Source organism: Emys orbicularis, chromosome 14 (assembly GCF_028017835.1).
Source record: "Emys orbicularis isolate rEmyOrb1 chromosome 14, rEmyOrb1.hap1, whole genome shotgun sequence".
Lineage (NCBI taxonomy): Eukaryota > Metazoa > Chordata > Testudines > Emydidae > Emys > Emys orbicularis.
Window position 1 is genome coordinate 40,950,435 of NC_088696.1, and position 113,582 is coordinate 41,064,016.

The 113,582-nt window shown below is 54.1% G+C and overlaps 2 protein-coding genes across 2 annotated transcripts; both read right to left on the reverse strand.

Annotated features, from left to right (window-relative positions):
* Window positions 1-24,993: 24,993 nt before the first annotated feature.
* Window positions 24,994-55,023, reverse strand: NRN1L (neuritin 1 like). Its single transcript, XM_065416316.1, has 3 exons — window positions 54,963-55,023; window positions 28,115-28,277; window positions 24,994-25,282 (listed from the first exon to the last, which is right to left on the reverse strand). Exons 1-3 carry the CDS (start codon window positions 55,021-55,023, stop codon window positions 24,994-24,996), a joined length of 513 nt encoding a protein of 170 aa, XP_065272388.1.
* A 4,180-nt stretch (window positions 55,024-59,203) lies between these two features.
* On the reverse strand, window positions 59,204-113,098 carry EDC4 (enhancer of mRNA decapping 4). Its single transcript, XM_065416362.1, has 29 exons — window positions 112,989-113,098; window positions 107,080-107,236; window positions 105,738-105,849; window positions 104,792-104,891; window positions 103,475-103,664; window positions 101,990-102,137; window positions 96,395-96,499; window positions 87,718-87,827; window positions 86,988-87,071; window positions 86,315-86,410; window positions 85,189-85,291; window positions 83,000-83,180; window positions 82,415-82,487; window positions 81,702-81,793; window positions 80,863-81,059; window positions 78,031-78,119; window positions 76,824-76,977; window positions 75,227-75,690; window positions 73,475-73,576; window positions 72,520-72,672; window positions 70,030-70,032; window positions 69,551-69,762; window positions 67,902-68,057; window positions 66,590-66,705; window positions 64,946-65,111; window positions 63,762-63,948; window positions 62,608-62,827; window positions 61,668-61,831; window positions 59,204-60,162 (listed from the first exon to the last, which is right to left on the reverse strand). Exons 1-29 carry the CDS (start codon window positions 113,062-113,064, stop codon window positions 59,970-59,972), a joined length of 4,203 nt encoding a protein of 1,400 aa, XP_065272434.1. The 5' UTR covers window positions 113,065-113,098; the 3' UTR covers window positions 59,204-59,969.
* Window positions 113,099-113,582: the final 484 nt, after the last annotated feature.

Genomic DNA, 113,582 nt, shown 5'->3' on the forward strand with positions numbered 1-113,582 from the left:
AACCGGGAGGAAAATGTCCTGGTTGATGTGGAACTGCGATACCACCTTCGGGAGGAAGGCCGGATGGGGTCTGACCTGAACCTTGTCCTTATAAAATACGGTGTAGGGTGGCTCTGAAGTTAGGGCCCTGAGCTCAGACACCCTCTGGGCTGAGGTTATTGCCACCAGGAACGCGACCTTGTAAGAGAGGTAGAGCAGGGAGCATGTTGCTAAAGGCTCAAAGGGATGCCCCATGAGCCTAGAGAGGACCAAGTTGAGGTCCCAGGCAGGAACCAGTTGGCGGACGTGCGGGTACAACCTGTCGAGTCCCTTCAGGAAGCGGCTGACCAGAGGGTTAGCGAAAACCAAGCGGCCCTGTACCCCTGGATGGAAAGCTGAGATGCAGCCAAGTGCACTCTTATAGAAGGAAATGAGAGACCCTCCTGCTTCAGGTGTAGAAGATAGTCCAAAATGTGGGGCACTGAGGCTAGCATCGGGGGCGAGTCGCACTGTGCCGACCAGATTGAAAATCTCTTCCACTTGGCAAGGTACGTGGCCCTCGTCGAGGGTTTTCTACTGCCGAGAAGGACCTGTCTGACCTGGTCTGAACAGGAAAGCTCAGACGGATTCAACCATGGAGCTTCCATGCTGTGAGATGGAGCAACTGCAGGTTTGGGTGTTGGAGACGTCCGTGGTCCTGTGTTAGAAGGTCCGTGGAGAGTGGTAAGGTAATCAGGGCTCCCACGGACATGTCTAGGAGAGACGTGTCTAGGAGAGATGGCTGACAGGGCCAGGCCGGTGCTATGAGAATGACCCGAGCATGGTCTCTGCGGATCTTGAGCAGGACCTTGTGAACAAGCGATATCGGTGGGAAGGCGTATTGAAGAGCCCCCCCCCCACCCTCCCAAATGGAGGAGAAATGTGTCCGCTGTGGAACCCGGTCTGTGATTCTGGATGGAGCAGAACTGCTGACACTTCCTGTTGCGTCGTGTGGCGAAGAAGTTGATCAGGGGACATCCCCACCTCTGGAAGACCGAACATGCAACGTCCGGGCAAAGGGACCACTCATGACTGCAGAATGACCTGCTGAAGTGGTCCGCCAACTCGTTCTGGACCCCGGGGCGGTTCGACGCCTGTAGGTTGACTGAGTGTTCTACACAAAAGTCCCATAACTTGAGGGCTTCCTGGCACAGGGGAGAGGAGCGTGCACCCCCCTGTTTGTTGATATAGAACATCGCAGTCGTATTGTCCATCATGACCAATACACATTGTCCAGTTAGATAGTGGCGGAATATCTGACACACTAGGCGCACCACTCTGAGCACCGTGCGAAGTACCAATCGGTCCGAAGTGATATGGGCCCATGCACGATAGAAGGGGGATAGACGGGAGGAAAAGGTAAGGCAGGGTAGATCCAGTCTCTGGTCTGGAACACTGTCCTTGATCGCACCTTCAAAAGGCTGGTTTAGGGCCAGAAGGTGGTTTGGGCTGGCCAGAGCCTTGACTAGTGGAAGGGTGTTGCCTCCTCCTGCTGCTCCTGTTCCTCCTCCGAGAACCGTCCTGGTGGTTCTGTTGCTGGAACCTTTGAGGAGGTTGCGGGCAGAAGTGTTTCCGCTGCGTGGCAGGGGTGTGCAGGCTCAAGGATCTGAGGGTGGCTCAGGAATCTTTTAGGCTGTGGAGCCATTTGTCTGTCTTCGCTGAAAACAGTCTCACCCTCAAACGGGAGGTCCTGAATCATTTGCTGGACCTCGTAGGGTAACCCCAAGACTTGGAGCCAAGCGCCACGCCTCAAAGACACCCCTGTCACCATCACTCTAGTGGTGGCGTCTGCAGCGTCTAATGCTGCCTGCAAGGAGGCCCGGGAGACTAGCTTCCCTTCCTCCACCAAGGCTGTGAACTCTGACCGGAAATCCGAAGGGACGAGCTCCATGAACTTCGCCATTGCTGCACCGGTGTTGTACGAGTACCTGCTCACGATGGCCTGTTGGTTAGCGATACGGAGCTGCAAACCACCAGTCGAGTAAACCTTCCTACCCACAAGGTCTAGGCATTTAGCGTCCCTATTCTTTGGGGAGGGACGTTGGAAGCCCAGTCTCTCCCGCTGGTTAGCTGCATCGACCACCAGCGAGTCCAGTGGCGGGTGGGAGTACAGATGCTCGAACTCTCTGGAGGGCACGAAATACCGCTGTTCGTTGCGTTTGACAGTAGGTGGCAAGGATGCCAGCGTCTGCCACAGGGTCTTAGTGGTGTCCACAACCGTCTTTATACGGGGCAAGGCTATGCGTGAAGGTCCCAAGGGTGCGAGGATGTCCACCATGGGATCTGCCTCCTCTACCACCTCCTCAGCCTTGATGCCCAGACCCTGGGTGGCCCTGTGGAGCAACTGCTGCAGGTCTATGTTGTCCTCTAACACAGGGGCTATGGCCGTCCCCGCCAACCCTTCGTCCGGCAACGAGGAAGAGGAAGCGTGTGCCGGTAGTGGAAGCTCCCTACCATCTGCCCCCGAGGGGTCACGTGACTCCCAGGGCAGCGTTGGAGGAGGTGGTGCTGCTGACGGTGCCGGGGCCATTGGCATCGGAACAGGCGTCGGCATTGGCATCAGTCACACCTGAGGGAGCTGTGTCGGCACGCTCACAGGAGCTGCTGAGGTTGGGGGCCCGGTGCCGACATCGGTACCAGGGCCATAGGTGCCTGCATCGAGGTCAGAGCCGAGCACAGTGCCAGAGTTGACGACGGAGCCAGAAGCAAAGGTGTCGGGACCTTAGGTGCCGAGGGCAGATGTGCAGCAGAAGGTGGCACGAAAGTGGCGGAGGCCACAGAAGATGCTGCTGAGCGTGGACCATGGGTTCCTCCCTGGCCCTGGTGAAAAGCCCAGAGGGTTCAGAAGGGCCACTGAGGCGGATTCTGCCACTGCGGAGGTCATGCCTGGGGCTCTCTTCTGTCTCTACCAGACCTTGATCTACGGCTTCTGCTCCTACCACAGCGATAGGAGTCGGACTCTGACTCCAAGGTCTCAGACACTGAAGACCATGGAGGAGCCAATCCTCAATGCCTCGAACGTCGAGAGCTTGGGGACCGGGAAGGCTCTCTGTCAGAGCGGGTAGGCGCCGGTGGACAAGGTGAGGGGAAGCGTCTCGACATCATAGCCGGCTTCCCTTACAGTGCACGGGAGGACACAGCTCCGTCGGTGCTGAAGGTTTCTCCCTGGCAGGCGAGAACGGTGCCGTCAGGTGGAGGAGGTCCCGAGCAGCCTGGTACGCTTCTGGCGTGGATGGGAGCTGTAGCTGCTGCATAGGTGTCAGTGATCGAGGTGGGGCCAGACTCAACTGCCGCACCTGGGCAGGAGTCGACATGGCCCTGGAAGGAGATCCAGAGGTGTGGCCTGCCTGAGGAGCTGTGATGGTGCCGAGCGTCCCTGGAAGAGTCCTTCCTCGGCACTGAACTTGCCGATGGTGCTGGGCACTCCGCATCGAGGATGACGCATTGGGGTCGGGTCTCTCGAGCCCGGGTCAGAGTGGGGGTGTAGAGCTGCCTCCATGAGGATCACCTTGAGCCGCTGTTCCCTTTCTTTAAGAGTTCTCGGATGGAACTCGTGGCAGATCTTACAGTGATCTTCCTGATGTGTCTCCCCTCGGCACTGTAGACACGACGAGTGCGGGTCACTCTTCGGCATGCGTTTGGCGCAGGCCACACAGTTCTTGAAACCCGGGGACCGCGGCATGCCACAGCACCAGGAACCAGAGTAGGGGGGAAAACCCCCAACAAACACTATACTAAACTCTAGTAACTCTAACAACGCTAAGAACTAACTATATACAACGGAATAGACAGGAAACTTACTGAGCAAGAGCCAAGGAAGTTCCAGCCCCCGTCACTGGCGGTAAGAAGGAACTGAGAGGGTGGCGAGTCGGCAGGGCTCTATATTAGGCACGATGAGGGCGCGACTCCAGGGGGCGCCCAGGACGACCCGACGGATGCTGCTAAGGGAAAAATCTTCCGGCCAACGTGCACGTGCGCGCGCACACACCTGATTGGAAGGGACATGAACAAGCACTCGAAGAAGAACCCCAGCTACCAGCCACCCCGATCCTTCCTGTATCTGCTAGGGATCTGAGCCACAGGCAAGGAAAATGGCTTCACATTTGGAACCTTAACCCAGGTTTCACCTCCTTTCAGCATTCAATGGGGTTTTACCACACAGGCTTTGACAAGGGTTCTCTCTGTCCCAGAATCTCTCCACCCCATGAATGTCTTCCCATTAACGACTCCCTCCCCCTCCTACTGGGGATCAGAGGAGTCTGAGCCCAGGAGAGCACAACAAGACATGTATACTGGAGCCTGGAGCGGGAGCCAGTCTGCCAGCATACTGTGCCCCAGAGGAACTGGCTGTGTGTCTGCTTTCCCTCAGAAGTTCACACTCTGAGCCGGAGCTACAGGTTGCTTTCTTTGTTGGACAGAGGGTGGCTAGCTCTTCTGTCCCAGGTAACCCGCATTTCATCAGCCATTAGGCATTTTGCCCAGTTATGCCTAATTGCACCTCAGGTCTTTGGGATCTCTTGCATGTTATATACCCTTGGATTGGGTTTACTCAAATCCCACTGCTGGGTTCCCCTTGTGACCACCTGGGGTTTATGCAGGAGCCAACCCTGTGCCCTGCCCACCTGTAACCAACCCACTCGCAGCATCCACTGTCACCTGAGTGCAGAGGCTGGGGCTCCCTGATGGACAAACAAGGGGCATGCGATGGAATTAATTGTAGCACCAGTTTATGGACACTGCTTCGAGGGACTGAGTCAAATGCAGGGCCAGGATTTTGAATAGGGATGGGAATGTTCTGACCATTACGGACACTTGTAGGTATCTGGGCTAAGGTGAATCAGAGCTCCTGGGGCAAGAAAACCTCTTTCACTCACATCCAGCACTTCACAGCTGGCCAGTTATGAAGTGAGAGGCTTCTGCTTGTCTTTGAAGCACCAGGCTGGGGGAAGGACACAGAACTAGCTGGACCAATGATCTGATCCAGTCTGGCAAATCCCGTGGTTCGTGTGTGTGTGACATACCAGGGTCCAACTCAGATCGGGGGGCGGGGGCTGTGTCACCCCTGCCCTGCAATCTTGGGTGCCTTACAATGCCTTGCTGCAGTAGCTCCCACCTGGGCAGCTCTCAAACAGGCTTCCAGCATGCAGGTCACACCCTGTGTCTGCCAGTCTCCCCGCTACACCCTGGCTCTCACCAGCCTGGGTTATTCTGCAAGGTGACCCCAACACACCCCTAGTCCCACTTCTTCCCCCAGAAATGCATGTCCTACTCTACCCAGCCCTCTCCTGGACAGTACAAATATATTCAATCCATTATCCCTTTAGGGGAATAATATGCCAGTTTATTACCTTAAATAGTTACCCAGACACTTCAATTTAAACACACTAGATTAGATAAACCAGTAAAACAAGTTTGTTTACTACAAAGTAATTTTAAGTGAGTACAAACAATGAGGCATAAAAGTCAGAAATGGCTACAAGAAAAATAAAGACAAAACACTAGTAGCTACTTAAGACTCTATCTTAGTTGCAAAGCAAATTTTCTCACCACATGCTTCCAGCAAGGTTACTGACCAAACTCTTCAAGTCAGAGCCCCTCCCCCAGAGTCCAACAGCTGTTTCTTTTTGTCTTCTCAGGTGCAGGGAACGGGGAGGGGAAGGGGTGCCTTGAAGTGTTTGTCCCTCCTTTTTATAGTTGTTGTCCCTCTCTTGAAAAACATTTCCAGCTGAGACCCAGGAAACAAAGAGTCTATGTGGAAGGATGTTCCCTGCTGTTTTTTTCAGCTGTTTGAACTTCTTTTGTTTTCTCTTCCTCGTTGATGACTCTGCTTAAATGCCAATTAAGGCAAGCACACATTCCTTCCTTTGTTTAGGACAGACCTGACTTCTGCCTGGTCAGGGCTGTGGGTTTTGGAACAATACTTTTGTACAAAGATTATTACAATAGTGTGCACGGTGTGAATACGGGGGTGTATTCCGTCACACCAATGAAGATCTATTAGTGCTGTGTCAATGGGCTGCTTGAGGGGGCTGTCAATCACAAGTCTGATTTCCTCTCGGGTGGAAAGCACTGGTGGTAATCGCTTAGCGCCGTGCTGATCAGATCTGTGCATCACACTGAGGTTACACATATTAAAGTGTCTCTGGTACAAATAAGCAGCGTGACTTGCTAGCATTCCATATTACGTCAAAGCAGTTTACACCTCGCCTCCCTGAAAGGTTTAAGGAATTATCAGACCCCAGTTCTCCTGCGGCCCCTGTTCTGTTCCTGTACTTGGAGCAGGAATGAGGAGGAGATGGCTTTAAGCCCTGTTTGTGCCCCTTGTGCCATAAGACCATCTAGGCCCTGCCCTGCCCCAGTGTAAATTAGAGCAGCCCCAGCTAGTTCATGCTCTGGTTGCAGTGGCCCCCTAGTGGTTGAACACTAGCTGCAATACAGCACACTGCTGCCACTCCCCCTGCATCCGAGGCTGCGAGGAGGGCTGGCATAGCCAGGGTGCAGTCCCCTTATACTGGAGGTAGTCCCTGGGAGCCCCTTCACTCTGCTGACACAGTATAGGGGCACTAGAGGTGGAAGAGAAAATGGAGCCCACGGTGTGTAGTCAGATGAATCTAGATGTACACCTGTAAGGGAATCTGGGCTGACTCGAAGGGACTGTTTGGGTAGCACTTGAACCAACCTCAGGGGAATTCTGCCCTGCTCGATCCCACTTCCTGCCACTGAGACGCCCACTGCTGCGCTGCAACGCAGTGCCGGCCGGGTGCATCAGCCGGTAGGAAATGTGGGAAACAGCCCTGTAATGAGCAAGCTCAAGGTCACCGCCTGCACAACAGGGTGGCGGCCAAGAGGGATGGATTCATGTTCAATTAAATCTGCTTAAAAAAAAGCAATCCCACTTTACACACGCCCGAGTGGGGAAATAGTCCAGGAGCCGAGCTTAGAACAGTGTCGCTGGGTGCCAGCGTGGGGGCCTGCGCCGGAGGTGAGGCTGGATCAGCTGTTCCCTGCCCATGTTTAGAGCCGTGGGGATTTAGGCACAGCGGAGATCCCTGAGCAGTCGCAGAACAGGGCCAGCTCCGGCCTGCTGGAGTTTTCCAGGGCTACTTCCGCGCCATGACACTTCGTCATCAAGACGCAATCTGCAAGGGTCGCCTGCGTCTCTCCATAGGCTGGAGGACCAGTGAGATTCCTGCCTGAATGTGCTGGTATCCACCATGCCATGGGCATAGCAGCCCCATTCCCTGCACCCAAGGCCATGTGAGCCAGTGCACTGAGTTAGCACAGTAGCATCACAGCTGTGCAGAAAACACACTGGTGGGAGTTCTGCCTTTTTGCGATGGCTCTTCTAGGGGTGGGTTGCCTGGTAGACAAAAGCAAAGCCCTTGGTGGCGCAGGCAATTAGCAAGAGGCTCCGGAGCCATTCATCTCCCGGTCAGGGACCCCAGTCCTTGCCAGGTTGACAATGACCTCGCCGCTTTGCCTCCCGATGGTCGGACGTGGGGTTACTGTCCTGCCCTTTGCAGCTTGCCGTGGAATCATTTGGGGGCGGTTGTGACGCCTCATTGCCTTGCAGCGTGATGGTCTTCGCACACAATGGCATGCCGGGGCATTGTGGTGAGCCAGCTTAGCGGCCTGGAGAGGAGTCTGTCCCTAGACTATTGCAGCTTCTCGTCACGGTGACATTAGCAGGGCCCCTGACAAGGACCAGTCAGGCCATGAAGACTGGACTCCCCGCCCCGCCTGGAGGTCCCTCCGTGCAGAGGCAAAGCACATGGCGGGGGCCATGTAAGGGAAACCTGCCCTGCCCCTGCCTAGGCTGGACCTGTCATGAGGCTGACGCGTGGGCTTCATCCCCTAGAGCAGGGGGGGTTGGGAGCCCTCAGAGGGTCGCAAGGTTATTACATGGGGGGTCGCGAGCTGTCAGCCTCCACCCCAAACCCCACTTTGCCTCCAGTATTTATAATGGGGTTAAATATATAAACAAGTGTTTTTTAATGTATAAGGGGGGTGGCACTCAGAGACTTGCTATGTGAAAAGAGTCACCCACCAGTACAAACATTTGAGAGCCACTGCCCTAGAGCTCCCAGCCCAGCCGCAGGAAATCCTGGGCAAATAGAAGAAGGATTAAAAATTTGACAACCTAAGATGGGGAGGGCGGCGGTGGCTGTGACGGCTCGGGCCTCACGTCCCTGCTCCACGTGTGGCCGCCTCTGTCACACAGCTGCCTAGAATAGTCTCACCATCTGCTTCCCAGCGTCCCAACAATGGACTAGCCCCCGATTTCCCGCTGCGATTACAAAAAGTGACTTTATGCATCAGCTCCTTTTAACTCTCCCGTCTTTCCCCTCTGTGTGTACATATATAAAATTCAGGTTTGGCCCTTAGAAAAGAGAGAGAGAGATAATGTCTGCAAAGCATTTAATCTTCTGCCCGAAGAACAGCAGAGAGCAAATTAGGATCAACTCCAATTAATTTGCCTTGATGGGCAAAATCTGGAGAGCAGCCATTTCTAGGCATTAAGAACAAAAGCAGAGCGCGTAAAGTAGGTCGCAAAAGTTTCATAACCAGTGAGAGGGGCTTTCGCCACACGCCTAGCATACCAGAGCTGCCCAATGCCCAGGAGGGGTGAACCCACAGCTGGTTTCACATGCAGCACCATGGCCCCCACCACCAGCCTGGGGCTCTGAGCCAGCAGGGCTCTGCACTGGTGTTCGAGGCAGGGAGGACACGTACCAGCCTTGATCTGGGGAGGAAGCCAGGCTGTATTTCAGTCAGGGGCAGATTTAAGGGGAAAGGCTGGTGGGCAGATGCCCTGTGTGGGGCCTGACAGCATCATCCAGTGTGGGGACAGGGCTGGGGGAGGAGGAAACATAGTTCCATTTTTGCCCTGCACTGGTGTTTGCTTTTCTCCTTCATCCCATTGTCGCCTTGCAACTTGTCCTGGTTCGTCTCTTCCCCCACGTGCCCCTACCTAGCTCCCAGTCACCCCAGCCCCATGCTGAGACTGTCAGCCTCCTCACCTTCTTGGGCTCTGAGCGCCTCATACACAGACTCCACCCAGCCTCCCCTGGGTCAGGTGTCTTGGCTGCCTCAGCCCCTTGCACTACGGTATTCCTTCCCCCCATGGGCACTGCCACTGGGTTCCCAGCCCCACCTGTGGTCCCTCAGCCCCCTCCTTCTCCTGCCCAGCAGCCTGGGGGTGGGAGCAGGGGAGGAGCAGTTAGCAGCTGAGCTGGTGGGAAAATACCAATTTTTTTTTTAGATAAATTTTGGGGCATTTTTATTTAATTTCCCACCATTCTTGTTTTGTTTCAGAGTTTGTTTGTTTGTTTTGGGGGATTTTTTTATTTTTTCAAATCACATGTTCAGGAGAAATGTTTCAGTTTTGAAACCCCAGCCCAGAATTGTTCTGGTGTCATCTTGGTAAAACAGAAAAGTCCATCCAAAATGAACAGTTACCAAAAAAAAAATTATAACTAGCCTCCCCTAGAGATGGACAAAGGGAGAGGCAGGGCCAGGAGGAGACCCACTGACCCCCAGCCAGCTCCTACAGATCAGTGGGCTTCAGCCCTTTCTGTACATTACCAGGGACGAGGCCCATAGGGCATTTGCTGATCTGCAGCCCATGATTTCTGAACCCATTTGATGGGGCTCCGAGGGGGTCAATTAGCAAAGCAATTCAGCCTTTAGCAGCTGCTGGAGACTGATCCCCTGCCATGGGATAGGGTATTAACCTGTTTGAACCCACATCCTCATCAGGGAACTAGGGCCAGGATATAGGAATTAGTAGTAGCCCTGCATGTCACCCCTCTCTGATACAACTCCCACTGCTGCCAACCCAGCTCATCCCCAACCCAGCCTCTCCCGCTTGGAGCCCCCAGCCGGGGGAATCTAGAATCATTGGAATGGCTGTAATCAGGCGCAGACTCACCCCTGCGGCACCTCCTGCTGGTCATCTCAGGAATTAGCTCACCCACATCCAGAGCACCCTCTGCAGGCCAGGTGTCCCGCCTGTCGTTGGCCCCGTGTCCCTCCCGGACCCCGGTGCCCTTGACTTGGGTGCTGCCCCCCCTGGCAGTACCCCACTCTCTCTCTGGGTCTCCCCACCCAGGGAACCCCCACCCCCTATCCCAATATCGCCTCAGTCGTGGCTACTGCCAGTCACCATCTAGCCCCCGCGCCCTGGGACAGACTGCAGTCTATCAGCCAATCATCACAGGCAACAAGGGGTTTGGATTGGCTGCCTTTACCCACCCTCAGGCTGCCCCTCTGCAACCCCAATACCTATGTGGGCCTAGGACCAGGCCCTGCAGCCTGGGGAGTTGCTGGCCTAGGGCTTCCCAGCCCCCAAGGCCTTTCCCCAGCCCTGCCTCACTCTAGGTCCCCGGTGAGCTCCCTGCAGCCAGGCCTGTCTGTCTCTGCAGTCAGAGGGAGACTCCTCAGGTTCTGGCTGCCCTGGCCTTCTTATAAGGCTGAGTTGCTCAGCCACTTCCCCAGTCAGCCGGGGTTTTGCCCCTTTACATAGCCCCAGCCCTCTGCAGGGCTTTTCCAACCCCTTCAGGGCTGGAGCGGGCGTTCACCCCGCTACAATGGCCTCTATTGATTGCACACTGCTATTCCACCCTGATACGCAAGGGCCAGTGTTAGCATATAAGCCTGTCTCTTAGCCTGGGAGATAATTTGGGGTGTGATTTTTGATACTTTTATGTCCTGACTAATATGCGTGAAGAAAGAACAAAGACGCTGTGTGTTGCTTCTACCTAACTAGATGGGGTTTACAGCACCATGAGAAGAGATAAGGAAGAGAGTTAAGGTATTGCTGGGTATGGTGGGAGTTTAATATATGCGTGTGCACTTGAAGACGGCCTCGACTCCTATCTCAAGGCAAGGTCAAGCAACCCGTCAGGAGGGACAAGTGGGGATGGGTGGGAGGCATAAGAAACACTAACAAGCCAGAGAAAAGGGGACCCTGGGCGAAACATAACCTCACTCCTTACCCCTCCCAGGGGGTACAAAAGAGGTGGTACCGAAGCCCCCAGACTTACAAACCTCCAAATGGAACATGACCATCAATTGTAAGGGGTGGGACCAGGGTGTGCACTACAGGTATCACTATGCCTGCTGGGAAAGAGGAAGGGGAACAGGGAAAACTGCAGTGTACAGACCTGTGGCTATGCTTGCTTGAGTAACCCAGTAAACATCGCATTGCCTGCACTTCGGACTATGGTCTTCTGCTTCCGGTCTGTGTGACAAGAACCAAGGGAGGGGCAAGGGAAAAGCCCTACCAGCCAACACAAAGCTAGACTGTGCTCCCTGCCCCACAACTTGGTTAGCTCCGAGTTAAGACTGAAGTACCCCGTTCCCTTCCAGAACGCGAAGGGCACCTAGCTTACAACAGTGAAAACTGCCTACAGCCCCACCCCACAGCTTTAACTCTGCCCCCTGCAGCTGGCAAGTGACTATGCTTCAGCCAGGGCTGCCCTGTAACAAACCGACAGGAGGAAGGAGAGAGCTGTTGGGCAGAGTGCTGCCTGGAAAGAGAATTGGAACTCTGAGCAAAGAAACCACCTCCTGCTGTTTGATTCCTACTGTGTTCAGGGAAACGGGACTTTGTAAATAAACAGGATTGTATCAGAAGAATACCTGACTCCATCCCCAATTTCTTCCCCAATAGGAAAAACCCACAAGACCCCAAATTTTGGATAACTGCTCTGGTCAAAAGATGTAACAATGTCCTTTGACAAATATAAAAAGAGCCTTATGACTAAAATTGGTCCAATGTCTGACACTGTTTTTGGACCACTTATTTAAATAAACTACAGCATTTTGAGGGATAAAATGGATAGTGTGAATCTTTGGCTTGTGTAGATTGGATGAATTATTGTAGACAGCTTAAATTTGTTTTCTGAGTTTATTTTTTGTGATAAATAGATGTCACTGTTTTGATTGCGACCAGAATCATGTTTACCTTATGTCAGTCATTAGAACAGGGCTCTCTAGTATGGGCACATTTCCTGGTGCTCAGTAACCCCTTTGATCATGCTGACATTGGTGAGAGTCAAACCTACTTGCTTTTCTTTGATCACACACAGTCCCACTGTTGAGGAGAGGAACACACATCATGAGTCCATAACCCTAATAATGTTGCTTAGGGTAGTCTTTTGCCTTTCCCTTATTTAATGCTATTTTCCTTAACACTTCTAAAGCAAAATCTGAGCCTGCAAGTGAATTTTAGAGCTCTTTGACATGTCAACTCTTAGACCAGAAACTTTGCTCAGAGCAAAACTCCCAGGTGGAGCCGCTGCAGGCAGAGAGCAATTAAGTGCACAACTCACTGCCTCTGAAAGCTGCCAAGTACAGGGTTTGAATTCACAGTATCCAGGTCATTCCTAGGGCTATAATTTGTCACCTTGAGCCCCCAACTTCCTCTAACCGCAGCTTGTCTGCAAACACTCTGGCTTGCAACACAGCCCCTACCCAACTGCACAGTGCAAATTATTTTCTCCGGCCTGTTAACTTAGCTCAAGCCACATTGTCAAGCTAGTTTTCAAACAGGGCTTTCTCAAAGGGACAATGGGTGTCAGTTGCTCGCAGAGCTCAAACCTGAGCAGGTGGTCTCAGTATGGCAAGATCAGAGCCACAGTTTGACCCCCACATGTCTATACAAAAACCCTTGTAAGAACCATCACATTTTTGTCATGTGATTTTAAAGTGGGGGGAGGCTATATCTCAGGAAATTCTTGCTCAAATAACCTCAAATTTGGGCCACTAACCCTACCCCAGTCCCCAGGAGGCTCAGCAAAGTTAAAGAAAATCCAAGTAAACATGTGGATTTGAGAGTACTTAGAAAAACTGACTGTTGAACAGTAAGATGGTTTCAACCGCATCTAGTGGTGCTCCATCATAATCCTCACCTTCTTTTCACCTGGCAGGAGGGCTGAGGCAGCACTGGGACTTATACAACAGTGTCCCCAGATCAAATCCCTTTGAAACCCACTGGCTTGAAGAAAGACGGGGCAAACTAATTGTTCTGTGCTTCCTCCAGGCCTCTGGGGCCCTGGCTTTTCCCACACGTGCCAGCTTGGGTATGTTGTTTAAATGCTGCACACAGCACAGGAAGCCAGGATTGCTATAAATAATCACTGATGTTAGAGCGCCCACTAAAATGTGCCGGTTACTGTGCAGACACAGGAAGACATTCTCATTGCCCTGAAGAATTTACAATTTAAAATCCAGGAGGCTCCGTTTCTAGCTGTGGGCAAGTCACTGCTCAGTGCTCGAATTTGCCCACTAGTCAAATGGTCAGGCCACAAACGAGACGAGGGAAGAGACAGCCCCCCAGTTTTCACTCCGGCCATCACTGCACGTCCGCTACGGAGACAGCAGTTTGCACTCACTACATGCCCTCTTATGTATATTATTTAATCAAGTGCTATCAGTGGGCAGTTCTCATTATGTCTTTCCAACTACAGCCGCTCTCAGTAACAGTTCCCGGTAACTCCTACACATGGATCACCGACCATTCCACTCAAACGAATCAAAACCTGCCGATGCTTAGGTGCGTCCCGATCCGTAACAAGCAAAGCCCGGTGTGCAGAGTGGAGCGTGCGACCGAGTGGGTACACGTTACACGCCTGATTCTGAAAGCAGCAGAGCTAGCTAGCCAACCCAAAGAGGAACTGCTTTGTCTGGACAATTAGTCCCCCAGTGCCGGGGCCCCGTTAGCAAGCCTGGCTCTTGTAAGATTCACATCCTGCACAGGAGCCGTTTTTCAACTTTTACAATGGAGTCAGAGGAGTTCAGGTCTCCTATTACATAGATCCAGCCACAGCCCCTTCAGTTCCAACTCGCTCGGATTCCCGTGTTGAATCCCAGGTGCAGTATACCCTGCATCACTGTTCAGGCTTCTTACATCATTCGCTTTGGGACAGCGAGATGCTGAGGGGTGTTGCCCAGCTGCTAGGAGCGTAAGGAGCTCTGTGCTACAGAGAGTGCGTGGGCTGCTCACCGACATTACCGCCACTGCCTACCCCAACCGGTCAGAGACCAGGGGTGGGGCCCCAAAAATCATCACCTTGGCTCAAAAATCCAGAGGTTTTTAAAAATCCTAACTTTTTGGTTCTGGTCCTTTGTCTTCTGGTTTCAGAGCCTTTCGGTCACAGTCTGGGCCTGTTTTCAGGGATTTCCCCCCCGCAATCACAAGGGCAAGACATTTCCTTCTTTTTTCCAATGCAAGTGGACAGTGTCCACTAATCCGCTGACTCCAGGCCGTTACCGTCAAACACAACTACTGTGGTGCTCGTGATAAAATGGTGGCTCTCTGCTGACGGTGTGGGGGTGGGCTCAGCCAGAGCGGAAGGGTGGCCCAATGGTTAGGGAGCTGCTGTAGGAGTTCCCACCTCTGCTGCCACAGACTGCCGGTGTGACCTTGGGAAAGCCACATGGGCCCATGTGAGACAAGGTGCGGGAGGTAATATCTTTTATTGGACCAACTTCTGTGGCTGGTTTGCGGAGGTGATCAGCTAGTATGGTGATAGGGGCAGACGTGTGTCTTAGCCAGCCAGCTAGGTCTTCCCATTTACAGTCCTGTCTGGTTTTGCAGAGGTGATGCCAATTTGCTGCTTGGCTTGTATGGAGCGTGCTCACACGGACTGAGCATGCTCAGTAACACTGCTGAATCCGGCTGTCCTCACTCTGCCCCTATCAGCAGGTGCGGGTCATCTGTGGCCGTCAGGGACAATACCACGCAGCATTGCTATTGCGATGGATGCTATTTCCAGACCGCCAAAGATTGAGTTCACTCTTAGAGAGGAGTGAAACTCAGACCTTCCATCCTGCAGGAAATTCTAACTCTTCAACGTTTGTTTTCATCCCGAATGGAGAGGAAAAATATCAAATTTTTCATGGAACCAAAAATTCTAAAAAGTTTCCCCTCGGAAATGTCAGAAAGTTGCACGTCGGCATTTCTGATTGAAGCACAACGTCTCCCGGTGGCCTCCTGGTTCCCAGCCCAGTGCACCTTCACCTAAGCTAAAAGGCAATTTGAGGGGGGAAAGCATGAAAATGATAATGAGGCTCCATCTCATCTGGACCCTGCCTGGAGCAGTTATGTGCGGCACGCCGAAGCGAGCAGTCTAAATATGGAGCTCTTCCTAGAACAGTGCTAATCAGAACTGCCCACTGAAGGGTATTGCACTGGTGCTGTCTATGGCAGGAGACAAGGCTAGTGTCTGACCTGGGCTGGCAGCTCCCAGTAATGCTCTTCTTTTCAGAGCCTGTCTTTGGGTCTCTCTTGATTTGGCCCTAGTTTTCAGACCCTGCAGAGCGGCCAGGTAGAGGGGCTGCCAGGCAGCTGAGCCAGGGATTCTGGAGCCTGAGGGTCCAGGCCCCATTTCAGTGCAGCCCCCTGCACCCACCCTGACAGCCTCAGGACAGTGGGACCCTCCTCCTTGGCAGGTGGGTGACAAAGCCCATCTCACCCATCCCAGTTTGGCTGTGTGTGAACCTGCTTCAGAGCCCTGCTGTGCTGCTGGAAGAGGGGAGTCAGCAAAACCCCTCCCGGGGCTCCCCTCCAACGCTCCCCCGAATCCACCACAGCTGGGGAGCTCCGTGCTGTTAGGGGGAGGGGGCTGCACACTCCCACATTGCTCCATCTCATTAGCATAACTCCACCTGTGCCACCTTGACAGCAGCTCATTAGCATAGACATGCCCAGCCTGATCCCTCTCTGAAGGAGCATTTCTCTAGGGCATGGAGTGGAAACTTTCAGTCTCTTCACCTTCCCGCAGAGCCTCAAGCATGGAGCCTGTGTGAAGAGCAGAGACTCATTCAAGAGAGGAGGTGGGGGCTACCAGTTAGAGGAAGGGCCTGGGAGTCAGGACTCCTGGGTTCTAGTCCTGACACTGGATAAGTCAATTCACTGCTCTGTGCCTCAGTTTCCCCATCTGTAACTTGGGGGCAATGATCCTGATACACACACACCCCAGTCATCAGTGTTTGTAAAGGTCCTCAAGCAGGTGGTGCCAGAGGAGGACAGGGCGTGTTGCCATCATGGGGATCTGTCCCAGACCTTGTCTGCCTTCCTTTGTGGGGCATGAGACCTGGCCAGTGTGGCTCCTTGGGCTCGCCCTCTGAGCCCCCTGCCACACTTGCTCCAGCCTCGCTGGGGCCCAGATAAACAACCACCCGCGGCTGGGAACAGCCCGTGCAGCCGGCAGCTGATCCTCTTAGCCCAATCCTGCAGGGATCCAGCACTAATTCACCCTTAAATACAGGATTGTCGGACATGGTAAATGAACGAAGCGGCAGCTTATCCGCCCCGTCGGCTTCCAGAACGACAGTGAGCGCGCAGGGGCCTGCTGGAGCGGGAGGGGGCTCACCCCAGCTGGGCAGCCCAGCCCTCAAGGGGCGCCGGGGGAGCGGTGAGCAGAGCGGATGCGTGGAACACCCTTCCCACCCAACTGGCCAGGTGCCAGCCTGTGGGTCAGGCAGCAGGTGGCTGGGCAGAGCAGGGAGCTTCGCCCCTCCCAACTCCTTCCCTGCCCCAAGCAGAGTCAAAGGAGAGGGAGAGTCGCCGCTGGCCAGGGAATCCTGCCCGTCCCTGGCTGGGCGCTACCCAACCCTGCAGGGGATCAGGGTATTAGGATAAAGGAGTGGGACTGGCCCAAGGCGAGCCCCATCTGCAGGGGCTTCCCAGCCCTGGGTCTCGCTGGCTTCTGGCTGTGCTGGGAACAAGTGACCCTGCCTCACACCCGGCTCCCCTGCCCCCAGGGGCCAGCAGCATTTAGTTCAGTGGGTCTGGGCCGCCTGCCCAAGAGCAGCTGTAATGACAGGGCAGCCAGGGGAGGGGATGGATCCATTAAGGGGTCTAGAGAGCCGCGGAGGCCAGTCAGAGCAGGGGATACCAGGGGGAAACCAGGGAGAGCAGACACGGGGCAGCAGAGGAGGGAAGGGCAGGACATCGGTGGGTCTGGTACTGCATGAGCCAAGGGGCAGGGGGCTGCAAGTCCCTGCAGGATAGTTAGAAGGTGCATGTGTTTGGCAAGGATCTGAGTGGGGTGCAGGGGAGACTCACTGTAACATACCAGTGTGAACAGCCCTGTCTTGCTGAGACCCTACAAAAACAAACCGGTGTGAATAGCCCGGCCTTCCTGAGACACCCTATAATAACAAACCGGTGCGCATAGCCCGGTCTCCCTGATACCCTACCAGAACAAACCGGTGTGAACAGCCCAGCCTTTCTGAGAGAGCGCCTACACTAACAAACCACCGTGTACAGTCCTACCCTGCCCAGTGACCCTACAATAACAAAGCTGTATGGGGCAGGTAGGGTGTGTGGGGGTGTGTGTGTGTGTCTCTTCCCTCAGTGAAACCCATTGACACTAACTCCATGACTCCTGTCCTGATTGTTGCCTGGGTCAGTCGCTGTATGGGCATCAGCATGTGTCGCTAAGGGAGGCTGGCTAATGCCTGTCCAGCCAGGAGCTCTCTCTCCGGCCGGTGGCTGGGCCCCATGCTGCGCTCGCTGGCACGGTGCATTAGCTGGCCCTGGAGCTGTCGCCTTTCCCCAGGGCACAGTCCCGACACAGCTGGCTGCTAAATTGAGCTGTGACCAGCTTGGTGCGTCCCCAGGGCAGGTTACGAGATGGAAACAGAGGCCTCTGGGCTCCAGCTCCAGGGAGACCCAGCTCTTGTTTGTGCTGTTCAGCAGGGGAAATGCTGAGCTCATGGCACAGGCTCTAAGCTGCACCCCCCGGACCCAGGCGCAGCCTCGGCCCTGCATTCAGGAGCCCGCCCACAGGCACAGAGTGCCCAAGACCAGGTGACACCATCCAGCCGGTGCCTGAGCACCCTCACCTCAGCTTGGGCCAGGGAGAGGAAGGCTGGCCCAGCGCTGGGCTCAAGGCTCAGTATGCCTTAGGGTGAGGCCCTTAGCCCTCTGAGCCTCAGTTTCCCCATCTGTACAACGGGGAGACCAGCCCTGCCCTGCCTCACGGGCCGTCGTGCAGCTAAAGATACGAATGGCTGGGACGTGCTCAGACAGTACTGTAACGGGGGGGGGGGAGGGGCGGGGGGGCGCAAAGACATACCTGAGCTCCAAAGTCAGGCCAGGCCCAGCCCCGCAGCCGCTAACGCTGCAGTGGCATGGGGGGCACAGCTGGGCTTCGGCCCTTGGCAGCAGTGTTACTTGGGCCATTGCTCTGTGCTCTCACCCACGGCCAGTGCACCCCCCCCAGCACAGCCCACAGGCTGCTCCCCAGAATGTGCCCAGGGCGCCAAAGCCCAGGCCCAGCAAGGGCAGATGGCGCGCTGCCCAGGGCTGGTAGCAGAACCCCCCGTTCATCTCCTCCCTCCTGAGAGCACAATGGGGTGGGGGGGTCTTTGTGGCTCCCAGCTGCAGCTTGTGAGTCATCATCGCTGGGCTCAGCTTGATCATTTGCTAATTAACCCAACCCAGCGTGCCAGGGGCCAGGTGTCCGACATGAAACTGCCTTAACCATCCATCAGAGCTTGGCACAGGTGTCCCAGCCACCCCCGTCTGGGTCTAGCCCTGTAGCAGCCTTCCTGGCCAAACAGCGCAGCCTTAGCCTGAAAATGCAAAGGGCCCTTCTGCTCTTCTGTGCTGCAGCAAGGTGCAAAGCTCGGCAGGCCAGGCTGCACTACTTCTGCAGTGCTTGTTTGTTTCAACCCTCTGCTCTAGGAATTATTTTCGGGACGTTCGCTGGCCTGTGTCATCCAGGAAGGGTCAGCCTAGAACGAAATAGTTCCATCTGGCCTCGGAATCTATGAAACTCCCAGCGCTTTACCCACTGCATACAAATCAACGCTTCACCCCCTGCTAAAATGCAGCCAGCTCTGGGGTGGAGCGCAGTTGTCATGCTGAGTCAGCCGCACTGCTGTGCATGGCACTGCTTGTAGGAGGTGAAGCAAGGCAACTGCTCAAGCTGGGGAGGGGGCCAATTGCAGACAAGCCGTAAGGGCCAAGCTGGCATTTAGTCAGGACACTGGGCTCACACCCTGCCCCTTGGGAACGGCTCTGCTACTGGAGAGCGGGTTGTTGCAGTGCCAGGGGCCCCACTCACCAGCCAGCAAATGATGGCAGGGGGGGCAGGGCCCTGCGGGCGGGCACAGCAATGGCTGGTGTGTGGCATCGGCAGTGCCAGGAGCACTCGGCTGGGAGCAGGGGCGCAGGCGAGCTTGTCTCCCCAGGCAGCTGGTGGGAGACCCTGGCACAGGAACCGGGAGCCCCGGACTCACACAGCCGGGCCCTGGTTGTGCTGGGGTCTGGGGAACGCCAGCAGCTCTCACTGGGCACCCTCTGCTCGGGGGAAGACGGCAGCATGGGCCTCATGTGCTTTGCTCCCCGGCGATGGGCGCAGGGCTAGAGAGGCCCTGAGGAGCAGAGGCCCAGGACTGACTTAGTGCCCAGCTGCCCAGGGGGGTAGGGATGAGGGGAGCAGTGGGGAGCTGCCTTGTTGCTGCCAGGGCAGGGCCTGCCCCATAGGCGATGTTGCTGTGAAATCAGAGCAGGCCACCCCCTGCTTCATTCCCCACCCCCAGACCCATGGGGAAGGGCTCCCTGTGACTGGGAAGCAGGAACTCACCTCAGCTGTTAACAGGAGGGGTGGCACTGAGGGGCAGGCACCCGAGGTCGGGCTCACACCTGCCCAGGAGAGGCCTGCCCAGAGCACGCAGGGCACCAAGCCACCCCAGTGCTAAGCTCTGTGACCGCAGGGTCAGGCAGGGGGAGCACGGCCCTCCCGTCCACAGCTCCCCCGTCCACAGCCAGCGCTCTCCGGCCCCACTGCAGCGGCATAAGAATGGCCATAGTGGGTCAGACCAAAGGTCCATCAAGCCCAGTATCCTGTCCTCTGACAGTGGCCAATGGCAGGTGCCCCAAAGGGAATGAACAGACAGGTTATCATCAAGTGATCCATCCCCTGTCACCCAATCCCAGCTTCTGGCAAACAGAGGTTAGGGACACCATTCCTGCCCATCCTGGCTAATAACCATTGATGGACCCACCCTCCATGAATCTATCTAGCGCCCTTTTGAACCCCGTTATAGTACTGGCCTTCACAACACCCTCTGGCAAGGAGTTCCACAGGTTGACAGTGCATTGCATGAAAAAATACTTCCTTGTGTTTGTTTTAAACCTGCTACCTACTAATTTCATTTGGTGGCCCCTTGTTCTTGTGTTATGAGGAGGAGTAAATAAAACGTCCTTATTTACTTTCTCTACACCAGTCATGATTTTATAGACCTCTAGCATATCCCTGCTTAGTCGCCTCTTTTCCAAGCTGAAAAGTCCCAGTCTTATTAATCTCTCCTCATACGGAAGCCGTTCTATACCCCTCATCATTTTGTTGCCCTTTTCTGAACCTTTTCCAATTCCAATATATCTTTTTTGAGATGGGGCAATCACATCTGCACGCAGTGTTCAAGATGTGGACGTACCATGGGTTTATATAGAGGCAATATGATCTTTTCTGTCTTATTATCTATCCCTTTCTTAATGATTCCCAACATTCTGTTCACTTTTTAGATTGAGTGGATGTTTTCAGAGAACTATCCCCAGTAACTCCAAGATCTGTTTCTTGAGTGGTCACGGCCAATTTAGACCCCATCATTTTGTATGTATAGTTGGGATTCTGTTTTCCAATGTGCATCACTTTGCATTTATCAACATTGAATTTCATCTGCTGTTTTGTTGGCAGAGAAGAGGGCCCTTGCCGAGCTCACAGGGCTCCCAGGTGTTGGGGGAGCCTCTCCCTGGCTCACAAGACTCAGGGAAATCAGCAGTGGAGTTCTGTGCCCACCTGGGGATTGGCTGCACCCAGCTCCCCATCAGGCTCAGCTTGTCCCCCGACTCCCCCCGTGCAGCAGGTGTCTGCCTGGCTCCCGAGGGGCTGGGTGTGGCACTGCAGATGGCACTGCCATGGTGGGTATCGGGCACTGGGCAAGCTGGGGCAGCCCTGGCGCCAGGGTCTAATTGGGGGCTGGGTTGAGGGCTCAGGCTCATGTAAGCAAGAAGGCAGATTAATTACATTATGGGCAAGCAGCGCTGGCAAAGCCGAGCCGAAATCCAGGCAAAGCCCTTAATACCCTTTAAGGGGAAATCACGCTGCAGCGCAAATCCCTGACTGCCCATGGTATGCCCAGGCCGTGCTCCTGCCTGGGGAGAGGGGAAGGGGCCTGACCGGCTTTCCCTGCCACCTGGCCACGCTCCAGCGCCATCACTGGGACCTGGCTCCTGCACCGCCCCCAGGGCCCGCTCCAGGGTTTTGGCTGCCCCAAGCAGCCAAACAATTCGGCGGGAGGTCCTTCGCTCCGAGCAGGAGTGAGGGACCGTCCGCTGAATTGCCGCCGAACAGCTGGACGTGCCGCCCCTCTCCGAAGTGGCTGCCCCAAGCACCGGCTTGGTAAGCTGGTGCCTGGAGCCGGCCCTGACCGCCCCAGGGCGATGGACTTCACGCCCTCATGGGGCCCAGCTCGAACTGGGAGCCAGGCTGCAGTCCCAGCTCCTGGCAGCCCTGCCCGGGTGGATGGGGGGGAAATAGGGTGCCTGCCGTTTGCAGGGTCAGGGAATTCAGACTCCACAACCAGCCTTAACTCGGTCCTGGCACCTGCCCAACCCGGAGCCATGTGACCCCAGAGTGGACAACCAACCCCAGTTACCCCTTGTGCTGAGCTGTGAGCCACTTCCCCACTATCCCCTCCAACCTGCTTCTAGCTGGCCCCACCACAGACTGACTAGGGGCCAGAGATTACTCCCCAGCTCCCAGCTCCCAACAGCCTGCTCCAGGCAGGCAGAAACTCCAGCTCCCCTCTACATACGGACTAGAATGCCCACTCTGTGCCCCGCTCCTCTCGGCCCCCATGGACCAGAGCCTGCCAGGCAGGGCCAGGGGCACCAGCAAGTCTACGTCAGCTGGAGAGATGGGGCTGGAGCGGAGACCCTCCGCTGGGGTTAGCAGGGGTTCTCATTCTGCAGGCCCACGTGGGAGAGGCAGGCCAGGCACCGACCCACCCTCCTCCCCAAATACCCAGTCTCAGCCGAGCTCCAGGGGGCAGCCAGGGCCCTGCGCCCAGCACCGGACTGCCAGGGGTTAACACCCATCAAGAGCTGCAGCCTGGCACCAGTGCAGGGGAGGGCCCATGTGGCAGAGAGAGCCTGGCCACCGACACCTGGCGCAGCAGCACATCCAAGTTTTCCTGCGAGAGGGTCGCTGGCTCCTGTTGAGTGGGGGCGTGTGCTGCGGCAGGGGGCTCGCCGCCCCCAACAGGGCCTCAGACTTGGTGCCTTTCCTTTCGGCAGGGGAAATAATCGTAGCAGGGCCCAGCTCCTCCCAGAATGCCTTCATTGCTTCCCACCAGGACCCCAGCCACTGCCAGCTCGGGGCATCCCCAGCACATGGTGCGTGGGGGGGGGGCAGGAAGGGGGCGTTGGACTTCTGGCTTCATGGACCCACCTGCAATGAGCAGCCCTCTCCCGGTCGAGGATCACGGCTCCAGGAGCTGCCCTGCCACCTCCCAGAGTCAGATGGATGGGCCAGTGCAGGCCCTTTGCACCTGGCATTACAGCAAGTGCTGCTGAGGGAAGTGAGGTGACAGCAGGGCACACGCAGCTCCAGCATGCCAGTGCTGGGGGCAGGAGGCAGACGCCAGGGGCAGCCACGCTCTGGGATGTGCTTCCCTGGGGCATAGAAAGCTGCTGGGACCTGATTAATTAGCTTCTCTCCACCTGGCTTAGAGATGTCATGGGAGCTGGGCCACCCCACAGCTGCTTTCTCCGGGAGCCGCAGGGCAGGTACCACCCCGTCCCTGCTCCCACCCCGGGAAGGGAGAAGGCAGGACCCATTCTCCAGGGACCGTGGCCTGTCCTCCCTGTGCTACGAACTTCCCCCAGCCCTGCAACACCCCCAAGCCAGCTTCCTCTCCAGGCCCCAGTGCCCCAAACAGGCTGAGCCACCACCACCGCTAGTATCAGCTTTAGCCGTCCAAAGCTAGGCCTACTCCCCCTTTGCCAAGCCTGGCGCTTCGCCCCACTTCCAGCTAACCAGCAGGGGTCCCCTGCTCCTTCCACCTTCTAAGTTGGGTCACCTCTCCAGCAGGTCAAGCCCAGCCCTGCACGAGGGAGCAGAGCTCCTGCCACCAGCCCCGGGCACCGCTCCCACGCAGACTCTTCCTAGGGTGGGACTGTCTCATGCACTGGCCACCTTCCCTGGACGCAGCCTCCCCAGGACCCGAGGGCCAGGCTGCCAAAGGTATTTAGGCCCCTAAAGGTTTTCAAAAGTTGCACTAGGAGTTCAGAGTAGCGACCGCTCCGCCCAGGGCCAGGGAATCCGAGGCAAGTGGCAGCCACACACGTCACTGCAGGAGAGACAGGGAGCGAAATGTAAAAGTGTCTTTTAATATAAATATAGATACATCTGAGTGGGTCCAGGACAGAGACTATACGCACGGCCTCCAGAGACAGGCAGCCCCGACACTCACATGGGCTTGGTCACTCTTTGCACGTTTAAGTCAACTAAAGAATATTTGTGTGGCAGTAAAACCCTCCCCCCTCCTCCCGGCCCAGTGGTGTTAATTAAAGGGAGGGGGGGTCTCTGTGCCCTTGGTGCCCCAGGGCACACAGCTGGCCTCTAGGCAGCCAGAGCCTGATCTGATGCACTCCCAAGAACAGCCTGACGCTAAGTGACACTATCTCCTGGGGACATTCCAGAGGCTCTGCAGGGCCCATTCCAATGGTTTAGGCCCTCTTGCGCCCAGCCTGGGCAGGGAGTTGTACCCGGATGCTGATCTCGCAGCAGTGGGAGCAGGCCTAGCATGGCATGCTGCCAGCAAGACAGCCAGCTTCCCCCAGGACCGGCCCTGCAGGTGCCAACCAATGCGGGACACCCAGACAGCCGGCCTGGGGGCCTCCTGGGAAACAGCGAGCAGAACTCCCCCTCCAGCTGTCAATGGGAGGGGCTGGCGTTGAGCAGTGCTGAAAGCCCAGGCGCACGCGACGGGCATAGATGGTGAGTGCAGGTCCCCTGCCGGGCTATGCCCACGGCCAGGGCAGCCCCAACGCCCACCTGCAAGTGCCAACAGCTGAGCCGAGCTGGGCAGGAGTCGGCTCTGCGGGGGTGCCCTGCCCCCTCACTGCCCATCGGCGTGGCCTGACCGGGGGCGCAGCACTGCAGGGGAGGCTGCCGTGGCCGTTACCGAGCAGGCTGCAATGGCAGCAGGCCAGGCCAGGCCTTCGGCGAAGCACAGCGAGGAGGGGAGCAGAGCACGCGGCAGAGGGCTGGGCCACAGCCAAGGGGAAGGAGCTGAGGCGCGTCTCCCCTGGAGGCAGCAGCAGCTCCAGGGGGAAGGTTCCCAGGCTCGGCTTCCCCCACATCACCACGTTCTGGCTTCTCGCAGGGACGGGGAGGCAGAGGAGCCCGCAGAGCTGTAGGGGTGGGATCGGGGCAGCTGGCCTGAGGAGTCATGGGCCGAACCTTTTTCCACAGATCCAGCTTGGGCACTGAGACAGGCCCAGGTGGAAAGCAACTCCCTGGGGTGGGCGTGGGGGACACAGGAGAGCTGCCGGTGCAGGCCAGGCCAAGGGAAGAGAGGCTGGGATCAGGCCGGTCTCTGCAGGGAGAGCTGTGCGCACAGGGCGATGGGAGAGGGGGAGCTCAGTCACTGTGGTCCAGATCTCCCTGGAATCGCAGGACCCCGGGGGCTCCAGCCTCATTCGCCCCATGGGACACGATGCCCCTGGCCCCAGGCTGTGCCAGGGGAACCCGGCCTCTGGCTGCCCCATAGCCCCGGGCTGGCTTGAAAGAGGCTGGAAACACCCCGTGGGCAGCAGGCTCTGGTGCCCACAGCTCCTAGCGCACGGGATTTACAGAGTAACCCTGATCTCTCTCGCAGTGCGGGTGCCTGGCCCTGCGAGAGTCTGTGCCGGGTGCCGGCAGGGGGTGCCTGGCCGCGGCTCCCTGGCTAGACGAAGGGCACCAGGAGTGATGTGAGCACCAGGAGCGGCAGGGCGGCCAGCAGGCTCGGCCGGGGGAGCCAGGATGAGCCCCGCAGGGTCTCCTTGTTAGTCTCGTCCGCGGCCGAGCCCCGCACGCTGCCGGGCGGCCTGGCCCGTGCGCTGCACAGGTCGTGCAGGTTCCCTTGGAACTGGATCTTCCTGGACTCCTGGCGCAGCGACTCCCAGATGGCAGCAGCTTCATCGGGGCAGCGGGACAAGACCCTGTTGGCGCAGGTGTGAAAGTCGTCCCAGGACCTGGGCCGAGGAGAGGGAAGAGTCAGAGACAAAGGCCAGGAGGGTCCATGGCGATCAGGCCTTGTGATCTGTGTGTTACACCGACTGACAGGCCCCCATGCCTATAGCCAGCCCAGGCCTGCTCCGCCCCACTCCAGCCCCGCCCCTAGCCAGCCTGGCCCTGCCCCACCCCTAGCCAACCCTGCTTCACTCCACCTCACCCCTCGCCAGCCTGGCCCCACCCCTGGCCATCCCTGCCCTGCCCCTAGCCAGCCCAGCTCCACCCATAGCCAACCCAGCCTTGACCCACTCTACCCATAGCCAACCTGGTCTTGCCCCACCCATAACCATTTTGGCCCCGCCCCATCCGGCCCCACCCGTAGCCAGCCCTGCCCTACTCATAGCCAACATAGTTGCCCCGCCCCACCCCTAGCCAGCTTGGCCCTGCCCCACCCCGCACCCCGCCAACCTGCCCTACCCCTAGCCAGCCTGGCCCCACTGTTCGTGATGGTTCTAGAGCATTTAGGCCTGTATATTTGCCTGGAGATAGAATTTTGGGTTTGATTTTTAACATTCTTATACCCTTACTAACACGTAAACAAGGAACAAAGACACCGTGTGTTGCTTCTGCCCAGCCAGATGGGTTGTTAGTACAATGAGAAAAGATAAGAAATAAAGCTAAAGTGTTGCTGGGTTTGGTGGGAATTTAATATACGACTGCGTCGACTCCCATCTCAAGACAAGGGCAAGCAGCCAGTTGAGACGGATAAGGGGGATGGATGGAGGAATAAGAAACACTAAAAAACCAGAGGAAAGGTGACCTCGACCAGTATACAACCTCCTTCCCTACCCATCCCAGGGGGTACAAAAGAGGTGGTGCCGAAGCCCCCAGACTCACAACCCTCCAAACCGGAACATGGCCATAGATTGTAAGGGGTGGGACCGGGGTGAGCACTACAGGTATAATTAAGCCTGGTAAGAAGGGGGTGGGGGGGGAGGGGGAGATACGAAAAACCTCTACCAGCGTGCTCGCTTGTTAACCCTGATAAACATCGCATTGCCTGCGCGTCCCACTCCGGCCTCCTGCTTCCATCTGCGTGACAAGAACCAAGGGAGGGCAGGGAAGCCCTGACACCCACCTCGTCCCTAGCCAGCCTGGCCCCCACCCTGCCCTGCCCCTAGCCAGCCTGATCCCCACCACCACCCTGCCCATAGCCAGTCCCTCCCTGCCCCGCCCCTAGCCAGCCTGGCCCCTCCCGGTCCATAACCAGCCTGGCCCCCGCCCCTAGCCAGCCTGATCCCCACCCACCCTGCCCATAGCCAGTCCCTCCCTGCCCCTAGCCAGCCTGGCCCTGCCCTGCCCATAGCCAGCCTGGCCCTGCCCTGCCCCACCCCTAGCCAGCCTGATCCCCCACCCACCCTGCCCATAGCCAGTCCCTCCCTGCCCATAGCCAGCCTGGCCCTGCCCTGCCCCACCCCTAGCCAGCCTGGCCCTACCTGGCCCAGCCCCTAGCCAGCCTGATCCCCCACCCACCCTGCCCCTAGCCAGTCCCTCCCTGCCCCTAGTCAACCTGGCCTCACCCGGCCCTGCCCTGCCCTGCCCCTAACCAGTCCCTCCCTGCCCCTAGTCAACCTGGCCCCACCCGGCCCCTAACCAGCCTGGCCCTGCCCTGCCCCACCCCTAGCCAGCCTGATCCCCCACCCACCCTGCCCATAGCCAGTCCCTCCCTGCCCATAGCCAGCCTGGCCCTGCCCTGCCCCACCCCTAGCCAGCCTGGCCCTACCTGGCCCAGCCCCTAGCCAGCCTGATCCCCCACCCACCCTGCCCCTAGCCAGTCCCTCCCTGCCCCTAGTCAACCTGGCCTCACCCGGCCCTGCCCTGCCCTGCCCCTAACCAGTCCCTCCCTGCCCCTAGTCAACCTGGCCCCACCCGGCCCCTAACCAGCCTGGCCCTGCCCTGCCCCACCCCTAGCCAGCCTGGCCCCCACCCTGCCCTGCCCCTAGCCATCCTGATCCTCACCACCATCCTGCCCATAGCCAGCCTGGCTCCTCCCTGCCCCTAGCCAGCCTGGCCCCCACCCCGCCCCATCCCTAGCCAGCCTGATCCCCCACCCACCCTGCCCCTAACCAGTCCCTCCCTGCCCCTAGTCAACCTGGCCTCACCCGGCCTGGCCCTGCCCTGCCCGGCCCCTAGCCAGCCCCTCCCTGCCCCCAGCCAGCCTGGCCCCCCCCGCCCTGCCCCTAACCAGTCCCTCCCTGCCCCTAGTCAACCTGGCCTCACCCGGCCCTGCCCTGCCCAGCCCCTAGCCAGCCCCTCCCTGCCCCTAGCCAGCCTGGCCCCCCCTGCCCTGCCCCTAACCAGTCCCTCCCTGCCCCTAGTCAACCTGGCCCCACCCGGCCCCTAACCAGCCTGGCCCTGCCCTGCCCCACCCCTAGCCAGCCTGGCAAGGTTGCTTGGGCTAGCGCAGATCTTCTAAAAAGAGCTGTCCAGCCTCCCTGTGCGGAAAGCCCCATGCCCATGGCTAGTCCCCATCCCTGGCCGAGGAGCAGGAGGAGACGTGGCCCTGTGCAGATCAGCCCTCCCGGACTCCACCTCCATGCACGGGCCAGCTGACTCCTCCCGGCACCGGATTCCCGCACAGCGAGACCCTGCCGTCCCCTGCCCCCACTGCTGACAGGACACACCCCAGGAGCCAGGCTGGGAACCTGCCCCCTTTCCCCTGGGCCCCTCGACCTGAGGTCCAAAGCGTTCTGCCGAGAGCGCCAGTGCTGTCCCCTTTGCCCCCCGGCCACAGCCTAAACCCCACTGGCTGGGGGGCAGCTGCTGGGAGACTGGGGCGCTGCTACTCTCACCTGCAGATGGTGTCCAGCTCCTGCCCGTCCTGCCCACTGTCCTCCTGCTGCTTCTGGACACTCTGGGCCATGCTGTCCCCCAGGCTGATGAGGCATTCGGCAAAGCCCTTGTAGATGGTGTCACATCTCCTCCCAGCCGTGCTCACCGGATCCTCGGCCACAGCTGCACAGGGGACAAGAGTCACTGATTAGCCCCCTGCCCCAGCTCTCAGCCCTCACCGGGCAGGTCTGCAGCCCGGCCCCAGCTCCCCCAGGCCCCACACAGGGGCTTCTCTCTGCCCGCCCCCCCTCCCGGGACGCTCACTGTTCCTGCCTGTCAGAGTCCCATTCCCACGCCTGCATGTACAGGGACTATCCAGCCACATGGGGGGCAGGGCAGAGCTATTGCCCCCACAGGGCAGAGCAGGGGGAAGAGCTGACCCACCCCTGTTGAATCCTGGGCTTGTAGAAGGGACACTGCACTCAATGCAACGCCCTCCTCATGCCTGAGGCCCGCACACCTCTCCCAGGCTGGGGCCCACTCCGGACCCTCCTGTCCCATAAGCCCGTGGGATGTTGCAGTGACTTCCACCCCAGAGAAGGCTGCATGGCAGCGGTGGGAGAGCCCGCCACTGATCCCGAAGCAAAGCACTTTGGGCTGTGAGCTACAAGGGGATCTCACTGAACTGGGCGACAAAACAACAGAGGAAATTCAATACGGATAAGTGCAGAATCATGCACATTGGAAAACACAATCCCAACTGTTCATACAGAATGACGGGGTCTAAATTAGCTGTTACCCCTCAAGGAACATCTTGGAGTCATTGTGGATAGTTCTCTGAAAACATCCGCTCAATGTGCAGCGGCAGTCAAAAAAGCAAACAGAACGTTGGAAACCATTAGGAAAAGGACAGATCAGATAGAAAATACCTTAATACCATGATACGCCCACACCTTGAATACTGTGTGCAGATGTGGTCACCCCATCTCAAAATAGATAGATTAGAATTGGAAAAGGTACAGAAAAGGGCAACAAAAATGATTAGGGGAATGGAACAGGTTCCGTACGAGGAGAGATTAATAAGACGGACTTTTCAGCTTGGAAAAGAGATGACTAAGAGGGGATATGAGAGAGATCTATAAAATCATGACTGATGTGGGCAGATTGCATAGGGAAGTGTTATTTACCCCTTCACACAAGACAAGAATCAGGGGTCACCCAATTAAATTAATAGGCAGCCGGTTTAAAACAAACAAAAGGAAGGACTTCTTCATACAACGCACAGTCAACCTGTGGAACTCATTGCCAGGGGATGTTGTGAAAGCCAGAGGTATAACTGGGTTCAAAAAAGAATTAGCCAAGTTCATGGAAGACAGGTCCATCAATGGCTATTAGCCAAGATGGTCAGGGACACAACCCTGTGCTGTGGGTGCCCCTAGGCCTCTGACTGCCGGATGCTGGGAGGAGAAAGGGAGGCACCAAGACGCCCTGGAGACTGGTACTCCTGTGTAGCCTCCATGCCCCAAGCAGGGGGCAATTTGCTGGGCAGGGGGCGCTGGCTCTGCTGACCACCTCCGTCCGCGTCACGCTCCAGCCCTGGCATCCGCGGGAGCAGCTGGAGCTGCAGACAACACCCCACCCACGCGTAGCTGTCTGTGTCTGGGGTTTGCATTCGCTCCCCAAGCCTCCTTCCCGGGCAACGAGCGGAGCCCAAAGCTGCCGAGCTCAGGGACGTCTCCCCATTCAGCTTCCCATGGCAAGGGGGCTCCTGGCACGGGCGAGGCGCCCGCGGCAGGTGGCTGGAAAATTCCCCTCAGGGCCCCCATTGCTCTGGGCAACCTGGAGAGGGAGGCATGGCAGTTAGTTGCCTTTATCCTGCGTGGTCCCTCCCAGCCCTACGCTGGGGCTGGGGCGCTGGCAGCAGCTGCAGTGGGCAAAGCGGTGCTCCAAAGGGGTTGCAAGAAGCCAGGAGTGGGCTCCCCATGGGCCTGACCCATGTCCCACGCGCTGGAGCCTGGTCCTGCAGGGAAAGTCCAGGCACAGCATCCCTCAGGCTAGAGAAGGGGCTGGGACCGGCTGGGACGAACGAGATGGGGAATGCTTTACTGCTGGGCACAGACCGACCCCGTGGCTCTGTCCCAGGCTGCCTCGTGTTGGCCTGAAGTGCTGGCTGGTTGTGGCGACAGTGCAGCCACCACAGGCTGCTGAGTGTACAGCCCGGAGGCCTGGCCTGATCGGATCCTGGTGCCTCATGCAAATCCAGTGCATTGTGGGAGTCCTGCAGCGTCCCTCCTGTGCACCCAGCTGGGAGCAGGAATGCCAGCCGCGAGGTGCTGCATCGCGCCATGACGCGAGGGCCAACGGAGCTGCGCCACAGGGAGGAGGCCGGCCCCCGCATCCCTGTTGTGAGCAGCTCCTGGGAAGTGCCTGGCAGGCTGCTACGCGAGTCTGCGAAGCTCTGCCCAGGCACCGGCAGAAGCAGCACCTTGACAGGGCTGTCCCTCCCACAGGGAGGGGAGCGGGACAATCTCAGAATTCTTTATTAAAGCAACAAAGTTGGGTTAATGACAGACCAGCCAGGGGCAGGGGGCAACCCCCCCAGGACTCCCAGTGCCCGGCCCCACAGAACCTTCCAGGATGCCTTATGGGATCTTGCAGGATAAGGCGGATTTAACCTTCGCCATCAGCCAGAGGGCAGAGCCTGGCACAGCATCGCTCTGCCGATGCTGGAGGGGGGGGCATCTGACCACCTGGGGCCCTCTCCTAGTTGTCTGGGATGTGGCACCTTCCCTAACCCCCTGTGTGCCCACTCCCGGCCCGGCTCACTGGCCCAGCAAATGCCACACAGTGCCATGCCAAGGCAGATGCCCACGGGCCACTCTCCAGCGCAGGTATAGGGGACACATGGGCCCGAGGCTGTGATAACTGCCTTGGCTGGTGCGGGCACTGCCATGGTCTGTGGCAAATCTCCCCACCTTTGGTACCAGCTGAGCAAGACGCTGTACTGTCAGCATGAGGTCACTGCTCCCAGTCTTGGCACACCTGCAACGGGGCTAATCGAGGGGTGCGGTCTGAGCGATCCCAGGCCTCACACACTCACTAGTGCCAAGGGACACTGGCAGTGCCACTCCCTGGGGCAGGGCAGTACCCCACCCCCTCCATTCCCAGGACCCCTGAGGCTCAGCAAATGGTTGAGATCAACTCAGGAGGCGAAAGCAACAGAACTAAATCGGCGGCACTTGGTTAACCAGTGATGGAGGGCGGGGTGAGAACAGCCTAGGAACACCTGGGGGGGGCACCACACGGGGGAGAGGGATTTGTTGGGGGGCTATGGGAGCGGGGCTGAAACGAGCAAAGGAAAACGTAGGCTGTCAGGGAGCAGTCCTTGGCAGAAGCACTGCTGGGCTGGGAGACAGTCTCCCCAGAACAGGGGACACCCTGGAGACACCATGCTGCAAGGAGCTGCCTGAGGGGTGGCGCAGGCATCTGCTCTCGCTCTTTCCTGCTTGAGTTTCTAGCATTTTATATGTAAAGGCCATTTCTGTCCAAAGCTGAGATCACGTGACTCCAGCTGCTGCTACCCTAGGGCACAGCCCTGCGTGGGACTACGTTTTAAATCCTGCTCCCATCCTGCCCCGCAACACCCACCCGCTCTGCGTTGGTTCTTGCATTTTTATCCCACTCCCACCGGCAAAAACTGCAGCTCCCCCAAATCCCCCGAGAGAGCCAGATTCTCCCATGCTACTAAAAACACAATAGTCAGTTAATAGATTACACTGGTCTACAATTTTTGAGAAGTCGTCTGCTTCAGAGATAAAATGTGCTATTTATTATGTATTTTGATGTGCTGAATTCAAATATGACAATTAAAACAACTGATTGGCTACTGTTTCTAAGATATTTAAGTTTTTACATTTTATGTCTATGTATATTGTGTAGATAGTAGAGTTTTAATCATAAATTGTAAACCTAGGTCTTTTCATGTGTTTATGGTTGCTTTACATGATAATATTTCACCTGTCCTGTTTATGTAACACTTTAAAAATCAGCAAAAGGGTTATATAAATAAAATTTATTATGAAACAAAAGGCAAAAAACGATTCTGTACATAGTTTAGTCCTATTCAGTGTCTACTCGGCGCTTCTTGGCTTGTCTCTTGTATTCATTAAATGGAGCATCTCTTGTCACTGTCCAGCAATAGTCTGCAAGCATTGATGGGCTCCATTTGCCCTGATAGTGTTTCTCCATTGTTGCAATGTCCTGGTGAAATCGCTCACCGTGCTCGTCGCTCACTGCTCCGCAGTTCAGTGGAAAAAAATCTAGATGAGAGTGCAAAAAATGTATCTTTAGTGACATGTTGCAACCAAGACTTTTGTATGCCTTGAGGAGGTTTTCCACCAACAACCTGTAGTTGTCTGCCTTGTTGTTTCTGAGAAAATTTATTGCCACTAACTGGAAGGCTTTCCATGCCGTCTTTTCCTTGCCACGCAGTGCATGGTCAAATGCATCATCTCGCAAAAGTTCACGAATCTGAGGACTAACAAAGACACCTTCCTTTATCTTAGCTTCACTTAACCTTGGAAATTTTCCACGGAGGTACTTGAAAGCTGCTTGTGTTTTGTCAATGGCCTTCATCAGACCCAGCTTGATGTGTAAGGGTGGTAACAAAATCTTCCTTGATTCAACAAGTGGTGGATGCTGAACACTTTTCCTCCCAGGCTCCAATGACTGTCGGAGTGGCCAATCTTTCTTGATGTAGTGGGAATCTCTTGCACGACTATCCCATTCGCAGAGAAAACAGCAGTACTTTGTGTATCCAGTCTGCAGACCAAGCAAGAGAGCAACAACCTTCAAATCGCCACAAAGCTGCCACTGATGTTGGTCATAGTTTATGCACCTCAAAAGTTGTTTCATGTTGTCATAGGTTTCCTTCATATGGACTGCATGACCAACTGGAATTGATGGCAAAACATTACTCATCTGGATCCTGAACGATGTTGAGGGCTGCCATCACACCATCGATGTTGTTGCAGGCTACAAGATCACCTTCCATGAAGAAGAATGGGACAAGATCCTTTTGACGGTCACGGAACATGGAAACCCTAACATCACCTGCCAAGAGATTCCACTGCTGTAGTCTGGAGCACAACAGCTCTGCCTTACTCTTGGGTAGTTCCAAATCCCTGACAAGGTCATTCAGTTCACCTTGTGTTATGAGGTGTGGTTCAGAGGAGGAGGATGGGAGAAAATGTGGGTCCTGTGACATTGATGGTTCAGGACCAGAAGTTTCATCCTCTTCCTCGTCTGACTCAAGTGAGAATGATTCTGGTGCATCAGGAACCAGCAGTCCTTCTCCGTGGGGTACTGGGCGTATAGCTGATGGAATGTTTGGATGATGCACAGTCCACTTTTTCTTCTTTGACACACCTTTCCCAACTGGAGGCACCATGCAGAAGTAACAATTGCTGGTATGATCTGTTGGCTCTCTCCAAATCATTGGCATTTCTGGATTAAATTGAGATCCCTTCCCTTTATAACTCACTTATCCTCCGCCATTCCCAAGTCAAGGGTCGTATATACTGACCCAATAGCATATCTTGAAAACTAGAGCCAATCAACAATTTTAAGCATCATTTTCGTTCTCAGTGACCCAGAATTAGTAAAGTTTGACTACATTTATTTCAGAAGCATTTTGGCTGTAGAGCAGTGTTATCGATATAAACGGAATTCAGACAATTTTTACCACTAAAAGAATAAACAAATTTTGCCTAAACCATGTACAAAAATACTTTAACTCCTGTTATAATAGACATCAAAGCTCTTTCTATCCCTCACTTAAATTTAAGTATTAAAACCTTTATTTAAAAATTAAAACACAAAACAAAAAAACTTGCTTTGCGTTGCTGAAGTTCGATCTATGACAGACTGCTGTGGTGTGTATATCCCACGGAACGTCAAAACAAACTGCACTACAATTTTGCCTTAAAAAGTGCAGATTTTTGTTAATGGTTATAAAAATTAAGTTATTTAAAAAAAAAAACTGGGAATTTTTAAACTGCTGTGACATTCCCCAGGCTACAGTCTGGGCTGATGGACAGTTGTGACCCCTGAATTCCCCAACCTGGGGTCTTTTACCCTGCTTTGCTGAGAGCAATCACTCCTGGTCTCCAGCATGTCAATCACTCCCAGCTATACTGTCTGAGTGCTGTGGCCAACCCACTCCTGAATTATATGGCAGGGCAACACCAGCAAACTCCCAGTCCCAGACTTTCCCCCAGCAATGTGCATCTTGTACTGCCCAGCACCCTCCTGGACAATACAAGCTCATAGAAAGGCTGTCATTTCATTAATAGAAAATTATATGCATAAACCTTGTTATCTCAAATGGAGTTTCACAAACACTTCAATCCAAACACACACTGGTTTAGATAAAACACAGATAGATGTTAAGCGGTTACAAGTAGAGGCATAAAAATCAGGATTGGTTATAAGAAAATAAAAAGATAAAACATATCTAATACCTAACTTAACAAGCTAAATGAATTCAAAGCAAAGGTTTCTCTCACCACATGCTCTAGTAGTCTTACTGGGTGGAAACCTTTCAGCCAAGACCCCTCCCCCAGTTCAGTGTTAATTTTCTTGTCCTTCAGGTGTTATTGATGCCATGAGCAGAGAGAAAGGGAGGAGCATTTTGGGGCATCTGTTCCCTTTTTACAGCTCTCTCTTTGAGAATCTCTCCAGCTGAGGTTCAGGAGACAGAAGGTCTGAGGGGATGGGAACCTCCAGCTTTTTCTTTGCCAAAATGTACATTTCTCACTCACACCCTTTTTCCTGCCAAAGAACGGCCACTTAACCAGACAATACTCCATTTTTGATTTTGTGGACACCTGGCTGAGGTGTCAGTTTGCCTTTGAGGCACTGGTTTATGCCTGCTTTTCTAAACTTGGAACATGTCTCAGTAATATCATACAGTAGAATCTTACAACTTTATGTTGCCACACATTTTACCAGGACAATAATAATCAGCAAATTATGAGTTTTCAAATGATACCTCACTTTGGACTTTGTACAAAATCCATTATAGTTTTGTAAAAAGGGTGAGCATAGGAACACAAACAGTCACAACCGCTTAAGCACCGTTTCTAGAACTTTGACATATTCCATTCAAGTTATTTATGTCAGGATTATTATTGCTTTTTGACAAACATTTAACAGGAAAACTGATCACTGAACTAGGTTTTTGATAGAAATAAATTTTAAAAAGAGGCTCAAACTAAGCGATCGATAATAAGGTCAACTTAAAGAGCAGATGTACTTGCACTTGCATTTTGTTTTCCCACAAAATATCACAGTCTGTGGGGTGTTTTGTCCACTCGATCCTGCCTGCAACAAAGTACATTTTACCCGCTCCTGCTATTATGGCAGTGGGTCCTGCGGGCTCCCAGTCCCGCTGCAGGACTCTACCCTAGGACAAGGGCCAGACTGCTCTCTGCTTGTGGTCCCTGGGAGAGATGCGCTTCACCCCCATAGGACAGATCATCACTGCCCCATTCCCATGCAAACCCGCCAGGGCCAGCAAGAGCCCTGAATTCAACAACAGCTTCCGAGCAAGCTGCTGCCACATACCCGCAGGACCCGAGCCCCAACTGCGGAGCAAGCAGCCCAAATTACAAGGAAGTTGTATTAAATGTCCTAGACACAAGGAGATTAACCACTGGTTGGGGAGGGGGAAGCTGTTTTCCTGATCGTGGTGATATCAGTCAGGGGGTGGGGCTCCCACAGTGGCACCTAGGCCGTGCCCACTTCCAGGTAGCAGCGTGGAGAGGGGGACAGGGATTCCCAGAGCCTGAGGGCTAGCCTCTCCCACACCGGCTCTCTACACAGTAACCCCAGCGGTGTCCCTTTAACAGCAGGCAGAGCCCCCCCCATCACGGCCAGATGCAGCGCGGGAGAATCAGGGTGGGATGTGGTGGCTGGCAGGCAGCCTCCCCATGGTGAAGGCGGCAGGAGGCGCTCAGTGGGGAGTCGCTCTCTGCACATCCCCCTGCAGCAAGCAAGGCAGGAGAGCGAGCAGGCAGCCCCAGGGTAAGGCTCGCCGGCCCTGCGCTTGCTTTGGAGCTCTGCGCCGACGAGAAGGAAGCTGATGAATATTTTAAGGATGCTGGCCTGATTGAGCCTGATCAAACACATCAATAGCCACCCCCGCAGCCCAGCTCCTCCACACGGGCAGGGCTGCCGAGAGCAGCCGGGCTGGAGTCCCCAGAGCCCGCTGGGAAGCGAGCACAGGGGAACTGGCCAGAGAAGAGGGCAGAAAGCAGTTCATTAGCTGGGGGATGCGGCCAGCCCCTGCTTTGGGAACAGGCTGCATGTTCCTCTGGGGCAGTCTGCCAGGGAGGCACTAGGGGTCAGGCTGGCAGCTTGCCAGCGGGCCACCCATGTAAAATCAGATCCACGTCCCCACAACCTTAATATTTGCTTAGGCTCCTCTGCTGGCGCTAGCCGGCTGGTGGCCGGGGCTGCCTGTCAGTCATTCAGCTCTGCCCATGCACCTGTGACTAGCCAGAGCAGACTGGGGAGGCCAGGGTCCATATGTCCCCCCCCATAGGGCTGCACTGCAGCTTGCCCCGCAGCCCGGGGTCACCAATGAGCTCAGACACTCCTATGGGGCTGGGCACCGGGCCAGCCCATCAGGGTGATCACCCTGGCTGCCAGCTTGGGCTGGGCTCTTTTGCGTTCGACCACTTGGGGACAGCAAATATTTTCCAGCAAAACGCCAGGGGCCGGCCCTGCTGGCCACCCAGGACACCCCCCAAGCCTCCCCACGAACTCATCTGACACGGGTCACGAACAGACTCCAGGTCTCCCGACTCCCACTCCGGTGCTGTAACCATTTGCCCACGCTCCCTTTCCAGCCTGGCTGCCTGCAGCCCACGTGCCTAGCGTCTGAGCCAGGCAGGACCCCTGGGACCATCCAGCCCGGCCCCCTGGGTAACGCCTGCTAACTAGAGCAGAACTTTCCGAAAGAGATCCGGCCCTGATTCCATAACGGCCACTGACGCCAATGCACCACTGCTCAAAGTCAGCCCGACTTCCAGTGTCCGTGTTACACCCTGGTCTGCTCCCCACACTGAGCTCCAGCTCCCAGCGCCCCTGCAGGTGCCCCCCGCCCCTCCCCAAGAGGGCACACAGGCCCTTCCAGGAAGCGGCTGGGCTGGCAGCTCTCACAGATGCACTTCCTCAGTTCCTCAGCCAAGCCAGCGCCTTGCGTCAAACCCTCCTGGGGCTCAGGGCAGCATGTAAACAGGGCCTTGCATCAGCGGCCTCTGGGGGGCCGGCAATGACACAGCATGTGCTCTGCTCGGGCATCTAGGGCCATGCTCCCCTCCGCCATTCTTTGCATCGGTCACGGCTGAGGATGTGAGGAAGATTCTCAAACCTGAGCCATTCTTTCTGGCTGACAAATCTAAGGAACCGTCCCAGATTGAGGGGTCATTAGAGGAGGTTTTGGAACAAATTGATGAACTAAACCAGGGATCGGCAACCTTTCAGAAGTGGTGTGCCGAGTCTTCATTTATTCACTCTAATTTAAGGTGTCACGTGCCAGTAATACATTTTAACCTTTTTAGAAGGTCTCTTTCTATAAGTCTATAATATAGAACTAAACTGTTGTTGTATGTAAAGTAAATATGGTTTTTAAAATGTTTAAGAATCTTCATTTAAAATTAAATTAAAATGCAGAGTCCCCCCCCCCCCCGGACCGGTGGCCAGGACCCAGGCAGTGTGAGTGCCACTGAAAATCAGCTCGCATGCCGCCTTTGGCATGTGTGCCATAGGTTGCCTACCCCTGAACTAAACAGTGATAAGTCACCAGGACCAGATGGTATTCACTCAAGAGTTCTGAAGGAACCCAAACGTGAAACTGCAGAACTACTAACTGTAGTCTGTAACCTGTCACTTAAATCAGCTTCTGTACCAGAGGACTGGAGAATAGCTAACGTGACACCAACTTTTACAAAAGGCTCCAGAGGTGATCCCAGCAATTACAGGCTGGTAAACCGAATTTCAGTACCAGGGAAATTGGTTGAAACTATAGTAAAGAAAGAATTATCAGACACACAGATGAACACGATTTGCTGGAGAAGAGTCAACATGTTTTTTTGCAAAGGGAAATCATGCCTCACCAATCTACTAGAATTCTTTGAGGGGATCAAACTTGTGGACGAGGGGGATCCAATGGATATCATGTACATAGATTTTCAAAAAGCCTTTGATAAGGTCCCTCACCCTCTTAAGCAAAGTAAGCTGTCATGGGATAAGAGGGAAGATCCTTGCATGGATCATTAACTGGTTAAAAAATGATAGGAAACAAAGGGTAGGAATAAATGGTCTGTTTTCAGAATGGAGAGAGGTAAATAGTGGTGTCCCCCGGGGGTCTGTACTGGGACCAGTCCTATTCAACATATTCATCAATGATCTGGAAAAAGGGGTGAACAGTGAGGCAAAGTTTGCAGATGATACAAAACTACTCAAGATAACATAAGTCGAAAGCTGACTGCAAAGAGTTACAAAGGGATCTCACAAGACTAGCTGACTGGGCAACAAAATGGCAGATGAAATTCAATGTTGATAAATGCAAAGTAATGCACATTGGAAAACATAATCCCAACTATACATATAAAATGATGGGATCTAAATTAGCTGTTACCACTCAAGAAAGATCTTGGAGTCATCATGGATAGTTCTCTGAAAACATCCACTCAATGTGCAGCGGCAGCCAAAAAAGCAAACAGAATGTTAGGAACCATTAGGAAAAGGATAGATAATAAGACAGAAAATATCATAATGCCACTGTATAAATCCACAGTATGCCCACACCTTGAATACTGCGTGCAGATGTGGTCGCCCCATCTCAAAAAAAGATACATTGGAATTGGAATTGGTATAGAAAAGGGCAACAAAAATGATTAGGGGTATGGAACTGCTTCCACATGAGGAGAGATTAATAAGACTGGGACTTTTAAGCTTGGAAAAGACTAAGGGGGGATATGATAGAGGTCTATAAAATCATGACTGGTGTGGAGAAAGTAAATAAGGAAGTGTTATTTACTCCTTCTCATAACACAACACAAGAACTAGAGGTCACCAAATGAAATTAATAGCTAGCAGGCTTAAAAGAAACAAAGGGAAGTATTTCTTCGCACAGTGCACAGTCAACCTGTGGAACTCATTGCCAGGGGATGGTGTGAAGGCCAAGACTATAACAGGGTTCAAAAAAGAACAGATAAAGGCAGATAAATTCATGGAGGATAGGTCCATCAATGGCTATTAGCCAGAATGGGCAAGGATGGTGTCCCCAGCCTCTGTTTGCCAGAAGCTGGGAATGGGCAACAGGGGATGGATCACTTGTTGATTCCCTGTTCTGTTCATTCCCTCGGGGCACCTGGCACCGGCCGCTGTCAGAAGACAGGATACTGGGCTAGATGGACCTTTGGTCTGACCCAGTGTGGCCGTTCTTATGTTCACTCTCACCCCACAGCAGCTGGGAGTGGAGGGCCTGGCTTAGGGGAAGCAAGGCAGAGACCCTTGAGCAGCTCAGCCAAACAGCAGTAAGGGGCAGTAAGCACGGCTGTGAAAGGTGCTAGTGCCACAGAGGGACAGGCCTGGTGCCAGGGCACAGGGCTAGGAGCCAGGGCAGGCTAGGGAAGGTCCAGAGCCAATAGCAGCGGCTATTTCCCAGCTGGGAGAGAGAAACACCACGGTTTTGGCACTGCCTCACGGGAGGGGTAGGAGCCGCGCCACACTCCAGAAGAGGAACAATCCTACACTAGCCCCTGGGAAAGGCTTGATGGGACCCAACGAGCCCGTCCACTCCAAGTTCTCGCTTGGCCTGGGCATCAGCCCTGGAGGTGCCCGCTGCATGGGGCTAGGAGCCCTGGGAGGCAGGAATCCAGGCTAAGGGCAGCTGGCAGCCCAGGCTTGGCTCTGGGGAGGTTTCCAGGGGGCACAACGGGAGCTGCCCTCTGTCTAGCACCCTTTGATATCCCAGCCATTGGACGCGGCTGACCCTGCCCACGCTGGCAGACCAGCGGATCCCAGCAGCGCTTGGAGTAGGGGTGGGGGCAGCTGTGCTCCCCCCCCCCCCCCTCAGGCAAAGGCAGCCCAGGGGGTTCGTGGCAGAAACAGCGTCAGCCGGGGAAATGATTCACCCACCAGCTCAGCCAGCAGGGGCGAATCCTTCAGGGAACCGACAGGCTGATGCGCCCAGGGCCGAAACCCGCCCGGCCCACAGCACCTGTGCAAGGGGAGGGGGCAGGTGAGCTACAGCTGGCACCTTGCGCGGCAGAGTCAATGCAGAGCCCCCTGCCGGGCGCACCCACCCTGGGAGTGTGGCTGGGGGTGGGCATCCGCTAGATGAGACAGCGTGCTGAGAGTAACGCCCCTGCGCCCCGCCCGGCCGGGCAGCACACCCCCCCACTCACGGGCCTCGCCCGGCAGCGCCCAAGTGCCACTTTTAAATGTCACACGTGCATGGCTTGGCGGCAGGTCAATTAGCCAGAATATTTCCACGGCCCCTTGGCTCGGAAGAGCTTGGAACATCTCTGGGGTGCCAGCAGCAGCCGTGCTCCATGGTGGCTGTACAGCCCAGGGCCCCTGCCAGAGGGGACCTCACCCCATCACGGAGCCAGCTGGAGCCCCCTGCAGCGTGAGGGAGAGTTCCTTAGCTAGCCAGGACACTCACGTGGCTGCGTTTTCAGGCCTCAGGTGCTGGGCGCCCTGGGTCCCCTCTCCGCCCCACTCGGAAAACCTGCACCAGAGGCAGATCAGAGGCCCACTCAGCTGTGCTCTGCTGTCCCCACCCACACCGTCCCCCGATTCCCTGCTCAGCGGGGCCCTGGGATCCCTTCCCAGCCAGCAGCATTCAACACGGTCAATACCCCAGCTGTGAACCCACCTGGGAAGTACGTTAACCTGAAAGTGGCGGGGAGGGGCTGCAGTTTTATGAAACTTAAAGTGACTTTTCCAAACAGCACAGACTGGCCCCTGCAGGTTTAGCAGTAAGCAGAGTCAGCTCCCGATTCGTCCTCCTGAGAGGAAAGGACTCGGGGTCTCCCGTTGCAGGGCTTCCTCCCACCGCTGTTGGAACGGAAAGCAAAGTCTCGGGGCCTTCCTCCACAAAGCACTTGGCAGAGCGGGAATCGCCCGCCACTGCTAGCCACCTCGGGGCAGAGCAGACAAAGCCGGCCCCGCAGTTTCAGGCAGGAAAGGAGGAGGAATGTAGGGAGGCAGAATGGAATCAATCCAACTGGACCGTGGCCAGGATACTGGATTAACACCTGGACTCTTAAGTGCCTGCGGATTTATAACAATCTCACAGCTCCTCCAAGACCCCCTCCCACTGTAGAACAGCGCCTCCTAGAGCTGCAATGGGGCACAAAGGGCAGCACTGAATCAGCTACACCAGTGCCTGCCGCTGTCCTTCGCTCTCCAAGCCGAGGACTGACCTCTGAGCGATGCAAAGACCAAAGGGGGTGAACAGAGAACCCAAAGGGCCTAGCGGGTGCCTACAGAGAGTTGTGGAATGTTTTCTCCAGCGTGGCACTGTCCCGGTCTGGGACACAGAGTTCCCAGAGGCCAGGCACAAACGTTCCACAGCCACCAGCGGCTCACACCTGCTGTACCACCGGGATCACGTTCCTGGCCTGCCATTACCCGCAGTGCGTATGGAGGCACCCAGATCTGGCTGAGCCCACCCCAGTGGCAGTGGGATGCCGGAGCGTCCCCTTTCATCGGCGGCCAGGGAAGGGATGGGGGTGGGGATCTGGTTCGAGAAGAGGGGAAAAGCTGCCATGAAGTACCATCAGGGTAACTAACGAGAGGACAGCAGGGGCCTGTCACATGGCACTGCCCCGGGAGGGCTGAGAGCTGCGGACGATGCTGTCACTTCCATCGCATGCCCCCGGACCCTCCTGGGGAGAGTGAACAGACACCCAGCAAAAGGGCACTCGTGCAGGAACAGGGTCCCAGGTCACCTGCAAGTGGATGGCAGGTGGCACGGAAATCCACACCGGGATTTCACTGCCAGATGGAGCGCGCCCTCTGCACACTCCTGGGGGAAGGAGAGGAGTTGAAGGCAGCTCCTCCAGCCCGGCAGAGATCCTGGAGAAGCACCCAGCTCTGAGGCGACAGCACGCCTACGTTCTGCCCTGCGGCTGTGCTGAATGAACGGCTGGGCTCGGCTACCAGAAGCAGACACTCAAAGCACAGGCAGGGGCTGTTAAAGGAGCTGGGGAAGTAGGGGAGCGTCTGTAACCTACAGGGCAGGTCCGAGGTGGGAAGCCCTAGAGAACTGGATCCTTGATCACCACACCCCTCCTCTGCTTTCCCCATCCTGTCTGGGCTGGGCTGAGAGGGGCAGTGACCTCCCAGCCCCGCAGCCCCCCTCCCTGGGGCCGTCCTGAGCACCCAGCGGGAACGTTCCCTGCAGCGGGGCCTGGAGCACTGACTGCTGAGCAGGTCCAGCCCTGCCAGATGCCAGCCTAAGCCAGAGGAGACAGGGCCCTGCAAAGCCGGAGCGAAGCCCCTCCCCTGGCCTTGCCGTTAATTAGGCAAATGGGAGCCAAATATCACTCCAAGGACTCACCACTCGACCAGCCTTGGGATGAGCCTGCCCAGCTGTCACGAGAGCCCCCGAGCCAGGCCTGCGCCCCCTGCTCCCAGCCGGGACCCCAGACACGCGCCCAGTTCCAAGTGGGACTACTGCCCATGGACACGTGGGAGGAATCTGCTGTGCGGGGGAAGGGGGAGCTAGCAGCGGATGAACCCCAGCCTAGGCCACGCTCAGACGTGGCTCGGAGAGGTTCATCTCCCAGGTGCGCTCCGTGGCACAGCTCTGCCCCACTCCTCTCCCGGGGCTGGCGGGGGAGGCCAGAGGGTGACTGGGCCACAGGAAATTCCCAGACAGACGCACAGATGGTGGCAGGACGGAGAGTCCTCATCGGGGACGCATGGCACAACCTCACTTACCCTCACCCGGGCCCTGGCAAACCCGCCATGCCGAGCGAAGCTTCTGACCTTCAAAGCGGCCAACCGGGCTACGGGCTGGAGATGCCCAGGCAGACACGCAAACCGCCTTACCCGTGTCCTCGTGCGACACCAGAGGGGCCCAGAATGAAAACAGCTGCCGCTGATTCTTCGAGACTTTTTCCAGGTTCTCACGGTGTGAGCAGCCCTCCAGAGTATTGCCTCGACTAGACCTGGCATCTGAAAGGCTGAACACTAGGGACGGGGCGTATTTCATTTGGTGAATGGAAATGAACTATCGGAAGAGTTCAAAGGGAAGTGATGAGAAAAGCCAGGGGCTCGAGGTGCCTCCTGGTAAGAAGTGAATTACAGAACTGCTGGGAAGCCTAGAGGGGAAGGGGCGGGCGGAGCCATTGGAGGGAGAGGCAAGTGCAGGGAATCACCTGGCTGTTGGAAAGTGGGGGGCAGTGGGGGGCAGAGAGTGGAGTTGTGAACCACAAGAGGGGTTTGGTTTGTTAGGGTCTGGAAGGTGGCCAGGAATCTGACAGTGCCGTTCTACACAAACCTGGCTGGACAGTCACTCGCTGGCCTTCGGCACCAAGTTCACCAGGGAGCTATTTCATCCGAACCGCAGTCAGTGTGAATGCTGCGATCAAACAGCCAATCAGCATCTAGTGATTACCAAGAATGTATCAGCCTCAGCCTGGCTGAAGTCGAAGGGAGTGGTAGGAAACAGAGGACGAAATAGACCGAGCCAGTGAGAGCAGCTCATTCCTAGAAGGCAAAATGTGGTCACCTCCAGGAGTCACCATGGAGCAGGAGTGAAAGGATCCACGCTCACCCCAGTCTGCTAAAATTAGGCTTTTTGGCTCCTCCAAGATCAAATGTGCCTTGGACTGAATCTTTGCTACTGAAGTGAAAACAGAATATGGATGAGTTTGATGACCCTGCAAGTGAGATTTTCAAGGCCGTCATCAAAACGTGTCCCTGAGACGTTGGCATTTGCTCCAAGCCTTCAAGTAGCTCTCCAGCATCAGTGTATTTCAGGAGGTCTGTGCGCTTTTCACCCCCAAAATGGCAGAGATCAATTGGCGGCTGCGCGGGCAAAAGTGAAAACAAAGATTTGAACTGGATGACACAGTTGGGGCCTTTTATTCTAAAAGCAACTTTAAAGCAGCACCCAAAGAGCGAGACAGAGAAACGCCTCAAGCACTCTGTCCTGAACATCCTCCTCCGGCACCTCTGCACTCACTACTCAATGCTGTGAGAAACTGGGGGGAAAATTAAAAGCAAACTGAAAGAATCAACATTGCCATTAATGCACAAGGGCTGGCTGAAGCTGGGAAGTGACGCAATGACGGCTACTGGCATCCCATGCAGAGAAAACGACATTCCTACGTAACGCTGTTGATTCTGCAACTGAAAACATGCTGACGATACCAGTCAGGAATGCAGAGAACAGTCTGGCCGTGAAGCCTTTGCCGTTTGCTCAGATGGTGAAAATAAAGCAAGAGACGTAAACCCTTCATGGGCAGACATCCGGGGGCTCACCACCCTGCTTAAACCTCACTGAGAAAGCAACAACTGCTGGCCGTCCTAAAAGTGCATTGTGAGAGGTCAAGGGGAGTCTGAAGTCACCATCAGCCTTATGGTTGGTTGACTGAAAAGGTGGCGGGCTGGATGCCCCAGCTTCCCAAAGAGGCTTGCTGGACCTCTCCGGAAGACTATCTCCACCTGCGTCCAGGCGTCTCCATCAGCAGGTCACACTGAACATGAGGGTGATGCTGATCCAGACAGCTGAGAGAAAGCTAATGCTGTGCCAATATTAGGTCTGACATCGATCCTGGTCAGCTGATATGGGACTTGATTAATATAGAATGAAAGGAGGGTGATATAATTAGTGCCAATCAACATGGATTTATGGAAAATAGATCCTGCCAAATTAACTTGATATTTCTCTTATGACATTAGAAGTTTGGTTGACAAAGGCAATAGGGTTGGTGTAATATATTTAGAGAAGGTGTTTGACTTGATACTATATGACATTCTGATTAAACTAGACCGATATAAAATTCACATGGCCCACATTAAATGGATTAAAATCTGGCTGACTGATCGGTCTCAAACTGTAACTGTAAATGGGGAATCGTCATCGAGCGGGTGTGCTTCCAGTGGGGTGTGCTTCCAGTGGGGTCTTGCCCCTATGCGACTTAACATTTTTATCACTGATAATGTTTGCAGATGACACAAACATTGGGGGAGTGGGAAATAATGAAGAGGACAGGTCCCGGATACAGAGCATTCTGGATCACTGGGTAAACTGAGCACAAGCAAACAATGCGCATTTTAATATGGCTAAATGTAAACGTACATCTAGGAACAAAGAATGTCAGCCAGATCTGACAGAGATGTGGGGGTGGATAATCAGCTGAATGTGAGCCCCAGTGCGACGCTCTGGCCAAAAGAGCAAATGCCACCCTGGGATGCATCAGCAGGATACAGAGGTAGAGCTGTTATTTACCTCTGTATCTGGCATTGGTATGACTGCAGCTGGAACCCTGTGTCCAGCTCTGGTGCCGAACACCTGAAGAAGGATGTTGATAAACTGAAGAGGGTTCAGAGAAGAGCCATGGAAATAATTAAAGGATTGAAAAACCTGCCCTAGAGGGATAGACTCAAGGAGCTCCATCTTTTTAGCTTAACAAAGACATGGAGTGACTCGATCACAGTTTTATGTACCCACTTGGGGAATAAAGATTTAATCAAGGGCTCTTCAGTCTAGCAGAGAACGGTCTAACACGAGCCAAAGGCTGGAAGTTGAAGCTAGACAAATTCACACTGGAGAGAAGGTGTCAGTTTTTAATGGTGAGAGTAATTAACCACTGGAACAATTTACCAGGGGTCGTGGTGGATTCTCCAGCACTGACAATTTTAAAATCAAGCTTGGATGTTTCTCTAAAGGATCTGCTCTAGGAATGATTGTGGGCAGGTCTCTGGCCTGGGCTCTACAGGAGGTCAGACTAGCTGATCACAATGGTCCCTGCTGGCCTTGGAATCTCTGAATCTATAAAAACCAAGGACCGGACAGAGAGGCACTAGAGTCACAAAAGGAACTGAGGGAGGTTTCAGAGGGACAGGGCAGATCACGAGCTGCTACAGCCACTGTGGAAAACTGACTCCATCTAACTACCAATAAAGACCAGGAGCCACACAAGGGGAGAAACCAAAAAGTGACTGAGAAAAGCTGTGGTATCTTTCCCTTGCTTAACCCACCTGAATGAGCCCAAACACAAGGGGCACCGGGGAACCCAGAACAGGAAGAAGAGGCTGAAACTCTGCTCAGTTCCTTCCGTGTCCCCAGCATTTACAGGGAAAGATCCAGGTTTGCACCCGCACCCGTCCACGCAGCCCACTGCGTCAGAACCAGGGCCGGCTCTAGGCACCAGCAAAACAAGCTGGTGCTTGGGGCGGCACATTTTTAGGGGCGGCATGGCCGGCGCCAGAATGCCGCCCCTAAAAATGTGCCGCGGCCGCCCTAGCTCACCTCCGCTGCTGCTGCCTGGGAGGGAGGGGGAGATCCCGAGCGGCCGCGGCGCACGAAACAGCTGTTTCACGCGCCGCTGCTCCCCCTCCCTCCCAGGCTTGAGAGCCTAGGAGGGAGGGGGAGACTCTGAGTGGCCGTGGCACGGGCGCCGCTTCTCCCCCTCCCTCCTAGCCTTGAGAGCCTGGGGGGAGGAGGCAGGGCTGGGGATTTGGGGAAGGGGCGGAGTTGAGGCAGGGCCGGGGGTGGGGTAATTAAAAAACGGGGGGGGGGGGGCGGCCAAAATTGTTTTTGCTTTGGGCGGCAAAAATCCTAGAGCCGGCCCTGGTCAGAAGGCAGCAGAGCATGGAAGTAGAGTCATGGGAAGCAGCACCAAAAGTCCATCCAGAATTGTTTGAGGTTTTAGCCCTGACCCTTCCTCTCCAGCCAGCTTAGAGTCAACGGAGCAGCTTTGAGCACATCCAGACCGGCTCAGTCTCAACTTCCTAACCGGTGGGATGCTGGCAAAGGCATTAAGGTGGGAAAGCTGGCAGCACCTTAGCGCAGGTACAAGAGAATGGGAGGAGGACTAACCAGTAGCAGCTGGGGACTTGCAGGGTCTTGACCTTTCCAAGGCGGATGACAGGTGCCTTTCAGTCTCTGAGGAATAAGCCTGCTTAGAACGTGGCTCGCAGCCTGGGTGCCGGGTTTCAGCCCCGAGACACTTCTGGGGGGCGGTTCTGGGTTCTCCCTCACCCAATTAAAACAGGTTGGGGAAAGTCACAGCAAACCTGATGGGAAAGGGGGAATGGAGCTGTGCACTGGGGTGGGGTGATCAGGAGGGGAAAGGGAGATGGGGCAGTGAACGGGGGGGGGGGGGGGGGGGGAGGTCAGGAGAGGGAGCGGTGCTGACTTTTCCCTCTACAACAAAATCGCAATGGAAAATCTGCTCAGAGTTCAGGTGACCAAAGCCAGGTTTTGACAGCGCCCCAGGGAGCTGGATTCAGAAAAAGCTACCAAAGCTGAGCTGGGTCCCCGTGGGCACCACAGCTCGCTGCCCTGCAGCGAGGCACAGGCTGGGCTATTGAGATCTTGGCGCTCCGTGAGCAAGACACTTAAACAAGCCACAAAAACAGAGTCCCCCTGCAAACCGTCACTAGCTGCTTCCCCTCATCTCTGCTGTCCTGGGGACCGGCCAGCCCCGAACCCCACCTGCCCTACCCGTGTCCCATTCACGAAGAACCCCTAATGCTGCCACGCTTCTCTTCTCCCAAGCAAAGCCAAGCCCTGGATGATTCCCAGAGGAAGGAAAGCTCCAGCAAAGTCCTGCCTCATTCAGCACAAAGTCAGCGACCCAGGGGCACAGACCCCCACCCCCCCCACCCCACTGCATGGGGCCTTTCCACAGGCGCAGAGGGGGAAATCACACATTGGCTCCCAACAAGTGTTGTTTTTATTCATCTAAACAATCACACACACACCCCCACAAAGAAAAAGATCAGGAGCATGCGGAGATCTTTCCGCAGGGGGTGTGAAGTTGTCCTAGCCAGCCCTCGTCTCCACATGGCTGAACAGAACGGTTCAGCCCTGGGCCCCAGAAAGGCTGCTGGGGCGCAAGGCCAGGACGGGGACAAAGGAAGCCAGGCGCATGAGATCTGGAGCCCGGGGGCTCCGGTAGAGGGCTCAGGAGCCGGCTGCGTGTTCGGTCCGGGGAGCTGCCTCAGGGCAGGCAGGGCCCGAATGAGGCACAGACCAGGACACACCTCAGCAGAAGCAGCATATTTGTCAGAAATCCCAAGCCACTGCCATGCCCTAGGCGTGGGGCTCACACTGGTTAACCCTCACGCCAAGGCAGCCATCTTGTCCTGCCCCATGACCGGACGTCAGCACATCCTCTGCTCCTGCCTCTCTCCTTTGCCTGCAAACTGACCCCAAACCCAGTCGGCACCGGGTCTGCCCCATAGCCACGTCCCTGTTGAGGGCGGGAAAGCTCCTCCTCAGCAAGCCGCTGGGCGGCCCAGGGGTGCTCTCCTGGACATGCAAAACAAACCAGACTGCACGCTAGACTCTCCGCCTGCCCTGGGGTAACTCAATCTTAGCTCTACCCTGGCCCACAAAGGAGACTCCGCAGAGCAAAACAGCTCAGGCCTTTCACACTTCCAGAGAACATTGGTGGCCAAGTGGCCATCTTCCCTCGATGCTCGGGAAGGTGACTTCTCTCACCCAGGCCAGCCAGCTGGCCCCAAGCCTCTCAGGGAAAGCTCGGGAGTTTTCACCCACCTTGTGTTTAAAGGAGTCTCAGGAAATCACGACTTGCATGGGAAGGGCATGAAGCAAAAGGCACTGGGGTGGAGAGTGGCCACATGCCCTAGGGAAAGCGACCAGGAGATTACTGGTCGTCAGAACTCTCGTTTGGACCAAGCTACAGCAGTGTGCCTGGACAGCACAGCGACGGGAGCGCGAGGGAGCAGACGGCTGGGAGGGGGGTTCAGGGAGATGATCCCAAGGCCAGAAGGGACCATTGTGATCTAGTCTTACCTCACGTACAGCACAGGCCAGAAATCATCTGGCTGCCCCAAAATCATCCCTAGAGCAGATCCTTTAGAGAAACAGCCCATATTGATGGGGAAATTGTCACCGATGGAGAATCCACCACGGCCCTTGGTAAGTTGTTCCAATAGTTAATTACTCTCACCATTAAAAATGTACCTTCTTTCCAGGCTGAATGTGTCTAGCTTCAACTTCCAGCCATTGGATCGTGTTAGACCTTCCTCTGCTGGACTGAAGAGCCAGTATTAACTATTGGCTCCCCGTGTAGGTACTTACAAACTGGGATCAAGTCACTTCTCTTTGCTAAGCTAGATAGATGGAGTTCCTTGACTATCATGACAAGGCAGGTTTCTGATCCTTTCATCATCTCATGGCTCTTCTCTGACCCCTCTCCAATTTATCAACCTCCTTCTTCAGCTGTTTGGCACCAGAACGGGACACAGAATTCTAGCAGCGGTCGCACCAGTGCCAAACACAGAGGTAAAATCTCCTCTCTGCTCCCCCTCAGCCATCCCATTTATCCATCCCACGGTCACATTAGTCCTTTCGGCCACAGGGTCACACTTGGAGCACATGTTCAGCTGATCATCCACCACAACCCCCAAATGTTTTTCAAAAAGTCACTACTTCCCAGGATAGACTTCCCCATTCTGTAAATATGGCTACATTCTTTGATCCTAAATGTATAAATTTACATTTAGCCATATGAATATCTCATTGAAAGGTGACAGGCCCAGAAAGAGTTAATTAACTCACGGACTGACCTGACCTAAGGCCGAACCTTAAGGACTGGTTAGGAAGATAGGTAAATGAATAGAGCTTTGAAATGCAAGTCTGCATTGTTAGAGATAGAAGGGGAGATGTTTGCTCAGGGCCTGTGATGTAAGCAAACAAGTCTCATCTATTGCTATAGTTTTAATTCAAAGATCAAAAAAGGAATATTAACATTTAGGAAGACACTTGAGTGAAATCGTATTATTGTCTCTATGTCTCTTTGAAGGTTGTGGTAACCTGTATCTGAACTGTTTAATGGATAAATTACCCTGTGCTAATTGCCAGGATGTTTGGAAGAAGGAGAGTTAGGCCTATTGTTTTCTCAGGCAGAAAGGCTGCAGGAAATGTATAAGAACCCTAGGACATGATCCTACTTCATCTCAGATCTGCTTTGGGTTTCAAGAGGGGGAAAACCTTAAGCCACAAGGATTGAGATCCCCAGTCACTGACTGGAGCCACCCTGAATATGGACATTGGACTATACCCTATGGGCTATTTCTAAAAGGACTTTTGGCAACTACAAGCTCACCTCTGCTATGTATCTAAACCTCAAGAATTGAATTCAAGTCTGTATGTATATTGATCTTTTAACCAACACACTCTCTCTTTTCTTTTTTAATAAATTTTAGCTTAGTTAATAAGAATTGGCTCTAAGCGTGTATTTTGGGTAAGAGCTAAGTTATAATTGAGCCTGGGTATGTGGCTGATCCTTTAGGATTGGAAGAACCTTTTCTTTTATATGATGAAGTAAGATTTTCAATAATCATCATCATATCTGACAGGTGTGTCTGGACGGAGGCCTGAGGCTGGGCACTTTAAGGGAACTGCGTTGTTTGGACTTCTGAGTAACCAGTGAGGTACTATAGAAGCTGTTTTGTGCTGGCTTGGTAAACCTAAGTATTGGAATATCCACCAGCGTTTGGGGTTTGTCTCCCCCGTTTTGTTTGCAGTTCACCCTGATTGAGTGACCTCAGCTGGCTCCCATGGCAGCACCGTCACACCATATGAAAACACGTTGTTTGCTTGCATCCAGCTTATCAAGCAATCCACATCTCTCTGTATCAGCGACCTGCCCTCTTCATTATTTACCACATCCCCAATTTTTGTGTCATCTGCAAATTTTATCAGTGCTGATTTTATGTTTTCTTCCAGATCATTAATAAACATTTAAAATAGCATAGGGCTAAGAAGTCATCTCTTTAGGATCCTTCTAGAAACACACCCACTTGATGATGATTTCCCATTTACAATTACATTTTGAGACCTTTCAGTCAGCCAGATTTTAATAAAATTAACATGGCCCACATTAAATGTATGTTGTTCTAGTTTTTTAATCAAAAATCCCTTTGCTTCCCTTATCAATTTTCTACAATTCCTAACTTCTGACTTATATTCATTATTATCATCAACTTCCCTTTTCTTGCATTTGTTATATATGATTTTTTCCCCCCATAGCTGTCTTCACTTCCCCTCTAAACCACGTCAGTTTAACGAATATGGTCTTATTCCTTGATTGTGGCTTTTGGGGCATCTAGTAAAGTATTCTTAAACCATTCCCAATGATCATTCACATTTTTTTCTGATTAAATTCTTCCTCTCAGCTGATTTGGCTCATAAATTGTTTTCACCCCTGTAATTTGAGCTTTTTAAAGCACCAAGTATATATTTTATATATATCATTCATCTGGACTTTATTCTATTTGTGCATTATAAATGTGATCAAGTCATGATCACGTGCACCTAAGCTACCATTAATTTTTAGTTCTGTGATCAGTTTCTCTTTATCTGTCAAGAAGAAGGTTACTATAGAATTCCCCTGTGCTGGATGCAACACTTTTTGAGTTAGGAAATTGTCATCTATCATATTTAGAAATTCCAAGGATATTTTAGTACTGGCCGCATGAGACCTCCAGCGTGCGTCACTCAGATCAAAGTGGTCCATGATCATGCAGCATCTTTTCCTACACATTGTAGATAGGTGCGTAAGGAGATGGTCATCCTGCTCCTTAGTGTGTTAAGGGCATCTGCAGCAGACACCAAATACCCCATCTCGTGCTTTATCTGTTAGGACATTGATCCATAAGCATTCAAGGTCATTTTCTTCTGAGTTATCAGTGACTCGGAAACAGGTAATGCCATTTTGGACACAGAGTGCCACTCCCCTTCCCCTTGGCACACTCGATCCTTCCACTGATTTTAATATTCCAATCACGGGACTCATTCCCCCGGGTTACAGCAGTACCAACTAGATCAAAGTTATGCTAATAAATGAGCAATTCCATTTCCTCTTGTTTGTTATCCTGGCTCCCAGCATTGGTGGGAAGGGAGAAATCAACACACAAAGAAACCTGAATACAACCACACCAATAGGAGGCAGAAGCAGGCAATTGTCAAGTCAGGGATTTATTTGTGTTCATGAGTTGGGTGGCCAAGAGCCCGAGGACCCCCTCGAACACACACAAGTTACGTTCCAGCTCACCTGACCATTGCTGAATGAATTAGGACATGCCGTTTGCCTCGGTCTGCAGCTCTGAGATGTTCCCCGTGTCAGGAACCTCGCTGGTAAGTTACCTGGTCCAGCAGAGAGGGCAAACAGAGTGCCAGAGTAGGAGAAGCTGCCCAAGACTCTCCCTGCCCCTTAATCCCGCCCTCCTCCCTAGCTCTGGCCAGGAATGGCCACCTGATAAACGTGGTATTTTTATTTGTATTTTTAATATGCTTACCAGGAATAAGACCTGAATGTCCAACAAATAATCCACCCATAATAAGATCTACTTATCGTCATGCAAAGCAATCTTCCCACAGACCAGACCTGCAGCCTCTCAGGCCTCCTGCATTACGCAGCCCCTTCAGTAGGGCAAAGCAAAGCCTGCCGTTCCTCTCAAAGCAGGGAGAGCGCCCGTCAGGAGCCGACAACATTCCCACTGGGGGAACAATAAATCCATCTCCTTCCCGGGCCAAACTTTACAAAGAGAACCTCCAACAACTAAACTCTGGCCTTTTAGTGGGCCCTTTCCTACAAGCCTCCTCTGGGAATAGGAGCTGGGCCATTGGGGTTACAGGGACCTGTGAAGGAGATTTGGGCCCTTCCCCCCTCTCTGGATAAAGGAGGCCCTGAAATAAACAAGAAATAATGGACAGACGCGAGGTGCACACAGCGGGGAACTGTTGCATCTTTTTACATTAGAAACCCCCCGTTTTCCCGGGAGAAGTGGAAGGCGGACGTCAGAAATACCAAGGAAGGAAAACCAGGTTCATTGAGAGGGGAAGGGATTTTTCATTCAGTCTGTTTTGAGCTTCTTGTTCTGGTTAATGTCCACGTAACCCCAATCCTCAGCCCAACGTTTGGGAGAAAAGCTCTTCGGTTAAAGCCACAACCTCACGCTGCCCCTTCAGTTAAGGGCTGAGAAAGCTCCTTGTCCAGCCCTCCAAGGAAAGTCAGGTGGCCTCTAATTTAGTTGTAGCCAAGTTGGTTCCAGGATATTAGAGACAAGGTGGGGGAGGTAATATCTCTTATTGGACCAACCGCTCTTAGTGTAGCTTGGAAGCTTGTCTCTCTCACCCACTGAAGTTGGTCCAATAAAAGACAGTACCTCGCCCACCTTGTCTCCAACGCAGGAAAAATAACCCATCAAATATCAGCCTTTATTTCTCCATCAGAAAGAAGCAGAAAGGGACAAGCGCAGGTTCCCCATCCAGGGCCACCATGGAAAGGGGCAGTGTCAGGCTAGCCTGGAAGCTCCTAGCGGGGCAGGGACTGTAGGGTGACCAGATGTCCCGATTTTATAGGGACAGTCCCGATTTTTGGGTCTTTTTCTTATATAGGCTTCTATTACCCCCTGCCCCGTCCCGATTTTTCACATTTGCTGTCTGGTCACCCTAAGGGACTGTCCCTTTCCCACTTGGTACAGCGCCTAGCGCAATGGGGTGCTGACCCTTTGGGCCTCTGCTGGCTTCAGAAGTGTAAAGTGTTCTGAAGTCCAAGGGGAAAGTGTTGCTACAAGGCACGTTTCAACCCAGACACTGCAGTGTTGGGCTAGAGGTGTGGTTCTCAACCCGGGGTACACACACCCCTGGGGGTACTCAGCGGGCTTCCAGGGGTACATCAACGCAGCTAGAGATTTGCCTAGTTTTACAACAGTCTCCTTAAAAAGCACTAGCAAAGTCAGTACAAACTAAAATTTCATACAGAGCATGGCTTGTTCATACTGCTCTGTGTACCGCGCACTGCAATGGACCTACAACAGTTCTATTCCAATTGATTTATTGTAGAACTCTAGGGTAGCAATGAGAGAGGCAGCACTTCTCCAGCAAGTGTGGCTGTGACACTTCTGTACTTGTATTTAGGTCTGGTTTTGTGAGCAAGTCGTTTGGAAGCGAGGTGGAACTTGGGGGTCCGCAGGACAAAACAAACTCCTGAAAGGGGGGCAGTCGTCTGGAAAGGATGGGCTAGAGCATGAGCTCCGGGCAGACAACCGAGGGGCCGCCTGCCACTGCCCCAGCTGGGAGAAACCCGCCCGGGGTGCTGGGACTCCAGAGGGGACGGACTATGCTGGGAGGCGGCATCAGACCAGGGTCACCCCCAGCGCCGGGGCGGGGCCGCGGGGGAGCAGAGGGACCTGACCGGGAAGCCCCCAGACCCTAGTTTCTCCGGCGCTAAGAGCAGCGAGCTCCGGAGCCGGACACGAGCCTGGTGCAAAGCCCGGCGCGCTCGGATCCGATCGAAGCGAGGAAATTCCCCGCTCGCAGCCCCCCAGCCCGGCCCGGAGACCCCGCGGGGAGACCCCGTGCGGGCGCTGCCCCGCCGCCCAGTCCTGTGCACCCGGCAGCGGTCCCCCGAGGGGTCCCCCCGGTACGCCCAGCCCAGCCCCGCCGCAGCCGCCTGCTCCCCTCGGGCCGGGGGCTCCCTGCTGCGCCCCGACCCCCAGCCTGAGCGCGGTCAGCCCAGCCCAGCCCCACGCCCGGGGGGCCCCGCCGGAGCCAGCGCCGACCCGGGGACTCACCCACGTGCAGCAACAGCATTGTCCCCAGCCAAGCGGGCAGCTTCCAGCAGCCGCAGCCCATGGTGCCCCGGACCCCGCCCGCCCGCTCCGAGCAACCGGCAGCCTCCACTGAGCGCCCCCGGCGGGTCCCCTCCCCGGGCAAGCCGGAGCGCCCCGCCCCCAGCCGGCCCCTCTCGCCGCCCCGGCCCCGCCCCATGGCACCCACGGGGGGCGTCACATCTTCCGGGCCTTGCCCTGCCCCTCCGCCGCGGGGGGCTGGAGCCCCGGTACCACCTGGACCCTTCGAAACAAGCCCATCTACGCTGGCGGTGAAAGCGCCCCGGGGAAACCGGTTAGAAACAATCCAAGCACCTACCCTGCGCCCCGCTCATCAGCTTCCCCGGGGGCAGCCCAGCCGGAGGCGCTGGCGGGGGTCAGTCCGGCAACTCCTCCCGGCTCGACCTAGCAATTCATCCCAAAGTCCTCCTCTTGTCTGCCGGCCTCCAGGCTGGAGCATCCCGTCTGAACCAGCTTGCCTGAGTTCGGGGGCGGGGAGGGGGTTACAATACAACCGGAGGGAATTTACCTACTCACCCCCCTCTGCTCCCCGGGCCTGGGCCCTGTCCTCTGATCCTCTTCGGTTTTCTATCACCCCCAGGCTCATGCCCCAGCGACAGTTACAGCGCCGGGGTTTTTGTCTATGAAGCAGGGTTCAGGGCAGGCTGGCAGAGTTTACAGAATTGTTCTAGAGCCATTAACAGATAGGCCCCATCAACCAGGGTAATTTACCTAATTACCCCCCACTACTGTTAGCCCCCAGAGGGCTGTGGTCACCCCCCCGCCCCATGGAATTACCTACAATCCCTGGCCCACGATGATCCATAACCGTAATGCAGTGAGCGCTGCCACAGGGAGGATACGGCTTTTGCTTCTATTAAAACTTGACATTCAAGAAAGTGGGTTAAACTTGAGGAGCCTCGACTCTGCTGAGAGGTGAACGTGGGGTTTCTCTAGCATTTTGCTGTCTCACTGCACTTCACAGAGGCTTGAGTCAGATCCTGAGAGCAGGGAAATGAGGCAAGTGGTGCTGGTGGCCAGGGCAGTGGATTACTCTGGCACTTGAACTTCAATCTTCGGAGAAATGAAGCACAGCACCTTCTCCCTCCAGGCACTACTGCAGCGTTCGGGCCTGTGCTGAGCAGGGCAAGCCAGTGCCAGGGCTGTGCAAGTTGTTGCAGAATCGTGCCCCCAAATCTAAGCTTTCATTAAGAAAACAGGAAGTGTCTGGGTGTGGAAGTCATGCTGGGAAGGAAATCAATGCAGCATTTGCTGACCCCCTGAAAAGAGGAGGTGTGAAATGTTCTTATTCCTCTTAAATAAAGGTTAACTCTGAAACTTAAGGATGACAGTGTAAAAGTCAACATTGTTAACTTTTTCACTGCTGATTTTTTTTTTTTTTTTAAAGAGAAACACAGTCAGCTAGTGAGCTTTCTCCAGCTGGTTACTGGCACAGTTACCCACACAATTTAGGGCTCTTTCCTCCCCCTAGGGGTACAATGGCTCTCTAAAAGTTAACGGGACCTTGTCTCAATAAAGGAGCCTTTATCACACAGTAAATATTCTTAAAACATGTATTTATTAGCAATTGAGAATACACATGCCAAGCATCTAATGCTCACCTCTCCCACTAAAGCAGACTGCTGTCTCCCAATGGGCAGTCAGGACTCCGGCTTCCACACAGTCTAGTCATGCAGGAGTTAAAAATCCTAGCAGCTTTGGTCTTGAGCTGTATCCCAGTGTAAAGGTCCAATGAGCTTGTTTCCTGACCCTCATTACATAGTTAAAATGAAGATTTCGCTTATCTATGTCATAACCAATTATTTGACTCAAAGCATAGCTATGCAAAACACTAAGCAATTATTTTCACTACACAAAGATGCACATGCCTAAGACCACCTACTCATTAGCTTTTGTTGATTTCAAAATTAGCAAAATCTTTTCAAGGTCTACTTATCTTTACGCTTCATTAGTGCGATACACTTGCAACAGCAAAACCTTTTGCTTTTTATTATCAAGAAGAAGCTGCAGACACTCAAGGCTCCCATTCTCGTGACTTCGTGAATATCTATCTATCCCTGTTAGCAATGCCGCAGCTGCTACATTTCTATCTGTCTGCCTACATCAAGGCCGAATTCTCCTGTGTAGTTTTTGTTTTCAATTTATGGTGGCTAAACGTAGAAGATGGCCGCAGGTTACGCTAAGGTGGCTGTGGGTCATGTCAAGTCCAGGCCTCTCGTTACAACTCAGGGACTTACAAGTTCAAACCCACCCTTCTTTCCCCTTCCTTGTTAGATGAATGAAATTTGCAAATGAAGCACAAGTTAAGAGGAACTCAGCAAAGAAGTTAGTTCATATCTGTACTGTGAGGGACCTCCAGTAGCAGGAATGCCAACAAAGCTCTTGGAGATGAGCTCAGTCCAACAGCTAACAGTGCCCACTCTCTGTGGGGCTGCATGGGACGGGGTTTTAACAAGAGTCCCCAGAGCCCATCCTGCCCTCTCTGCAGCCTGGAAGAGGATACCCCCACAGCAACGCTCACCCTTCAGAAAGAAAAGGACACTGACAAATTTAAGAGACTCCAACAAAGGAGGGCACAGCTGATAAAAGGATTAGAGGGTATCAGCTAGGAAGAGATTAAGGGGACAGACTGTGCAAACCATGCAGGGGAGGGGGGAAAGACCAGACCAGTCAGACTGGCGGTTATTGTAGGGACCTGAGCAGTAGTAACAGACTAACTCCAAGGCAGGCGACCTGGCTGGAAGGGGGCATTGGAGTCCCATTACCACAGCTGTTCAAGGCTGCTCTGGGTTTTGATCCTGCTGGCCAGCCCATTCTGGCTCCGGGGATTGGAGTGACTAGGCCGCAGCTCTTCGTGCGTTCTGTGTACAGCCAGCTGGGAGCCCAAGGTTTCCTGCGCAGTATTTTAATCCTTAAAGCCTTTTTGATTTATCGAGCTGCAAGAACCCCCCGAGCGGCAGCCCCATCTAGGCTGCCCTGGAGCAGCTGGAAGGCTGTTGCCAGGCCTGCCCCAGCTGATTGCCGTTGGGGAAGATCTGACCCCCGCATTCCCCACAGCCAGCAGGAGTCTTCCACATGCAGAGATTGTCACTGCATGGGGGGATGGGGCAGCTCCCACTGCGCTCACCTGCAGTGGGGCTGGCTCCATGTCTCCAGGCACAGCTTCAGGATTCACATTGTGCACGAACTTCTCTTGCTTCCAATTCCTACCAAGTGTTGCAGGTTTCTGCCACGCAGCAATGCTCCCGTCAGCTTGACCAGGAAGAGCGGCAGCATCGAGGCTGGGTTTAGCTGCCACACGCTAGCCAAGCCGGGCTGGATTCTCCTCATGGAGCTGCAGAGCAACCCGGTCAGATCGCTGTGTTCTGGCTGGCCAGAGCGAGCCAGGAGGCATCCCACGCCTGCAGCTGGCTATGGGGTGCGTTCGGGCGGAGGCAGGGTGCAGGACACAGATGTTCACCCTCAGGTGGGTCATGAAATTATTACTCAGGCCTGGTCTACACTAAAAACTAGGTCGACCTAGCTAGGTCACTCAGGGGTGTGAAAAATTCACACCCTGGAGCAGCTTAGTTAAACCGACCTAATCCCTAGTGTAGACGCCACGCTATTGATGGAAGAATTCTCACTGACCTAGCTACTGCCTCTCGGGGAGGTGGATTAACTACACTGACTCTCCCGCCCACTGGCACAGGTAGTGTCTACACTGAAACGCTGCAGCTCTGCGGCTTCAAGTGTAGACGAGCCCCAAGGCTGATGAACTGCTCTTCCGCGGCTGTAGGGGCCGGACGGAGACACAGCCCTGCCCCAGAGGGTGCTCCTGGACCCAGCCACTGCTCCTGAGCACAGGGCAGCGTCAGAGCAGCCAAGCTCTAAATGACAGTGACACAGCTGGTATCAGGCACTTCACAGACCGCAATCAATGGGCCACCTCCTTGGAGCAAGTCTTATCCCCATTGCACCAGTGGCTTTGATCAGGCAGGTCAAAGCTAGTTGAACAGCAAGTTGGAGGCAGAGCCAGGAAGAGAACCCAGGAGTCCTGACCCCCGTTCCCACACTGCAGCCACTAGATCCCACTGCCTCCCAAGACTCCAGCTGCAGCTCTCCTTAAGAGTCCCTCCCCCCAACGGGAGCAGCTGTCCCGAGACGCCGTGCAAAGGGAAGAGAACAGAGGCAGCGCCAGCAGCTCGGTTTTTCTCCAAAAGTTGTTTATTGATCGTTTCTTAATGTTATCCAAAAAAGAAAGATTCAAATTTTAGATAAAAAGAAAAAAAAACGTGTGTAAAATCTGAACTGAAGAAAAGGTCTGATCCGTGGACATGTTCCAGCACACAGGAGGGGCTCACAACATGATGCTCCCTGACCAACCTGCCCCGCTTGGCTCGCCCTTCAGAACCGATGCAGGAGATGTGCACACACTGCCCCCTGCTGGTGCCTGACCCGCCCTGCATGGGGGACTAGCCAGGCTTCTTGCTGCTAGGCCAGTGCCACTGTGGGAACCAAGGGGCTAACAGAAACCATTTCCCCCCTATCTGGCTGGGAAGGATTCTGTGGGCTCCTGGACTTCAGCCTGGGGCCCCCTCCCGGGAGTGAGGAATGCGTGCCCAGCTCACAGCCCCATCCCCACACCCCTCTCCTCCACTCCTGGGAGCAAACGCCCAACTCAAGGGGGAAGCAATGGAATGGCCGTGCTGTCGTGTGACAGGTGGTGGTGACTCAGGGACGGACGGGGGTGGGTGCCGAGAGGCCCAGCACTCCCAGAAGAGGCTGTTTAAGAAAATAAGCCAAGTGAGCGTGGAGTGATTATTTGGGGCTATACACAGCTGGCGTTAGCCTTAGCGACACCACACATTTACCTGGCAAGAGCTCTTAACACAAGCCACACGGGGTTAGTAACTACTGGCTCTGCAGGGCGGGCTCCCGTGCAGCAACCCGCAGGGCAGCCGGGCGCCGTTAGGTCATGCTGGGGGTGACCAGGCCCTGAAGCATGATCATGAGGCGGCGGGCCGGCTTGCTCAGGGTGTTGTGGGGCTCCGCCTGCAGGAACTGGAAGAGCTTCTGCCGCACCTGGTTCATGACCGACCCCATGTGGTCTCGGGTGATGGGGTCGCTGTGGTCCAGGTGCATCACGGCCTCCTCCAGGTAGCTGAGGGGAGAAAGGAAAGCCCAAGGTTATCTCTCCACTTAGTGTGCAGCCCCAGCCAGGGAACGTGCAGGTGCCTCCTGTCTCACCTGCCCCGGCTCAGGTAGCTAGCTCCTGATTTGCCTCTTAGCAAGGAGTCCGAGGCTGCCCCCCCACTTCAGCACACGGGGCAGCCGGCAGACAGCTCCCAGCGTGCCATGTGCAGCATGGTCGCTCGGACTCACGGGCTAGAACTCTGCCTGGGCTGCACTTTGTGCCGGGTCTATAAAGCACAAGGGGTTTCTTCAGTGGTGGTTTTCACTGCATGAAGCAGAATGAGAGATTTATTTGGCACTGGGGCAACATGTGACCTACCCAGTTCTCAAGCCCCCCAAAATAGGCAGCAGGATGATCATCAAATCTGAGCATATGGCAGGAAATCACCTTGACCCAGACAGCAATTTAATGTGTCCTCCCATAGAGCCAACTTAGGACTGGTGGGGGAATCAAAGGCTAGATCTCCCTTTTCAAAGTCCCTCTATCGAGTCCTAGGGGAATTTGCCTTTCCAGGCTTCCAGACAGTTCTGTTGCCCTTCTCAAGCTCTTTTATTTCAGAGGCCATGTGCCCTGCTGCTCTGCAATCATGGAATCAGCTCCTCTCTGCTCCAGGATCTCTGCTGTCCTAGTAGAGAGCTGCGTCTCCTGCCCTCCTGGCTGTGAGGGAAACCTTCACCCTGTGCAGCCTAAGAGCCAGTTCCCACCCCTGAGAGTCACTGCTTCAGGCTAAGTGGGACGTTGACTCTGAAACCTAAAGATGTCAGTTTTACATGAAAGTGTTAACGACTTCACTGCGGAGCACTTTAGTAAAAACACCCACAGTCCCAAACTGCTATCTACCAACCCTCCCTCCAACAACTTCCGCCAGGCACCATCGGCACATGGAAATTAAAGCTCACAGGGCAGCGTAAAGTTATATTAACTATCAAATATAATATAATAGAATATTCTATTCTATGAAATCAGCCCAGATGAACTGCGCTGGCTGTCCTGTTCATTAGTGGATTCAGTTCAACAGACACCTCCACATTTTCATATCTCTGAACCTCCAGTGAAGTGCCCCAGAATCCAGGAGCCTGGCCTGGAGACTGCCAAGCCAGGGCTAAGCCCATTGTCCCATGGTGTGACCAGAACTGAGCACAGGACTCCAGGGGAGGGCACATCACTGGCTTAGAGCCACACTCAGCCAACAGCCCAGCTCAGCACTTAGGACAGTGGTGATGGAAGCTAAAGCAAACTCTATGGCTGAGTGGCCGTTATTTTTCACTGTGTCCGTGCTCTGAGCAGAGCCTCTCACTGAGCCGTCCACAATGACGCTCTGGTCTTTTCCTGAGCTGAGAAGCCAGGAACACGCCTGAGGAGTTCGAGTTGTTCCTCAGAACGAGCATTGCCTGGTACGTGTCTACAACCGACACACGCTGGCATTCCTGTCGCTGGGGTGGGGCAGGGCGAAGCTCCGGAACGACACTCACTTCAGTTTCAGTTCGGTGCGGGTGCCCAGATCCGAGGAGAGCTGCTGAATGAGAGACAGGAGGACGGGCTGGGAGAGCGGACATGGGTGCTGTCCAAACACCTGCTGAGGATCCACCGTCTCACAGACGTATAGGACCAGGTTCAGATCAGCTGCCGTGAGAGCCTACGGGAGACATGTATTTAGAGATGTTGGGGTGGAGGGGGACTGAGGAGCACTACAATGGAGGGAGGAGGCCCTGCTGCATGCTGGGGCACAGCTGAACGCCAGCCTTCCTGCCCAGAGGTCTCAGCTCACTCAACGCACCAGCTGAAAGGCGCTTGGGGGGATGCACCACGCATGGCAAGGACAGCTGTCTCCACTCAGGAGCCCCAGGACTGGAGCAGCGGATTGAGACTGCAGGCCTCAGCACAGCTGCGTGGGGAGCTCGCTCGGTGCACTGCCTCCACCGTCCATGCATGTAGCCCCTTCGCTCCCAGGAACACCATGAGCATGGCCTGCATTCATTCAGAGCGCGGGGCGGGGGAAACCAGGGTAGGATGGTGCTCAGATCCCACCTGGGACCAGGAGAGGAATCTATACACTACAGTTCTGCGCCCCCTGCTGGCTCAGTGGCAGAGTAACAGTGCCCGGCCCTTACAGATGTTGGTCTACAGGGGTCAAGCACATCCGTTACTTTAATACACAGCACTACAAGGCTTTCTATGGTCAAGGGCTTCACAGTTAACCCTTCACCTGCCCCACCCCAGCGCCGTCAGAATGGGAAGCACCGGCTCCACAATGCTGCAGTGGCCAGAGCTGCCGACCCCAGGGGAGCCTTGGCAAAGCCTGGCTCCTGAGGAGTTACAGCAGAACAAGGGGGCCTCTCCTCCCTTGGGCAGAGCCAGGGGACACGTCTTGGTGCCTCTGGGAGGATCAGGCCTACGTGGCAGCCTGCGTACCTGCTGGAAAGCCTGGTTGAGGCGGCCCTGCTGCAGCAGCTGCAGGACGTGAGTCTGCTGAGACTGGAAGTCCAGGTGAGCAGAGGGGATGGGCGTGCCTGCTGCGGAGCGCATGGCCTGCACGATGCTCGAGGTGACGGCCGCTTGCTGCTCCTTCATGGCCAGGCTCACCTCGCCCTTGATGACCCTCTGCACCTGGGTCAGAATAGAGTCCTGCATGCTAGAAACAGAGGGAGGCGTGAGAACAGGACGGAGCTGCCAGGGATTTCGCTGCTCTCGCACTGGTCAAGCAGGGCTCCAGCTATTAGCATAGGCGCTTTTCACAGTTTACGTTCGCATGAGCCCCAAGGGTTAACATGAAGTGCTTCGGTGCCCAGGCACAGACACTAAGTACCTGGAATTCGGCAGAGCCCCTGCACAGGCACCCTGGGGCTAGGAATCTGCAGAAGAGGCATTCGTTAGCGATCAGATGTTTGAACTTCTGAATGCATCTGGTGCTGCTGAAAGGCCATAGAGATCCACAAGTCTCCACTCAAGCCCGTGACAGGGGAGAGTTAGTGCCAATGCAGAGGGTGCTCTCTGAGATGTGGACACCTGTCTGCCGGGACACGGGCCCCAGCTCATGATGGGCATAAAGGGCCAAACTCTGGCCAGCTGCAGCCATGTCAGACCAGCGGAGACTTCCCAGTGGGACAGGAGAATCCGCTCTCGGGCAAGGTACATGCTGGGCTGGCTGGAAACACGCAGGGATGCTGCCCTCCAGGCCTTTCAACAGCGAGAGTCGAGGATCAGCTCCCCCAGCTGCAAGTTTGTTTCACTGCTGGGGTCCCCCTAGATGCCCAGGCATGCGCTGCTGCAGAACAGGGGGGAGAGTGAGGAATTCCCCCAGGTTGGCTGAGGACATGGCGCATCAGGGAGACGCTGCGAAGAGCAGCATCAAATCAGAGTCCTTATGGAAGGGAGTGGCTGTGCCCATGGTGTGCCCGGGGCAGCGTGTGCGTGCCAGGGACCAAGCCTCCATTTAGAACGAAGAGGCAGCTGCATGTTACAGAGAGAGCCACAAGCCGGGTCTTTGGCACACCCCCCTGCTGCCCTTGCCCGTTCCTCCTGCACATCCAATCCAGCGGAAGCCCCAGACCCAATGCCCGACTTACTTGCCCACAATGACGTGCAGCTGATGCTGCACTTCGGTGTGCACGCTGGTGGTGACGGTGGAGGCCAGCTGATCTGTGCTGCTCTGGAAGGTGCTGATCAGCTGCCGGAGCTGGCCCAGCAAGGAGTCTCGGGCCTCCTGCTCTCGCGCCTTCTTGTTCTTCATGTGAGTCTCGAGCTGCTGGATATCTGCAACAGCCAGACGGTCCCTCAGAGGGCTGCCAATCACCATGCCACCCCCAGCAGAGCCCAGCCACTGGGGGGCTACCAAACCCTGCGTGTGATCTGTGAACGCCAGGCTCCTCCCCATCAGGCACAAAGGGCCGTGTGCCTGGCAGAACAGCGAACCCGACAGGTTCTGAGTGGTTGGGCTTTGCTGGGCTGTTCCGGCGGGGCAGGGCAGGGCAGGGTGTATACTACAGCCCAATAAGGCCACAGGACAGGCACTCGGGACATTTCCTAGGCTGGAGCCAGGAGCGGGGAGGCCTGCAGAGATCAAAGGGGCTATTTCGTAACTGATTTTGTGGTTCAGAAGATGGTCTGATCAAAGGCAATGGGGATGCAAGCTCTGCAAAGGAGCAGCAGCCTTTGAGAGCTCGCAAGGGAAGGGAGGGGCCTGCCGGCCTGGGGAACGTGTCGCTGGGCGAATGGCTGGAGTCAAGCAGTGCCTGTGGGCTGGGGTCGGAGGAGCAGGTTGCCCGACAGCACGCTGGGGAGCAAGCTCAGGGCTCGGCTCACTGGGGGGTGCAGACAGGCAGGGACGAGAACCCCTTGTGCAGCACTGCACAGTCCCTCCCAGCCATCCTGGGGTGCCCAGGGGAGCTCACTTCCTCCGGCAGCATCCCAGGTTGGCCACTGACAGACAGGGTCCAGCGTGGACACGGTCCTGCCCTGCAGCTGAGCAAGAGAAATGGCTGGTACAGTGGGGCTATCTTGCCAGCAGAACTAGAGACACGGCCCAGCAGTCTGAGAACGGGACTGGGAGCCAGGCGCACCCCAGATCTAATCTGAGCTCTTAATGTCCTCTCCAAGCTCCCCTCACCCCTTCCTGTTTCCCCATCTGTAGAAGCGGGATTACACTTCCCTTCCTCATGGAGCGGCCGTGAGGAGCAGTGATTCTCCGTGAAGCTCTCTGCCGAGGAACCGCGCTACAGGAGGGCAGATCTCGGTTTCCAACAGGACTCACATTCCTGCGTCCCCTGCTTGAAGGTGTCGTTGATTTGCTGGAACATGGACTGGCAGCTCTTCTCAAACGCCGGCAACACAACGCTCTGGAACGCCTCCCTGTACGCCGACTGGATGGGCCCCTGCAGAGCATCCACCGCTGCCCTCGCAATGGCATCTGTCAGGTTCTTGCAAGAACACACGAGACCCTGAGTTTAGCATTTTCCTGCTGCACACCTCGGATGGAGGCACTTTGTCTCCCCCTGCCCATCTGCAAGCCCTTGGGCAAGCCAGAAGCAGTTAACCCCCCTTCCATTTGCCTTGGGCCACGAGACCACCAAGCCTAAGCGTTGACACTACGATCTGATGGCTGGGGGACCTGAACGAGTGCGCCCGAAGGAACATCCAGGAGCAAAGAGGAGCAAACACAGCAGTGATCTTCCACCCAAAGCAGAGCGAGCCTGGACACAGCAACCCCACGGGAGGGAAATCGCTGCCCATCTGGAGAGCGACGGGAGCGCGAGCACCGAGCAGCAGGAACTTGGACTCTGGGAATTCACTCTGGTTAGCTTAGACCAGGGGTTCTCATGCGACTGCCCTGCCCTGCCATTGCACTGCGACCCCTTCCGACAACAAAATTACTCCATGACCCTGGGGCAGAGGGGGCCGGAGCCCAAGCCCCAGGTCTCAGCAAGTCTAATACTGGCCCTGGCCCGACCCACAGCTTGAGAACTGCTGGCTCAGACCAACACAGTCTGAGAGAAAGCAGCTGGATGGCCATAAATCAAAGATCATGGCAGTGTGTGAACTTTGGTGGTGCGGGGGGGGGGAGGTTAATGAATAAAATGGCACTGTGCCAAGTCTTGGGGGACCCCAGGAGGTGGGGTTAGTTCCCAATTTAACATCTTCATTAGTGATTAGTCTGAAGGGGCATTGCGAGCTTGTCAGACACTCTGGAGGCGGCTGCAAACGCTCGTGAGCAGAGAGGAATTACGCGTACAGGGCTCTGATTCAACACACAGGCAGGAAACAACAGGAGATTCCACTTGGGAAAATGCAGCTAAACCGCACTGGGAAAAACACCCCGACACTCATGTGACGAGGGACAGAGCAGCTGCCCCTGGCCCCGGATCGCCACCACTCGCCACCCCGGCTAGATCTGAGCGATGGGACGGAGAGACAACGCAAAGTGTCAAACACCGTTCTCCCATCCGGCTACCTGCTGCCCTGCTCACGCTGAGAGGCAGCCCTGGTGCCCGTCACCTGCACATGCCAACGGCTCCCACTGGCCTTGGGGTGAAGTGCAGGAGCAGACTTGCCGACCCAGGCTGGCTGCACTGGGGCTGGTCCCGACACTGAGGCACAGCTTCTGGGCCTGAGCCTGTTTTCAGCTCCCGGGGGAGGCGAAGGCACTTTCGGGAATGATCGCTGGCCATGGGTTCAAACACGCAGTGCCCTCCTGGACAAGGAAACTAGGCAGAGCAAGGCCTAAGGAGCGGAGCTGGTGCCTGGCTCCACAACGATCCTGACAAGGGGTCTCATCTGCCTATGCTTGCAGCTAAACTGTGTTCAGCCCCTGCTGAGGGCAGGTAATGCGTCAGCTGTGGGTGGCTCGCCCCAGAAGGGGAACGCAGGATGGCCAGGCGGTTGTTGGTCTGGGCCTTACCTTTGATTTCACTAGCTTGGTGACGTTTTCCTTCAGTGTCCCCTCGACAGCCGTGAGCTTGGCGGCAATCGTATTGCTCAGCTGCCCAGTGACAGGGTCCAGGCTCTTGGAAATGCCTGGGCAGGACACAAAGGAAAAGGTGACCCGGGTTCACCCGAGTGCTTTGGCTTTTCCCTTGCTGGGAGGGGGCCATGGCACCCAGTATCACCTCAGGCCTGGTCTACACAAAACCTCATCGTCCTCAGGGGTGTGAAAAATCCACCCTCGAGCACCGCAGCTCTGCCGACCCACCGCCTGCTGTCTAGGTGGCTAGGTCAGGGGTGGACAAACGTTTTGGCCCAAGGGCCACATCTGGGTATGGAAATTGTATGGCGCGCCATGAATGCTCACGAAATTAGGGGTTGGAGGGTGGGAGGGCTCCGGCTGGGGGTGCGGGCTCTGGAGTGGGACTGGGGATGAGGGGTTGGGGGTGCAGGTGGGTGCTCCAGGCTGGGACCGAGGGGTTCAGAGGGCAGGAGGGGGATCAGGGCAGGGGCAGGGGGTTGGAGCGTGGGGAGGGGTTCAGGGGGGCAGGCTCCAGACGGCACTTACCTCAAGCAGCTCCCAGAAACAGCGGCATGTCCCCCATCCAGCTCCTACACGGAGACGCAGCCAGGCAGTTCTGTGCGCTGCCCTGTCTGCAAGCGCCGCCCCTGCAGCTCCCATTGGCTGCGGTTTCTGGCCAATGGGAGCTGCGTGGGCAGCGCTTGGGGCGGGGGCAGCGTGCGGAGCCCTCTGTCTGCCCCTACGCGTAGGAGCCGGAGGGGGGACATATCCCTGCTTCCGGGAGCTGTGCGGAGTTGGGCAAGACCACAACCCCACTCCCTGGCTGGAGCACCAGAGCGGGGCAAGCCCCGGACCCCACTTCCTGGCGGGAAGCTCGAGGGCCGGGTTAAAATGTCTGGAGGGCCGGTTGTGGCCCCTGGGCCATAGTTTGTCCACCACTGGGCTATGTCAATGGACGAATGCTTCTGTCAGCCTAGCTACCATCGCTTGGGGAGACAGAGTTCCTATGGCAACGGAAAAACCCTTCCTCGCTCTACTTTATGCCCGGCATGTAGATGGGGCTCAAGACCCCTTCCAGAGCAGCACATCCCTCCCCCAGGAGCTCCTGCGAGCCCGTCACAGCTCCCCGTCTCCAGAGAGGTGTGCGATGCCAGGAGGTTGGCAGGGCGAAGCATGTCCTGCCCCACCTATCGCCGCCCCGCAGCATGCGGCTTCACAGCTCCCTGCTGGGCCCATGCTGTACACACTACCCTGCATCAGCACTTACACTGGGGCACCGTCTTCTTCATCTCCTCGCGGATGGTCCTCTCCAGGCGATTGCACGCAGCAGTGGAGAGGGACTGCGAGAGCTGCTGGGACAGGTGCTCCTGGAGCTGCCCATTCCGCTGCTGCCCCTCTGTCAGAGCTCGGTCCAGCCTCCGCTCTGGAGGTCACATGTTAAGGAGCAACAGCCTCCAGGAGATGCCCTCTCCGATCCCGGCACTCCTATCCCTTGGTGATGGGCACTGGCCAGACACACTATCTCCTGCACCACTGCGGCTTCCAGAAGAGCTAGCCTGGGCCTTCGGTAACGGGGGACTCCAGGATACGGCTGCATTAGATCCTATAACCCACCTGCCAGCAAACAGGTCACTGGAGGGCTCAGGGAAATGGAGAAAGCAACAACTTTTCCCTCTTGCTCTCCAGAAGGGATCAAGAGCAGTAACTTGAACCAGGCACAGTGCAGGCTGGTCAGCACCCCTGCACAGCATCCCTGCTATTCCAGTGCTGGGACCCCACACAGCTCTTCTGGTGCCCCCCAACCTACACCGCAGCATCCCCCAATCCAGCCCTGGGACCCCACACAGCTCTTCTAGTGCCCCCCAACCCCACACCACAGCATCCCCCCCAGTCCAGCCCTGGGACCCCACACAGCTCTTCTAGTGCCCCCCAACCCCAGCCCGCAGCATCCCCCCCATCCCAGCCCTGGGACCCCACACAGCTCTTCTAGTGCCCCCAACCCCGGCCCACAGCATCCCCCCGTCCCGGCCCTGGGACCCCACACAGCTCTTCTAGTGCCCCCAACCCCGGCCCACAGCATCCCCCCATCCCGGCCCTGGGACCCCATACAGCTCTTCTAGTGCCCCCCAACCCCAGCCCGCAGCATCCCCCCCAATCCAGCCCTGGGACCCCCCACAGCTCTTCTAGTGCCCCCCACCCCACCCCGCAGCATCCCCCCGTCCCAGCCCTGGGACCCCACACAGCTCTTCTAGTGCCCCCCAACCCTGGCCCGCAGCATCCCCCCCATCCCAGCCCTGGGACCCCACACAGCTCTTCTAGTGCCCCCCAACCCCGGCCCGCAGCATCCCCCCCATCCCAGCCCTGGGACCCCACACAGCTCTTCTAGTGCCCCCCAACCCCACACCACAGCATCCCCCCATCCCAGCCCTGGGACCCCACACAGCTCTTCTAGTGCCCCCCAACCCCACACCACAGCATCCCCCCATCCCAGCCCTGGGACCCCACACAGCTCTCCTAGTGCCCCCCAACCCCACACAGCGGCATCCCCCCATCCCAGCCCTGGGACCCCACACATCTCTTCTAGTGCCCCCCAACCTCACACCACAGCATCCCCCCCAATCCAGCCCTGGGACCCCACACAGCTCTTCTAGTGCCCCCCAACCCCACACCACAGCATCCCCCCATCCCAGCCCTGGGACCCCCCCACAGCTCTTCTAGTGCCCCCCAACCCCGGCCTGCAGCATCCCCCCCATCCCAGCCCTGGCACCCTTGAGCAGTGACTGCTGAACTCCGAGGTGGTTTTATGGGGTAGACGTATGGCTGCTGGGACTGATGTCTCTCCCGCAGCACCGCTCACCCCAGAAGGGCCGGCCCCGTGGCACGCTGGCCCCAGGAGGGGCTTGCCAGGAAGGATACGCTCTTGTTCTTGCTGAGAATCAATCACTCGTTCCATGTGACCCATGAGGGAGCTCTGCACAGCATCCAGGTGGTCAGTGAGTCTCTGCATTAATTCCATCTGGTTCTGTCTCAGCTCTGTGAGCTCCCTCTGTTGGCTCCGCAGCAGAGACATCAGCTCATCCTGGCACTCGGCGGTCACCTGTTCGCAGACAAGGCAGCCAAATGATACGCTCTGTGCCCACTGGCCACCGCATCGGTACTGTGGTCAGCAGAGAGCTTGAGCCCCTGCTAGGGAAACCCAGGGCCAGTTCACCCACCACTTAAGCCCAGGAGCAAAGCTCAACACAACCAGGATATGATTCAGGGCCAGGCCCAGGCCTCAAGGAAGCCAAGTGGCAAAATTCCCCTCGTCTCCAATAGGATCCGCAGTTTGCCTTTACAGGAGCACACTGACGAGACAGCAAAACACACCAGGCCCCAGGGTCCCTCCAGGCGACTCCCTGACCTAAGAGACTGAGCTGGTTGGGAGCGAACCCCGCCCAGACCTTCCCAGGCTGGCTAACGCCAAAGCTTTTGCTCCCCAAAGGTGATGTGCAAACCAGAGCCTAGGCCCCTCGCTGGATCCCTGCAGCTGCCTACAAGACTTTGAGGATGTAGGTCTCCGCTGTCAGAGAAGAGGAAAGCCCCGGGATTTAAACAGCTGACCTCAGGCACTTACGATGGGGCAATGCATTGTTTGGGGGGTGCACCGCCATTCACAGGGCCAGCACCATGGCACTTCCTCTAGCTCAGGAGGGGAAGTGGCTCTGGCCAGCTCCATGCCTGGAGGAAGGGGAAGTTATTTTGGAGAAGTTCTCTGGCCCATATTATCCAGATGGTCAGACTAGATGATCACATTGGTCCCTTCTGACCTTGGAATCTACGGAGGTGCTTCATACCCATCAGCGGGAGCCAGGCTTTAACCTAGAGGGAAGCCATCTGAAAGGCCAACCCGGCGCTACAGACAGCAGACCCCACTCGAGAGGCTGGCTGAGCCCTCATAGCGTTCCAAGGGCATCCCAATGAGTCCTAAAACGTGGTCCCAGCACGCTCTCCATTGGACACGGAGGTGCTACCAGCAGAGATAAGGAGCTCTAACAGGCCAGAGCTGCTCTGTCCTAATGGGGCTAGGAATGCCTTGTTTTCCCATTGCTGGTGCACTCAACGTGATTTCTATTCATCTCATGCAGGAGCAAATACCAGAGCTGTGGCTGAGTAGGATGGATTGGAAAAAGGAGGACCATGTATATGCGAATCAGATGTGGTAAGCTGCACAGGAAGCCACTGGTTTCACCAAGTCTGGGCACCCCTCTCAGACCATCTGCAAGCCACAGAGCTAAGCAAGTTCTGCAGGGCCTTAGTGAGCAGCGAAGCACAGCTAGCATGCCCTGCCTGCTCACGCAGCACAGGCCCCCGGCTCCGCAACAGACGCTGAGGGAATTGGGACGGGCTTTCCTTTAAGTCATCAGTGAGCTGGCTAACAAGCAAGCAGGTGATGGAGCGTCGGATCCCCACTGGGACTAACCTGGCGATCACATGACCTCGGGGACTGGGTCACATCCCTGGAATTAAAAGAAGAGTTACCATAACCATGTGAATTGCACCCAGCCCGGGGTCAGAGTCTTTCACCAACACTGACTGAGCTGGGTGGGAGCTTTTGATTACTCCTAGAACTCTCACCCCCCCCCCCCCCCCCCCACCATCCAGCACCTGTCCCCCTTTTGTCTCGTTCCACCACCAACACAAGAGCACCAGGAGGGTACAGAGTTCATGTTGGTACAGAACTGTATCAAAGCCAAGAATTACCACCCCTAGTGAGTAAGACTCAAGGGACCCCCTACACTGCTCCTCTAGATGGGCTGGTTTGACACAGGGCACCTACTGGGCCTGGCCCTTTGGCCTGAAGGTCACTGGCTCCCCTGATGTTCACACAGCATGAGCACAGCCTAGGCTGTTCAGCCTTGACTGAATTTGGGGGCAGAGAAGTCATTCCCCTGACGTTATTTGCCCAAACATCAAGAGGGCCGTTTTCTCGGTTTCTTATAGAAAAAAATCGGATGCACATTTTGAAGTTCTCAAAGAGTGCCTGTAACGACTATCTGGAGCCACACGCTGCAATATGGACTGAACAAAGAGAACACGGACTTGGTTTGTTAAGCAGGAGAGACCAGTTTGGCTCCTGCAAACCCATGACTCCGTGTTGAGCCAAACCTGGCAGGAGGGAGGCGTGCGCTGGCAGCTCACAGCCTGGATGGCCCACAAGCACTACAGCTGTCTGAAGAGGACTGGGGCATGGGAGTAGAAAGCCATTTGCAGAGGTTGCACTGATTTTCCTGTACACAGGACATAGCACATTGGACTGCGCTACCCGATCACCTCCTCATGGGCTGACCCTTCAGCTGGCCAAGTTTCAGCCAGAGCACATTCATACACTCAAGTTTCAAACACAGACATAGCAGGCAGGTGCCAGACGTTACTGCATGTGGCCACTGTGGTTGGGCCTAGAAGCCACCCAGATCAGAGCTCTGTTATGCTGGGTGCTGGAAAACATTTAGAGAATGACCGTCCTGAAGAAGCCTTCCCCGAAGTGGGGCAGATGGCTCTGCCATGGGACAGCACAGGAGTAGAAACAAGGCTGTGTACCCCTCCCATCTCATCGTAATGAACCTGCCTCCCACAAGTTCTTCTGAAGCCTGTGCTGGCCCTGCAGCCCCACCAGAAGGGTAGGACAGAGCCTGCTCCCATGCCCCTCTGGGATGGCCACTCTGACTGGGCAATGCAGCGCTTTCACCAGGGCTGGCAGGTTACTGCTCACAAAGCTCAGATCCCCATGAGCAGACAGCCGCAGCTCTAGGGCACTGCTGGCTAGCTTAGCGGCTAGCGGGTTTCTCAGATTGTGACCCTGTGCTGCCAATCCCGCAGCTGTCTGCCCTGGAAGCCCAGCGTACCCGTCATCTTTCTTGCCCTTCCGTTTGAGCTTGGGGGAAGCCCGAGGGGACACCTTGGCTTTCCAGTCCTTCACAGGCAGCCTCTGTGCAGATGCTTTGGCACCAAACCCGCCTGATGTAGAAGCCAGACTTGCAACTTCATCATCATGGTCACTGCAAAAGAAGACCAGGGAGAGGAGGTTGCTAGCAGTAGTGGGGAGAGCTACCCTGCCCTACAGCCACCCAGGTCGTCAATCCAGACGAGTCCGCAGGGCCCAGCATGAAGCGCTCCACCTTGACCCAAGGAACCAGGCTGCTCAGATCAAGATGAAGTATGGCATGATGGGACCTGTAGTCTCTGCATTAGGCCCGGCTGCAGAGGTCTCTGAGTGCTCCCTAGTGTGGAATTCACTGACTCAGGAGGGGACCAAGCACAGCACACCTCTCAAGCTGAGAGGCTGAAGGTGCCGTAACCCAGTGAGAACCACGACGTGGAGAGACCGAGGGAGTCCAGGCAGTAACCGAACGCCGCACTGATGTGGGGCTGACCCTGCCAGGCCTCTGGCAGCAGCTCTCCCATTGAAGGCAGTGAGAATTCGGCATGTAGGATCAGCCCCTGGGGGTGAAGGGCGGGTCGTGACTGGGCAGGATCTTGGAGAGCACAGCAGTGCCCTAGGGTACTCTTGATCTACCTTGCTTTAAATTCAAGGGCTGGGCTCCACCAAAACAGTGCCCATTAGTTGGTTTGCACTGATGATTGGACCAAGCGACACGAGCCACGCTCTGTCCACGTTCCCCTGTGCAACCCAGCGAGCACAACCCAGGTGATAGCATCTTGCGAGCCAGCCCAGCTCTCAGGATATGACTGGTTTCATGGCTTCCCTCGGGCCAGGGCTGGGGGGCAGGAGGCAAAGCAGATGAAGACTTGCCAAGGACAGGGACACAGAGTCCGTGCTGGGGACGCGCGTGCTGGTACCTTTGCTCTGCACTGGCATCCTGGCTGTCGTGCTGCAGCAGGTGGTAGCTGTGCCTGTGATAGGAAGAGCTCTTGTGCTTCTCTGCAATGTCATCCCTTGGGCTGGGGGAAAGGGAAACGCCATCATGAAACCATCTCCCGGCCGGGTTATCTGCTCAGTCCACTGCCTGCACAGCAGGGGGCCTGCTGAGAGCAGGCTGGGCTCTGAGCCCACACCGCTGGGGGGTTCACAGAGCCAGTGGGGTCTGACAGCCGGGCCCTGGCATAGTGGGTATCTGGGGGTCAGATGCTTGGGTGCGATCACACACACCCTTCAGAGCATGGGCGGGGCTGTAGATAAATAATAAAATAATATATGGAGATATACCTATCTCATAGAACTGGAAGGGACCTTGAAAGGTCATCAAGTCCAGTCCCCTGCCTTCACTAGCAGGACCAATTTTTTTGCCCCAGATCCCTAAATGGCCCCCTCAAGGATTGAACTCACAACCTGGAGGACGGGCACATTTTATAACCACCAGTGAACACCACGCTGCTCTCCCCCAGATGCAGGTGGTGCACTACGGTAGAGAGCATCCCCCAGCCGTTGCATTTTCACCTGTCCAGGGGAGTATTTCAGATCCCCAGACTCTGTGCATCAGTGGTAACAGCAAGAGGCTGTTGCCTGGACACTGGCGTGCCTGCAGAGTGCAGCAAGTTACAAGGCCTGGAGTCGGGGACCAGGAGAACCAGCCACCCTGGCAAGACTTTTCTAAACTCGCACCCTGGATCCAGACAGCCGACATGTCGGACATGAGAGCAGCGTGGAGGTCCAGGGTGGAAGGACGGCTGTGTCTCCTGTAACTCGGGGGACGTCTCTGGTCTATTAAGGAGCGGTGTTGGCAGGCTGCTGGCCTCGTTCAGAAGGATGGAGGCTGCAGGGCTCGCCCTGGGAGGTGCTGCCTCCCAATCTATGAGAGGCCTGGGGACAAATCAGGACATTCTGCTCCACTCCTGCCAGAGGAGGTAGGATCTGGCCAGCCCCGACATTCCAGACCTGCAGGGAACACCCCCAGCTGCTTGGGCTGGAAGAGTTTGTCTCCAAGACATGGCTACACATAACCCTTCTCTCAGGCTACATCTCTGTGCTTCCCAGCTCAGGCAGACGCGCCCTCAGACCTGCTTCGCCACGTGCATCAATCACAGCTACTCACTTCAGGGACTAAGTTTATCTGGCGTCTCTGTTACGGCTGGCTCTGCCGAGCCAGCCCAGTCACAGGTGAGAGACTCGTCAATCTCGTGCACTGGCAGCAGAACTGGCTCCCGAGTGCCAATCAGGTCCCCCCAACAGGGCTGCACAGGTGTTGCCAGGAGCAGAATTTGGCCTGCACAACCTTCATTCTGCTGGTCATGCACAAGATGGAAAGCCCCCAGCTTGACTTTGAGAACCCAGGGTAAGTGTGCGGGGCTGGCAGCTAGAAAAAGGGTTAAGGCACTGAGCTCCTTTGAGCCGGAGTGGGCGAGAAACAGACGCCCCCCCGTTATCCTGGAGTCCCTGTTGCAGAGTAGGGGTGCATGTTAAAACTGCCCTGGAGGTGGGGGACAGTGATGCTGAGCCTACAAAGTCGGGTGCAGAGAGAAGCAGCGTATTGGGGCTCTGAAAGGAGGGACGGCCAAGGCCCTGAAACACCAGTTTTCCACCAACGTGCCAACTGGACATGGCTAAGAACGTGCCCCCAAGTAAAACAGAGCAAAGCTCGCCCAGCCGGTTACCTGTCTGCTATGCTGTTCCTGGTTTCCCTGGTGATGTCGGGGGCCGCTGGCCACGGCTGGCTCACGACGCTGTTGGAAGATGCATTTTCCTGAGTTAAAGCAGTCTCCAGTAACGAGGGTGTGGTCAGCCTGTCCACCTCCACGGGGGCCATGTCGAGGGAGTGCTGGCTGTGCTCGGAGCTGTGCCGGTTCCTCGGGGACAGCAAGTGCAAGGCCGAGGCGGCCGAGGCCATGCTGTCCGCATGGTGGTTGGGCTCCAGCACCTCTGCAGGGAGCCCGGCCGGGGCTGCGGCAAAGCTGCGCTGCAGCGTCTCAGAGGCGATCTCTGGGATATCCTGGGACATGGCCGTGGAGGCTGAGGAAATGACGTCCGGGGAGCGCTCACGGGTGGGTGAGGCCTGGGCTACCACAAGGGGCTCCACTTCCTGCAGCTCCAGAGCCAGAGGGGGGTTTGCTGGAGTGACCTGACCAATATAAACAAGCCAACGTTCACTGTAATGCAGACACCCAAACCACACAAGCCGGCTCAAGGACCCTCAGCACCTCATGCCAGCCAGCCTTCAGGGCAGAGAGCGGCGAGACCCCCTCCTGGCCTTACTACTGCTGTGCCCCCAGGACAGGGCTGCTGAGGAGCCAGGCAGATGGGGGAGGCCCCCAGACATCTGGGCCTGATTGCATTCTGATCCTTTGCCGCTCCAGCACCCCTACTACCCGCCAGCACAGACCCAGCTGTCCAACGGGACAACTCTGTCCTTCCTGTGTGCTGTTAACTCCGTTGGGAGCAGCATTCACTAACCGGGGTCACACTGCACTGAGTCAGGGTTTGCAAACACTTCAGCACATAACACTGCCAGCCCCAGAGGTCCAGGGGACTGCACAGGTGAATCACGTACGTAAGTGCCCGCAGGACCGGGTCTAAGATTTCACGTTTCTCTCACCAAAGAGGCAAGACGCACTAGCTAAAGGGGCATCAGTTTAAAACACCTGTTTCCAGTTGAAGATTTCAGACTGATTGTCACAAGTGACATCTAAAGTCTCCAGAACTGAAAGAGATTTGAGGAGATGTTCCTCTTTCCGTTTGTTTTACTGGCTACAATCAGTTTCACGGGGTCTTTCCTACAGTCGGAGGGGCAGAAACATTTTAAAAGAGGAACTTCTTGTTGCAGGCCCAAAGCACAGGCAGCAGCAGACTCAACTCGGATTTCAGTGTAATCCCGCTCAGGAAATGGACAACGTCAGAGCAATCTGTGTTTCCTCTGAGTGTCTGGTAGCTTTCCCTGGGGTGCTTCCTTGACTCCCTTCCACTCAGCGACCAGTCTCCTAGCATGGGGAGTGACTGCTCCTAACGTCGCTGATGATGGAATAAGAAAAGTGACCCTGTGCTAGAGCTGCCCCCATTTTTAAAGCCGTGGCTTTTACGGACAGGCAATCTGCGACCACACATGCTGACACAGCAGCACCTTCCAGCCAAAAACAGAAACCAAACCTGCCAGCCACTCGGATGGGCCAGCCTGGGCTCCCTGGTGCATTCCAGCTGGCAGAGGATCATGGAAAGAAAGGGAGAGTTACCATGTGCCAACAGTGCTGGGAGCCTTACCGGGACAGGGGCCTTTGGGGTCAGCTTGTCAGGGAGTCCAGGGATAAGGACCGAATGGTTCCTAGGACTCGTCTGGAGACTGCTGCTACTGCTGCTCAGCGTCAGGCTGGTGTCCAACTGCATCTTTGGGCTCAAAGTCAGGTCCTCAGATGGCCTATACAGGGAGATGGAAAGAGCTGAGCACCGGATTTCGTAGGGTTGGTTCAGGCAGAGCCCCTGAGCTCAGGAACTGCGATTCCTGCTGCTCTTGGTCAATGCAGGAGCGCCTGGCCCCGGTTTAACCCAGTGTCCCCCAAGCTCTGTGGTTCCTCCCACCCAACAGGAGACCTTCCCTCGGTGTGACCACTCTTCCTAGACTAGGGACTGAACAGAAGAGCTTCACAACCTTGCTAGAGGGAGTCTGTTGGAACTCAGGGGGTCAGATCCTGAGAAGGGATTTGATAGCAGCCTTCAACTACCTGTAGGGGGGTTCCAAAGAGGATGGAGCTCGGCTGTTCTCAGTGGTGGCAGATGACAGAACAAGGAGCAATGGTCTCAAGTTGCAGTGGGGGAGGTTTAGGTTGGATATTAGGAAAAACTTTTTCACTAGGAGGGTGGTGAAGCACTGGAATGGGTTACCTAGGGAGGTGGTGGAATCTCCTTCCTTAGAGGTTTTTAAGGTCAGGCTTGACAAAGCCTTGGCTGGGATGATTTAGTTGGTGTTGGTCCTGCTTTGAGCAGGGGGTGGGACTAGATGACCTCCTGAGGTCCCTTCCAACCCTAATCTTCTATGATTCTTCTATGATCCTCTAGTCTAGCCCATCTCTGGGGGAGGAGAACAGGACACAGCAGGATTTGTCCTTGCCCTCCTCGCCCAAGCACTGAGGCTTCTATCCTATTATACTCTTCACCACCAGGAAGCTGTGCCTGATGTTCAGTCTAAGTGTCCCTCAGACTCCCAGTAATGCCTCTCTGTCCTTGGGGTCTGCAGCCTTCACTGCTCGCAAACTGCAACACTCCCTCCGGAGGAGCAGGGAGAGCAACCGAGCAGCGGTGCAATGGGAGAACCTCTCCGAGGCAGGAAACAGAGCAGGCTGCCTCTGCGCCACAGGGAAGGAGGCAGGTTCACTCAGCACTGCCGTAGAGAGTGTAACCCCTGGAGCGCCAGCCTGCTCTGCAGATGGGGCCCGACTCGGCTGGGAAGGACACGCACTCTGGCTCCACTTACCTGGGCACAGCGGGGTCAGTGACGGAAGCGCTGCTCATGGCTGTGACTGCAGTCAGGGAACTGACGCTGCTTCCCGGCGACATGGCAATCTAGCACAAACACAGATCCATGCTTTGAGAGGAGGCTCTGCCGCTAGGCCTCTCCCTGAGCAACTCCTGGCTCCCTCCACAGTCCCACTACGGAGCGTGCAGAAGGTGACAGAGACTCTCCCAAGATTCCAGATGTGCCTAGGGCACCAGTCAAGGACCGGGCCCCTTCGTGGCCTTTGACAGAACTGGGCATGAGGTTTTGGAGACCCAACTGCGGATCGGACGGAAAGGTCCTTCTGGGAGTTTGCTCCTTTCCTCTCTACTTGCTTTCCCTGCTGCAGAGCACTCACAGGTGGAGTTCGGCAGGGCTCAGCCCTGTCACCCCTCCTGTTCACACACACGCAGCTGCTAGAGGAGAAGGAGCTAAGCTGTTCCACTAGGAGGTGCCCAACACTCAGATCTACATCCCCTCGTCCATCCTGGATAGCGTGGTCCCTGGGCTCTCCCCGCACCTGCTACAGGAACAGACCTGGATGGAAGCCAAGTGGCTTGGCCTTGACTTAGATAAGTGCTGCCAACGGGTAGAGAGAAGCATCTAAATGAACTAATGGGGGACTGCTGGTCACCTTCTATGGGATGGGTATGTCTGACCATTGCTGTTACAGTTTCAGTGTGACCAAGGGACATCTTGAGTCCAAGGGGCAGAGGGCAAAAGGGGTGCATAAGGAATCCCCTGGGTCTGGTATTTTCATTCAAGTTCACCAAAGTGTGTCATGTGAGGTCTCTCACAAAACCCTGTCTCACACTGGGCATCAATATTATTGCAAAACGTGTATGGATGGTGTGAGAGGAGTAACGTATGTACACTGAAAATTAAGTTCTTAAAGTCTGTGCCTAGGGACTGGTGATCAGCAAAGGTGAAAAACAGGTTTTCCTCCAGAGAAGAGCTGTTTCTCCATCTATTTCCACGTAGATTAAGTATTGGATGTAAGTTCACTCATAAGTCTGAACCAAATGCTAATGAAGGACCGTGGAATCTTCCAGACAAGAAATTAAGAGGAAGAGGTAACCAGCAGGAGTTACCCTGTTTAGGGGTAGTACAACGAACTTCTGAAACTCTAACTAGGAGAATGGCCACGAGTGGCTTCAGGCCTTGGTTTCAGAACCATTTCAAGGGTCTGCCCAGGTGTAGACAGACAGCTACAAACCTTCCATAAGAGACAGGTTAGAATCCACACTTCTAAAACCAGAACACCGTGGTCGAGCTGCTCAATGTGGCAAGCTGCTCAATGTAGCCATTGTCACACTGGCATCACATCAGCCAGCCCTCGCTGCAGTCTGAGCACTGGGGACAACACGCAGCACCAGCCAGGTCACCCAGTGACATGCACAGCGACCTGGGAACATCTCCAGAGCTTGTGCAGGAAGACAGGGGAGAATGTTATAGCTCACTCCTCACAGCCAGCGTTTTGCATCAGCATGAGGCAGTACATCTGGCACCAAGACAGAGCAGCACCCCAAAGTGTCAGTGGGGCATGCTCCAGAGACACCTCACAGACCCATGCTGCAGAGCCACTGGTTCTACACATGAGGGAGCATTGAGGGGAACCATCACATCCAGTCTGTTTCCTCCTGTTGCCCCGGCAAAGCTCTGATACACAGAGACATGGAGGAAACACACGGTTTTGGATCGCTAAAGACACGAGGCTGAGTGCAAGAGCCCCACCTTCGCAAACTGAACCACCACTGGGATGACTCCCCACGCTAGGGATGAGAGAGCAGAAAGGCCTATCACGCTGGAGCACGGTCCTGGGGAGTGCTCATTCCCTGGTACGAGAGATGTCGCAGAAGTGAAAGCAAAACCTGAGTCGTCTCACCCAGAAGAAAAGGCACAGAAATGATTCAACTGAACTGTGCGCTCTCCAGTGGCTTCCCAGGCTGCACACATGCCCTCTGTCATGCTCCCTAATGAGGTTGCCCTTGCGGGCACTGCCAAGAGTTGGGGGAGTGACGCTGTGCCAACTGGGGCGCCCTCAGCCATTTAGAAACATGGGGATTTTCCCTGCTACTTGGCCAGAGAAGAGAGTCCTAAAAATGGGCTTGTTTCTTCAACACACACTAAAGCCTGCTGGGCAATGGTGCAGATTCCCCGGCACCTCTAAAGCAAGCCAGCTTTGTAGACCGAGAGTCCTCTCTGAGCAGCCAGCAGCAATAAAGACAAGCTCTGGGGAGCACACCCAGGCCACTTCAGAGAGGGGCAGCCATTGCACACAGCCCTTGGGAGGGGATCTCCACCCCAGAAGCTAAACCCCACAAAGCCAGAACATGCTGCCACACCGCCAGCTCACTGGTTTGCGGACGGGTCTTGCACCAAAGATGCTCAGGTCCCATCTTCCTGCTGCTCATTGCAGGTCTCTCTCAGCATGAGCTTGGGTCAGCCTGGCATTTTAAGGTGCCACAGCCCACGCTGCTAAGCTCTGGGCTCCCTTCCTCATTAGTGTATTTGCATCTCAACCCTGCGAGAAGCAGGAGTACTGCAGTTTCCTCCCCCAAAAGAAGCCTTGCAGGAAACCTCTGGGATTCAGGTTGTTTGGTCCTAGGAGCCAAGATTTCCTGGTGGACTTTCCATAAGCCAACTGCAAAGGGTAAGAAAAGGCTAAGAGCTCTGAGCGCTTCCTATGGTTTGTACACTAGATTATCTGGACTACCCGAGTTATCACAGTCCAGGTGGGATTCCTCAGCGCGCAAAATCCCAGACCGTCCCCTACATTCCCCACTGGCTCCACCCATCACATCCGGCTACCTGCTGAAGAGATGTGCTTGGGGTCATGAACGCATCTGGGGTCATCAGCTTGGGTTTGGCATCGTTGGAGAGGGCAAGAAAATCCGCTGGCACAGGCAGGTCTGCAATGCGCCGTAAGTCTGGTTGGGAGCCATGGACGGACCCCTTCTCCGATCCCAGCCCTTCTGCGCCCAGGTCAGCCAAGTGGTCTGGAAACGCTTTAGAGAGATACGTACAAATTAACCTTAGAGAGCTTCCAAAGAAGCCAGGCAGGGAGGGTTTTATTCCTACAAAGCACGAGTTATACCACTTCCACCAGTCCAGGCGCCAAAGGACTGAACTGGCAGCCCACGGCTGTCACAGTCAGGGCATGGAAGCAACCTGATGGAGGAGGAACAGACTCATGACCTTTGCCAGAGAAGAGGGCGCATGCCAAGGAGGGCATGTGATCCACACACAAGCTTCCCTGCAAATGGGTTTGAGTGGCACAGCAGCAATACAGGGCAATACACCCACCTGGGGCCAGCCTTCAATCCCTCCTCTGCCCTCCTCACCGAGACCTGTCCTGCCTGAGCGCAGCTTCCCCAGGAGGAAGTCCCAGACCAGCCAGAAGGCGCACCACAGAGCACACCAAGCACCTTCATCGCTGAACATGCTCTGTGCTCGGCCTCAGCTCTTTAACCTGCCTGGCCTCCCACGCCCAGCTCAGCAGTCAGGATGCCCTCGGGGTAACAAAGTCAGGAGCCCACCAAACATCCCTTCCAACCTCGCTGAGGCTGCCAGCAATGATGGAGACACAATGCCGGGAAGCTCAAAGCACCAGATGGTTCTGGCCAGAACCCCCGACTGAAGGGCCTTACCGAAATCTTCATGGGAGCCGTGGGGAGGGATCGGTGCAGCCATATCTGGACTATGAAGAGGTTGGAATCGGATCTGCACATCCTGCAGGGCCCTGTAACGTTCCAAAATGCTGGGTTAGTTCACACATCAGCCACAGAGCCATAAATCGCAGCGATTCCCCTTCCTGGAGCTGGTCCTGGAAAGCGCTTTAGTATTTTCTGCCTATTAAGGACGAAGTGGGAGTCCCCAGTCAGTGCTGCCCTGCCTCAGCTCAGCCCTTCCTGTGCTGACCACACCTGAAAGCTGTCCAGACTCAAGCCCCAGGCAGCCACATGGCAGGTCAGCACTAACCCAACCAGTCCTGGCCCCCAAGTCAGCAGAAACGTTCAGCTGCTGACACATTGTGCAAAGGCTCAGAGCTCGAGAGTCCACAGGAAAAGACACGGGAAGCATTTTAAACGGAGCTAGGAAGAGACCTAGGACCCACTACCCAGTCAGGCCTGAGGCCTCCCAGGCCAAGGATACTCTCCATGTCGACTGCTCCAGTGGGTTTCATACTGAGGGACAGGACTGGGGGATGTGTGCGGGAACAGTGGGTGATGACATCCCCCCCCGCAAGCAGAGAACAGCTAGTGACCCTGATGGCCAAGGGGGTTTTAGGAAGGAAGGTGCGCACTGGCCAGCACTGGGACGAGCAGGCCAGCTGTCCGAACCACGCCCTATGCATACTCACTTGGTGTGGACGCAGAAGAGCTTGATCAGCACACCTGCCGCCAATTCGACAGCCCCAGCCCCCTGAGCCCCTTCTGGAAGAGAGACAAGAACTAGGAAGTGGGCTGCAGCATGGGGGGCTGCACATGTCCTTAGGCCTCAAGCTCTCGGGTAGCACAGGCCCTGAGGCGGAGCGCTCCCTTGTGCTCATTCAGATCTCAGATCTCAGTGAAACGGCACTTAAAATCCCCTCGCGCTCTTTCGGACTCTGCCCCTGCTTTAAACAGCCACCTCCTGCCTGTGCGCTCACACCACACAGATCCGTGGGAATGCCCCCTCCGCTTCTCCAAGCGCCATGCCAGAGGGCGAAATGGAGGCATCTAGAGGGATCCCAGTAGCAGTCACCCAGCGATCCTAAGCCCTGTGCCCTAGCCACGAGCCCATCCTCCTCCCCTCAAATCTGGGCCGCTCTAGGCAGGTCAGTATTGTTCTCCAGCACTGCCAGCTCATCAAGGGAGTTTCTCACTAATATATTCCGGCTGTGTCGCCAGGAAGCAGCCCCCAGAGCCTCCTCAGAAACAAGGGCTGGTTGCCCCTCGCTGCTCACCTGTGCTCAGGCTGTCGCTTTCCTCTTCAGCTGGGAGGACCTCCGTGTGCCGCAGCCGGCAGCGGCTCACCACCTGGATGCCGAAGCTCAGGACCGGGTGGGTGAGGAGGAACTCCGAGATGGAGCTGAAGTAAGCTCTGCCCTCCTCCTGGTTCTGCAAAAGCTCCATCACATACAGGACCTGGAAGCAGAGCACCAGAACCACCCTGCAACAACCCAAGTCGCTGGGGCTTTGGCAGCAGACTGCCAGGTGTGGTCAGAGAGTTCTACAACGAACGCACCACCAGCCTTCCCCTTGTACCCAAGAGTAGCTCCCACACGACCTCCCAGAATGTGCCACACAGCTTACCAGAGCCAGGCAAAGCTCTTTGGATCCAGGTGGCGCAATGTATGCTGGGAAGTGTAGTCCCCATGAGCTGCCCCTCTCTATTAGAGAGGTACCTGTCTAGGTGTTTGTCACCCATCATCATGGGATCTAGATCTGGCTACAGTATGTCCCATTTTTGCCAATTGCCAATGCAGCATCCCCACTGACGCCTATCGTTAGTGACAAAGTATTAAGTTTTAATTAGCTTAACAAAACCTTAAGTTCCACCGTCTAAATTCTGCCTCCTCCCTCCCACCCCAGCCGCCTTCAACAAAACGATCAGAGCGCATCCAGGCTTGCTACCCCAGCCCAGGACATCAGGGCTCAAGCCCTGTGTAAGTTACAATTTCACGGACGGCACAGAAATCACCAAATTAGCCCAATACTGTGATTTTTCCAGCAGCGGGGAGGTGGAAGCAGGCAGGTGGGTCGGGGGGGGGCGGCATGGTGCTATCCTGGGGGGGAGGAGGAAGCATGTCTCACCACATGGCAGGGCCAGCCCAGCTGAGGGCACTCTGCACTGAGCTCTGGCCCAGGCCACACCTAAGGCTTCCTGTCCAGCTGGCAGGGGGGAGGGGACAGCACTGACAATGTGGCGATTAGGAGCCCCAGCCCATCCCGCCCCACAGCAGCCCCCGGGAGCAAGACCAGATCAATCCCCCCACTGTAGCCACCCCTGCTGCTGCTTGCACACAAGCAGCTGTGTGCGGGAGCCCTGCCCTGGCAGAGGGATCGGGCTGGGGGGAGGGATCCTGGTCTCAGCTCCTCACCAGCCTGTGCTGTCTCCTCCGGGTTGTGCCACATTGTCAGTGCCACCCCTTTCTCCCTGCCAGCCGGACAGGAAGCAGCAGTGGCAGCCTGGGCACGGAGCTAGCCTGGCCCTGATCCCTGACCCAGCTTGGAGTGGCTGGCACCATGTGATGAGACAACTGACCTGCCACCTCCCCACTGTCCTCCAGAATGGGACCAGTCCACTGACTGCCCACAGGCAGCAGCCTTAGCAGGGATGTCTGCTTCCACCTGGTGGCTGTTGGAAAAATCGCAGCAGTCTGGGGGGCACTCGGCCACCACGATATCCTATGAAACTCGAACGTTCACCTGCAAAGCTGCTGGAAGTGTTTTTTAAAAGTCCATGATTGTCACAGGGCCCCAAACTGGACGCAGAGAGGGGAAGAAGCGAGCCCCTGTACTGGGCTACAGCACCAGCTGGGCTTTCCCACTAGATATCAAGGCCGCCTCAACCACCAGCGTAACAGGCCAGGTCCAGCGAGAACCAACAGACCTCTCAAAGCAAAGCAGTGCCTCTGCTCGGAGATAGCTGTGCTGCTGCCAAGCAGTGGTTACTTGGCATTGCTCTCTCTGTCCTCCTAAAAGCAAGGAGCTTAAACATGAAGGAAAGCCAGGGTCTTTTCCGCCACCCCGTTACAGAAGAGTACATCTGATGCCCCACGCTGAGAGCCCTGCCACTAGACAGGCACCCTGGGGCGGAGGGGTTAATGACAGAGCAAGAGCATATCTCAGAGTCACCCGGCTTTGAGGAGCTCAGTCGAAACATTACAGCACTGGGGGTCAGTTTCCTTCTCAAATGAGAATTTTTACTTTAACACCAGCATTAATCCCATGCCTCGCTCAAGGCCCCTTTGGGCCCAGGCAGCACCAGCAGAACCATTCTCCACCTTACAATGAAATGGTGCAGGCCGACTTTGCCTCTTTTCAGCAGCGAGTGCAGCCAGCCCTGCCGTAGTTGTGGTGCCTGCACAGGAGTCCCGATCTCCCTCCACCCAGCGTGGCTGAAGCAGCCAGTAAAGTGGGAGCCACCTACTTTTCTCTGCACGTCGCTCAGTATCAGGAATTCGGCAGAGAGGTCCAGGCAGGCTTTCAGACTGGGGGGAACACTCTTGGAACTGAAGATGTCAGGGGAAAAGCTGGGTTCCGCAACAGGAGAGAATACACAGAAGGCGAGAGCCATTAGCACAACTGAAGGCCTCTATGGCACAGCATTCCAGTTCGACTAAGAGCAGCTTAGCACGGTGCCTGTCAGATTTTCCGCTGCCTCTGGTAACCGAAGTGATGGAACCCCATGCAAACACGGGAGGGGAACTGGCAGAACAAAATCTCCCCTAACTATGGGCCTAAAGTGTTTAAACCGGGATGCCAGGCTAGTAAGAAGAGGGATCCTGGGATCGTGGGCTAAAACACAGCCCAGCAGCTGAGAGACCAGCTGGGCAAAGCACACCACCACTGGAGTACAGGGTAACCATTCAGCACTCAGCTGTGTTCTACTCAGTGGGTTGCGGGAGGGAGATTCCAAAGGAGGGTGATTCTCACGTCTGCATCCACTGGAGCTGCTTCCAGGGCCCACGATCCCCCAGCAGACAGCAGCTTTGGGGGGGATGGAGCACACAGGATTGGGCAGCCGTTCTCAGTGCTGGCTGGCTCCCCAGAGCAGTCTTGTGCTGCCCCAGTAACCAAACACTAAGCAGACAAAGCGACAGGGGAAGAGATGCTGGAACTCTCGCCACACCGGACGAAGCGAGCAGTCACTATTTACACAGACAATGCGTCGGCTCCAGAATGCTTTCCTGGGACCCTGGGTACATTTGTACACTACAGACCTGAGCAAAGATGACCGAGTAAAGCTGTTCAGGGTCAAACCCCGCAAGCCTGGCTATCAGCCATGGGACACCCAGATCCATTTGGCACAGAGCTCACCACAGTACTGACATCAGCAGAGGCTGTCACATTATGCTCATTTGACATAGGAAGAGGCTCCAGGAGGGACTAGAACAGACTACATTGTAGATCACTGAGAGCCTCTTCCTCTGCAGAGTAATTATATTGCCAGGATCCTAATAGGTCTCTGAGGTCTGCTCGAACCTGTGGAATCTTCAGACTAAGCCCCACCTCCCAGAGACCTAACTTGCAGGTCTAGGTGTATCACCACTCACCGGACAGTTTGCAGACAGGTCCAAGAAACGGTGCACCACATCTTCAGCTCTCGGTTCTGATCCGCTCCAGTGATGAGAAACCTCCAGAAAGGAACCCTGAAGGCACAACAGAGAAGTCTTGGGAAGGAATGCTGTAAGAAGGCGTAGCCCCTCCCTGCAAGCGCCTCCTGCAGGAACACTGCTCAGAGGCTGCCTATGGCTAAACTTGGCCAGTAATGTCCCACACTCCCAGGGCAGTTTCTGCACCATGGGCAGGTTAGAACCTGGCACACCTTCTGAGGCCCTGCTCTCTAGGGAATCAGTAAGACCCCAGCCAAATGTCAGAAAGGGTCGGAAGCAGGAACTACGATAGAAGCTTGAGACAGAGTAAGCCAGGCTGGGCTGATCAACAGCACTAGCCTAAATGTATCATTCTACCTAGACGCACTTTCACTGGTGAGTTCTCCACACCCAAGAACCGACTCTAGGAATAGGACAATTTTGCACTGCCTCACTGAGCCCCAACTACTCCCCGGTCGGAGAGAGCAACTCATTCCGTACAGGACACGGTCCGCTTGCTGCTACAATAGCGGAGTACTGTGTGTGTAAATGCAAGTACAAGGATCCTGTCTTAAACCTATGGAGCTGAGGGTTTGCTACACTCTGCGGCTCAAAGTCCAGGACCAAGACTTACTCTGGGTCTTGTTTTTTGTGATTATCACAGAAGAGCAGGCAGGAGAGCGGCCTGCCGTCATGGGGCTTCCATTCATGCAGGCACCTAGGAGAGAACCAGAGAGAAGAGGGGACAAGTACATCAAAACTAGCAGAAATAGAAGGGCTCTGAACAATTCACAGCCTTCATTACTCAGTCACCGGTTTGAACTGAGCCCAAGTCAGCCGTGATCAAGAGTTATCGCCCGATGGCAGTTGCTGGCCTGCGTGAAACAAGTCCAGTTGGCAGTGGACAAGGGACTATGCCACAAAAAATACCACAATGATGGGCGTCTGCATGGAGCATCTAGAACCAGAATGGATAATGGAGATTGAGCTCCCCCTCTCAGATTTCTGTGGCAGCAGTTCAGTAGAAGGACGTTGGCTCTGCCATTGCCCGGGCCGTTCCTTGTTCTATGGACAGGACTTCTGTCTCCAGCGAGAGCAAGTGAACCTTTCACCAGCAGTAAACTGATTCCCTCCCCTCCCCCATTTTTAGAAGTGCTGAGCACATCCTACAATACTCAGCAATTCTAAAATGCTCTGCAATGCTAGGGTGCTGTATACACATTAGCCCTACAGGTCCTCCTCATGGTCTGAGAAGGAATCAGACAAGGAATCCCCAAGAGCTTAACTTCTCCCTCTCAGCCAGGGGAAGCTCCAGTTGTCCTCTGTTCCACGACCCATCCCTTCTTTTCTGCTTCTTAAGTTACCTTGGCTCATCTTGCCCCTCTATGTAGATCTGCCAGAATTTGACATAGCCATCGTGGCTTGCTGTGGCCAAGACGGTCCCATCTGGAGAGAGCGCTCCCTCGCTCAGGCACTAAAGAGGGAAGAGGAAAGCATACCAGTCATTCCACGTCTCCTCAGGAAATCAGAATTTAACCATAGGGAAAGTGTGATGGGGCAGTGTCCTAAAGGTAAGCCTGTGAGTGAACGTAACCAGGGGTTTATGCCCCCACCAAAGAATCAAATTGTATCCACCGCAGGTAATAATCCCCTTTTCCAGACAGTGACTTAAATATGCTGGGTTGTGCTGGTAGGCAACTGAGGCCCCCATCTGATGTCACTCCTTTCTTAAGAAATTCATATTAAGAGCACATTTAATTTTATTTCCAAATCTTTTTGCTCTCTACTTCTACGATCATTAACTTATACACAACAGCATCAACTTTGCATTTCCTGCTTCTGCCAAGAGTTAAGTGGAGAGAAATATACAAGTTTTTGGAACTAAACAGCCAAAATATTAAATTGTCTCAACCCAAGCCTGTAATTCTGATCCAACCTAAAGCTTTACACCAAAGAGTGTACTCGCCGCTTAGCCTGATGGAAACTGCCAACGAAAACACGATAAGCGGCTTCCACATAATGAGAACACACCCAGTCAAAAGGAAATGTTCAAACACTCATTACAAAAACTTCCCTGTGTTACTGACACTGAAAATGCATCACTTACCTGTAACTGGAGGTTTGTGGAGATGTGTGGTCCCTATCTGTATTCCACACATGGGTATGCATGGGCACCATATGCCTAAGTCCAGAGATTTTTAGTAAGCAGTGTCCGTTGGTCTGCACATGTGCAGTTCTCCTCATGCTCTGAACCAAGGATATAAAGGGCAGTGCGGACTAATGCCTCTCCAGTTCTTTCTCCCACCGCAAATCCAGTTATGATCTGCAGCAGAGGGACAGAAGGCAGGTAGTGGAATACAGACAGTGACCACACAGTTTGAAGAACCTCCAGTTACAAGTCACTAACCTCCATTTCTTCTTGGAATGATGGTCCCTATGTGTATTCCACATGTGGGAGATTAGCAAGGGAAGTCACACAGGAGGTAGGTGCGAGGAGGCAGAAGTGATGGCTGACGAACACTGCTGTCCCCACAGCTATATGTGTAGTAGAAGACTGGACCAAAGTATAATGGCCTGTGAAGGTGTGCAAACTGCTCCAGCTAGCTGCCCTACATCTCTTCAGTAGAGGTATGACTTGCAGAGATTGCTGGGGTTCAGGTGGCATGGACCCTCACCCCCTCGGGGGACAGGGAACGTGAGCTAGTTGGTAGCAAAGGATAATGGAGCCAGAGATCCATTTAGAAAGTCTGCGCAGATACCGCTTGAACCCTTGATCTCTGTTATGGTAACAAAAAGTCTAGGTGTCTAAGTGCTTTTGTTCTTTGCAGATAAAAGACCAGTGCTCTTCAGATGTTCAGAGACCGCAGTGTCCTCTCCTCATCAGAAGCATACAGTTTCAGAAAAAATATCGATAAGTGGATGGTTTGACTCATGTGAAACTCTGGAATTGCTTTAGGGTGAATTGGGGAGCGGGGGGTGGGGAGGCAAAGAGAGACCTCCTCTTTATGGAAGGTGGTGTATGGTGGGCCTGCTCCAGCTCATTGACTCTTCTGGCTGATGTGATGGCAATTAGGAAGGCAACTTTCATCAAGAAGTAGGACACAGCACATGTGACTGAAGGGATGTTTGGTGAGAGACGAAAGAATGAGATTGCCGTCCCATTCAGGTGTTGGGCTTCACCAATGGTGGGAAGGATCTCAGAAGTCGCGTCAGGAATCTAGTCATTGTGGGATGGGTGAAGATAGTGTGGCTGTTGATAGGGGGATGAAAAGCACAGACTGCTCCTAAATGAATCTGCAGAGAACTAACGGAGAGACCCAATGTCTTAAGGCAGTGGCTCTCAACCTATTTACCATGATGGGCTGCATATGCAGCTCTCTGTGTGTTATGTGGGCCACATCCACACAATATAGACACTACCTGTATGGCCCTGAGGATGTCACATAGGCCACAGTTGTGTGCTGACTGGGCCACAAGTGGCCTATAAGTGGAGAACAACTGTCTTAAGGGTAAGTATATATTCCAGAATAGCAGGGATCCCAGTGGACTCTAGAGATAACTAGCATTGTGCCCAAGAGAAGAATCGCTTCCACTTAGCTGAATAGCATCTCCTGGTAGGTCCCTTCCAGCTTTGGTTGAGGATGGATTGAACTCCCTTGGAAAATGAACATTCTACAGCTGATGCCCATCCAAATACCAGGCCTTGAGTTGCAGTGGTCCCAGAATGGCGTCCCGGAAAGGTGCCATTGTTTTGCATTAGCAGGCCCAGAAGTGGTCGAACGTTGATGGGCGAACAGGCTGAAATTCTCAGTAGGTCCATGAATCAGAACTCTCTCGGCCAGTTGGGTGCAATAAGGACGACTTGAGCCCTGTTGTAACGGATTTTCCAGAGGACCTGTGGTATTAATGGGATAGGAGGAAAAGCAGATCTGGAGTGATCCCTCCATTGTAGCAGAAGGGCATCTCCCTTTAAGCCTCTGCCTAGCGCTGCCCTGGAGCAGTACGGGGGAAGTTTTTTGTTCACCTGCGAGGCCCCAAGATGGCATTTCCCAGCAGGTGAAGACCTTATTCAGGACTGAATTGTGACTCTCCTATTCATGGTCTGTGGAAAAATGTCTGTTAGGGAGTTCTGCAACCCTGGTAAGCATGCTTCAGAAAGGGCTATGAGATATCTGATACCGCAATTCCAGAGGTTAACTGTCTACACACAGGAGGAGGGATCTTGTCCCCTCTCCTTGCTTGTTTATATAGAAAACAGTCGTCATATTGTCCGACATTGTCTGGATGTGCCGAGATCGGAAGAGTTGGAGGGAAGTGTTGCAGGCCCGATGAACCACTCTGAGTTCCAGTAAACGGATATGGATCCTGGACTCCTGAGAGGTCCACATGCCACGTGCAGTATGGTCATCCACATGAGCTCCACAACCTAGGAGGGAGGTATCAGTAATGATCGTCACCTGGGTGTTGGTGTGAGGAGAGAAGCCCCTACTCAAACTTTCTCCGGCATTGTCTGCCAGATGAGAGAGGCCAGAATTGTTCCTTTGGCATTGTTGATGACTTTTTCTGGTGAGTAGATGAACTGAAGCCAGGTTTGCAGGCAATGGAGATGGAGCCGGGCAAATGGTGTCTGGTATGCGACTGAGGAGAGAAAAGGCAAGTTCTGACTGGAGTCGGAGAGCGACCTCTTGTACGAGATCGCCCATGGCAGAGAATCTCTCAATAGGTAGTTGAGTCCTATGGCTCCTATGAAGTTTATGGACCTTGTGGGGCAAAAGGGGACTTTTCATGGTTGACACAAATTCCCTGGAAGTTAGTAGTTGGAGCAGGAATCGGTTGATAAACTGGATTTCCTTGTACAATCTGCCTGTCAGAAACCAGCTGTTGAGGAATGGGAAGAGGGTAAACCGGTTATTCCTCATCCAAGCTGTCACCAGTGAAAAGACTTTTGTAAAGACTCTGGGAGTCATAGCTAGCCTGAATGGAAGGACTCTGACTTAATAATGGTTTTGACAAAGAAAGAACTTGAGGACCCTTCTGAGGGATGGGTGAATGTCTATGTGAAATTATGCATCTTCCATGTCAAGAGCCACGATCCTGGTGCCATCTTCCAGAGAGGGGATTATTGATGCCAATGTGACCATGTGGAATTTTAGATATTTGGACAATTATAGTTAGTTGGCATAGAGGTTAGGAGTCTATTTCAGCAGTGGGTGGATGAGGTTCTGTGGCCTGCAAAGTGCAGGAAGTCGGACTAGATGATCATGATGGTCCCTTCTGGCCTTAGAGTCTATGAGTCAAGAATTGGTCTCCATCCCCCATTCTTTTTGGGGACTAAGTAGTATGGGGAGTAGCATCTTTTCCCTTCAAGTTGAGATGGAACTCCCTCTATGGCTCCCTGGTGGAGAAGGGAGTCCACTTCTTGACACGGAATTTCCTTGTGAGATTGGTTCCTGAAAATGGACCATGAAGGGGTTGACAAACTCAATCAGATGCCTGGTAGTGAATAATTTCTAGCACACATTTGTCTGTTGTTAAAGCCCTCCAGTGTGGGCAAATTGGATAAGGAAGCCTCCAAAAAACGGAGGGACAGGATGATGTGGCATCAATAAAGGGATGTGGGTCTCAACAGTCCCATCAAAATTAATCCCTTGGCTGTGAGTTAGAGTGAGCTGTGGCAGTAGATGTTGCAGGAGCAGCGTACCTGGACCTTTGAACCCTCTATTGTTTGGTTGATGATTCCTGGGAGCATTGGTAGTAAAATTGTTGAGGTGTCTTGCTCTGTGATGCTGCCTCTTCAGAGCAGGTATAGATATCCACAGAACAAAACATTGTCCTCAAGTCCTTCGGAGAGTGGAAGGAATCATCCATCTTATCACTGAACAGGTTAACTGTATCAACGGGCAGATCTCGAACGGTACTCTGTATCTTTCTAGGGAAACCTGAACATTGTAACCAGGAATCTTTCCTCGGGACAATGGCTGTAACCATCTCTCTGGATGCTGTATCCACAGCATCTACTGCAGCCTGTAGAGTGTTTTGGCCACTAATTTTCCTTCATCAAGCAAGGACTGGAACTGAGCTCTATCTTCCTGAGGGAGTGTTTCCTTAAAATCCAACAACGTCGCATAATTAGTGAAGTTGTATTTAGCTAGAAGGGGCTGATCATTTGAAATTCTAAATTGGAGAAAGGCAGAGAAGACCATTCTCCCTAGGAGGTCGAGCTGTATGGCACCTTGTCCAAGGGTGCAGTTTTGGGGTGTTGCAGTCTGGATCTTTCGGTGACTGCCTGTGCCACCAGAGAATTTGAGAATAGAAACTCTGCCTCCGCTTAGATGGAACAAAGTACAGCTTCTCAACCCTCTTCGGGGTGGGAGCACAGGAAACAGAAGTGTGCCACACTGTTCTAGCTGGATCCATGACGGCCTCGTTAACCGGGAGGGCTGCTTGACTGGGACCCACGGGTTGCAAGATGTCCAGCAATCTACGTAGGGGCTCCTCAACTTCTTCGAGCTGCATTTGGAGCTCAGACACCACCCTTTGTAGGAGCTCCTGGTATTGCCTGTAGGCGTCAGATGGAGATGGGGTAACTGCCTCATCTGGGGAAGTTGATGAAGTTGCTCCCAGAACAGTTGGACTAGTCGGATCTGGTTCAACTTTGTCTTCCGCATACTCCGATGGGGCCCGTTGGTGCTGGCCAAGAAATGGCAAGTAAGGCTCATGTACTGATCCCAGCTGCCTAGAGTAGAGATCCTACGGGAACCAATAATGCCAGCGTGAAGGATCAGCCAGCTGAGGAGGATCCCACGGCACTGGGTACCACCTGTCTCTTGTGAAGTCATCTGATTGGCGAACAGAACCCTCATCTCCTAGGCTTCTGTCCAGCCCCGTTTCTCTATGGCAGGGTAGGGGCTCTTCTGGAACCTCCAACTCATCAGATGAAAAAGCTGAATCCTAAGCTACCGGCGAAACTGACAATGCCAATGGCTGGGTACTCAGGCTCGCGGGTGGGAAAGGAGAGCGGATCTGTCTCCTCAGAATAGCTTCTTCCATGGGCGTAACAGTGTGTCTGAATAAAGAGGAGCTGAGAGGAAATGGGAGTGAGGACAGGGGAGAGCAAAAACATCCTCTGGGGAAAAGTAGGTCTCAGACTGCCCCAGGGTACAGGGTGAGTCAATTGCTGGAACCATCGGATCCTGTGCTTCTCTGGTCACGGTGGAAGTCGGATCCCTCTGGGGCCATGATGATATTGGCACAGTCTGATCTGGATGTTGAAGGGACCAGCGGTGGATGTCTATCTTTAGTTTGCGCATCGGACCCAGAACCGATGGACGTGTGCTCCTTCGTGCAACTTTCTCCTGCTGAGGAGATTTACTCAGGACTGAATCTTTAGGACCCGTGCGTGAGGACTCCCCTGACTCTGAGGAGTCGAGGAGGGATCTCATTTCTTCAGGTCAGCTCTAGAAGCAGAGGGCTTGTCTCTATGCTTGTGAGAGTGCCCCTTACTCTCATGAGAAGCCTTCTCTTTAGGCTTGGAAGTCTTGTCCTCAACTCCTGAGCTTGTGCTTTGAAGGGCACTGCCTGCTGATTGAAGTTGATGTGTGTGTGTGGGGGGGATGTCTCCCCAGCTGGGATCTGAGTGGGGTCTCATGGCCTTCTCCAGATGTTTAGTAAGTCTTCACTCTCGACCCTCATGAGTTCTGGAAGGGAATGAGCAGCACATGCTGCACTTAGCTGAGATGTGAGCCTCACCCAGTCAGTAACGGCAGCGTTGGTGTTCCTTGCTCATTGACAAGGAGCAGGGGCAGGACACGCAATTCTTAAACCCCGGTACTCTGGGCACAATCCTAGTCTCCTGGGGAGCATTTCCCTGAAGTGGGGGGAAAAGAGCTACCGACCTACACTCATACTTAAGACTAAAAGAATTCTAAAACTATTTACAATATTCACAGACTGAAGCAGTCAAAATAAGCAGCTGTGGACGCAGAAAGTTCTGACTCAGGCCATGCGGTGGTCAGAAGGAACTGGAGAGGCACCGGTCCGCACCACCCCTTATGCCCTCGGTTCAGAGCACAAGGAGAACAACTGTGCATGTGCAGACCAATGGACACGGCTTTCTAAAGATCTCAGGCATGTGGTGCGCATGCGTACCTACGTGTGGAATACACATGGGGACCATCCCTCGAAGAAGAAATTGTACAATTCTCATTTACTTTCCACCAGTGATGCAGTTTTATTTACTTTTCACTCAGTATGGAGAGCAAAACCAAACTCATTCATTGTTACTCCTTTCCAGGTTCTAATGCATCCAAGGTTCACACCATCACCTGTTCGACACCTGAAATGTTTTTACTGATATTTAGGCCTAATCTACACACCGTTTTTGTACCGGTACAAATATTGGACAGAGGTGTGATTTTGTACAAATGTAGTTCTACTGCTACAACCTCTAGTGTAGACACAATTATACCAGCATAAAGGTGTCTTCTTCGCTTCTCAGGAATAAGCTTTCCCAGTATAACTGCACCCACACTAGCAGTTGTACCAGCAGAACTACTCCCGTATAGCTAAAGCTGTACCTGGTGCTTAGACAAGCCTTTAGAAATATCACAAATAGGATCTGTAAATCTTAAATTACACTCATTGTCTACAGATGGGTTTTTCGAAAGCACCTAAGTGACTTTCAATGGGAATGGCTCCCAAATCATTCTGGCATCTTTGAAAAGCTTATATATGCACAGTTACGAATGAGGCACCTTATACACATTGACAGCATCCCCTTATAGTGTAATTAGTTCTCTGCATTCCTATAATTTCAGAAATTGACTGTAGTTTAATGGGAACTAAGCCCTATGTGATACAGAAGTCAGAGATGAAAGAGACCCTTCGATCCCATTCAGCTCCTTGTAAGGGTAGGACGAGGGTCCCCAAAGACCACATACAATGAAGTCTGCCAAACTGAGTTCATAACTTTTCCTACATGTACATTCTTATCCTTCCTGTTGTCATAGTTCCCCCATTCTGTCTGAGAAGGTGAAAGGTAGGTGTGAGACCATCAGAAGAGATGCCACTGTTGAGAAGGCAAAAGCCAAAGAGCCTGAATGCCTTTTTACACCCCCAGGGCAGCTGAGCTTTGAGGGTCTACCTGGTAAGTCGCACACTTCTAAGGTAATCACAGAGATCCACACAAAAGGACTGAGTACCATGCTCCACAAGAGCCCTTGGGTTGGGTAAGTAATTTGGCCTTTGATTATCTCCAACAGCCAAAGCATTTATGGGCCAACACAGCATTTCTCCAGAGGTGGCTTTTGGCTGTAACAAAAATTAGGGTTGCTTTGAGAGGCAGGCTCACCTGCCACTCTCTCTGATGTTGGCAGAACTGCCCACTAAGCCCGTAAGCAGAAACTGCAGGACAATCTGATTCTCCTGAAAATGGCTGAGCCACTAAACACTGTTGAGTTTCAAGGAACGATGGCGTCCCCACCATATTGCTTAGTGACTCGCAGCCTCAAGGTGCAAATGAGCTGATCCTGCAAGACAGACTGTAGAAGTGACAGCCTGGCCTCTCCATTCTGAGGGGCACGGCAGGCGTCTATCTCCTGGAAGTGCCTGCTCTTACCAGCCCTGCAGGCAATGCATACGAGGACCCAAGGGCATAAGGAGCTAAGGACATGATCACAGCCCTGCTTGCCTTTGATTTCATCAAGCGATATGAACGTAGGTATTTATGCTGCAACGTTCAGGAATGCCAGACAGATGACTCAGCAGCTTGGCAATGGCAGAGACATTCATTCAACATTAAGCCACCGCCAGCAGCTCAGGGCTGCACCATCTTTACTTAAGGTGGGTAACAGTCCAGCTCTTTAGAACAGAAAGTCGAGGGAGCTCAGGGTTCAAGATATGCCACAGAGACCGAAAATGACGTGGAGAGTGCCCCCAGCGATTGGCTTTGGTGTGCCAGTGACTCGCCTGTCCCCACACTGCTTTTCTGAGAAGATCATCCACCAGAGGGCTCTAGATAACAACAGGCAGCAGTGCTCTTACCGTGCTGTGGCCTTTCACCACAATGAAGCCCTCTTTGATGTTAGTCACCTCCACCGGCCAGGAACTGTTGTTGGCTCGGATAATATCCAGATCCCAAACCTCTGCCTGGAGGAGAACAAGGAGAAATGAGTACATGTGCATGCCTGCAGGCCAGTGCCTGAGACCTCCCCGGCTCCTTCTAACAGTCACAGCTGCCACGAACCCTCTCGTCCAGCTGCCACCTCTGGCCCGTGCAGCACTGGGCCGCATGCAATATATTCCATCAGAGCTACACAAACACAAAACAGCTTTTGGGCACAGCAATGATGGATCCAGCCTCATGCAGCTGCCTCAGAGGCCATGGGGCAACAAAAGCCTTGTCACGTCGGGGAATCCAAGTTTGGGCTCGTATCCCTGCGCTGTGCTCAATGCCTGGGGAGCGTCAGTCAGAAGAACCTATCAGCCTAGTGCAGGGACTCTGAAGAGGGGCAGGGTAAGGGGACACTCCTCAGCACAGGTGTCCCTTCTATAGGTTAGATGGTGCCCTCCGCCCTGACATCTGTGGTGGGTAAGACAACCTCAGACTCAAGCAGCCCAGTTTTCTGAGTGCCCTGCGTGCATGGGCAGATTGCCGCTCCTCAGCACTGTGCATGGGGGCAGATTTGGATGCGGCGACGCCCCAGTGGCCAGGCGTTCAGTTCCTTTTCTGATTTCTCATGACTGCAGTGACTGAAGAGCCTGGAGATTAGCTAAACTAGGTACGACTCTGGAAATCAATCAGGTTTGCAGCGTAACCAACTTGAGTGCTTAAGAAGGGTTCTTTTCGCAACGAGGAGTTAACCACCGTGCTAAGTGGGAAAAGCAGAGCCCAAAGCACAGGAATCAGAGAAAGACTGGCCTAGTCCATCCCATCCAGCCCACCAGGATTATTCCCTACTGTACATTTGATAGTTAGACAGCACTAGTAGTGTCCCAAGTGGTGGATTCCCACCCCTTTCCTTTGTAGCCTGATCACTTCCTGCTAGTGAAATGTTTCTCCAGATACGAAGCCTTTATTGTCCCCTTAACTTAATCCCGCTGTTTTTATTATACTCCACGGGTCACTCATTCGCCTTCCTTGGCATTCCCACCCCTCAACTATTATATTCCCTTCGCTGCCAAGCTCTATGGATTTAGCGGTTTTAAAGGGACAGTGTCACGATGCCTCTGCGCATACAGCCCAAAGCCACATTCACTTTTCCGTTGCACTATCACACTGCAGATCCGTGCTTTGCTTGCTGCCCTCTGCCATCCTAAGGGCCATTTGGTGTTGCTGCTTTCCAGAGGAATTCCTCCAGAGAGGTGGTGTGTTTATTTGTCCCTTGATGTATTAGCTGCATTCCCCCACCCGCCTGTGTCTCACATTAATTTCTGCTTATGTTTCTAGTCTCTCTAGCCCTAGATTAGTTCTCTGCCATACTTCTTGCTCACAGCTTCTTCCCATTCTGAGCCATCTGCACATGTCACTGATGTGCGGGTTACTCCCTCTATTAGATCAATGCTGAGCATGGTCCGTAAGACCCTACCTAGCAGCAGACTGGAGATGAGACTCCTATCCAAGGAATCCACTCTGAGGGCTTCTCTACATGAACATTTAGTTTGCAGTAAGCGGGGGTGCGAATGTAACATGCACTAGTCTGCCACAGACTAACGGGCCATGTGGGCCCTGCTGACGTACACAAACAGTTGGTGAATGTGCTTCGATCTAGTCCTGTTTCAAAGAGACCTAGATCAAAGCGCAGTAACAAACTGTTAATATACATCAGCAGGGTACACACGGACAGTTAGTCTGCACCAGACTAGTGCAGGATAGATTCACCCCCCAGCTTGCTAGGAACTAAGTGTTCGTACAGACAAGCCTTTAATGTCTGCTTTGGTGAGTATCCCTCAGACCCAGAATCTTGTTTTTGACACAGCATTCCATTTGTCTCTCTTGAAAGGGAGACTACGAACCTTAAGCTGACAGCAGGCTCACGTGGAGCAGCACATAACCATGTTACATGTGCCATTCAGTAGCATTCTAGAAAAGATGATGCAACGCTGAAGAACATTATTCTTAGAGTCCCACTGGAGTTACTAAGCAAGCATCGCCTTTTAAACATTTCCCGTTGGCATCTAGGTACCATGGTGACGGGAGCATGAGAAATGCCCAGGACAGATCTGGGACAGTGGCACTTTGCACAGTAAACGTGTATTGCATCCAAACCTCGGTAACAATCGTCTACTGAAAAACTCCTCCCATGTGCTCTGTTCACCAGTTTTGATGGTAATACCTGCTTAAACTGTTCCCAAACTGTGGGCCATAGAGAGCTTTCTGGTCACATGGTCCTAGCTCTCCCCGTTTGCATTCACTAAATCGCACTAAAATACACTATGTATTTCCTGATATTTGTTTCCCATGTCAGCAATTGCTGTAGTTGCCACAGTTGCTGTAGTTCCATCCCCAGCGGGAGGGAGAAGTGGCTGGATGATCCTGTGATGGACTGGAGGAAGTCATACAAAACTGACTCTCTTAAATTGTGATCCACTATGAAGTCTGAACCCCCTGTACGAGATGGTTCAGTCAAGCTTTCTTCAAAGAAACATGTGGACAAGGGGGATCCAGTGGATATAGTGTACTTGGACTTTCAGAAAGCCTTTGACAAGGTCCCTCACCTAAAGGCTCTTAAGCAAAGTAAGCTGTCATGGGATAAGAGGGAAGGTCCTCTCATAGATCAGTAACTGGTTAAAAGACAGAAAAAGGGGAGAAATAAATGGTCGCAATGGAGAGAGGTAAATAGTGGTGTCCCCCAGGGATCTATATTGGGACCAGTACTGTTCAACATATTCTTAACTGATCTGGAAAAGGGGTAAACAGTGAGGTGGCAAAGTTCGCAGATGATACAAAATTACTCAAGAATTGGAAAAGGAACAGAGATGAACAACAAAAATGATTAGGGGTAAGGAACAGCTTCCATATGAGGAGAGATTTAAAAAACTGATTGTTCATCTTGGAAAAGAGATGACTAAGAGGGGATATGATCAGTCATGATTCTATAGACCTGGGTGTGGAGAAAGTGAATAGGGAAGTGTTATTTACGCCGTCACATAACACAAGAACTAGAGGTCACACAATGAAATTAGCAGGCAGCAGGTTTAAAACAAACAAAAGGAAGTACTTCTTCACGCAACATAGTCAACCTGTGGAACTCATTGCCAGGGGATGTTGTGAAGGCCAAAAGTATAACTGGGTTAAAAAAAAAAAAAAAAAAAACAGATTTAGTTCATGTAGGATAGGTCCATCAATGGCTATTAGCCAAGATGGCCAGGGACACAACCCCATGCTCCAGATGTCCCTAAGCCTCTGGCTGCCAGATGCTGGGATTGGATGACAGGTGATGGATCACTCAATAATTGCCCTGTTCTGTTCATTCCCTCTGAAGCATCGGGCATCAGCCACTGTTGGAAGACAGGATACTGGGCTAGATGGATCTCTAGTCTGACCTAATATGGCCGTTCTTATGTTCCCTGTAGCATATGAGCATTCATATGGAAGAAGGAAAGGCTCCAAGGGAGTCCTGTCTCCTTCCATCTCACCGGCAGAGACTGTGCAGCACACAGCATTCTAGTGCTGTCCAGCAGATGTGCTTGAGCATTTGCTTTTCCTTAAAAAAAAAAAAAAAAAAGCCTCAATCAAGTTTCATTTAAAAAACTCCATTAGAAAAAACACAAAGGCTGAAAAGTGACAATAGGTAAGAAATGTCTGAATTGAGGTTGCTCACGCAAACGTACTCCTGCCCCCTTATGCACATGCACTACAAGACAGGTCACGTATTGTTCCAACCAGGCCCCCACCTGGTTCAGTGCACAGAAAAGGCACTGCTCCACACAAGGAGTCCAGGTTTATTTTCACGCTTCACACCATTCAAGCACCTCCCTAAATGAGAGTCCGACGACCTCGTCACTGCAGCGTTTGAGAGCCTCTCAACCAGCACATAGTGAATTGATTCTCAATGTTTCTGTGAGGCAGGAAAGTGTTATCCCTATTTACAGATGGGAAACTGAGGCCCAGAGGCCAAGATTTTCAGAAGTGACCTGCTGCGATTGTGGGAACCTCAAGTTTTGGGTGTCTAACTTGACACACTTTAAAAGGGTCTGATGCACAGGACTTTCTGAAAATCAAGTCCTTTCAGGGTGTCTTAAAGCACTTAAGAACGTAGGCGCCCCAGACGACTGGGTACTTTTGAAACTCTTGTCCAGAGAGATTAAGCATCTGGCCCAGATCTGAGAGGTGTGAACTGAAGCCACATCTTCTGAGACTCAGCGCAGGGCCTCATCCACAACATCATCCTTCCTCATTCACCACACACTGTTCACTTTCTGCTGAGCACAAGGGGCGCTGAGGGCTCCAGCCTCATTCACTGCACAGTCATGCCTCTTTCACTGTCTGATCTGGGGACTCAGCAGGCAGAGAAATGAAGTCATGCAATGTAATGTGCCATGCTAACCCATATTCACAGGGGAAAGTTAGTCTAGGCATTTCCTGACTTTTGAACGCTTCGCTTTGCAGTTTTAAGGCTCTTTGAACGTGGTCTTTGGCTCACTTATTCAGCTTTCTAAACTAAATGGTTTGGAATTCAGTCTCCCTCATGTGGAAATATTTCATGCATCTAATCTGAGGTCCCTTCTCTGTTTCTGATATTTCCTTTTTGAAAAGAAGTGTTGAGAATTGAACATTTCCTATTTAAGGAGAGGCTTTACCCCTGATCTGCAGAGTGGCATAATATTTTCTGTACTATTCTCTAGCCTTTTCTTGACACAGCTTAAACCCATTTGCTTTTTGATTGTCACTGCATGCCGAGCAAAGGTTTTCACAGAACTGTCCACAGCAATACCCTCAGAGGTCACAGTTAATTTAGAAACCAGCATGATCCTAAACAAGAGCAGTCTGGTTTGTCTACCAAGCATACTCACTTAGGTTCAACAACAAACCTGGAACACAAGGACCTCACATGAGGTCAGGCATGTCCGACCTAAAGTCACTTCTGCCCCCTCTGACTTTGCTCCTGGGGGAAGGGGCCGGGGGCTTCCATGCCTGCACACCTCAGAGCACACTTTAGGTGCTCAATATAATTGCGGTTTCCAACATTTTTATTATTATGAACAGTACCATATGCACTATGCAGGCTGTGTCAGCAAGAGCATCTGCTTACTGCAATCAAAGTGACAGGAAAGGCAGAATTCAGCAGAAGGCCCCTTTTATTTTACAAAGGCACCACAGTCTGAGTTCTGTTTTGTGTTCACAACAGTGAATGTTTAACAACACTGGCTAGAAATCAGGAAGAGGCATACGGCGTTACCAATATACCTTACCGCATACCTGCAGCACCCTCATTGCTAATCCAGCCTCAGGCCTCTCCTGAACACCTGGTTCATTAACGTGGGAGGGTTCTGCTATTCAGCGTAGTCCGTAACCATTACATTCCCATCATGTGACCATACCCGCATTTCAATCCAGGTACCCAGAGGAGGATTACAGTCTCTCTTGGGATTACAATAGGGGATAACGTTTCAAGTAAGACCCACAAGCCTCCTTACCCTGTCCTCGTGCAGCAATGCCAATGTTTGGCTGCCCTCTTCACCGCTCTCCTCATTCTCGTCTGGGATGAAGGGGCACCATATGATTCTCCGGAAGCTGTTCAGCGGGGTGCCCTCAGGTCGTTTTATGTTCACCAAGATCTCCTCTCTAATCACCACGTTAAGGAAAACACACAGTTCTGGCTGTTACTAGAGTTCAGATATAATCCTCTCAGGATGGATCCTTGTGATGTCTAAAACAATTAGTGCTTTTTAGCTCTGAATTACTATCCACGGAAATCAGTTACAAGGACCTTGGTGAGGGAGGCAGGTCGCCTTACCTCCACTGGCAAGAAAGTGACATTTACAAGTGACACTTAGATCCTTGTAAATTTCACTTATTGTCTGCATATAAGAATGAACAGACGGACACAGCAGAGAAACAGATTAGGGTCACATTTGCATGTTATCAGAAAATTTCTAATCTTTTTTGGTTTTGTAGGGCTGGAATCTGAATTGGCTCTGGTTTTATTATTTCAGCCAGCACTGCGGTATGACTTGAAAAAACAATGGAAAGAGATGCATGAAGGCTATCCCAATCACACAGAGTGATCCAATTCATATATCCACACACAGAACTTTAAATAATCACAATATGCCACGGGTCACCCTCACTCCTCATTTTGAAGTAGTTATACACATCAACGATAAGGATGGGAAATTGTGACCCTGAAGTAACGTGCTTCCCAGGAACACTGGAAAAGTAACTCCATCAGGAAAGGAAGAGGTTCACAACACTAAAATCCAGTGACTCACTTCAAGCAGACCAAAAAATGCAGTAAAGATGGGCTTTGGGGTAATGGGCTTTGCATCCCAGCCCTCTTTCCCAGAGCCATGGAAAATATAGATAGAGCCAGACAGATGTAGGCCAGTGTCCTTGTAACACGATCCAGATGGCAACACAGAGCCGTAGGCTTGGGCGAGCCAGGAGTCCATGGGGCTCCTGGGTGAAACCCCTCCTTGCCAGTTACTCCTGTCTGAACACCCAGCTCAAACGCTTGTCTAGTCTCTCATCATCTTGTATCTTGATTATTGCAGCATCCTTTCCTCTGGCCTTGACAAATGCAACCCTGCCCTGCTCGGACCCATTCAGAATGCTGCCACAAACATATCACCCTCTCTTTGCATCTCTCCACTGGCCCCCTCTTCATTGTCTCAAACATAAGTTGCTCATCTTCACTTTCAAGGCCCTTTGGGGCCTATCTCCGCTCTACCTATCATCTCTCATTCACTGGCTGGCCACTGTCATGTGATCCTTAATGGGAGGAGCAAGACTACCCAGGCTACTTGCCTGCCAAGCTCTAAGGGAAACAGGAGATAAACACAGAGGGAAACCAGATAAAATGTCCCTTTGTAAAGGCCCTGAAATTGAGCCTGGCTTTGCTGTTGCATCAGTGTGTTGCTGCTACACAAATACTGCCACCGAGTTTATTCCGATTAAGATACTGGATTTTCCCATTGTCCATGGCCAGGCCCCAGACAAAGAGGTTGCCAGCCTCGTCCAGGCAGGCCAGCTGGTTGGAGTTGAGATGGGCGAAAGCCAGGTCTGCCACGCCGCCCGTGAAGCCTTTCAGCAAGGTCCGCTCGGCAGTGCTGATGCTCAGTACCCGCACCATAGCCGAGCCATTGCTGGCACCTATCAAGGAGAACACAAAGGAGAGAAGTCAACGCTTGTCAGCTCTTTCTTCACAGGAGTTCCTCTTGCCTCAGCAGCTACCCTCCAGGTTTCAGCATCCCGGCTGGCCATCAGGCAGTATCGAGGCACTGACAAGCCCCGGCAGCACGCCCATCCCAACAAGTGATGGGTGAGGGCAGAGAAAAAGGCCACAGAGCAGGCCCAACGAGAGGTCACTCTTGCAGATGATCCGAAGCCTGTTCCACGTGTCCTGCAGAAGCTGATCTTCCCTTGTAAACTGCACCAGTACCACACCCCCGCACTATGCCTGCTTTTTTGTGAGCTTGTTTCTTCTAAAGTTTATCCTAAATGACACGACTGCTCTTAATTTAAGCAAATCAATTCATCCTATGTGTCTGTGCTGCTCTCTGTCCTCAGGAAGTACCTGTTTTTATCCAGGGAGAAAGGTTTGTTCACAGCAGAAGGGCTACCCTGGAGGAGTGACCAACTTCCAGTGGGATAGAATCAGGTTTCTATGGACTCCCAGCTCTGGCATGGCTTATTGACTCCATTCAGTTTCACACAGCCCCACCTCCAGAACAAACAGGATCCAGATCTTAACCCGGGGGAACAGAGTGACAGGAGCAGCATCTGCAGCGATTAACTCACATAAACACATCCTAGTTTCCCTTCATGCTAGCCTGGAAGCGTGCAACTCCCTACACTATTCCTAAGCCTTACTGAATCTTGTGGCTTCAATGCACCCCTCCCGCAGGGCGCATCCCACCTCCTCCCCTTTTCCTGGGAAAGTGTCCGCTCTTAGGGACACAGCTAATGCCAGGACAATCTCTCAGCTTCACCCTCACTGCTCCCTGCCTCCACCTGGGCTTTTCCCAGTCTCACATTTCTAACTCCAATGACTCCTCCTGCCCCAGGGGCTGTACCCAACTTTTAGTGTTTCAATCCACCCATTCCTGTTGCTCCAGTCCCATCCCTACTCCCAAGTCCACCTGACCCACAATAACGCCCCCCGAACATGGGAACCAGAAACGGTGAGCTCCACACCTAGCGTTAGGCTGCACTGGTAACAACTGAAGGAGGAGCCCAATACAGATCACACTCACAAAGCAGCAGGAACTGGTCCTCACCTCTAATGGCATATGCCAGGTAGGAGTTTGATACAGCTATCAGGTTGCCATAGTAGTATTTCTGCTCCCAGTCATACCTGGCTACTGGCTGTATTTTTACCTAGATGGAGGAAAGAAATAAAGAGCAGCTAAGGCAAAGTGAAAGAAACAGAAATATCTGCAATAAAGCCACCAAACAACGGAGAAGGGTAATGCTCTGGCCGGCAGTTGGCCATTCCACAGTGAGATTTCAGAGCGAAGCAGGTGCACTACAGCCCTGCGTATAGGAAGAGACTTCTAGCGAAGCTGCTGACGCGTCCCTGCTCCTGCAGGGAGGAATGCTGTTTACACTGGAGCAACTGCCACTACAATTCTCTATTGTGGAACGATGCTAGCAAAGGGATTGAGGCCAAGTCTGGGATCCCACTTAAAAGTCAGCGGAAAGGGTGTTTGGGATAAAGGCACCATTCAGTCCCTGGGGTGAGGGCAGCTTCACCCTGGATTCAGGATTCCCTTCGTGGGGATCCGGGAAGGGCTCACACAGGGGCCTGGCCCAACTTGGTAAGTGCCACCCCGGCAGGAGGTGCAAAGTAAGGAACTAAGAGGGACTAGGAGAGTCACAGCAGTAAACACACCCACTTCCATGTGAGACTGCCTGGCAGATTCCATCCCATCCTCTCACACCGGAGGTGGCCAAGGGGGCCCACATGCTCCATCACTGCAGCTCATAGCTAGGCATGAAGCCACAGGCTCTGGAAAAGCTCTGAGTGATGCAAAGCGTAGCAGAGCTTCTGCTGAGCAACACGGATGGCCACGAATACATTCTTCAATCACCCCTATAACCAAGCGAGCTGTTACCCTCCTCCAAGCCAGGCAGAAAGAGAGGTATTTCTGTCTGTCGCTCCATGGGGGGTGCACAGATACTGCGGGGATGCGGTACATAGGTTAGATACACCCTCCCCTTTACCTTGTTGCTCCCTCTGGCTTTACTGGTGATGCTAGAGTCACTGCTGGCCACAATCTCCACGTCTTTTGCCGATATCACCACGCAGGTGGAGCTGTCATCTCCAGAAAGGCAGCTTTTAAGAGAAATAAAGAGCTCAGCTCACACACCCGGCCTCTCTGGGACCATGAGAGGGGAACCCAGCACAGGTATTGCTGGTAGCCATTTTAATCCATAACTCAGAGAGCCTTCTGGGCAGCTTCCAGGGTGCATGCTGAAGATCAGTACCAAAGAGGGCCATTCATTCATCTAAAAGTCCGCTCTTTGGCAGAATCAAGCACAGAGGCCTGGCTTGCTCCTCCTCAAGTCCCCCAAAGAGCTCTCTCATAGCCAAGTTATCCAGTCTCCTGTTCCAAATGACAGATTTACTCTGAGCTACTTTGGGCCACACTCCAAATACCTCCAAGATGCAGCTGGCCCAATGCCAACCAAGCAACTAACCCTGGCAGTGAAACACGCTGTTAGGCAATTCCCTCAGCAACAGCTCAGCAACAAGGAACTTGGCAACAGCTAGTCTTCAGAAAAGCCAAACGATAAGCTCGTCAGGCGAGAAAGCCTAACGCTGAGGAGTCAATGCAGGAGGCAAGGTACTAGAGCGTGTAGACCAATGGGCTGCTCCTAGGAGCGCTTCTTGTGTCACTCACGTTTTGGAGAAATAGCCTTGGACCCACTATGCACGGACACGCCCTTCTGTCTAATTAACCCACATTTGTGTATGTTCACAGATACACCTAATTATTTCTCCTATTTAGTGGAGGGTCAGGTAGTCACTTGACCTGTTCTTCTGCTGCATGATACCTGAAGACAGAGTCTGAAAAATTCAGAGTTAATAATGCAAGTGACAGAGGGCATGGGGTAGCTGAAGTCTCCATATATGGGCAAGTTTCCAGCTATACCTTTGCCAATGCAGACCGCTGATCCCCGGCACCCCCACTACACAAGTCCTGAACTCGTCACAGCGCTCTGCTGATGCTCCTTAATCCTGACATGCGGCACACCCTGCTCCTCCTTCCCCCACACAGCTCCACCAATGCTCCTCATTCCTGCTATGCAGCAGGCCCTACTGCTCAAGGCCTATCATCAGAATTACTCAGCATCAGAACTCCTCCTTTCCCCAGTGACCAGTAAAAACATGGACACGGGTCGTCCGAAGAGACAGGATTGGCTGCTGAATTGCTCACAACCTCAACCTCATTTTCACAGCTAAGAACCGGGTTTGTCCACTCTCATCAGAACCAAGTTCAGATTGAGCTTCCCCTTACCGATGCCCGGTGCTCAGCCTCCACCCTCCCTGGGGAACACTTACATGACTTGCTTCTCCTGCAGGGTTCCCAGAGGAACAGTTCGGAGCATTGGCTTAGCCAAGGGAGCTCCATCGCCAGCTGCAACGGGGTCTGGCACCAGCAGTCCATTCAAGTCCCCGTTGAACGAGTTGGGTGGCCTCTGGTTTTCGTTCACTGAACCTAAATGAAAACAACATGCGCAATATTTAATCACAGGAGTAGCACAGTGTGAAATACCCTACCTCAGGTGCCACTGCCCTACCAGCTGGGGTATGCTGACTCAGCAGGAGGAAGGCCATGTTCCGAGAGAACATGTGCCACACACCTGTGTAGGGGTCCTTTAGCTCTTCTCCCATCAGGATAAGTCTTCTCAGTAAACAAAAAGGAGAAGTCAATGGACACAACCAAGAAATCCATCAAACTCAAGTTACCGAATGCCCAACACAGCAGTGGTGTCGAATGCCTGCCCTGTGGCCCAAATGCAGCCAGCTCAAGACATTCATCCAGTGTCACACTGAAAGACAGGTCTCTAGTCGTTACGGCTGCAGAGGAAGCCTTCCAAAATGACCCAAGTAACTGATGTGGTGGTAAATTCCTGAGTCTGCAGACAGCCTGACACAACAGATGTGAGCTACCATATTCATCTCAACTAGCTAGGGACTGAAGCCTAATGAAACTAAAAGAGAGATCATCAAATAATGTGGGTTTGCAACCGTGCACCTAGTATGTGCCGATAACTTCTGCAGCTGTTGCATCCACATCAGCTAATCCCAGGTGCAACTGCCAACACAAACAGCAGAAATAGCAGTTGGCCTCCAAGTACCTATGATATTTCCCGAGTTTACCATATTTCCCGAGCAGACGGATCGTACTGCACCCTGACCCTGTGTGCAAACCTCCCTCTGTTATGAGCAAGAGCTCTGCTTTGAATCAAGGCATGTATATGGCCCTAACTTTGTACGCCTGGCCTGGAACATGTTGCCTGTCAACCAGAGGAACTCCATCCCAGTTTGTAACAACCAGTCACCAGGCCTGCTGGAGGCCTTCAGAAGGCCAGCAATGTCAGGGACACATTTCCATGTCAGTTACTCAAGTAGGAAGGGCTAAGGGTTAACAATCCCAAGCAGAAATGAACGAGCACCAAAACCACCTGGCACTGTGCCTTGCCACTTGACAGTCACTTGCTTCAGCAAACTCTCTCTTATTACAGCTGTGTGAAATTTTCACTGGACCAGAAAACTAAAACCTGGTTTATTGTTGCCCTGGCAACAACTGCTGCAATGGTCTTGTTGTGAAATGGCTGCTCCTACAACCACAGGTTAATGCTCCTTTGTTATTGGCAAAGGTAATGAACCCAAATATAACTCCATCCACAAGCAGCACTTCCTCAGAAAGCAAGACAAACTTTCCAGTTACCAAACAGGATGGTTAATTGCTTTAATATATCAAGGAATGCAGCTAATGCTGCTGCCAGCAGAAGTAATTGTGAATAGAATTCATTCTCCAGGTTTATTTAAAAGAATGCTTTCATGTAACAAGAGGAGCTAAATCAGAGACTGCACATTCAACATCCCAGGAACAGGCATGCGGGGCTGCATTATCACAGTGTTGGGATGTCTGGGCCCCTCAGGAGAAGCCCAGGAGCCATGCTAATCGGCATTACATGGAGCAGATGGCAGCTACATTCATCCTCTACACAGAGACTCCAGGCCACAGAATGCACTGCACTCCCTACCATAGGGTGAGGACTGCATCTATTGTGGCTTGCCCAGCAGCACCATGAAACTGATGCAGTCCTAGCGGGTTTCACTCTGCCCTTCCTTGTTGCCCCTGCAGGAAAGTGCTCTGTGCAGCACAGCTGTGATCTGCTGTGGCAAGAGATGCTATAAAGGAGGTAAATTCTCTGCTCTCGCTATGCCCAGAGATAGTGGAGGTTCACATGCACCTTTGCTGCTGGTGCCAGAAAAATGCAATCCTGGGGGAAGAGAGAAAGAGCATCATATAGCAATGGGGGCATGGCTGGCTGGCACAATGACCTACTGCAGCACATCGGAGTTCAGGAGCACATTTAGTCCCTTGCACCTCATTCCCTAGCCTGAGCCAACTGCATTGCAGGGGCAGTACACTCAGACATATGTGGGGGGAACAGGGTCACTCTAGCAACCACATCAACAGGAACAAGAGTCATCCTGAACTACCACTGTCCTTCCCCGTGGCTTCAAGGAGAAAGCACGAGACAGGCACATTCACCACCATCCTGCAGAGAAAGGAAAGCAGCCGATCATAAGCTGGGGGTTAGACTCACCTCCTCGCACAGGACTGTTCCTGCTGCCCCATGCAAGGGAACACTGGTTTGTATGAAATAGAGTGTCACACTAAGTCAGTCATTTGAACAGGGTGATGGGGCTGGTGTGCCGCCTCCTGCCAGCAGTGGTTTGGATGAGGATTTTGAGGAATGCTGCCCAGCTCTCTAGCAAAGCTCTACTAATTAACACATTGGCACCGTTAGCAGCAGTGGGCACACATCAGGCACTACCAAGTTAGGCTAGGAGATGGTGAGAAGAGACAGCACTGTTTTCTTGGGGTACACTCCCAAAGACAAGGCGGCAGCTACCAGAGTGACCCAACCATCTGTGGCTGAGCTGGGAAGGTAGAGAAATGAGTGACATCTGAGTTGCTGATGGAGCAGTGTTGGCCTACTGAAAGTCGCCGATACCTCACAGAAAACAGTCTGTGGAGACAGCTGCAGGATTACTTTTGGATCAGAAGGGATAACACTTCCCATTCCAGAACATGGGAGGTTATTCATTCTAAAGGTAGCTCTATTGCAGAGTTTCTTTAGGTTACCAATCCAAGCAAATCATCACACTGGTAAGAAAAACTCTCAAACAATTGTAACAGCAAAACCTTTAAGGGTGAAAAGGAAAAACAAATAAGCCAGGAAGTTCTCAGGCTTGTCTACACTTGATGCTGCGGCGAGCGATGCACCAGTGGTCGATTTAGCGGGTCTAGTGAAGACCCGCTAAAATCGACTGCTAATCGCTCACCCATCAACTCCTGTACTCCACCTAATTGAGAAGAGTAAGGGGCATCAAGGGGAGAGTGTCTCCCGTTGACGTCACATAATGTGGACCCCACGGTAAGTAGATCTAAGCTATGTTGATTTGAGTTACGCTATTCACGTAACTCAAATTGCGTAGCTTAGATTGACTTTTCCCTTTAGTGTAGGCAAGGCCTCAGTTAAGAAGCTCAAACCAACCTTAAATCTGACCTCTATAGTCTCTTGCTCACCCTTCCACATTCAGACAACCCCCAATTGCCCGCTCACTATAGCAAAGAGATGGAGCTCCAGCACCCGTATCACTAGAGAGGACAGTAGGAGAATGAAGCAGCAGAGGATTCTACAGCCCAGGGGTGGAGGTTAAGAAGCAAACTCTGGATCATACCAGGCTAGCTGAAATAGGAAGCATCTCTGCACAAATCAGGAGGGCAATAGTTTCAGGGACACTAACGGTCAGGTCTATACCACTAAATGGAAGTGCTGTACAGCGACCGAGTCCAGCAGGGTTGTCTATTCATTCAGACCACGGCTGTGTGTCTACTACAACCTTCATACAACTGTCCGCACTGGAATTAGATGTGGAGGTTAGAATCTATCCCATAAGTCCTCTCTCAGGGAGTTGGGTGTCACAGTCACAGGAAGGCCCTGTCTGGTAGCTGACTATTCGAAAACAGAAGCTGCTACCAACCATTTACCAAATCATCCCTCTTCACTTACATACCCAACAGAAGAATGAGGAGAGAATGTAGCTGGAGAGGCTGAGGAGCTGGTGGGATTAAGCTGAACCAGCTCCTCAGCTTCACTCATAGATTTTAACTTTCAAACTCTTAAGAAACCCAGCAGGATGCAGAGTCACTACCATGGGTGGCAGCAGCTGCACTTCCACAACGCAAAGCCCTTTTCACAGCTGTCAAAGAGCCACACGGAGACCCGCGAGGAGCTCAGCTCCAACAGGGCTCTGCTGCGAGCACATCAGTTGTTGCAAAGGCAGCTCCACTGGCCTCTCAACACACAGCAAGTGCGTCAACATACGCCCACACTTTACCCAGCCAAGACCCACGTTGGCAACGGAGCAGGAGTCCGGGGCCATAGGCAGGCAGACTGAAGGCCACCTCCTTGTTAGTATGGAGCCAAGGCCCACAGAAACCCTGGCTTCTGCATGGATCAAGATGGCACATTGTATGCTTTGGCCACCCCAGGAGTGGAGCAGTGCAGGTCAGGAATCCAAGGGTGCTCACGTCCTCTATGCCATGACACCAGGTACTACCCAAGGCACATCAGAGCCATTTCCCAGAGTACAGTGGGGCTGATCCGATATGGCGAGAGAACATTTTGGCACAGTTTAGCTGTGCTGCTAGAAATCGTTTGGGCTTTGCTGCTCCGGCAGTCGCAGAGTTACATTTAAGATCCTATTAATTACTAGGATCTTATTATCGTATTACTGTAGCATCTAGAAGCCTTCATCATCCACCAGGACCCAACTGTGCAATGCACAGAACAATAAGACAGCCCCTTCCCCGAGGAGCTTACAAAAACAGTATAAGATGAGAGACAACAGGTGATACAATACATGAGACAATATTGGTCAGCATGAGAAGCAATGTTTTCAGCACATCAGCAGTCTAGCCGTTGCCAAGTTCTCTGTAGCCCTCTTGGCTAAGAAGAGTTAAGGAGGATAACGAGGTAGCTCTATGGATGTTTACAGGAAGCACCACTTAAGGATGAGGGGCTGCGTGGGAAAAAGCATGAAGGTGTTTGAAAATGTAACACCTGCACAATGGAGGCTGGCATTACGGGTGTCCGAGGTGAGCACAGACAGCTTGATACTGACTGAGAGATGACAGGTAGGGTGGGGACTGACTGCGAAGGGCCTTGAGAGTGAAGACAAGCAGCTTATGTTTGATGTAATGGAGAAGGGGAAGCCAGTGGAGCAACTCAGAAAGAGGATGACATGGCCAAACTGACACGGGAAGAAAAAGATCTAACGTCTTCCCCCACACTAGGAACAAGCATGTGAGATTAGGGGAGCAGAGGCAACAAGAAAACTGCATTAGGGAGAAGCTAAATTTCTACCCGGCTCCTCTTCCGCCAGCGCTGCCGTTTCCCCAAGAGGGGAGAGCTCCCCCACCTCGCCTGGTCCCTGCAGCAGCCCGGCTCCACCCTGCCACCCGTCGGCTTCTGGCCCGGGATAGCGGCAGAGTAACTCCCACACATCGCAGCACACAACAGCGACACTGCTAGAGGAGCAGAGCCCAGTGCCACGGGCACAGCTCAGGGGGCTGGAGGAAGAAGAGCAGAAAGGAGCGATTCATAGCGGGGACACCGCCGGGGGGGGCGGGGACGGGGACACGGGCGGGCAGGAGGGGCGCGCCCCACGGCACACAAGCGCGCAGGGAGGGCGCGCCCCCAGTGGGACGCGGGCGGGGGGGGGCGCACAGGGACGGGGCGCGCCCCCAGCGGGGCCACGGGTGGGGCCACGGGCGGGCAGGAGAGGCGCGCCCCACGGGACACAAGCGGGCAGGGAGGGCGCGCCCCCAGCGGGCCACGGGCGGGCAGGAGGGGCGCGCCCCACGGGACACAAGCGGGCAGGGAGGGCGCGCCCCCAGCGGGCCACGGGCGGGCAGGAGGGGCGCGCCCCACGGGACACAAGCGGGCAGGGAGGGCGCGCCCCCAGCGGGACACGGGCGGGGGGGGCGCACAGGGACGGGGCGCGCCCCCAGCGGGGCCACGGGCGGGGGGGGCGCGGGCGGGGCCACGGGCGGGCAGGAGGGGCGCGCCCCACGGGACACAAGCGGGCAGGGAGGGCGCGCCCCCAGCGGGACACGGGCGGGAGGTGGGAGCAGCCGGGCGGACCATTCACGGGGCGCTCACCTGCCGGCCGGTCCAGCTTGAGGATGTCCCTCAGGTGCTGGGTCGCGTCCTCGATGTCGATGCTGGCAGAGGCCATGGGCCCGCTTCCCGCTCCGCTCCCAAGTCCGGTCCGACCCGCCGACTACACTTCCGCTTCCGGTCCGGCTGCCACGGCGGCCCCCGGAATCCAGCCCCGGTCACGTTCCGACCGAACCAGAAGCCGTGGGCGAGATTCCCCCTCCCCTGGCCGCGCCGCCACTGTCCGGAGCCCCCCCCCCCCCGCCCCCGCGGAGCCTGGGATGCGTCTGTCAGTAGGTACTGTTATGGGGCGGGGGGGATTGTTAGCCAGGGTGGGTCAGGGTTATTGTTATGGGGCGGGGGGGATTGTTAGCCGGGGTGGGTCGGGGTTATTGTGATGGGGCAGGGGGGATTGTTAACCGCGGTGGGTCGGGGTTATTGTGATGGGGCAGGGGGGAGTGTTGGTCGGGGCTATTATTATGGGGCAGGGGGGATTGTTAGCCGGGGTGGGTCGGGGCTATTGTTATGGGGCAGGGGGGACTGTTAGCCGGGGTGGGTCGGGGTTATTGTTATGGGGCAGGGGGGGACTGTTAGCCG

Bases quoted from the DNA above. Each gene is read 5' to 3' on its own strand.
- NRN1L (XM_065416316.1), bottom strand. From the start codon at position 55,023: ATGGGCTGCGGCTGCTGGAAGCTGCCCGCTTGGCTGGGGACAATGCTG. The intron at 28,278-54,962 runs GTGAGTCCCCGG...TCCCCTGTGCAG, and splicing joins AATGCTGTTGCTGCACGTGG to CTGTGGCCGAGGATCCGGTG. The intron at 25,283-28,114 runs GTGAGAGTAGCA...TCCTCGGCCCAG, and splicing joins GAGCTGGACACCATCTGCAG to GTCCTGGGACGACTTTCACA.
- EDC4 (XM_065416362.1), bottom strand. From the start codon at position 113,064: ATGGCCTCTGCCAGCATCGACATCGAGGACGCGACCCAGCACCTGAGG. The intron at 107,237-112,988 runs GTGAGCGCCCCG...GTTTTCATTTAG, and splicing joins CAAGCTGGACCGGCCGGCAG to GTTCAGTGAACGAAAACCAG. The intron at 78,120-80,862 runs GTAGCCGGATGT...TGTTTGTGCTAG, and splicing joins CAAGCACATCTCTTCAGCAG to ATTGCCATGTCGCCGGGAAG.